At 30.9% G+C, this 144,179-nt stretch overlaps 4 protein-coding genes and 1 long non-coding RNA gene across 10 annotated transcripts; 1 reads left to right on the plus strand and 4 right to left on the minus strand.

Moving 5' to 3' along the window:
* Window positions 1-9,347: 9,347 nt before the first annotated feature.
* On the minus strand, window positions 9,348-10,679 carry LOC129285571 (uncharacterized). The gene has a single exon (XM_054921310.1). The coding sequence runs from the start codon at window positions 10,677-10,679 to the stop codon at window positions 9,348-9,350; it is 1,332 nt and encodes a 443-aa protein (XP_054777285.1).
* Window positions 10,680-13,315: 2,636 nt separating this feature from the next.
* LOC129285678 (DEAD-box ATP-dependent RNA helicase 16) lies at window positions 13,316-22,476 on the plus strand. 4 transcript variants are annotated; one of them, XM_054921451.1, is made up of 16 exons: window positions 13,316-13,634; window positions 16,254-16,433; window positions 16,584-16,742; window positions 16,848-16,937; window positions 17,094-17,222; window positions 17,522-17,622; window positions 17,983-18,097; window positions 18,699-18,830; window positions 19,098-19,163; window positions 19,338-19,517; window positions 19,740-19,835; window positions 20,042-20,179; window positions 20,710-20,792; window positions 20,896-20,933; window positions 21,031-21,242; window positions 22,003-22,476. In XM_054921451.1, exons 2-16 carry the CDS (start codon window positions 16,263-16,265, stop codon window positions 22,060-22,062), a joined length of 1,770 nt encoding a protein of 589 aa, XP_054777426.1. In that variant the 5' UTR covers window positions 13,316-13,634; window positions 16,254-16,262; the 3' UTR covers window positions 22,063-22,476. The 4 variants fall into 4 exon arrangements, with proteins under 4 accessions (XP_054777426.1, XP_054777428.1, XP_054777427.1 ...); XM_054921453.1 differs by having other exon boundaries at window positions 13,316-13,629; XM_054921452.1 differs by having other exon boundaries at window positions 13,316-13,600.
* Window positions 22,477-28,390: 5,914 nt separating this feature from the next.
* Window positions 28,391-79,344, minus strand: LOC129285682 (MADS-box protein SVP-like). Of its 2 annotated transcripts, XM_054921459.1 has the most exons (11): window positions 79,219-79,344; window positions 78,790-78,977; window positions 34,456-34,537; window positions 31,479-31,537; window positions 31,289-31,388; window positions 30,757-30,798; window positions 30,198-30,236; window positions 30,056-30,097; window positions 29,923-29,978; window positions 29,187-29,286; window positions 28,391-28,680 (listed from the first exon to the last, which is right to left on the minus strand). In XM_054921459.1, exons 2-10 carry the CDS (start codon window positions 78,969-78,971, stop codon window positions 29,223-29,225), a joined length of 666 nt encoding a protein of 221 aa, XP_054777434.1. In that variant the 5' UTR covers window positions 78,972-78,977; window positions 79,219-79,344; the 3' UTR covers window positions 28,391-28,680; window positions 29,187-29,222. The 2 variants fall into 2 exon arrangements, with proteins under 2 accessions (XP_054777434.1, XP_054777435.1); XM_054921460.1 differs by lacking the exons at window positions 29,187-29,286; window positions 79,219-79,344 and having other exon boundaries at window positions 78,790-79,106.
* A 16,754-nt stretch (window positions 79,345-96,098) lies between these two features.
* Window positions 96,099-102,873, minus strand: LOC129285683 (MADS-box protein JOINTLESS-like). 2 transcript variants are annotated; one of them, XM_054921461.1, is made up of 9 exons: window positions 102,763-102,873; window positions 102,355-102,542; window positions 99,501-99,585; window positions 99,178-99,236; window positions 98,948-99,047; window positions 98,651-98,692; window positions 97,848-97,886; window positions 97,615-97,664; window positions 96,099-96,670 (listed from the first exon to the last, which is right to left on the minus strand). In XM_054921461.1, exons 2-9 carry the CDS (start codon window positions 102,534-102,536, stop codon window positions 96,655-96,657), a joined length of 573 nt encoding a protein of 190 aa, XP_054777436.1. In that variant the 5' UTR covers window positions 102,537-102,542; window positions 102,763-102,873; the 3' UTR covers window positions 96,099-96,654. The 2 variants fall into 2 exon arrangements, with proteins under 2 accessions (XP_054777436.1, XP_054777437.1); XM_054921462.1 differs by having other exon boundaries at window positions 102,647-102,773.
* Window positions 102,874-130,119: 27,246 nt separating this feature from the next.
* Window positions 130,120-130,772, minus strand: LOC129284921 (uncharacterized). The gene is made up of 3 exons (XR_008587033.1): window positions 130,719-130,772; window positions 130,382-130,481; window positions 130,120-130,162 (listed from the first exon to the last, which is right to left on the minus strand). It is a non-coding gene; the product is annotated as an uncharacterized LOC129284921 (long non-coding RNA).
* Window positions 130,773-144,179: the final 13,407 nt, after the last annotated feature.

The following is a 144,179-nucleotide window of genomic DNA, read 5'->3' on the forward strand; positions in this document are numbered from 1 at the left end:
CTATGCTTTGCTAACTTGTTTTTATTCTAATATAAGAGTTTACGAATAGTTTAAACTTATTTTGATTTTGAAAATTTAGGATCCATTGATTTGAAACAAAAACTTGGTAGTAAATGGTGTTTAGTAGTAAAGGATGTTTCACCAATAGCCTTGAAACCACTTGAACCAACTCAAATGGACCACACGTAACCTTATAAATCAATTATATCACAACAATAATAGTATATATATAATATGGCTATCAAAACCCTGATTTCACATTAAAATCAAGAGGTGTCTATAATTCATAATAATCATCAATTTGGCCAATCCAACACATACACAACACAAAAATATCACTTGCACTAATATCTTCACCTCTCATCACAATTTCAACACAAGTACATCATTCTAGGTCAAGATACACACTTTTACACACTGATTTTTCATGCAAGTGATTACAAAACAATGAGTGATCATAAGTTGGCATAATTAACACAAATTCATTACAATACCAAAACAAAGGGAAAGAGCTATACAAATAAAGCTTTCACTCTTTGGTAATCCTTTCCTTCCCTTTGCCCCTTCTGAAGCCCTTACTTGTAAAATATAACCACGAGATAAGATCAACATTTTAGTAACAGAATAATTCTCCACAATCAATTAACATGTACAACTATAAGCAAGTAAAACCCTTATAGATAAAACACTCATTTAGCATATTCAAACATATCATTTTCATAAACACAAGTCATTTATACTCTAGCATAATCATTCTACCATGTGAGCCTTCGTATCACCCTAACTGAAACCAAAGGTTCTGTTCGACTAAGTGCACACCTACGATGGCTCGAGCTCACCTTTAGTGGTGGGATCACCCAACCAAAGGTGTCTATTCTATTTTTAAATTATGGTTTCCCCCTATCACACACGAATCGAGGTGTCTTCACTCTAACACCGAATCACACTGATGCTAAAGAGCGTCAATCTCCAATGCCATACCCTACATGGATACTAAAGAGATAATCTCCAACACCGTACCTTACAAGGCACTAAAGAAATCTATGCTATATGGACTTCAATTACTCCTTCCTACGGGTGAACTTCCACCCCCTATTATGGTTATACTCATACTTCTTATAAACATCACATACTTGTATCAAAATCACAATTTACTCATATAAGAAACTTTCACAATTTCATTGTTTTAAAATCATTTTAAATGCACAAAACCTTTCTTTCGCGATATATAATGCTTTCAAAATGTGCATAGGCAAATTACATATTTACTCATAAACAGTTAAGCAATTAATTAAATAGAGTAAATTATTTCATTATCTCAACCCTTTTATTACAAAAAGGATTACCATGGTCTATGTTTGCTCCACACGGTCCACACATACTACAACACTCGAGCAATGCTTAATCTACATAATTTAAATGATAAGTGTCAATTGTTGCTCTAATCACATCCCTAAATCACTAAATTTCATGCACCCATTATACCTAAAAATTTCATTTATCAACATTAATCCCTCCAACATACTCCATTAATCCTATTTAACATCCAAATACATTAAAATCACTAACCATTTACTTACATTGTTTCAAAACTCCAAATTTCCACATAGAGTTCATCTAAACCCTGACTAAAAATTTCAAATCACTACACAATCCATAAACCTAAGTTTAGAAACTTGATTTAACCTTCCAATACTTTAATTAAGGCAATGGGTTCGTCTAACCCAAGAAAAGATGAAATCAAGCCCCACATTACCCCAAACATTTAAAAATTCACATAAAAGAGAAGGGAGAGGAATAAGAAGCTTACCCAATGGTAATTCTTGATCAAAATGCTTCCAAATAGTTCCCAAGGTCAAGCCCTAGCAGCCTTCAACATCTCCTCCATCATCCTCTCATTTTCTCTCTTTTCCTTCTATTGAAATAGATGTGTTTCATATCTAATTTAAGCTAGAAAATGGCAATGCATTGTGGCGCATTGGGTGTGCACCATGGCATATGGCACAATAAGTGCCACATGCCATTTAGCCATCCTTTCAAGCTCGGTTGACCTATATATCATCTTAGCTCTTTTTTCAAGGCTGTTCAAAGGTCAAATAACTTAATTAGTGTCTTAAAAACACTATTAATTTACAAATATCATATTTTAACCAATTTAATCTTCTTTAAATGCTCAAAGTTTTAAGTTGAAAACTTAGGATGTTGCACCTTATGAAAGGAAAAATGTAGAACATAATGTTTTTTTACTTTATCTCCTATTTAAGTTCAATTCATGTATGGTTGTATGCTTCTTCCATAGTTGTTGATACTTCGATTCCATGAATGACTTGTCTTATTTGTATGCTTCCCATTTGCTGCTTTTGTGAATAGTAGTTTAGCAGGCACGATAAGGTCACCTTTAACCTAGCTCTTCTCTATCTTATTGCAACGGTTTAACTTCTGGCATAGTTTGATATGCCTTTTTCTTTGTCTGAATATTGACGCAACTTTTTGTTTATGGATTTTGTTTTTTAGCTGGTTAAGGTTTGATTTTTATGAAAAGATAATGTCTTAAGTCTCCTCAGAACATGAATAGTATACTTAAATTATATCCTAAGGAGTTTTTGCTACCCTAGTGAATTTTAAATAATAAAACTGGATTAAATAATAATTCTCATTCTTATCTTAGTTTTATCAGTACCCCAGTGTGAATTGTTGAGGTTTTTGATATTGGCCTACCAAGGATTAAGAACTCAAAATCTGAATGATGCTATCAATTTAGTAAAGTGATACAACCCTATTGTCGACAAGTAAAAAAAAGCAAAAATGTAACATTAAAATAACCATAGGTCAAGGGAAATACTGAGGTTTGATATTAAGAACTCCCAAAAGCTAAATTAGTGTTACAAAGGCACTTATTGATTTAGAACAAACCTTATTCCTTATTACAACCAAAGTACCCAAATAGCAAGTAAGGAACAAGAACAACAATAACATTGCAATGTTAACTAAGCATACCCTCTGATTTTCAAGAGCCAATCTCTCCTCTCACCAAAACATAAAATATTGCATGCCCCTCCAAAATGACACTAGCGACTACTATAACCTAAAAGTACCTTGCACAGACTCCAACATCATGTTCTACTAAGGTAGGCCTAAACCACCCTAAGTTAATACTAAGTTTGTATAACTTTCCTCTTAAGAGTAAGAATAGTAAAGACAACATTTAGCCCCTCCTAAAGGTTCTTTTCCTTTTTCTTGTATTTTCCTATTTCTCCTCTTATAAGTTTGTGCAGCAAATGAGATTCTATCATTAATTGATGGAGACTTAGTAGTTTGTGATACCAAGTCTCACATTGAGTAGTATAGGATGCTCAATGAAGTATATAAGTGGGTTGGTTCTCTTATGTCAACATCAAGCTTTCATAGTATGGTTTGTTATTCTACTTGGGTACCTATCAATTGATAACAGAGCCTCATTGTTGGTGGTTCTAGAGAGGATTACCCACGGAGGATTTTGATTCGAAAGAGGCCAAGTTAAGTGCCGTAGAGTGTAGTCATCAAGACGTCTACTTTCCATGGGGGCCAATTGATGGAGACTTTGTAGTATGTGATACCAAGTCCCACATTAAATACTATGAGATACTTAATGGAATATATCAATAGGTTAGTTCTCCCACCTTAATAGCAAGCTTTTGGGGCAAGGTTCCCCATCCATTTGAGTACTATCAATTAGTATTAGAGTCTCATTATCAGTGGTTTTGGAGAGGGCTACACACGAAGGGTTTTGATTAGAAGGAAGCTGAGTTAAGTGTTATGGAGTGTAGTCATCGGGACGTTAGCTTTCAATGAGGGCCAATTGATAGAGACTTGGCATTATGGATATCATGTCCCATATTGAGTAGTATGAGATACTTAATATAGTATATTAGTGGATTGGTTTTTCCACCTCAACAGCTAATTTTTGAAGTAGGGTTTCCCATCATAAAACTTGTCATTAGATGTATGAGATTCCATATTTTCTAAATGATATATGTTGCTTCACATATCGAATGGCTATACACAGTTCTGAGGGTATTCAAATTCACTACATATGGCCTTATTATACTGTTGAATTTCTGCACATTCTTATGATGAATTTTTTTAAATATTTTTCTTCACTTTCATATTGTTTTTTGCATATGAAAATTGAAATCACTGCAAATGGCCATGCTTCTCTTGTTCTAATGTTGCACATATTATGTAATCACCCAATAATTTTAAGGGAAAATTATGAATAGGTCCTATAGAAGTAACTTATTTAACAATAAGTCCCATGAAATTGAAAAATTACAGCTAAATTTTGTGGGACTTGAGTGTAATTTGTAATTGAAGTAGAAAGACAACATTACCCCTGTTAAAATAATCAAATTGTTGCAGAAAAACACTCAATCTCTCCCTCTCCCACGATTACTCTGTCTCCCACGATTACTCTGCCCTAGTCGTTGCCCCTTGCTCGCTCATTACTAAAGGTGAGCCACGCACCTTGATTGAGAGGAAGATGAATGATGCGTGAGCCTTGCAAGCTATAGAGGCGAAGGCGATGAAGGTGAGTGCGAGCGAGGAATCTTACTGAACCCAAAGGAATATTACAACATCTTGATCTGGTAATATGTTGCCCACATTTTTAGATTATTCTGGGTTGAATAATTTCGACTAAGCCAAATGATAAAATAGCATGTTTAGAGGCTTGATGTTAGATGTATCGTACAGGTCACTTGTTCCCTATTATTATCTTTCAAGCCTACTATTCTAGAGCTGTCTGGTTTACAGTGAGCCTATCACTAAAAACGGATTGCATTATGGAAACCATTTGACTCTTTGTCTCATTGGTGCAATATGGCTATGACAGAAGGCCAATGGACTTTTACTTTCAAGTTAATTTTTAGTCTATGTTTGATGTATGACAAAATGTTTTCTAGAAAGGAAAGGGGGAATTTATCTGGATATAAGATGAGATAGGTGCATTTTCCATTTCATTTCTTAAAAGTATTTTTCCATGGTCCAAACATGCACTTAAGGCCCATTTGATTGTTGAAAAGAAATGCAATGCAATGAAATATGTTGATGGAGAATAAAATAGACTAAAATCAAGTTATGGAATGGTAAAGATGAGAGTCATGGAGAGATGAATAGATGGGAATGAGGATTTATGACCTTATTCATGTCAATCCTCATTCCCAGCTCTCTATTACCTCATTTCAGTCCTTTCTAATAATCAAATAGGCTATTAGTTAATTTTGTTCTCTATCAACTCATTCCATTCCATTTATTTTCAATAAATAAATATGCTGAAAGAGTTGGAGGAAGCTTTTGCAAATTATAGGTGTTTCTTCATTACCAACAAATTGATAAGATTTGGAATCCTCTCAAATCTAATTCTCTCTCATGTACTTCCTTCTGGAAAATCTTTGCTTTACTCTCCACATAATCACTAACTTTAAAGACTGTAGACCTTAGGGAAAGGCCTGAAGAGTTCATTCTAGAGTGATTTAAAAAGGAGATTGATTTCAAAGGACAAGACTTAATTTGAATATATCCCATTTTGTTCAGGAACAAGGATATACAGTTATATATTGTGTCAGCTATCATCACAAAAACAAACTTAGATTGCATTAAAAAAATGACTTTCTGTGCTTAAAATTTGACATAGTTTTGCTTGAATGTATGATTTGTACAGGTCAAATCATGGATAAAGGAAAAGGGAAAGTGGCCAGATCTAAGAAACCTAATTTTACCGGTTACCATCTATTTAGACGAATATTTTTTAACCAGCCGAAAGCGAAAAGAGAAGGTGAAAGATTGGCTAACAAGGAAGTGGTAGCTACTTAGGAAAATTTGTCCACGGAAGAAAGAAAACATTATAATGACCTAGCTACTGAAGAAAGAGAAAGAAGAAGCACCAATGTGCCAAAACAAAGTGTGGTATGTATAGGATCAAAGACGTGTTTTTTTTATTTTTTTTATTTTGGAGTATAGGTGAGTGACATGTTTATGGAATTAACAGCATCCATTTGAAACTCGTTGTTCTCTTAACCAATTTGCTGAGGTTGGGGAGTTTGTAAAGAAGCATCAATGGATGAAGGATAAGGTTGAAAGGATGGGGTTCTCACAGTTACTAAACATACAACGCACCAAGATACATCAAGAATTGTGCTTCGAACTAATGATGGCATATGACCCACCCACTTTTACTTTATGTGCAAGAAATGTAAGAAGACGGGTTAAATGTGAGGATGTGGAGACATTGATAGGCCTTCCAAACACCTCAAAGGAGGTGGTTATTGCTCAAGCTGATGACAAGGTGCTTCGAATCATGAAAGAGAAGTATTCTAGCATGTCTTATAAGAAAATGAAAGATATGATGATGTCTGGTGAGAATGATGATGCTTTTGAGACTTTATTTTTGTTGTACACGCTGAGGACTTTTTTAGCTCCTACATCTAGTCCTCATTTGAGTGATCTTTTACTTCGAGTAGTTAGTAAGAACTATGTGCTCATTGGAATATATGACTGGCAACATTTATATTGAATGAGATGACTAGGGAGGTTCAAACTTTCAAGGAATCAAGAGGTAAGAAGAGAAATGTTGGTGGATGTCTTTTGGGTTTTTGATTAATGTTGAAAGTCTTATTGCCATGTGATGTCTTATTAACATTGGTTAATGTTTTATGGGCAGATCTTTTTCTTTCAGAATTTCCCATTAGAGGAGCCAGAGACATTGCCTTGGCCAGGTAATGCTGTTAGTTATTGGAATGAGAAGAGGGCGTCTGAGCAACTTCTCATAGAAAGATAGAGCGATCATGGCATGCTGTAAAAACCTAAGCTTGCTGCAAGTGATTCTTCCTCTCAATTTCTTCCACTATTAGCCTTTCAAGACATTGTAAGATAATATAATAATTACATAAGATTACTATTAAATGATGTCATGTTTACTTGTATGATGGGAATATTTGTAACTATGTTGTTGTAGGATCTCAAGGAGGCATATGTAGAGCTAGTTGGACATATTGGTGAGGTGCTTATGAAGGTGCAAAAGAAACGTTATGCAATTGAGAAGAAGAGAAAATATATGATCTAGAACAGGCAGAGGAGGTGAGTCATGTTGCAATATATGAGGAAGACAAAGGGGATAAAAGAGGTGAGAATGAAGAAGAAGGGAAAGAAGAAGGTGAGAACGAAGAGGAAGAAAATGAGCAAGAAGGAAGTGAGGATGAAGAGGAAGAAAAAGAGCATGAAGGAGGTGATGGAGATGAGTTAATGGATGTTGATTTAGAAGAAGAAATGAAGCTTAGAAGGTCAACTAGAGGCCATCACGGCAGACGATGGTCTGGCTTTAAGGTGACATTGCCACAATTCACCTCTGATGACTGACATATGATGAGAAGTGATGCCTTTATAATTTTTGCACAAAATGGGCTAAGAGGATTGTGAACAATAAGATTTAATTATTAGTTATGTATTGTGTAAATAACTTTTTTTGTGGTCTCAATTTAACATTATTTGTTATTTTTAAACTAATCTAAACAGGATGTTCATTGATATGTATGATTTTTATGTAACACGAGGTGAGTTGCGTTGTTTTGCACCATGAAAATGGATCAATGACACGGTGATGACCATGAAGATCAAAGCTTTGATGGCTGCTTAAAAAGAAAGAGAAGGTGGTGTGAGCTGCTATATATTTACCCCATTGTTTATGGAAATAATGATGAAAGATGTGCAGGGTTGGAAGGTTAGGGAGCATACTATGTTGTTTATGCCAGAACATTTAGGCTACAATATTACAAAGTGTGATTTCATTATTGCACCAGTGTTGTACCATTCACACTGGTTTTGTTATTTTGTGAAGCTAAAAGGATTGCATTTCCATGTGCTTGACTCATTGTATCCGCTTGTGCTCAAGCCAGATGACACTTTAGCAAATGAAAAGAGATTGCTAGCCCAGAGTATGGTAAGAAATAATATACAATTTTCATTTTGAGCTTATATGATACTTTGCATGATACTTATGATTGTGTTTAATTGTATAGTCTCATAACTTCAAAAGCATCCTAATGATGGTTAATCCAGACAAATATCACAAGAATCCTGACTTGAACGTGACATTTGCGCTTATTCCAAAACAAAAGACTACGTAAGTTAATCTTAATTAATTTAAAAGTTATTATAAATACATTAAAGCTATTAATTGAGTAATTTTGTTGTAGATATGATTGCGGCCTACATCTTATAACATGGCTTGAACAATGGGATAACACTGAACAACCTGAATGGAATGGCAAGTCAATGCCTCCTATAGAAAGGGTAATTTTCCTTTATATTATCTTTTCTATTTTTTGGTGCATTGTGGAAAATTGTACATGTTCATGGTGTTTAAAACATAAGTACTAAATCATATCTTTTGAATTTGAACTTAAGGTGCAATGGAAAGGCTTCGCATTGACATGGTGTGGGATTTAGTAAATGATCCCAATAACACAGCTCGAGAAAATGTTATGGCTTGGATGGAAAACGACAAACTAAATAAGAAAGCCAAAAGGGTTCATTAATAGTGTTTAAATATGATGTTAACATTGTAGGCTATCTAAAGCACTTGTGTTCATGCTCCACAATTGTTTGCCATTCACTTACAACTGGAACTTCTTATTTTACAAGTAAAACTTCTTAATTCGCAGGTCATATTTCTTGTTTTGTAACTAATATACTAAAGCACTTGTGTTCATGCTCCACAATTGTTTGCCATTTGCTTACAACTGGAACTTCTTATTTTACAAGTAAAACTTCTTAATTCGCAGGTTATATTTCTTGTTCTGTAACTACTATACTAACAAATTTGTGATTATGCTCCACAATCATTCGCCATTCACTTACAACTAAAACTTCTTATTTTACAAGTAGAACTTCTTAATTCACAAGTCATATTTCTTGTTCTATAACTAATATACTAACAAATTTGTGTTTATGCTCCACAATCATTCGCCATTCGCTTACAATTGAAACTTCTTATTTTACAAGTAGAACTTCTTAATTCACAAGTCATATTTCTTGTTCTATAACTAATATACTAACAAATTTGTGTTTATGCTCCATAATCATTCACCATTTGCTTACAACTGAAACTTCTTATTTTACAAGTAGAACTTCTTAATTGATGAATCAAATTTCTTATTTTATGAACTCAAGAACTTCACAATTAAAATATAGAAATTGATAATCTTTCACTAACACAATCATATAAGATCATCATAAATTCAAAGAAAAAACATTTTGAAATTGAAAATAAACTAGTTAAGCTTTAGCTTGTTAGGTCATGTAGGGTTAGGATTTCAACATGTCCTATGCGTGTGACCACTTTGGCCATATCTTACATAATGATAAATCTTCTTGCCTTGTGATTGAGACTCTCTTCTCACTAATTGGGGCCGACCAGAAGGACAAGAGGTAGTAGGGGGCTTTAGGAAGGTTTTTGTCATCATCTCGATAATTGTTAACGCATTCACTCGTGGCATGTCATTTGTCTCGATGGGGATTGTTGTGTCCTTATATATTTTCTCCTGAGATCTCAAATTATAACATCCTTCCACATAAGAGTACACATTACCATAAACCTTTTTTATAGCTACACATGCATGGGCACAAGGGATTTCAGACATCTGCCAAGCTTGACATGTACATTCTCTAAGAGATAGGTCAACCCGCAAATGAATGTCTCCTATCTTCACACTCAGTAAGTTACCTGAATGATGGTTACCTAACATTACTTCTACCCGTGCAACATTGGCCTTTAACTTTTCCTCAATGTTTGGCCCAACACCATTCTGCCACTTGCTCATAGCAACTTTGCTTGCATACATCTTACTCGCAAGCTTTTCTTGATGTTTAAGAAGTAGTGTGACCACACTATGTTTCCTTTCTTTAACTAGCCAAGCATTGAAAGATTCAGATAAATTATTAGTTATGTTGTCCCACCTATGAAAAGGGAATTTTGATAAGGCCCATCTATTAATGTCACCATTAGTTTCCAACCATTGAGCCAACTCTGGACAAAAAGCTCTCAAATTTCCCATTGCTCTATTAAATTCAAGATTAATTCTAGCATATGCTATAGCATCCAACAACTTCAATGCATCTTCCTTGCTTATTGTGGTAGCTCTTCTTCTACGTCTTCCAATCTTTACAAACTCTGCATTAAAATTTTCTTTCATGTGCCGATAGCAAAATGCATGTCTATTCCCTCTAAAAACAACTTCCACAGCACTAATAATTGCATTGTGTCTATCAAATACAATAGTCACTTCTAAAGATCCCATAATATCTTTCAAGTTATGCATGAACCAAGTCCATTCTTGTAACTTCTCCCCACTAACTATTGCATAAGCCACCGAAAATAGATCATTACCTACATTATGAGTAGAAGCTGATAACAATGATCTTTTATACGGCCCGCTCAAGTGACATCTATCAATATACAAAATAGGTCTGCAACCATTTAAAAAGCCATCTATACAACAACCGTAAGCAATAAACAACCTCTTAAAACTGTTATCTCTGCAAGCTGTCCATTTTGCTATTGTCCTTAGATCTTTCTCAGTCAATCTTTGACAAATCCATGAAATCAACTTGTATGAATCTTCAGGAGCACCATGCAACTCCTCCATTGCTCTCTCTTTTTCCCCTGTATGCCTGGCTATAAGTAAGGGTAAGCCCAAATTCTTGGTACAACATTTGACTTTAGTTCATCGATTATTATAGATGAAGTTAGATTTACATTAGCCTTCTGCTGAACAACTAATGTATCTTGTGCTGAGTGTGCATGCTCATTATATAATGATGTTACCCTCAATACAGGACTTGTTTCAGAAATGGCATATGCACTCACTCTCCATTTGCACCCGTCTACCTTGTACTTTACAATAACTTTTTTTGTGTTATTTTTCACAAAACTATAACAAAACTTATTTCCAATGCTAAACTTGTAAAGTACTTGTCTAAATTCTACAGCATTATGGAACATTTGCCCAGCTCCATAAAGCAAATCTTTTCATTTCAAAGCATTAAACTCGGGCAACGGTGCTGGTGCAGTGCTCATTGAAAGAGGTATCGATTCAGGTTCATGGTTGAGTTCATTCAAGCTAATTGAATACCCACCAATTTGTGACAATCTGCAATAACAAGCAAATATCCACCAATTAAATCACAATAATTCCCAAATGATGTTAAGTAAATATTACAACTTACCCCTCATGTGACTTGGTTACCATGTCTATATTAATAACATCATTGCCAACAATATAAACATAGGCAGTATTGTCATTGAAATCTATCAAATTAGCAATTGCTTCATCATCTTCAAGGTCAACTAATGTGTTCATTTCAGGTTTTATGGTATATTTCATCTCCAATATATTTGTTTCCAACCCAATACATAATCTTATAATTCTTTTCAACTTTTCGAGTGTTGTGCCTTCATTAATTGCTCTTCCTTTTGCCCTCCCACCTTCATAATGTATACTCCCATCTTGATTCTTCACCATTTGCCCTCCAATATGAAAATAACAATATACTCGTTTGGATGAAGAACTTGCCATCATCCACATATACCTGTTGAATATTAACATCAATATTATCTTTTCAAATCAACAAAGTTTAAAATTAATTATTTACAACTACCTTATCAATAATTTACAACAAAAATATCAGATTTTTACAACTAAAACATCACATATCTAATGGTGACATTGATCATACCTTATTAAGAAGTTTAACGCTAGTTGGCTTACAACTACTTTATTAGTAATTTACAACTAGTATTTTAACTTTTCACAACTCTAACTTCAAATATTTAATAATTCAACCAATTATGTATTTTCAGTAATTATGGGATTATTCACAGAAATTTTGTTCTTTGTAACTTTTTTCGCTATAATTGAACTCTGTTTCTTTGTTTTTTTTTTACATTGATCCAGCAGAGCAAATGTTCAAATCTTTTTATATCTAGCAAATTTGATAAGAAGTTTGAATATTGAACAGTGAAAACTAAGGCTTACAGTAATGGAAACGTAAATTAAATAATGAAAACGCAGAGCAATTACAGCACCAAGGGAAAGAATCGAGATTACAATTGACTGTGATGATTAATGATGATAGATTCTGCCCTAGCAATTCCCAACGAAGAGAGCGAGCGATGGTTAGAGCAGAACACGAATGAAGGAGAAGAACAGAATAGATAGAATGAACGAAGCACAATAGACGAATTGATGAAGGAGAAGAATAGTAGCGGCAATGCAATGACGTGAGAGACTGAGTATAATGGTTAATTTAGGTAAAGGGATATTTTTGTCATTGTAACCTATTAAATAGGGATAGTATTGCATTTATGCACATATTACAAATTACACTCAAGTCCCACAAAATTTAGTTATAATTTTTCAATTTCGCAGGACTTATTGTTAAATAAGTTGCTTTTATGAGCCCTATTCATAATTTTCCCTAATTTTAATGTAATAAACGATAAGTTTTTAGAAAATTTAATTTATGATAAGGCATTTTTATTGTATTTTTATGAAGTTTGGGAGATACTTATCAACATAGTTTGGTGGCTTAAAGGTAGTATCCATGGATGTTTACCTTCAGGTTCTAGGCTCAAATTCTCATGAGACGCTCATGGTCTGGTCTGGTTCTAGTATAATCTAAGGCTTTAAGGACCGAACTGATCTCCTAGAACTAGGAGATTGGTTTCATTCTTATCTAGTATCTCACTTTATTTTTTTTTCATTTTTCATTTATGAGAGATAACAATTTATTTTGACATAATAAACTCAATTAACATAATAAAATTACTTATAGTAATATAAAATTTATCACAACAATAATTACAAATTCACAATAATCTCCAACAACAATAAAAAATATTTTAGTTATAATATAAATGATTTAAATTAAATAACCTTTAACAATATTAAACAACTTCAATATATTTAAAGTTCATTACATCAAGTTAATAACAAATTTTATTAATAAAAAGAAAAAATTGAGGTTAGTCAATATTAAAATTTTGTTTAATGTTCACTGCTTCACAAGTATAAATACAAAAAATTATTAATTATTATTATAAATTAATTTATTATAATAATAATTAGTTGTAATTATACTAAATAAATTTATAGGATTGAATCGGTGACTTAGATGTTTGATCTTTTATACAGTTAAGAAAGAGTTTGATCTTTTTAATTTTAAAAAATTAATTTTTTATCCAGACTGTATAGAATTGAGTTTGTCTGGATGGAATTCGACTGAACTGGAATACTTTTGCTCCGCCTACTTCGGCATTCATCTATGCGTCCGGTACCAGCTGAAAAAAAGAGTTGCGAAAACCCTCATCCTCCGTCCTTCTTGGTTTCCAGAGTGTTAGCCGGCGTGGGTGGTTCGTTCGCTGCGATCCGCCGCTACTAGGGGTCCAACTTGTCCTCTCTTGGTCCTGTCTTCTCCGTCCTGTTTTGCCGTCGTCCTCTTCGCGTCGCATCGCCAGAACCTCTTCTCCCTTTTGGTCTGTTGTTTATCTGGTTTGAGGAAGCCTGTGGTTCTTCTCCCAATCCCGTGCCTTAAGTCGTCTGGTTTTTTTTCCCCTCCTCCTCGATTTTCTGCAGCTTCAATTTTTTTTAATCTAATTTGCTCTTTTGTGGCTGATCTTTTATAAGAAATTTTAAATTTCTCTCTTCCTTGTGTGATTTGTGTGTGTCTGAATGGTGGAGATTGTGATTCCTTGTTCTGCTGTTTCTGTGTGTTCGAATTGGAAGGAGGGCTTTGAACAAGCTGACATTTTTAGTCTAATGAGCAAAATGAGGATAGTGTGGATTTGAATTTTATTTGAGCTCAAATTGATTCTTGATGGGATATGGGTTGGAAAAGTATGAGAAATCTGAATATGATGCTGAAAATTTTTGAGCAAATAATTGATAGACAAGAGACTCCACTGTATGAATCAGAAGTTGATGCACATTAGGTGTTTGTTGAAAGGTCTGAGAGGATTATATCTCATTGAAATAATTAGTTATGGCTAAAGTAATATGAAGGAAAAAATGGTGATAAAGGATGATGCTTGGAGAACCTTTAAAATATGAATTTTGGTTTTTTCCCCCCTGAATTTAACTAGTTATTATGTTAAAAAAAATGAAAATGAAAATGAAAATTTGGAAGTTTGATAACTTTTGGGACACATCTATAATGACGGATGAAAGATTTGAGAATCTCGCCTTGTTTTTCTTTTTCAACAAACTAAATTGTAAGTTTTATAGTAATAGCTTCTACTGCATTAGACCTGTTTGCTGATGATGTGATTGATGAATGATTAATTAATTAAACATGCACTATTAAATTATGAGAGTAGGGCAGCGGAAGCGTGGAGGGTTGCCTTGAACCATATGGGTTCTGATAGTAATGAAATGTTGTACTTTTTTTTTTTTAATTTGCCAGGCATTGAAATTTTCATTCTCTTGTTCTACAAGGAATCCTAATGAAATGCTTAAGAAGAAATTTTATATAATTAAGTATTATTCAGTTTCTTTATTGATATATAAGTGTTGGATATGTCACTAATACTTCATTAAACTCTCAGTGAAGAGTTATGTTGTTTAGATTTGGTTGGGTATTCATTCTTTTGAATTTCTTTGGTTCAATCATGTGCTGAATGACTTTGAGAATATCAAAAGATGTTATAACATAATTATGTTGTTTCCAAGTTGTTGATTTGCTCTTTAGTAGAAAGATAGTCATCTCTTGGCTCTTAGCATATCTAATTGTTAATTCATATTGTGGCATCGTGAGAAATGTCAGTCTATTGGGAAGTTTATTATACAATTACTTTTGAACTAAATGCAATGGTTGTTTTGACATTTATCTTGGTTTGAGCATGACAAGTTGAGTTTTGAAATTGAGATTTTTGCAAGTGTTTTTATAATGATAAAAATCCTTTTTATTTCTGGAAGAAAGTTTTACAAGCATATGAGAGTCTGTGGAGGAAAGTTTGGGAAAAATGCCTTATGGATATTGTTTAGATTTTTTTTTTAAATTTCTTATATGGAAGGAATGGTTTTTTGATATACCTAGGAATCCTTTTGGAGGGATCAAACACAGCACTTTTGTTATTCATGGCCTTCGAGCCGCATTTGTTATCTGTTGCTTTTGAGCCGCGTCTGTTTGGTGATTTACCCATATCGGCTGTGTGCCCATGACTAAAAATCCTGTGTTGTGTGGATTCCTCTAAGGGCACCTGTTTTTAAGAAAAATATTTTCTCTCTGAATTTTCTTTTTTTTTTTCTTTTTGAAAAAGGAATTCTTATTGTGAAATTTTTGGATAAGTTGATGCTAGATCTCTATTACAAAATCTATTTTGTTACTTTAATGAGTTTGAAAGTATGTTTCATACACTTATCCTCATTTTATATTGTGAGTATTGTGTCAATAAACATTTATCCTTGACCATGTTTATACATTTGAAGCGTTTTTAGATAATTTAAATTACCAAGTTATGGTTCTCACCTTAAGAAAATTAAACTTGATTTGCTATTATTTATCATTGATGTTTTAAATATTTTAATAATTAACCTTGGTATCATGTACTTATTAAATTGTTTGTATCTCAGATAATAGAAACTACCACCACCTTCATCTGCATTATAAAGTAGGTTTCCTTGTTGAATAATTGTAAAGTTCAATTTATGTTAAATTTGAATTATTGTCTTGTGGCATTTGATAGTTGTTCCAACCAACAGGCAAGATATCCTCCTCTTTATTTTTATTACTTATGGATTATAGATTGAAGAAGTAATTCTCTTATTATGTTTGAATTAGTTGTTTAATTGTTTTATTTTTTATTTTTTTTTGATTTACTCAAAATCTTTACGTAAAGTCATGAGTATTATTATGTTGTTTGATTTTATGCCACTGAGGTTTATAATTTTTCCCAACTGTAATTGGGAACATATATATTGATTAGACTTACAAAGCGAGGTTAACCTCGAATTTCATGCTGGTCATGCTAGGTATTTTGGGGCGTGACATATTATTAATCTTTTGTGCTAGTAAACATACTACATGTGTTAGTGTGTTTCTTGAAAAAAAAAAAATCTTGGTTTGGTTTTCATACCTGTGAGTTTATAATTTGTGATACTAAACACTATCTACCTGCTGGGTGCTGTAACCATAATATTATTGACTGTAAGCTGTGTGCTTAGTTGGTTCTTATGGGCGAAGCAAGTGAAAATACCTCTAAAGAAACTGCACGTGAACATGAAGTTACAGAAGACCAGACTTTCGAAGAACTAGGATTGGATGCACGCCTAGTTCATGCCTTACTCAAAAAGGGAGTGGAGAAACTCACTCCAATTCAACAGGTGGCCATTCCACTCATATTGGTGAGTCCTACTTCAATTTTGTTTACTATGAAGTTCTCTACAGCTGCTTCTAATATCTAAATCCTGCTGTTTGGTTTAATTGCAGTGTTTTTTTGATAACTTAATTTTTTTAGTTAATAGTTTTTTAATGGTATAGTTAATTATCTCCAGGAAGGTAAGGATGTGGTTGCTCGGGCAAAGACAGGTTCTGGCAAGACATTTGCATACCTTCTTCCATTGCTTCAAAAATTGTTTACTAATAATGTTCAAAGAAAGAAGCTATCACCCAATGCATTCATTCTTGTGCCAACTCGAGAACTATGTCAACAGGTCAATTAACTTCTTTCCAATTTGATTGCTTGCATCTTGTTCTTCTCTCCTCCTCTTCCATTTTGGGATCAGTTGCTCACCTTTTATTTGCATTTATTTTATCAGGTATACGCAGAGGTTTCCTCCCTTATAGAATTATGCAGAGTTCAGTTGAAAGCTGTGCAATTGACAAGCAATATGAAGGCTTCTGATCTGGTTAGTTTGCTTTCCTTTCATTTGTTGTCACTTCTCAGTGTTTGATTGTGCTATCAAAAGATGTATGGATTTCTATTTTCTAGCACCAATCTCTTAAAATTTTTGTTACTGTAAATGCTAGTGGATGACACCCTTTTTGCTCTAAATTGGTTGCAGCGGGCAGCAATGACTGGACCACCTGATGTATTGATTTCCACTCCTGCTTGCATTGCTAAATGCTTGTCCACTGACATACTTAAATCAACATCCATTAACAGTTCCCTTGAAACTCTAGTTCTTGATGAGGTGAGTTCAAATATAGGTTATTATTACTTTTGATTCTTAATTTAACTTTGCTTCCCTTTTTGGGACAATTAATTTGATTTTTTGTGTTAAATTATTTCTATACTGTGATTGACTTCTATAATGTGATGTTTATTATGATGTGTTTTGATACCTGCTATATTTTTCGGTTTGAAGGGTTGCTATAAATTGATTTGTTCATTTTATTTCACCAACATCATTTAAGAAGCCACTGAGTAAAGTTCAAGTCCTCCTCACTTCTTTTTGTGCTTGGTCAATAATTTATTTCCATGTGCTTTCAGGCAGATCTTCTGTTGTCATACGGCTATGAAAATGATATAAAAGCCTTTTCAGCTCATGTGCCTAGAAGTTGCCAATGTCTTCTAATGTCCGCAACATCAAGGTGAGTTATTTTTTCTGACTCTTCTGAGTTGTCTACTCAAGTGCTTTATGATGTCATGGGATGTCATTGCAGTATCTTTATTGGTTTTTCATCTTTGTTTCGATAAGTAAGAAAATATGAAACTAAGAAAGCCCTGAAAATTACTTTCCTGTGTTCTTTTGAACGCTTGAAGATTATCCATCTGTTAATAATGAGATTTGATCTGAGTAAACTGTAGTGGAAGTTTCTGAGTGGGACCATTCACAGACTGCAATTTTTAATTACTCTTTAATTGTATCATGACCTTGTGTTTTGTTTTCCTTGTAATTACAAATGCTTAAACCTTCCTGGTCTCATTTTAAAATGTATTGTCATCTGCAGTGCTGATGTTGACAAGCTAAAGAAGTTGATTCTGCACAATCCCTTTATTTTGACTTTGCCTGAACTAGGAAATCAGAAGGATGAGATTATCCCTAAAAATGTTCAACAATTTTGGGTAAGATTTGTTATAGCATTGGGCCGTCTTGTCTTCTTGATCATGTGGGAAACCTAGCTTATTTGCTGCTCCTGGAATATGACTGAATCAGCGTTTGACTGTTGGCTGGCTTGCTGTGATGAAGTTAATAGATAGCTGAGATCATCTCCTTCTCCCTCTCTCTCTCTCTATATATATATATATAACTTAGCTTACTCCACTATGTGGGATGATTAAAATTGTCTCGTAACTGAATTTACATCATATGGTACAAGTTGTCATTGGTCATTCATTTTCATTTTTTTAATTATTTCTATTTTTTTTTTTGGGGAGGGGTGAGAGTGATATTCTTCCTTAGGAAAGGCTAATGGTAGTGCCTTTACTGAGCTTGTTTTTTGAGATTCATATCTTGAGTGAAGATATTATCTACTGTTTCTGCATATGTCAATATTATCTCAATGAAAGATTAAGCTACTATTTTGCATTATCGATTCTTAAAACTTTTTATTTCCATTAATTCTTGTTTAATACTTATTTGATATATGCCTGTTGACCCTGATCAGACAATATTTCTTCATACATAAACAGCCTTTAATTGTTCTGATCAAGTATTTTGTCTCAGATCTCATGCCCTACCAGTGATAAGTTGCTTCACATCCTTGCCTTGTTGAAGTTGGAGCTGGTCCAAAAGAAAGTTCTAATATTTACCAATAGCATAGACATGAGTTTCAGATTGAAACTATTCTTGGAAAAGGTATGCCAGATTCTTTTCTTGCACCAAGTAAATTTTATTTGCTTTATCTTACCTGTTAACCTATACAATGGCTAATAAAGATTGTTCTTGTTCTCTGTCTGTCTTGTGTTGAAAATATCCTGGAAGTATCAAGAAGATGCTTGTGATTTTACTCTAGTGTTCTTTACATTTCTGTAGCTGCTTGTTAAATTCATGCTCACTGTTGTGGGCTTATTGTATTATTCATTTTCCTTCCCCTCTAATTTTGTCCTTTCTACTTCATCTTAGTTTGGGATCAAGTCTGCTGTTTTAAACGCTGAGTTGCCACAGAATTCTCGTCTTCATATTCTTGAGGTTTGCAATAAGATTAGATGAGCGAATTATTTTCTTTTCTCCTTGTACAATGGTTGTTATTATTCTTGTTTTAAATAGTTAGAACACTCTGGCATTGTACCATAGTTGGCTATATTATTATTCTTTATGGCTCTATTGTCTCACTCTTTTGTTCATAAATCTGGCTTTATCCAGGAATTCAATGCTGGCCTCTTTGATTATCTTATTGCAACTGATGACAGCCACATAAAGGAGAAGGATGAAGCAACTAAGCAAAGTAATGGTGAGTTGTGGCGGTCCAAAAAACATGTCAAGCAAAAACTAGATTCTGAATTTGGAGTTGTGAGGGGAATTGACTTTAAAAATGTGTACACGGTATGCAAGTTATCTTTCTCATGTGTTTGTGCGTGTCAGTGTTTGGTTTGCACATATTGGAACACTTCCATTATTTATTGCTCTAGAATATGCTGTTGACGTAAGAATTTTATCTGATTGTGATTTTTGGATTTTTTTTTATATCTGCTATTTTCGGAAACTGCAATCATTGCCAGGTTCATCTCTGTCATTCAGTTAATGCTTGCTGATGTTTATTGACAGGTTATGAACTTAGAAATGCCTCAAAGTGTTGCAGGATATGTCCATCGAATAGGACGTACTGGAAGAGCATACAATTCAGGCTCTTCTATATCTTTGGTGAGTTTCAGACAAACAAAATCTTCCTACCTGAGGGAATTTTAGATTTGGATTCAATTTTGCTTTGCAGCCTCTGTTTTGGTTAATAATGCAAGGGAGATCCAATGTAGTTTTGACCAGCAAAAAGCTGGGTCATGATTTACATTATATTTGTGATAAAAGGGTTCATGACTGTCCTGTCAATCTAATTTTTCATGTCTTTACAGGTTTCTCCTGATGAGATGGAAACTTTGGATGAAATAAAATCTTTTGTTGGGGATGATGAAAGCAATGGTTCAAGCACAATTGCTGAATTTCCATTGCTCACTAAGAATGCTGTGGAATCTTTACGTTATCGGGCTGAGGTGAATTAGTCATTTACCTTTTTTCCTTGCAGAAAGTCTGTCATGATTTTTTATTACATTTTTTATTAGCATGAAATCGGAGAATATTCCTTCGTTTATTATTACTCTTGACTTTCATTTAGATGCTTCTACTCTAACAATTTGTGTGAAATTGAAGTATTTTATCTTGCACGTTATCAATATAAAATTTTAAAAATATAAAAAGCTGTACAAGTTCACAAACAGTGTGGCTTATATTGAGTTCTACTTCTATGTAAATGCACGGAACTAACTATTGATGCTTTCATAGTTTGTCACCCAAGAACATTGAAACACACAAATTTTAATTATGAAATACCAAGTCAGCTGTCCTTCCATGTATCCTCTACCATAAATGTTAATTCTTTGTGCTAAGATGTATTGGATAGTGCTTGCCCCATCTGCCTGGCCTTTTCTTTTATATATAGAGGAGATGCATAGTATGGATATATATTGGGCGTTAATGGCTGTTTTAGGCAGTTAATAATTGATAGAGTGGATTTCTTTTGCAGGATGTTGCAAAGAGTGTGACAAAAATTGCGGTTCGTGAATCACGAGCCCAGGATTTGAGGAATGAAATTCTCAACTCTGAAAAGTGAGTTCTTAACTAATAACATTTTATACGCTGGAGAAATGTATGTATCTCCTATCTGTACATTTAATTGCCTTTCTGATCTATTCCTGCACATCTCCTGTAGACTGAAGGCACACTTTGAATCTAATCCAAGGGACCTAGGTAATGAAATTAGTTTATTGAAGTGTCAACACTTGCTGGCTGATTTGTTTGCACTCGGAGAAGTGTAGTCTTGAAATATTGACATGTATATGTGCAGATTTATTGAAGCATGACAAAGTTTTGAGCAAAAATGCCCCGCCGGCACACCTACGTGATGTGCCAGACTACCTAGTTGACAAAACAACGAAAGAGGCAAGGGAAATGGTCAAGCTTGCAAGGGAAGCAATGGGAAATAATAATCGATCCCGGGGATCCAGGAGGAAGAAGTTCAGAAAAGGTGGAGACCCTCTCAAGGCTATATCTGCCAAGGTAGTCTTTTTAATTTCTTCTTAAATAACAAAAGCCCCCTTTGGTAGCCAGAAAGGAATTGAAGAAATCCCATTCCAGAACCCAAAAGTGAAGATACAAAATTTGAATGGAAACTGATACTGCGTTAATTAAATGTTAAAGATACAAAAACAATTACAAGATGGAAACAATTAGGACCTCTCATCATCCGCTGCCTCCGATATCCAAGGTGGTGGTTGATTGAAGGTGCAAAGGAATCTATCCATATTATATATTTTTTTATAATTATTCTTCAAGGACATTACTTGATCATCTCAGAATAGAGTACATTATGCATCAACAAAGATATTTTTCTAATTCTATTATTTTTTTTTTAATTTTTTTTAAAAGAAAATTAATCATTTTTTCCTATACTTTTGACTCAATTGTAATTCAACTTTAAGTCGGTATAACTCAATCCCTATAATTTTATTTATTTAAAATGTTGGCCCTTATATTTTATAAAATAAAATTATAAAGAATAAAGATATTATTAAAGCTTAGGGACTAATATTTTAAATGGCTAAAACTATAGGGATTGAGTGGTAATAAGTTAAAGTTTTGAGATTGAGTTATAACTGAGTTAAATTATAAGGACCAAGTTGGACCCAAATTAAAGCTAAGTACAGGGACCAACTGATCAATTTTTCCTTTATTTTATTCCATTATGAAATGTGAGGAAGAAAAAAAAAATGTTGCCTTGGTGTAGTTGTTGACAGAGTTTGATCAAATTTGGACCTAGGTATCAAAAAGACCACACAAAGGAGATGGACATAAACGCAGGAAGAAAAATGAAGTTTGATTAGCATGGTTCTTCAACAAAGCCTATAGCCTCCTGGATTGCGTTTGGGAGGCTCCACAATTTTGTACCCATCATCTTCATTGATTCAATCATCTTTTTTTATGGAATGAAATTTGAAAATGCCATGTGTGTCTGTATGTTGCACAAGCACCGCGTTGCTCAGTGCTCTATGCAGAGAGGCATGCAAATGCGAGGCACTTTTTGTGGTACTTGCGGAGCAGGTAAGTGGTGCTTGTTGAGAATGTGTTGCTTATTTTTGTAGTTGTTTCTTTTTTCTTTCTTTCTCAAATAGAGATTAAATGTATTCTGGTTTAACAAGAAGTCTGATCTCCCGTTAGGTGATGTCACATGATATTATTATGTTCTATGAACACTTGAGTTATTCATCAATAGATACCATCCCATAACTTCAAATGTTGTTTTTGTTTCCTCTTCTATTCATATAGCGGAAAACCATTTACTTAACCCTTTTCGCTAGCATTTAAAAAAAAAAAAAAACAAGAGAAAAAAGGTAAAGAGGGCTGGTTGTTTTCAGCTCTTGTTAAAAAAGGGCTGGCTCTTGAAGGTTATGGTCAGCCCCTATTTTTTATAAAAAGAAATCTTTTAATGTTATATTTTTATTCAACTCTAAATTTTTAAGGTACTTTTATGTCCCGCTTGTAGTGAATTGGAGGTCTGGCCGAAAAAAAAACAAAAACAAAAGAATTGGAGGGATAGAATTGGAAATGAATGTAGAATCTATAATTTTGTGTTTGGTTTGCATAGAGTTTTCTCAGGAAAACCACCACCACCACTGCGTTTGCCTTTAGACGTTAGTTCCATTTACGATCGTGGATAGCTTCAAGAGCTTTCTCTATTTTTTGAAAGTGATATATATATATATATATATATATATATATTTAAACTTGTATGATCACAAATAATATTAGATGCCTCTGTAATTTTTTAGGCGAAAGAGAAATGATTATTTTTTGAACCATCTAGCATGTATCTAATACATAAGTATCTCTTATCAATTTCATTAAATGAAATTTCGTTCTATCAAATGGTTCTTTTATTAGATTAATACTTTGAAGCATGATCTTCTTTATCACCAAATTTTAGAGTGAAGTGTGAAGAAATGAAAGCGACATGCTGTGCTATAAAATGTTAAAACTATGCTATAAATATTTTGGCATTGTATTATTTAACTCGTTTTTTGTAATAATAATTACTTTCACATCGATTAAAAAAATTAGGTCAGTAAGTTATTTGTATAAAATGTGTTTTTCTTAAAAAATATTCTCCTTTTTAATCATTTACATTGGATATTATCAACATAATTTATACATCATACATGAATATAATTATAGGGATGATTTAGAGGGAAAAAATAGTAAATATGGGAGATAAAAGGGATCGAGGTGTCCTAAACTAGTTCCTATATATAGGACCAAGAAAAAAATTCAACAAGAATCAATACTAATTTATGATTTGATTATTGTAAAATATTATTGTACACATTCTGAAAGAAAGAACAACTTCCACCACTGATCAATCTTATATATATCTATATATATATATATATGTATGTATGTATATAAGTAAAATCGCAAGTTTATGTCTGGAGGCGTCATGTGTCCTTATGTCTGGAGGCGCCATGTGTCCTTCATTTCTTTTGCTTTTTGTTTCATCCAAAAATAACTAACCTCTCAAATTTGAAATGAACCCATAAGATTTTAAATTTCATATACAAAATTTGAAATTTAATATATTTTCAAATTTTTTAATATTGCTTCTGTATTTTTAGATTTCACAATCACCCATGATCATGATAACTTCCCATTATATATAGATTTATATCGCTCAACAGCTTTTGTAATTTTTAAATGAACATATTTAAATGAATATTTTTAAAACTACCAAGTGCCTCATCAGAATCAACTAAGCTTAATATTAAAAAGATAACAGAAATAAAAAGAAATGATTATTATAAACATTAGCAGTTATCCAAATAAATTAATTTCATAGAATTAATTCAAATTTAAAAACGAAATCAATGTATTTAAATTAATTTCATTTTCATAATAAAAATCTGGCATTTAAAGTTTAAGTTTCTAAAGTTTTATTTATTTTACGAAATATGTAAATTTAAATATAATTTTAAATATAATTTTTAAAATTATATTTAGTTTACAAAATACATAAATTTAAATAAAAATTTAAAATAACCACCCACAAGATGGAAAATGGTCGTGGGTCTTGGAATTACCATAAATTATATTCAATTAATATTTTATTTTAAAAAAGATACAACGATTAACAAATTTGCCAATATAATAACTGTTTTAATATTGAATTTAGATCATTTATTTAAACTATGGTTATGTCATCTAAATCCCTCATAATTTTTACTTTCATTATTAAATAATATATATTTTTTAAAATTAGTCATTTAAAGTTTAAATGCTTAAATCTTTAATTGTTACAAAATTTAAAATTTAAAACTTATGTGTCAAGTATGAATATTTAAATAGATATTTAAATGCGCATATTTAAATAGATATTTTTTAAACTATCCAAATGGCATATGAATATATATATATATACATACATATTTGACTCGTTCAGAATCAACTAAGCTTAGTATTAAAAATAAAAATAAAAAGAAGCTCAGTATTTATTCATTTCTCCAGAAAGCTGCTAATCATTCTTATGATATTGTGAGAGGGTGTTTTTTCCTTTTTGCTCAACGTGGCCGTCTTAGCTTGAGAATGATTTTTTTTTTTTTTTTGGCATTCTTTAAGCTCAAGACTTGAATGAAGAGACTAAGATACTATTTACCATCAGTCCCAAAGTTGAAACGGTAGGCTTTCAGTTTACGGTCAACCTGGATATTAGCATTTGCTAGAAACTAATGGAAATTTTATCAAAAACAAATAAACATATGGCAATTGGCTGGCCCAAAACAATTCAACCTGCTCCAGTTATAAATGCCGGTTCCCTTGGTACAAGAAGAAGCTAAAAAGGGGGAAAAACCCTAAATCACATCAGATTCTAGGGCCCCCCTAATTTGCATTCAGAAGCTCAATTTCACCACAAGAATGACAAACCTTGCAGATGATTCTCCCTCGCCTTCATGCTGCATCCCGTCACTATTGTCGCCTACCACTATCGAAGACCTGCCACTAGACTAGAGACATGACACTGATGAAGAGAAGACCCTCCTATACTGTGATGAAGTAGAAGAGAAACCATCCTCCCTCTTGTTCTACCTACTTCCAGGCTAATTCTCGGTCTATGACTAATAATCTAATAAGATCATATATTATATTTAATTAATATTTTATTTTTGAAAAAGATATAATGATTAAAAAATTTATAGAATATAATAACTATTTAAATATTGAATTTAGCTCATTTAAATAAAATATGTTTAAACTACAATTATGCCATCTAAATTTTACTTCAATTATTAGATAATATATATTTTTTTAAAATTAGTCATTTAATGTATGCCATGTGACTGTCAGTTGCCTCCCATACCTCCCTCTAACATGGTTATCTTCCTCAACTCAAGTTATCTCTCACAACCCACCTATTACAATTATCTCCAACGAACCCAAAAAGTGAGAGGTTATCATGAGTTTAGCTTTTTACAGTTGGTATATTTCACACAAACGGGCAATCTTATTTATGTTGGCCTTCTCTTGTTGCATTCAATACTCCAATGTTTCATATGGCAATCTTTCATGCCATATGAGATATTGATAGCACCCATAAATCAAAGTTCAAATAGTCCAATTATGGTTTGTGACTACTGCTAAGATACAAGATGATGATTCTGCTGTTGATATGATTTTTCAAGATGGATCGATATATGCTTTATCAATTACATATAACAATTTATAAATATTAAATATATATTTTTGACTAAAAATATTGTGATATATCAATTTTAATTAATATTAATATATCATAATTAATATTAATATATTAATATTAAAAATGTATTTTTTGTCAAAAATTGCTACCGTTTCAATTCTTCATTCCTTCATTCTAACCCACTAGCTTCCTTTCTCTTTGTGGGTCGTGCATGCAAAAAGGACTACATATGAGTATGTCATTTTCTCTGTTTTCAATGTTTGCGTATGTTTCTTTTTACGTCCATTTATTTCAATTTTATTTCACTATTTGTAATCAATTCAAAAGAACATTTATTTCTTTATTCTCACTCATGAAAATGAGTTCATTTGTTTTATTTCTTATCATGTGGGTTTCTAACAATTAATAATATATTTTTGGACACATGGAGGTTGCAGGCCGTGAACATTGGTGCGGGTGAAGAACCCTCCCATTTGTCTAACAAGACAATTTTAAAAAACAAGGATGACATTTTGAAATGTGAAGATATGGAAAATATAGATGACCTTCAAGATGGTCCCATTGTAAATTGAACATCATTTATTAGTCTTCTAATTAGATAAAAATTGTTACAACATTGTTTTAATTAAATATGTGATTCTAGGATGCTGAAGTTATAACATTGGCTATTATAGCTAGTGTGGACCTAGAATGTGGATTGTATTATAATGGATGCAACACTTATGCTAAAAAAGCTCTTTCTGATGGAGACTCTTTTTTCTATGATAAATGCCAGAAAAAGATTTCTCATGTGATTTCTCGATATATATGTAGCATATATTAGATTTTCATTTCATATATTGATGTAAATGTATGTAATTCTGATTTAACGTTACTTTGCCTGTAATTTTTCAAGATACCATCTACCTTGTCATGTCCTAGATTCTTTTGGGTCAGCTGATTTAGTGACATTTGATCGTGAAGTTTTTGAATTTTTGAAAATTTCAGCTAAAAATTTTACAGATAAAGTTGAAAATGTGAGTCATGTTATTGTGCTTTGAAACTTCTTTTTGAAATTGTTATATTTCTTTTTTGAGTTGTGTGTTCAATTATAATAGATTACTCATATTACCTTTTCTTATAAGGTTACTAGTGAGAGTTATCGAAAGACTTTCTTAATGGATCAGCTTGTGGGTGTGTGGTAATTGGGATGATTAATAATGAGGATATCATTAAATTATATTTTCAAGAATTGGGAAAGATAGGATACCCTACCAAAGATGTGGCTTCTGAAGAGGAATTGTTCTTTTTTAATACATGCAAATTCTTGGGTTCTTTGTTATGTTCACTGCTTATTCATTTTTATTGATATTATGCTATGGCATTTTATTTGCACGAGTTAGAGTTGTTTATGAAAGATTTTGAATGTGAAACTTTATCATATCACACTCCCATTAATGTGATCAAAGTTGGATCTTTAAATGAAGTAGAAGATAAGCCAGCACCTAAAGCTAATATATGTCCTTTAAAAAAGAAAATAACTTTAGCAAGTCTTACTTCCATTAGTATGGCCAAAGTTAGATCCTCAAATGAATTAGAAAAAGATTATCTGGCTCTTAAAGCTAATAGATGTCCTTTGAAGAAGAAAATAACTTCATCAAATCCCACTCCCATTATGGTTGAAGATGGGCCTTCAAATGAAGTAGAGAAAGAGGAGCCAACAACTGAAGCTAAGAGATTTCCTTTAAAAGAGAAAATCAAGGTGAAGTGTGATATTGAAGATGGACAATATTTTTTTATATTAAATTTTATTTTATTTTTGTTTAGCATTTAGAGTTATAATGTTATCTGCTTTATGTAATTATGTTGTTACTGTCTAATTTTAATTTGAAGTTTTTAATTATTTACTTCTACAAATTTTGACACCATGCATCACTTACTTCCCTCTTCAAAACTTCCTCACTTCGTCCATTCTATTTTCACGAAAACTCATGTCTATGGTATACCATCTCTTTGATTTTGATATATTTTTTATTTTACATGGCAAAATGGAGTTATTTTGGCCATGTATTGCCTTATCTGAAGTCTCTTATATTTTTTTTCTTATCACATTACTTGCTTCTATTTAACTTTTATAATTCTATAAAATCATCCAATTGGTGCTAATCACCTCTAATATAATGTGGATCATTCAGATCTAATTTGGAATCAAAATAAATGCATTTAAAATATAATTCAATCACTCCAAAGTAAGAAATGTCATTATTTTTAGAGAGAATTACAACCAGATCCTACACAAAAAAATTAATTATTACAAGATTCATTAATAATTAAATCAAACTGTATTGTGTTGTCAATACAGCTTAGTTTAGTTATCAATGAACCTTACAGTAATTAATTTTTTTGTATGGAACTTCAATGTAATTCTCCATTATTATACAAAAAATGCATGTTCTTTTACTTATATATCATGCAATAATTTATAAAATTCACATTGATCTACAAGCTTATTATTTAATATAGCATTATTGCTAATCACGCCCAATAGTCTCACACCCCATGCATCGCGCGGGTTACACACTAGTTACAATGAGAAAAACAGAAACCACTAATTTCGTATAGAACAATGCGCTTCACACTTATTTCAAATACATGGGTCTCTGTGTGTGTGTGTGTGTGTATATATTGGACAAACTATTCATAATCTACGAACGACATAATTTAGCACCGTTCCTCATCTTCCAGAAACTTTAACTTAGATTCAGAGACAGCAACCTGCAAGTCAATGAAAATAAATAACACCTCATGGAAAGTAATAATCTTAATCTTGTTTGGGATCATATATAGATTAATTAAATTTATCCATATCCATAGAAAAGTAAAGATACATGTTTGAGAATTCTATTGCTCATAGGTGTCTTCTATTGAAAGTAAGTTTGTTGGAGGCACGCTAGAGAATTAAATGTTTGAGAATTTTAATATTGCCATATCTTCAACTCTTTATGCTCTTGTGCATGCACGTGTAGGCGAAAGATTATGCGTGAGAGAGATTAGTGATTTTTTAGGAAGCATATAATAATAGCAAATATTTCGCATGTGAGAAATTTGTTCACCTGAACATTAATACGAGTTTATCAAAACTCAATATAAAAAAAATCAAAATCTAAGCATGTTTGAGATAAAACAGGAAATCAAGCCCACAATAGTGTTTCACAGTTCTCACTCATTGATAAGATGAGGAAATAATTGTCATTTAAGTTGTTAGGATAGGAAACAAGCACCTGAAAATGGGAGAGAGAGTAGAATGTCATTATATTTTAACTCAAAACTCCAATCTTCCTCTCAAATGTGGTCCACAAGCTCCCTATATTAAAAACGCTCCTAACACCAAAATCAAATGGTATGGTGCATGGAAGTCCTTGCTCCATTCAGGATCAAACTCATCTTAAATTTCAAATGTGTGCAATACGGGTTTCCAACTCCTAACTAAGTAAAACCAGGTCTAATATCACTTATTAGCAATGAGAAGTGACTACTTGAAAATGGGAGAGAAAAAAATGGGTAAAAAAAATATCAAAATGATACCGCATTTTAACTCAATTTTAAGATTTAAATTTAAAAATCTATATTATCATATATTTAATTATTAAATCTAACTTTATCCACCGTAAAACTTTTCACATCGACTCAAGTTCATTATATAATTGTGTAAAGTCCTTGATATTCTATCGTAGCACATATATGTTAGGTGATTGGGCCCAACCTCTTCACACAGTCCATCTCTTTTTTTGTAGCACTGTGCTATTGCAAAAGAGAGATAAAACCGTGTAATCTTTCAATGAATTTGAACATGCAAATTTATCAACGATAATTTTTTATTTTTAATAGAATACAATTTAAACTGTTCAAGTTGATTAACAACTAGGATTAACTAAAAGAGTCAATTTCACAAAAAAAAAAAAAATCAGAAACCCAGGTAAAACAACCATGGTCTTGAAAGGAGCCCTTGATCCTTACCTCAGTCTGGGAGAGGCGTCCAGTGACTGGTTTTGGTCATGCTCAAGACTTAGAACCTATTGACACAATTTCAGTCCAAAGTTTTGATACCATTGAACAAAAGAAAGACAAGAATCTAAGAATTTTTTTTTACCTGTTGCAATCTCTGGTTTTGTTCTTCTCTGAGTTTGATTTCCTGGATTGGCATTAATTTTGAACACAAGGAAAATGATACATTATAATTATGAAGACACAGACATTGATTAACAAGATAATTAATGACAAGAATCTAAAACCTGATTTAGTCTCTGGTTTTCCTCCAGGAGTTTGGCTTCCTTCATTGACATATCAAACCCATTATTCAAATACATGAGAGACATTATATATGTGCGTGTGAAGACAGACATTCAAATCAATATATATATATATATATATTCAGATAAATCTCTTGCAATCTGATAACTTGTTAATAGTGTTTGATTGAAGTGTATGTAACTCCTTAAGGACACATAAAAGATAACTATTTATATTGTTTTCTCTGACTCCATGCATACCAGAAAGTTATTTATGTTGTTTTTTGCCTCTTCAACTTACTGCCTCTCTTTTCTCTTTATTACATTCCCAAATTCCTCATTCACTGGAAAAGATAATTCCTCTTATTTAGGGCACATAAAAATACATATATTTTGATAATTCTGGCCTTAAATTCTAAATGCTTGCTTGCAAACACTTGATGAGAAACTAAAATATTTTTTTCAGAATAATGACCCCAAATATGATCAATAGTTTCTCATTATAACCAAGAGGAAAAGACTGAATAGGACGTTTTTGATAAAAAATGAAGTTAACACTAACCTTGTTCTTGAGAATACTGACCTCCTGCTCATAAAATTCATCCTGAAAGACATGAATTCTATCTGTTTTAAATAAATATATATATATATATAGGGCATTAACCTGTGTCATGTACATGATTCAATGAATCTCAAAATAATGAACTAGTATTAATCCATTCTACTTTTATATAATACACTGAATATTGATGGGGTAAACTACCAGACCAATAAAGAAAGAGTTCAATCAAGGGGTGCACTTGGTTTAACTGATTGAGAGAGTTGAACTAACTTATTTTGGGATCTTGAATCTTGAGATATGCAGTCATGTTATATAAAAATGCCAAAGGCATTCTTGAGGTACTCATAAGGCTACTTTTAGCAATAATGGTTTCACACAGTGGGGGTTCAAAAAATAAGTTTGGGCGGGTGGTGGAAATACTCCTAAGTTTTAGCTTCTAGATATTGAGTTGTTTGGTAGGGAAAAAAAGGAAAAACAAAAAAACAAAAAGGCAAAAGAAGAAAGTATTCAGTGAAGGGTAAGAAAAACAAACCTTTGCTTTTGAAATGCGATGCAAGCTTTTGTTAATTAAATCTTCTAGTTTCCTTAGATCTTTTAAGGTCAATCCTTGTAGTTCTTCTCCATTGAGTTGCCTGTAAGATGTAGAAACTACATATTTAGATTAAAAAATAAACACATTGTAGCATTATGCCTCATTAAAATTTCTCATCATTTAAAAATACCTTAATTCATGACTCTTCTCTTTCAGTTCCTTTTCTAGCCTAAAATATTCACCTTCTACCTGTTCAATGACAAAAAAAAAAAACTATATTAAATTGTATAATTGTGAGTGGACTTGAACTGATATGAAAAATTTCACACCAGATAAAATTAAGCTTAATAATTAATATAAAACATAGAGGAAGGACTCATAAACTTTAGATTTTGAGTTATGATATGGGGTTTTTTCACTAATCTTGCTCATTTCTCTTCTCCTCCTCCTCCCATTTCCAATTCTATGATTCTCTAAAAGGTATAATTATGGACATTCCTAACCTATTAGTTTTACACCAAGCCAAAATATAGTAAACAAACAATTGAAAGGTCTATTTGGCACTCAAAATACAGTGGTAGAAGGGAGTAAAGAATAAAATTTAAAAAAATTGTGAGTGGAAAATTTCTCCTGTTCTAAGAAAAATCGAAGACAAATACTGTTAAGTATAATAAAATGAATTATATATCAGTTAGCTGTCATTTTTAGAAATTTCAAAATAAAATCATTGATCCCCAAAAGGATATCACTTGTTTCTTGTTAGCCTTTCAGTCAATTACTATATTCTAAAATTTGCCACGCTTTAGCTTAAAACTTTATATTAGAACAAGAAAATGATAAATCTGTCTAAATTTTTGTTTGATTTGGAATTGTTTAGCTTTGGAAAAGAATTCTAGGTTTATAAATAAGAGTGATTGTCCTTTGGTGCATCAAGCCTAAAGAGAAAAGCTTCTAATGGAAAGCTTCCTTCCAATATCCTTGCTTCAACAAATTGGTATCAGATCAGTGATAGTGAGACCAATTTGCTGGTATCACTAGGGCATTGATAAAGTAAAAATAAGGTATGTCTAAATAAGATAAACTCTTTTTGGCCCCGTGGACATGGTAGACGCCATGTGGGGGAAGAGGAAGATACAATATCAAGACAATTGAGAAGAAGAAAAAATCCAAGTAAAGGTTTCTTCAACTAAAGGACATGTCTCCAAGAGGGTTTTTGGAATGATGGAAGGCATAAAGTAATTTCTGATGCCTATGTATAGTGATGGGAGAAAAACTTGATATAACTGAAATGACAATGAAAAGAAATAGATTGATGTTATTTTTTTATTAAATATTCAAAATGATGTTGATAAATGCCCAAAAGCATGTGTCAAGGAGGATTCTTGGCTTTGGAATTTCAGGTTGACATATAAACTTTGATTAACTTGATATTGCTCTCAGGAAAGGAGATTGTAAAAGGCTCACCTTCCACCAATCTTAATGTGGGCTTGGACCATAGAGCAATTTATGTTAATGGGCCAGATGCCTATTAACGAAAGGTAAGGGTTTATAGTCGGCCTCAAGGCACTCATGTGGAGGGATGAAGGATTTTGTGGTCACTCTCTTTTGGAATAATTTCTCTCTTCCTCTGACTATACTCTCCATGATATTGGTCTCTTCGATGAAATATTCAATATTATAAATACCACTTCAAAGAAAGAGCTCATTTCGAAAAAACTAGCTTGTTGGGTGAGAAAATTTCTTGAACTTATAAACCTCACTTCTTCTGTGAGGCTGCCAATGTGGAACTCATAATAGTATCCTTAGAGCTTTCTAAAGGATGCTACATCAAGAGTGAAGAAGCCACTAGAGCTTGTTCACACAGATATCCGTGGACTGATACATCTAAATTCTCATGGCACAAACAGGTGCTTTCTACTCTTAATTTATGATTTTAGCTGTAAAACCATGCATGCTCAAGAAGCTCAAGGTTGTTTAGAAAAGAAGAGGGGCAATGAAATTAAGGCCAGGATAATCTGATAGGGAATGAGAATTGGCATGCATCCAAAGAAATGAGCAGCATCCGTGAAAATGATAGGATTCGCCTTCCTTTAACTGTGCCAATGTTTTTGCAACAAAATGGCATAACTGAGTGAAAGTGCATAACGAATCTTCACATGGTACGAAGCATATTGAAAAGTAAAGAGATGCCTAATTAGGAATCATGAGATGATGATGCTGTAAAATATGAAGTATATCTATCCTATACGGTTGTCTCCAGAAGTGCCCCTAAGACAACTCTAATGGAAGCATGGAATGGAAGAAAACTGAATAAGAAGACAAAGCTAGAAGCTAGCTCTCATTGGCTATGATGCGATGTCTAAATGTTACGAGCTCTACAACGTTGAGTTGGATGAGAAACTTCATCGGATTGTAGGTCTAAAGAAAATGAAGACTATGAATTTCTTCCCCATATTCAGAGAAGATAATCAACCACTTGATCAAGTCCACTGTCTCAACTCCTACTTCATTAGTTCATGATCCTTCATCAAGTTCAAGTTCCAGAAGAAAGCCCAACATTACAGTAAGTTTAGAAGAAATTATGAGGTTAGTGAAAATTTAAATGATCAATTTAACCTCTTTTCTCTATTTTCTTCAAGCAGCAAAAGATAAAAAATGGTTATTGTAAGCCATGATGGAGGAGATTAATTAAGACAATAAAAAGGAACGAGACATGAGAGTTGGCAACACTTTCTAAACACTACTACTACAGAAAGGACTTTTACATCAGTTATTTTAAAACTTTTTACATCAGAAGAGTGAGGGGTGTAGAAAGAAGTGTGTTAGTAGCTTGCCTTCCAACATCAGTTTAACTGACATGAAAAGTAGACATTCCTCATCAGATTTGTAGGATAACCGATGTAAAAAGGCAACGTTAATTCCCTTTTCTGCAATAGTGAAAGGTTCCAAAAGAGCATTTGGTAGGGAATCTAGTTTTACAAAAGTTGGTTATTTTGTATGGGAATGCAAAACAAAACCACCCAATGTAGATACATGCTATCATTTATGTTGATTGACATTACAATAAATCTTCACTAGCTTTGGTAAAGAATCTAGTTTACAAAAGGAACATGAATTGAAATATCAAAATATCAAAGGGAGAGAATGGAGAAGAGCTTTATATATACCTGCACTTCAAGAGATGGCTGGTTTGATCTGTCAAGGTTCAGATCTAAGAGCGAGTTTCTCTTTTCAATGACATGCCTCATGCTTCAAACAGCAAAAATGTTACACATTGGCTTATCTTTTCTTGTATTAATATATTTTTGTGCCTTAACATAAATAAAATTTTGCAAGTAAAATATACTTTCATATAGCATCACTCTCTGAGTTTTGAATCTTTGATTAAGGTGAACATCAATGGCCTTCCGTAAGCTGATGCAATTTATGAGTTGAAGAACTTGAACTATCAACTTAAATAAAAAATGATTTTTCTATGATTTCTAGTCATTTTTGCTAACTTTATTGAATTTTGAAAGGATTGTTAGATGAAGTTTATCTGAACAACTTAAGGCCAAGAAAATAAGGATTTTAGAATTAAAAATCAAATCCTTGTACAACTTGAAACTAGTAAGCGCCATATGCATGAAATCCACAAATATTCTGAAGTAAATGATTTCCTAAAATTCTCACTTGAACATGTTCTACATGTTAAAGTGAATAAGAAGATAGTCCCAATTACAACTAAGGCTAGCATCATGATGCTACATTTTAATTTAAAACTTTCAAGTTCAAGTTTATAGGTCCCTTTTTTAATTACATATTAGTTACTAAATTTAATTTTATTTGAAGGGAGACTTTCCATATCAACTCAAGTTCACTCATACATGAACATTCTAACACCCTCTTGAAACCACTAGCCATCCTCTTCCTCATCCTTATCCTCTCTCTATTTCCTCCTTCAACAGTATCTGAGGATACAATGTCTTTGAGAACTTGTTCCAATGGCTCTTCTTGTCTCCTTTTGACCCTATCTATCATATTACAGAAACACATGCATTTCTACATACATGAACGACACTATTCTAGATGAACACAATAACTCATGACACACAACACTAAAACTTTAGTTATTTCCAAAACCCACAAACACCTAATTAAAAGACTCATAAAATATTAAGAGGAAATACTTAAGATTTGGATTAGTTTTTGGATTCTTACACCTGGCAATGAGGATTCATAGCCCCAGACCTGTGAATCTTTATCAGTAATTTCTAGTAATCAAGTTTCCATGGGATCAATATTACCATGATAAAGTGCCAACCACAAACTTTCACTGATATTGCAATCCGAATTACCTTTCCCATTGGATCTAGAATTAAACCAAACAGGGTATAGTGATAGTGATTGGGTTGGTGACTTTGATCATTGCAAACGTGCAACTAACATTTTATTGTACATGGAATAGACAACATTCACTTCTAAGGAGCAATCTATTGTCACTCTTGGTATGTGCAAAATGTTTTGCTGAAAATCCTTGTGCTTGTGATGTCATCACTTTGATTTGAAATGTACTATAACAATACATGCCTCTCATAAACTAGAAGTAATAGATGTCTATTTTGATAACAAGTTTACTCTCATGCTTGCAAAGAATTCATTATTCATGATAAAAAAGTAAGAACATTGACATATGATATCATTATATCACATAAATGCATTTTATAAAAGGAAATTTAAAATAAAGTTAGAAGCTTAAGTTGTCAACATTCTCGATAGGGAGATTTTGAAAGGCTAAGAAGCATGAATGGAATAAAATAAACAAGTTTAAGGGAGATATTAAAATTAAAAATAAACATAATTTTGGCTTAAATAAATTTTACTTTCCTCTCTACTAATATCCTTCAACTTGACTGTCCAAACTTCCTTTGTATATATTCAAAACATCCTGAGACCTATCATTGCCCTAATACACAGAAAATTAGGGTATTCATTTAGCTTCAGTTCTAAAAGAACCTTAGTAACCTGAATCAAGAATAGGGGAAACTAATTTATGAATTTCCTAGCCAAGATGGGAAACACTGCTTAATTGTGTATTTTTTGGCCTTAAGTTTTGAAATTTTATTTTTTTAGCTAATTGAAATTATTCTCTTGCAGGAACATTTTAGCATAAGAACCCAGCCGTTTGGATAATTTAAAAGAGACCATAAGCTTTTAGCTAGAAGGAAGAACCATCATAAGAAAGCCAAATTCATGCTACAAGTAGAAAGTAGATAGAGGCAACCAGCATCATGAGGTCAAATTAATTACAACATTGAAAATTTTGGCAAAGAAGATCAAAGTTACGATGCCATTCTTCTTATCAGTGGTGGAGCTATAACTTAGAGCCAGAGGGTGCAAGATAATAATTTAATTTAAAAATTGATAAAGTTTTAAAAATAATTAGTATATTGGGACTAAAATTGTGATAATGTAAATAGATTGATCATGATTTTTCTTTCTAGAAAATTACATTGAATAACTTAATATAGTCTTTTATATAAATACATTCTTTATATCTCATCTCAATCATTAAAATATTATATCCAATAAGCTTTTGATTCTAAATATCTTTCATTTAGTCAATGGGTGCAAAATACCAAGAATAGGGGGTGTAAATTAAAGTTGCAAAATTTACATACCCTACTTGTAATTTTGTCCAAAATGAGTGGGCGTAGTTGCACACCCTCACCATAATGTGGTTTTGTCATTGTTTCCTATGTCACAACGGCAAGCCCCTAACAATAAAACGTAGTTTCACTTAATTTTTTTTAGGGATTTTGGTATAGATTATCTAACCTTCAACATTTGTCATCATTTTGGTATTCTTGGGAGCATTTGGGAACTTTGTGGTGGCTAGGGCTAGGATTTTGGGTGACCATTGAAGCTACAGTTTAAAACTTGGAAAGATTTGAGCTTATTTATTTATTTGTTCTTTTCTCTTCCCCTTTCTTCCTATACTCTCTTGTTTTGTTATGGATTCGTTTTTGATGTATTATTGTAGCCTATTTCTAAATATGAGTAGCTAAACTCATGATTCTAGGATTATTTTGATCTTTTATATAGATTGAGTACTCATTTCCCAATATACTTGTGATTGATGACATGATTATATTGACCTTGCTCCATTCTCAATACCTCTTGTTGCTTGATTTCCAAAGAAATTGTTGTGTTTAGTTTACCAATGCTTGAGAGAGCTAAATTGAATGCAGAACTTTAGTTTAATTGTGTAAGAACTTAAATTTTCAAGGTTGACTAGATAGGTTTGTTGATGAGGTAGAGATGTACCCATTGGCCCTACATGGTTATAGGGTTTGTAATGAGATTTGAAGTTAAGTTAGTTAATTAAAAGATTAAAGAATTAATTGAACTAAACACCTATTTAGAAAATTGAGAGAGCACTTACATTAGTACCCTTGACTAACATAATCCTTTTTTAAGAAGCAAATATACTTGGGGATTTCATTGCATATTCTTGAAATACATAGGGAATAAATAGTTCTAGGTCTATTTGCATCCAAAAAGTCTGTAATAAATTTCAATCCTTTTGCTAATAAATAAATTAAAATCCTAAAATTTCTTGTGATCCTATATGCAAATCAGTTCCAACTAATTTACCATAAAGCCAAGAAAATTGGTTAAGTTTAGTATATGTTTTTAGAATTATCTCTACTTTCTAATATTTCCCTTAATAAATTAACTAAAATAATTCCTCTGGTTCTTTTATAAGAGGATATTGAGAGTTAACTTGTTCATAAGAAACGATGACATTTTGTTTGGAGAATGTTACAATTTTTCTTTTTTCACCCTAATTAATGAGGGTATTTATAAGAAACAACAAAGTATTTTATTAGTAACTAGTCAACTACATACATGAGGGTATTTTTGAAAAGAAATTCATATTTTTGCATATTTATTGATTCTAAATGCTTTTAATGATATTCATTACTGGCTTAAGAGCCAAGAGGAAGAAGAGAGAATACTTTCACTTTGATAAAACAAATTATATTATTCCTTGATAAACCATTTTCACTTTGACAGTGGCCTTATTTATAGCAGTTTAAACTGCTAAAGAAATTGCTAAATATAATGCCTTATACTTGTCATTTATTTAGGATAAACAATAAATAAAAAGGATGAAGAATATTTGATAGTTATCACAAGTTAACCATCAACTTTATAAGAATATATTTGATAGTTATTCCATCAAACCGTCAAATAAAAAAGGAGGAGATTATTTGACACTTGATTGAAAATAATCATCACATTTTTTATTTACATAGGTTATGATTTTTATTAAGCAAGTATCACATAGATATATTGTATAAACAGAAATAAAATTGTCAAATATATTAAGTACATACTTGACAATCACTTGAGGATGGGCTAACGATAAGGCAAGCTTGTTTGACTCTATTCGAGATGAAATTCTGAACAAAATTCTCAAGCATGAAAGGACAAGTACTAACTTGATAAGCTTCCTATGAGATATTTCTTCAACCATGCTCAGTTATTTGAATTATATATAGATATATTAACTTGTTTATTTTGACATCCAAGGCATCTTTACACCACATTCCTAGTCCTTGGTGGCTTGAAATTGAGGTCAAGCTAGTTAATCCTCACAATGTCTCTCCCCATAGTGACATTACTAAAGTGAACTTGAAAATCAAGCAAGGAAGCTGTTGGATTAGTTTTTGCATAGGGTCACAGGTAATGGCACTTTATTCTTAGCTCCTTACTGCTAAGGTGAGCCACTATCTAACTACTTGATACAATCAAATAATTTTTATATTGAGTTGCTTCATAAATCTTGTTGTTTCTTGTTAAGGGGAATTGGATGCTTATTGTGTGAATCCTGACACTTAGAAAATGTGATGCTTGGATCCCCTTAATGGAAAACTAAGTAATAGGAAAGAGATGTTAGAACTCTTCAATAAGTAAGTTTAATAGGTGTTACTCTTATGTTTTAATTTTCACACATTTTCTCACATAAATTGTTTACTTCCTTGTTAATAGAGTCATAATGTTGTATCGCACTGTGAGAAGTATGCTTTGCCCCCTATTGAAGTCTTTTGACACCATCTACACATGGCAGCAGTTAAAGGTATTCATTTGGCCAACTTTTTTCAATCAAAGAACCATTTTATATTGACACAATTTAATTGATCTTTGGTTTCTTTATAGTACCCAATGCAACCAAATCAAAGCCATTATTGTGGCTATTATCTCATGAAATTCACGAGAGACATCATCACCCTTGTCCTTTTCACAATCCCTAATAAGATATATATGTTTATATACCTTTGCTTAAATTATAAAATATAACCAACTTTATTTAACTAATTTGCTTTTCTTGTGGTTCTTTGATGTAGCACTTCAAGGACACTTACTTTGTGCAGTATTATATTGACCATGTCGAAGAAGTTCTTAAAGGAATAGCCATGATATTGTTCTAGCAATGAATGGTGTTAGAAACTAAGAGCTTAGTTAAGTAACGCGCATGCACAAACAAAGAGAGGATTGGATAGTTTAGTGATAAAACTAGCCTAAATAAGAAGAAATGATAGTGAAAAAATTCTGCAATTCTCTATTATCAAGGGAAAACTATAAAGAATACACCCACTAATATCAGCTTACTTCCTAATAGAATAGTAAATAAATCTACCTGCCTTCTACCTAGTTTTAAAGAGACTAGGACCTCTCTATTCTCAAAATAAATCTTCCTTACCTATTCCTCTTGCCCTCACCCTTATATACACGCACTACCACTACTCTGACACTGTTAGGACAAACATTACCTTGTATTGTGACCATTCTGCCCCTACTCAACTTGCTGGTTGTCTTGGGCTTTAGTTCCTCAGGACTTTCTCTTATACACTTGACACCATCTCCTAGCTTCAGGCCTATCATTTCCCCCATCTGCAAGTGGCACCTTGTCCTTAAGGTGAAATTAAGTAAATTGAGTGTGAAGAACATCCTCATCTTCCTAAGTATTTTCATAATTTGAGTGATCTTTTACTTGAATAAATATTACAGCTTCCCATCCTCTCCTTGACAAATGGGTTGGACTAATTTTGGCTATACTTGTAACTCTAAATCTTTAATTAATCCTTAAGGCAGAGGCTACACTTTTGTTGTAGCTTTGATGGCCCTCTTAAGTTGGGAAACATGGAAGACATTATGGATTCTGGCTATTATAGGTGGTTTTAGCCAGTAAGCAACCCTTCCTATCCTCTCTAATATTTTATAAGGACCATAGCATCTTTAAAAAAGCTTTTCATTTAGTTTCTTTACTAATGACCGGTAGCAGTATGGCTTCAACTTAAGCTATATAGCCTCTCCTACTTCATACTGCACCTCCCTCCTATGCTTGTCAACTTAAATATGCATTCATGTTTGTGCTCGCTTAAGCTGTCTCTTTAAGTCATCCAAGATCAAATTCCTTTCTTGGATTTGCTAGTCAACCTCATGTACCCTTGAAGACTGGTCTGCCCACTTCAATAAAGGAGGGGGTTCTTACCCGTATAGTGCCTTAAAAGGAGTCATACCAATGGCACTGTGATAAGTAGTGTTATACCAATATTCAGCCTATGGCAATATTCTACCCTACTTCTTAAGTGTATTTCCAGCAAAACAGTATAAATAAGTCTCTAAAGTTCTGTTCACTATCTCTATTTGGCCATCAGTTTCTAGGCCATAAGATGAGCTGTACTTGAGGGTGGTTTCAACCATGCTGAAAAGTTCCTTCTAGAATTGGCTCATGAAGACCCGATCTCTATCTGAGACAATTAAGCTAGAAAACCCGTGCAACTTGATTACTTCTTTGATAAATACCTTAATGATGTCTTTGGCACTATAAGGATGAGAAAGAGGAATAAAATGCCCATATTTGATCAATCGATCCACCATGACCAGCACTATATCACAGCAATTACTTTTGGGTAATCTCCCTACGAAGTCAATACTCACATCATCCTAATAAGTAATAGGTATAGGCAGAGGTTGCAATAGCCCAACAGGGTTCAAAGCCTCATATTTTTTCCTTTGACAAGTCTCATATTGAGTTACATACTCTTGAATGTCTTTCCTCATTCCTGTCCAGTACACAATTGCAGCTCACCGCTTGTAAGTCATCAAGTATCTTGAGTGGCCCCCCATTGGTTAATCATAAAACTCCTTGATGAGTTCTTTTGTTTTGCCCGAGTGCTTAGGTAGCACCAATTTTCCTTCATAGAAAAGAATTCCATTCTTTAAATTATATCCTTTAGGTTCCCCCCTTGATTATTTTCTATTTGAGATCCCTTAAGCATGAGTCTTGACCAATCTCTATTTCTAACTCTTTAATCCCCTCATATTGCCACATTGAGATTGCCTTCATCTCTAATTATGCGTCACGATGTGAAAGTGCATCTGCCACCATATTCTCCTTTCCTAGTTTATAATGGATCTGAAATTTATAGCCTATGAGCTTGGAAACTCATTTTTGCTGATTGGGTGCTATGATTCATTGCTCCAAGAGGTATTTTAGAGCCTTATAATCTATTTTAATAACAAATGGTTGACTGGAAAAATAATGTTTTGATAGCGAGAACAATTGCCATGAGCTCCTATTCATATACCAAACTTTATTGATGTTTGTTCGATAGCTTTTGGCTAAAATAGGCGATAGGCCACCCTTTTTACATCAAGACTACTCCTACTCCTTTTCTTGAGGCATCAGCTTCTATCTCAAAGGGTTGACGAAAATCATGCATCGCTAATACTGGCACTGTGGTCATTATGTGTTTGAGCTACTCAAATGCCTTTTATGTCCCTTTATTCTACTGGAATGCATCTTTCTTAAGTAATTGGGTCAATAGTGCTGTTATCTTACTATACCCCTTAACAAATTTGTGGTAATACCCAGTAAGGCCAAGGAACCCTGTTAATGTCTTCAAGTTATGAGGTTGTAGCCACTGCACCATTGCAGAAATTTTGGTCAAATCAACCTTCACTCCTTTAGTCAAAATTATGTGACCCAAGTATTTTATTAGAGCCTGGCCAAAAACACATTTCTTAGGGTTGATTACGAGCTAGTGCTGCTTCAACAAATCTAGGGTAACTCTCAAATGATCTTTATGTATCTCCTTTCTTTACTATGCATAAGAATATCATTAAAAAATACAAGAATAAATTTTCTTAAATGTTCATGAAATATATTATTCATGAGAGATTGAAATGTAGAAGGAGCATTCATTAATATGAAAGGTATGACCTTAAATTCATAATGGCCATCATGAGTCCGAAATGTTATTTTGGCTTCCTCCCCTTCTTTGATTAGTATCTGATGGTACCTAGACTTCAGGTGTCCAGTTTAGTGAATATAGTTGCTCCTCCTAATTCATCTAAGAGCTCATCGATTGCAAGTATGGGGTATTTATTGGGCACTGTGATGTTGTTAAGTGCATGATAGTCTATGCAAAACCTCCAGTTTTCATCCTTCTTTTTGACTAGCAATATAGGACTAGAATAGGGATTAGCACTAGGTTGTATAACCCCTACGAGCATCTTGTCTTTGACTTGCCTCTCTATTTTTGCCTTTTGAGCAAAACCGTATTGATATGGATGAGTATTCGCTAGTTGTACCCCAGGTTTGATGGTGATTGCATGATTATGGGTCATCTTAGGTGGTAGCTTAGAAATTGATGCACTAACCTCAGGGTATTTATTAAGTATTTTTATGTATTCTCCTCTATCAGCCTATTACACGTCTTGTTCTTGCTAGTTTTTGGCCAATTCTACCAAATATCCTACTCCTTCCTCTTTGATTGCCTTTATAATTGACCGTAAAGAGACTTGGGTATTAGTGAGTGTCAAATCTTCGTGCAGGCACACCCATCTTTTCCTTTCTCTTACCTTCATGCATAGCTGCTACCAGTTCATGCAAGTCTTTCCCAAGAAAGCTAGCCACTCAACTCCCAGCACCAAATCCACATTGCCAAGGCTAAAAGGAAAGAAAGGTTACTTAATGGTCATTCCTTGTTTCTCGAATCACATACTTGGGCACTTTCAATTCGAGTACGTTTGTCACCCATCACCCACTATCATCGAATACCTCTTGACCTCTTGCATCAAAATTTACAACTCTTCCACTAGGTTTGTTAAAATGAAATTGTGAGTTACCCTACAATCAATAAGGATTATCACTCCTTGGCTATTGACCTAAAATTTCAGAGTCTTTTTTCCCATGATCCCAATTGTTGTCATAATTGTCAACTCCATAGATGTCATCTCCTTGTCCTCTTAGCCTTCTTCATTTTTGAGTTTACTAATTTTCTCCTATAGGCTGCTATCTCCTTCTTCAAGCACAATAAGCCTGTATTACCTATTTTTATACTTGTGATTTGGGCCAAACTTCTCCTCACACTTAAAACAAAGGCCCAATTCTGTGTTTATTAATCTTTGCCTTAAATAGTCTTTTTGTGGAACTACACTACCCGAGCTAGTCACTGTGGACTGTGCCTGTCCCGTTGTCTTTATAGGTGCCGACTTGGTTTCCTCGCGGCTCTTACCATGGGGATCCTCATTCTAAATGTTGTGCTTCCAGCCTTAAGGGTCTCTGCCATACTGAATTTGGGATGGCTGGCTTATATTTAGTCCAGCGTCCCCCTAAAACTGTTCTAGTCGTTCAGTTCCTCTTTTCCTCAGATATCCTCTTTTTTACCTTGTTCCAATCTTCGACCTAATCTATAAAATCCATAAGCTCCCTCAATCTTGTTGGATGCATCAATCGGACATCTGCATGAATCTCTTCCTGTAGCCCATTTAAAAATGCACTGACTAGCATCTCATCGGGTACATCTCCTAATGGTGCAGAAAGCAATTCGAACTTCTCTCCATATTTCATTACCATCCCTTCTTGTTTTAATGCCAACAATCGCTCATGTTCATCCCATGTTGGCAGTAGTGGAACCTGTTAGTCATCTCTTTTTTGAATTTGAACCATGTTCGCATAGGATGTTGGGTGTCCAACCATTAAAACCAGGCTAATGCCCTTCCCTCCAAGCTCACTATGGCAGCATCCACCTTCTTGTGCTCCCTAACCCTATTAATAATGAAATACCTTTGACTCTGAAAATCTAACCCAACAGATCCTCCCCTTCAAAAAGAGGCAATTCTAACCGACAGTGTTTTAGCTCATCATTTTGCCTTGTGCCCTTATTTTCTACATTATGTGCTTCTCTCGTGTTGTTTCCCCCTAGTAGGTCCTTGAGAGGTAGGGGTGGAGGTGGTGGCGGGGGCAATGGGTTGGCAACAGCAAAGGTCGCTTGAATTGCTTCAAGTTGCCGCATAATGGTGGCTACCGTATTGTCTACCTGGTGAGTTTTTCATTTATTTCTCCTTATTGTCTTTGCATTTCTTTGACTGCTTGCTCTAAATATTTAACTATGTTCTCTATTCTAGAGCTGACCATTCCCCAAAAACCATCGCTCTGATACCAATGTGATAGAACCAGCCCAAATAAGAAGAAATGATAGTGGAAAAATTCTATGATTCTCTATTATCTAGAGAAAACTATAGAGAATACACCCACTAATATCAGCTTACTTCCTAATGGAATAGTAACACATATATCACCCACACTCTACCTAGTTTTCACGAGACCATGACTTCTCCACTCTCAAAATAAATCTTCCTTACCTATTCCTCCTGGCCTTACCCTCATATACACATTACCACTACTCTGACACTGTCAAGATAAATGTTACCCTGTACTGTGACCATTCTACCCCTGCTCAGCTCACTGGTTGTCTTAGGCTTTACTTCCTCTGGACTTTCTCTTATACACCTGACCCCATCTCCTAGCTTCAGGCCCATCATTTAGGCACTTAGTTTTTATAAATAAGCCACTTAGTTTATTATTTTACATTATATTCCTGTAATATTTAGGTATAATTTGTTTTGAATGAAAATATTGAGTTCTATTGTGAGCTATTATATTAGTGTATATATGTTTCAAACTAAATGTGCAGGGTGGCTGCTTTAAAAGCATCACCTGTAGATTAAAAAAAAGACCATAATTACTTGATGATTATTATGAAATAAGCATCAGGTATGTATATACTTTGTGTGATAATAACTGTCAAGTATAGCTTTCTAGATTGTTCAAGGTGTCATATGTGGTAACTCATACTTGACATTTTTTAGCCAATAACTATCAAGTAAGACCCCTTTTATGTGACAATTTTTAACTGTCAAGTAAGGGGTCTCCAATTTATGACACCTCTATACTTAACGGTTAAAAATCATCAAATATGGCAAAAAATAACTATCAAGTATAGCCTTTTTTTTTGCAATAGTGTTATAAAGGCCATCTTCTTGAGAATGCATTTAAAACTAATTAAAAGGGGGTTACACCATCTTAATGAAGGGTTGTGATACTTAATAAGGTGCTATAAATACTTATTGAGATTAATAGGGTTATAATGGAAGAGCTTACAGGTATTAAAAACACTAATTAATAGTTTATAGAAGTTACAAGCAATTAGTATAGTTTATAGGAAGGAGAATTTTAGAGATAGTGGGGTTATGGAGATGGAGCATTCAATTCCATCCTCTTTGGTTGGATATGGCTCATCCTTAACTCAAATTTGGCATTATCACCAAAGTAAGGAGATAGGTAACCAACTTTGGATTGTAGAAACTCTCTATAAACACCAAGGAACTCCATTTTTTTAAAAGGGCTGATGTGTTGTTAATTAAAACTTTAGGTTGACAAGGTGTTGATGTGATCATCTTTGACATCTAGTAAACATGTGGATGGCATATGAGTAATAATGGTGTGTGACAATACATGGCTTGTTCGACAATAATGATAACCTCTAATCTTAGGTTTTTGGAACTTCTGAACACAATGGCAATGTTTGTCTAACTTGAAACTGATAAAAAGTGGGTGCTTAGTGGTGAAAACAGCAAACTAACCTCTATAATGTCACTTGTCCAGGTTGAACTCATATATCCTTGTCTCTTAGTCACTCTTTGTCAAAATTGTGACTATGCTTTTCTACCAAACTGGAATATAACTCAAGAGAAGAGAGAAACGCTCTCACTTTTGAAAGGGAAATCTATTTATTCTTACATCTATGTAGTGGGGGTTACAAGAAGTATTTGAAGAATAACTAGAAGAAGAAGAGCAAGTAGCTGAAAAGAAAGAGCCAATGTATGATGAAAAGGTCATCCATGTAAATTGTGGTGAACCACTTATGATTAAACAAATCTCTTAGCACAAGTAAAAGATGAACCATAGATAAGACACAACATCTTCCACACATGTTGTACTGTCCAAGATAAAGTCAGCGATGTCATTATTGATAGGAGAAGTGGTGAAAAGATAGTGTCAAATTACATGGTAAAGAAGCTAAAGTTGCCAACCTAACCACATCCTTATCCTCACAAGGTAGAGTGTTTAATAAAGACAATGAGGTAAAAGTTGGTAAATAATGCCTTATTTATTTGTTTAGGTTAAACGGCATTTTTTCTCTTCAACTATTCACTCAAGGACGTTTGGTATCCTAAACTTTCATGTAATATAATTTCTCCCTTCGACATTTGAAAACAATGCATTGAATAGATTGCTATTAAAAAAGTTACCTTTAACTATTAGTGGACTTAACCTTTGTAATAAATGATCTAAAAAATTACAAAAAAGAATCCATACAATTACACATAAGTATCCTATAAGAAAATTAATATCAATTTAAGTCCCCTAAATTACTTATAAATAACAAGAAACAAGTGTTATTTCTTACCAATGTAAAAGGCCAAAATATGATTTTGAACCAACCATAAAGAGAGTTAATTGATATTAATTTTCTTATAGAGTACTTCTTTGCAATTCTATAGGTCTTTTTTTTTGGTCAACTAATGGTTAAAGTTAACATTTTTAACGATAAGGTGCCTAGTGCACCATTTTTAAATGTTGAAGAGGAAAATTACATCTCATATTACTTTAAGATATCAAATGCTCCTAAGCAAATAGTTAAAGGGTGAAAATACCCTTTAACCCTATTTCTTAATTGGCTAGAAGTATCAAGATGAAGTATGATGTGATATCACCCCACGAATGCTTGCTATCTCCTTTTAGGAAGACCATGAGACTATGATTGTTATGCTCTATATGATGGTTATACAAACACTTATTCATTCATAAAAATAGAGTAAAGATCAAGCTAACACCATTATCATGAATTGAGATTGATTGTGGTAAAAGGAAAGCGATGTCACTTTATGTTTTTAGTCTCTAAGAAGTAATATGAGGTTTAAATATAAATCCAGAAGCAAAATTTAAAGAAGCCAAATTGACTAGAGGGTGAGTCCTATCCAACTTAGGGAGGATGTAACGGGAGTCTCTTTATTGTCCTCCATGATGTTCCAATGAATAGCCATCCACTAAGTAGCCATAATGATATACAATAAATCTATGTAACATCCCTACACCAACAATGAACTATAACACTCCATAACTCTCATAAACTAAGAAGCACCGATATGGGTATGAGTATTGAATACGATACGGCATGATGTGAAAATACAAAAAAAAATTAAATTTTTTAAGGTACGGATATGGGGATGTATATTTGTTTTATATATATGCAAGCAACAATTCAACTATTAAAAGTGCATACAATTCAATAAAATAAAAGGTATTACAAAATACATTACATTTCAAAATGCTAATGATATAATTGAGGATAAATTTAAATTATTATTCATTTTCAATGATGTTACTAGACTCATATATAAGTTCTTATTCTAAAATAGGCTCATCAAGTGAAAACTTACAAATTTAAAACTACTAACACCATCAAATGGCTATATAGTGTCTCCATTAATATTCCACATTTTACTTTGTCTAGTGAGATATTTTTTGCTCTTCCTTGACATGAGACGAAGATTGTATGCACAAAAACTAAGTCTTCAGGTCTTTTTAGAGCAATTTTGTTCCCCTTCAATAAATGAATGAAAGAGTAAGCACTCTAATTTGTTTAACAACAAGAGGAAGAGCATAGTTGGCCAAGAAGTTTCAATGTAAGCCTTTGAAGAGTAGGGAGGAAAGAACATAATTTAACCACTACTCTTTAAGTTCTACATTCCACCTATCTTGTAAAGAATCAAATGATGAATGAAAGTCTAAACATCTAGCAGATTTTAAGTACTCTTGGAAGGCCGCCTTTCTTTCCTCAAGATCATTAAAGTTCCTCTGAAGGCAGTTTACTCTCTCATTTGATATTCCAATATCTCTATGAGTAACAACACTATTGAGAGCACCATTAAGGCATTCAGGTATATAATACCTACAACATTTGAAAAAAAATATTAAGAACAAAACTAAATGTTTCATGAATGATAATAGCCAACTAAAGTTGGCATAAGTGGTAAGGGCTCTCGTCACTTAAGTAAGTAGTTAAGGGTTCAAATCACAACCCTTATGTATGTAGCAATTTAGTCAGGAGAGGTCTATCCTTTGCTTTTCATACCATAAGGGGGATAATCTCTACTGTCGGCAAAGTCTACTCCTTATGGCATAAAAAATGACTCATGAATAATAAACCTATAATATTACTAACGTATGATTCAATGAATGTGCAAAACAATGAAGAGGTGTACAACTCTGTCTATCGATCAATAATGATTCCATAAACAACTTCATAGAAACTCGAATGCTCAAAAAGTGATTTATCCTTATGTTTGCAAATGGACTCCTTCACTTCCCACATTTTATAAATCAAATGAAGTATAAGCCTATTTGTATCAATAAATTGAAGCACGTAATAAATTGGTCTTCTGAATGAAAGTATATAATCAACCTTCTCTCATTAAGAGTCATTAAGTGTGATAATCTGAATTAAGAATTCCTCTATATTCTGATTCACAAAGGAGCTGTACATATATATACAAAATACAAGGATTTCCTAAAACATAAATAAAATAAAATAAAATAAAATATTAACTCCCATGATCTAATCATATCCCAATATCTAAGGAGTAACTCTCTCTAAGATAAATACATTTAATATTAGTTCAACTATTCTCATACTCCCCCTCAAGTTGGATCATAAATATTGATCATGTCCAACTTGCTTATATAACCTTCAAAAGCAAGTTTATGTAATCCCTTACTCAACACATTTGCTGGTTGAAGATTTATTGGTAGAAAGGCTAGGCATATGATTCCATCTTCCACTTTCTCTCCGATAAAGCGCCTATCTATTTCCACATACTTAGACCTCTCATGTTAGATCGGATTTAAGGCCATACTTATGGCAACCTTATTATCATAATACAGTTTTAATGGTAAATCTAGTTAGAGACAAATCTCTTCCAAGACCCTCTTCAACCATAGTTCTTCCATTATGCCCTGAGCAAGTGCTCTTAACTCAGATTCAGCATTGCTTTTGAAGACCACCCTTTGCTTCTAACTCTTCCAACTAATAAGGTTTCCCTATACAAATAATTAATAATCAAAAATAGATATCCTATTTGAGTAATGTCCACCCCAATCTACATCTGTATATACTTCTATAGCTCTTTGTCCATGCTTTTGGAACGACAAGCCTCTTTTAGGGGTGCTCTTTAAATACGTTAGAATCTTATATGCTGCTTCCATGTGTTTTTCCTTTAGTTCACATATATATTGACTAGCCACACTCATAGCAAATGCTATGTCAGGTCTTGTGTGTGAGAGGTAAATGAGTTTCCTAATAAGTCTCTAATATCTATCTTTATCAATTAGTTCCTTTTTCTCCTTATCAGTGTCATCCTCTTCCTCAAAATTTTCTTCTACTTTCTTGGGCTTTTATTTCTTTTTTAGAACACTAATAGGGGTTTTAACTAATTTACACCCTAACATACCTATCTCTTTTAAGAGATCAAGTACATACTTTCTTTAGGGTATATAAATATCTTGCTTAGATCTTGCAACATCTATTCACAAGAAGTACTTTAAGTATCTAAGGTCCTTGACCTTGAATTCCCTTCCTAGAGTAGCTTTTACTTTTATTATTTATTCACTATGATCATTAGAGATAATTATATCATCAACATATAGAATAAGGATACACCTCTTATCTCCCTCTAATTTGACAAACATAGTATGATCCCATAGTCCCTGTTTGTAGCCCTGTAACTTTAAGACATTTGAGAATTTATCGAATCAAGCTCTTAGGGATTGCTTCAGATTGTATAATGATTTCTTTAGTTTTCATACTTGGTCACCCTTCCCTTCATCAATGCCAGGAGGAAGAGCCATATAGACTTCTTCTGTCAATTCCTTATTTAGGAAAGAATTTTTGAAATGGCCATTCAAGATTAGCTGTTACAGATAACAGTACCTAATAGTGTTTAATTTTTCCACTAGCGCAAAAGTTTCTTGATAATCTATGCCATAAGTTTGTGTGAATCCCCTTGTCACTAATTGGGCCTTCAACTTATCGAGACTCCCTTTAGCCTTATACTTTGGGATAAAACCTATTTGCAACTCACTAGTTTCTTGTTCCTCGGCTTCTGCACAATTTCTCATGTCTCATTTTCTTCTAATGCTTTCATTTCATCTAATACAACTTCTCTTCATCCTGTTGTTTTTAGAGCTTTATAGATGTTTTTAGAAGTACTAACATCATCAACATTAGTAATAAAAGCTCAATAATTTAGAGATAAAGCTTTATACGACAGGTCCTTCTAAATAGGATGTTGTGCACATGATCGAGGTTTCTTTCTAAGAGCAATTGGCAGTTCTAAGTCATCTTCTAAAATCTTCCTTATATCTAAGTTTTCATCCTCTTCTTCAAGACTTTCTCCCCCAGAATCTTCTATCGATTCAAATTTTGGTACTACCTCAGGTATGGAGGATTTTCCTTTCATCTTCTGTGTGTAAACTTTGATCTCTTTCCCTTTAGTACCTGTGTTCTTGTCTCTCCCTGAACTTGCATTTTCTTTTACTTTTGGCATAAAAGAGACAGACACGGGCTCAAGAGATGTGATATTAGGGTGGTGGTCATGGTCAAGAGAATCTATAGGAGAATACTCATGATCATGATTAAGGGTTGACTAAAATTTACTCTAGTTCTTCCCCTGAATTGAAGGAGAGAGATACAAAGTTTCATGTTCAGAAAAAGTAACATCATGATTAACAAACCAAGGCTTAGAAAAAGGATCAAAGCACTTATACCCTTTTTGGGATGAGGAGTAACCAAGAAACACACATTTAATAACTTGAGGCTCAAGTTCAGAAGATGAATGAAAGTAAACAAATGTAGAACACCTAAAAATTTTTAAAGCAAGAGTTTGTCTCAAGATGAGTAAGAGAGTGTGTTTGAAGAAGGCACTCAAAAGGGGTAGAGTAGGATAATATTTTATTGGGCATGCTATTAATGAGGTAAGTAGCAGTAAGAATGGTATTCCCCTATAAGTATTTAAGAAACATTTATGGTGAAAAGAAGGGCAAGAGAAACTTCAAGTAGCTGTCTATTCTTTCATTCAGCATACCATTTTGTTAGGTACTATTAGCACAAGAAGTTTTATGAACAATGCCCTTAGACTTAAGGAAGTCATCTAAATATTTATTAATGTATTTGGTACCATTATCAGTTTGGAGGATTTGAATATACGTGTGAAATTGATTTCATATCATGGTGTAGGATTCAATAAAGATGGATGTTATATCAGACTAATCTTTCAATAAATATATCTAGGATACATAGGTATAATCATCAATGCATGTAAAAAACCACTTAGAGTGAGTTCGATTAGGAACATGCGAAGGACCCTACACATCACTATGAATAATAGAGAAAAGATGAGGAGGTTTGTATTTCAAAGCAAGGAAAAGAAGAATGATAGTATTTGGCCAATTCACAAACGTCACAATGAAAACTAGAAATTTTATTAGATCAAGATTTAGGAAACAAGTGACTTAAATACTAGATACTTGGATGACCCATTCTTCTATGCCATAACAAATGATCAACATTTTCAGAAGTAGACTCAAGGTTACGGCAAAAACGAGACCAAAGTTTACTCACGATTGATTTATCTAGGTAGTAGAGCCCATCACACTCCTCAGCACTGTCAATCATCTTCCCCGATGAGAGATCCTAGAAAATACAATGAGTGGGAAAAAAGTGAACATTACAGTGAGCTTGTTTGGTCAACTTACTTATAAACAATAAATTACAAGCTAGATAAGGAACATGAAGAACAGAATCTAATTGCAGACGTTTAGAGATAGTAATACTGCCCTTTCCGACAATAGATGAAGTGCCATTGGCTATGTCAATTTTCTCAAGCCCACTACATGAGAAATATGATGTAAATAATATGGAATCTATAGTTATGTGATCCGAGGCCTCAAAGTCAACAATCCATTTAGACTTAGTAGAATAAACATTGAATGCATAATGAGAATTACCTTGCTTAGCCACTAAAGCATTATGAGAAGGGGAAGGCGACTGTCCAAATTGTAAGGACTAGAGCATGTCCATACATTTATTCAATTGGTCTTTATCAATAGTAGGCAATAGACTAGATTTTTCTAGCGGATCAAAGGTAACTTGGTAACCATAAGATTTACCTTTACGAGGTCTCCAACCAAGAGGTTTCCCATGAAGATCCCAACACTTGCCTTTTGAGTGGCTCATCTTTTTACATTGGTTACACATAATCTTCCCTTTTGCATCCTTGTGTCGCTAATCAGGGCCTACTCACTAAATCAGAAGATTTAGATTGAGGAGGAATAATAGAAGGAGCAGATAATATCATCTTGTGATGAGATGCCTCTCAGCGAACTTTAGCAAATACATCACGAGTAGATGGTAAAGGAGAGCGAGCTAAAATATAGCTACGGATATCATCCAAGGATTAATGAAGACACATAAAGAATTGAAAAACTCACTCATCTTTAATACGATGCTTATACCTTATTGCATTAGTGGCACATGACTGCTCTTTAGTGTTGAGATCAATTTATTGCCAAATAACAACCAACTCCAATCAAAATTCAGTTAACTCCCAATCTCCTTATTTAATCTACCAACTTCATGTCTTAAGGTCATAGAGGCGAGCACCATCTTCACCATCTTATTATGACTCCTTAACTGCTTTCCATATATCTTACGCTGTTGGAAGAAACATGAAAGAGCACTGAATTTATGGTGTTATAGCATTGATTAGCCATGAAGCCACTATTGAGTTTTTAATCTCCTTAATAGCCTTCCAGTCTGACGCATCTAGAGCCTTAGAGTGGCCAGTGATAAAACTCAGCTTGCCTCTTCCTTCGATTGCAAGCCAGAATGCCTGGGTCGATTCATGATAATTATAGCCATAAAACTTGTTTGAGATGAGGAGAAAAGAAGACCTTTTAGCAAAATTCAACCCATGGGGAGTTCCACCATTTGGGTATAGAATCGAGTCACTCTTTGTGCCTAAACTAAAGCCCATAGTTGAAGGCTAAGATAGGCATGAGTGTAACTCTAGAAGTAGATGCATGTACAATTCTAAACAATAAGAAGTGTCGCCTTTGAGCGACTCTAAATTAAGTCATGACTATGAGACTAAGGTTGTGAATGGCTCTGGAACGTGCGACTCCCCTTTGTGTGCCTCTAGAATGTTCGATGTCGACCTCATGTTGCTATGGGAAGAAGCACTAATTCAACATGACATTGGCCAGAGACGAGAAGAGCCAAACAAAGGTCGTGTGAGTTCTACATGGACGAGTCACCAAGACAAGTCATTTGAGTTTGAATTTGGTGTTAGGTCACCATCCAGATTAGGTTGTTCCTTTCTCTAATACCATATGACAATTTGAATTAATAATTCCTCTATATTCTCATTCATGAAGGAGCTGTACACATGTATACAATATACAATGATTTCCTAAAACAGAAATACAATAAAATAAAATATTAACTTCCATGATCTAATCATATCCCAATATCTAAGGAGTAAATCTCTCTAAGATGAATATATTTAATATTAGTTTGACTATTCTCACATTAAGAACCAAGTTTTTGGCTATGCTTGCCTTTCCAACATCATCTTTACAAGCATTTCATACATCACTTATAACCGTTATGTAAAGAGATGTTTTAATAAGCTTAAGTCTCTTAAGCATCACAATTGTAGATGCAAATCTAGCTTCAACTATGGCAAGTAACTTTAATGGCATAAGTTCATTAAAAATTGCTGATCTCATAGATTGCCATATGATAAAGGTTCAAATGAAAATTGCATCATCCTTAACCTCTTTAATCTAAGGACATTCATCATATACAATTTCATTTGCCTCTATGTTTTCTATTTCACATATGTTCTTTTTTCAAAATTAAGTATATGTACACAACACATGGTGTCTGAAAAATGGTGGGATATTTAGCCTCTATAACTCTACCTATAGATTTGCAAAACAAATTAGATCACTTGACACATTAGATCAACCATATAATGTCCATCTTTATATTCTTTTTATCTATTAATTGCCTCTAAAAATATAGGATCCCTATCAAATACATTAATAAAATTAATTAATAGCCTCCTTTGAATATCTATCAAATCATATATGATTATACTTACCCTTTTCTCATCCTAACTTCTTTTAATTAGCTCAAGTAGCTTCTCTGTGTTAGCTCTTTCCCATTGCAACAAGGGAGCCTTGTAGTACAAATTAACTAAGAGGTATTTATATTACTGGAAATATTGATATGAACTAATGAAATATAGATAGATTGCGTGCCAAATGAAAGATAAACTACTTGTATAAAACATTCTAGTAATTTTAGCATCTTTTGCTAGAAAACTCTTTCCAATAGGTTTATTGTCCTCCTCTTGCCTTAGTTATATTCACTTAGAATAGGATTGTTATCTCTTTAATTTAAAGAAGACAAGCCCTTATTTGGGCGTGATAACAACACTTGTTAGGCATTGTTTTGTTATCATCCTATTCTTGTAATTTTTCATCTTAGCAAGCCAATAGTCACCAACCTTTAGATACACACCAATTCCTTTCAAATAGATTTTTAACAAGTACCACTTAACTTTAGAGTAAAAGTCATTATATTCTATTACAATAATTACACTTTCAATATCTATTTCTACCCTTGATATATTTTCTCTTGCCTTGTTCTTATTTACCAAAGTGACATAACACCATAAAGGAGTTTCATCCTTTTGTAGCTCATTTGGAGAAGAATAATGGGTTGAATTAACACTCTCCCTTGAATTACTAGTCCTAGGCATATCTAATTAAAAATAGGAAAAAAATTAAAATAAACTAAAACAAACCATTAGGTCAAAAAGGAAGGGGATTATCAAGCTTGAAAGCCATTTCCCATTAGCCATACTATAGAGTACACACCAAACAAGAACAAACATTACAAAAAGGAAGGGAATTGTGAGCGAGTAAGGCCAGGGGTCCAAAATCTGAGCAAGATGACTAGATGAGTAAAGGAAGAGAGAAAGGAACTTGACGGATGTTGACGAGAATTCTCCTGAGCAAGTTGAGAATGCAAAGGCAGCATGTCCATGAATAATGACAAAGGCATGATGACATGTTAATGAGTCCATAACAAAGCACGACAATGTGAAGTTGTGGACTGGAGAGAAGAGCAACAAACGAGAGTGATAGGATTGAAAAGAGCTTCAATCATCAAATAGAATGGGACTATTTTGAAAATTATGGCTTTAGTGAAAATTTTATGTACAAAACACTATGTTTTGTATCCTAGTTATGTTGAGCTATATTGCACAAAAAAATGTGTCAGACGTTGATGTATGTGCACAAAGCAAGTATCTATATCTAACACATATTGGGCACACATATGCACCCAAAATAGAGTATCCATGCTACATAGCCCATAACCCAACTAGGATTTAAATGCATTATCACATAGTTCTCTTTTCAAAATAGTATAAATAAGAAGCCTTTGAGAGTTGTCTCAAACAACATGAGATCATCTAAGAAATAATATTTTAGAATTTTCCTAAAGTGAGAGTTATCTGTCTTTCCTCATGTTTATTTGCCAATTAGTCATAATTTGCTAGTTATTTGTCTTTTATAAAAAGGAGGGAGTAAATTCTAACTCAATCTTACTCATCTCTTCTAATCCTTCTCTCCACAATAAATATACTTACAAACACTAAGGGCATTATTAGAAAAATATTAATTACTTCATAATTTTTGTAAATCAACTTATAAATAGAACTAGAGAAAGTAAACTATTACACTTTATAATTGAGGAATACAAAGGTGAAGTGAGACTCTATTAAATTTATTTCAAATAATATGTACATTAAGTATTGATAAGGTAAAGTTTAGGTTAGTTGGGTCCTAAGAGCTCACCAGGGCAAGGGCATGCTTGTAGGCTCAAACAACATTTATGGAAGTATTTATAGATTACTTACTAATAAAATCCTCACATCGACAGTGAGATTTGATACCATCATGCTTATGAGCTAATTCCTTCTTAACTGAACCAATTTTTATTGTTACATGTACATTAAGTCTTAGTATAAATAATAGCTTAAGCCCTAATTCTAAGATCCTAGATATCATATCTTTATTAATTCCTAATACCCTAGATTTATCTTCTAAGATATATATATATATATATATATATATTAAAAAAATGATATAATATCTAAACTAAATAAGCATAAACATAAACATAAACATTGATAAAATAATAGTAAACATAAAAAATAAAATAATAACAAATGACATAATATATGAGCTACTTAGGAACTTGATTTAAAGTGAGACACTTCGAATACCTTTGACTATATTTTTTTGATCAATCATCTATCAATCTCTACATGCTTTGTTTTGTCATGATGGATAAGGTTCTTAATAATCTTTATACCTAATGTGTTTTTAGAAAACATCTTCGTAGGTAAGATCACTTCTTTCTTGATTTCCTTAAGAAACCTCAACAACTAAATACCTTCATACCTTCACACATCCCATGTTCTAATACTCTAAGTTCATATGTTGGATTGCTTCTTGAAATAACTTGTTGTTTCTTACTTGTAGATGTCACTAAATCCTCCATATAGGTAGTATAGCCTATAATGGATCTTCTATCTATCACTAAACCTTTGCAATCAACATCAGTAAATATCTCGATTCTTCTACCATTCAATTTCTCAGAGAACAAGCCTTTTCCAAGAGTCATCTTTAGATGGTATAGAATTATGAAGACTAAATTCATATGTTCCTCATTTAATTTACTCATAAGCTAACTTGCCATAATCACATGAAAGCAAATAGTTTGTCTAGTGTGTGATAAATAAATCAATTTTCTCAAAAGCCTTTTTTGCCTTTCTAAGTTAATAGGTGGAGGAGAAGTTTCAGGTAACCCCCATGCTTAAAAAATATATGATATGCCCTAGATTCTTGATCTTGAATTTCCTTGCCAAATTATTCATAAGTCTCTAGGTTTCCACATTCCAATAACCTATGTCATCAACATAAATGATCATAATTATTGACTCTCTAGAGTTTTGTTTCTCAAATAATCTATGATCCATTTGACTGTATATAAAACCTTGATTTGTTACTACATATATGAATTCATGAACTATTCTCTAACTATTTCAAAGTCTCCATTTAAGAAAGCATTCTTGATATCTGGTTAGTGCAATGGCTAAACTAGATTTGTTACAAGTGACATTAAAACCTTAACTATATTAAGTTTTACAATTGAAGCAAATATTTTCTTATAATCAATTCCATAAATATGTGCATAAACTCTTGAGCTACCAATCTTGCCTTATGATGATTAATGTTGCCATTAGGATTGTACTTGTTGTTAAATACCTATCGATAGTCCATAATTGTATCACATGGAAAGAGATAGATCATTTTTCAAGTACCATATTTCTCAAATGCCCCTAATTCTTCTTGTATTGCCCTTTTCTGTTTAATTTTAGATAAACTTCTTGAATATTTGATGTGATTTTCTCTAATGATACATTATATATAAATGCCTTTAGTTATAAAGATAGCTTGTCATATGCAATAAAGTTCTATATAGGATGACAAATAGTACGCATCCTCACCTATTTTTTGTGACTTATAAGCAACTTATCATCTTTATTTTCTATTCCAATGTTTAGAGTAGGAGAATCAAATAGGCCTTGCCTCAAGTGAGATTTTCCAATAATTTCAAGATCCCCTTCTTTATTTGGTCTTTGTCTTTATTTTCCCTCGCTTCTTCTACTATAGATGCTTAATTATTATTGTACGGTACCTTGGTGAGGTTTATCTAGAGAATTGGTCTTAGTTACAAAGGGTACAATACTTAGGATATGTATTCTTGGTTTTATTTTAGAGATCTTAGGGTCTAAAGTAATTAGTCTAATTCACCGTTTAAGGTTGGTTAAGCTTTGAAGGTAGTTGTTCAAGCATTGTTTTAATGAATATAGGTTATATACCCATGGTTTCTAATTATGCAAGTACCGTTTTAGGTGTAGGTAAATTTATAGCATGTTATTAATACCTAGGTAGCCATTCCTGAAATGAATTCTCTCCCTTGATGGGTGACTTGGGATAAAAAGGTGACTGCTCATGAAAGATTTCATTAAGAGAGATATAGTTTCTTGGTGGATGGATAACATTTATATCCCTTTTGGAATTGGAATAGCCAATAAAAATATATTTAGTTGATTGATGTTAATCCAACTTGCTTGAAGTTTTATTGTGTACAAAAGTAAGACAACAAAAAGTTTAATGGTAGGGAACCCATGATCTTAATGATAGTATAAGTCTCGAGGAGTTTTCAAAAGAAGTGATAAAATTAAGATTATGAGATGGCATTCTATTAATGAGGAAAGTAATTTTAACTTAAGCCTCCCCCTATATTGTGTAGGAACATTATAAGCAAACAATAAAGAGTGAACAACTTGTAAAATGTGTCAATTATTTCTTTCAGCCACTCTATTTTGTTAAGCGGCATTCACGCATAAGGTTTGATGAATAATTCCATGTTGGATAGAAAAGCAATCATTATAGAATTGACAAACTCTCTCATTATCATTTTGTGAGATTTGTATTCCTCTTTTGTATTGATTTTTTATGAGGGGATAGAAATTTTAAAAGATGTATGGTACCTTAAAATTTTCTTTAAGTAAATAGACTAAAGTGATTATTGTGTAGTCATCATTGAAGGTTACAAACAACCTAGCTACAATTATATTTTTTACACTATAAAATAAGGAGAAAGGTTGAGATGGTATATAATTTTGAGGTGCGTATGAATGATGCTTTAGTATGCTTGTAAAACTGATAAAATATGACAGTGAAAGAAAAACAAAATCTAAATTTTTATTGTTCAAATACGGATACATCTTATTCATGTAGAAAAAACTAGGATGACTAATTTTTGGTCTTTAAATCCTCCAATTCTACTACAGGGAGGGGAGTTGAATATTTTAGAGAAGTGAAATGTGTTTGGGAGACTACTGGCATCTTTGAAAGTCCAGTGGCTTGTGGCTTATGCTTCTATACTCTTTTAACTTTCTTTAATTGTAGTTTTAATGCTTGGGATGAATAAGGGAGTTGAGATTAGCTTGAATCATCTTCCTTACAATCCAATTTTATTATTTAGCAAGAGTATGGTCCCATTTGTACTGTATTTTCTGGTTCTTATTTGCTTTAAGCTTTTTATAATAGAGGATCCTATCACTTGGTATCATAGCGGTCAATTCATGGGAGTTGAAAAATAGTATGGCAAATTTACAAGTAGAAATGGCAATAGCAGCAGCCAAGATGATAGAGATGTTGACAGGTTTGGCAAAAAGAATGGAAGAAATGTTGAAGAAATTGGAGAAGTTGATAGAGCTCATAATATCATTAAGACTTGTAAGAGGAAGCTAGGTGGGGACATTAAGATAGGTCTAAATGATTATCCTTTAAATCTTGGCTGTATGGAACAATAATCTTTATCTAAGATTATACTAGAAGTCTATTTTGGGGGTAAGGGTTGAAAGTGAGGCACTTTTTAATGTATTAGTAGTCTTGGTTTAGAGTGGGAAGGGAGAAGAAGTCATTTGAGTATTACTATATGGTTAGGAGAGTTGGCCTCTTAAAACCTAGTAAGTGTGTAAGAATTCCAATAAACTTGTGATCTACATTTACTATTTTGAGTTTTGTACCAATTATTAAGGGGAATAGGGTTTCAGCTAGAATCAATGAGTCTCTTGTAACACTGATTCAGTTCTCTTAATTATTAATCAAGACCTTATGATTTTCCCTTCATTTATTGTTCTCTTTATTAGTCTGATGCTATTTTATTCTTGTGTTTCAAGTAAGGTTCCATCATTTTGTATCAAAGTGCGTACGGTCTTAAGGCTCTTTAAAAGGAAGAATGGCATAAGAGGTACAATATGCCCAACCAAACATGCAAGAGTTAAAAGAGATAGTTGGAGTTTTGACTAGAGACGTTAATGATCTTAAAGAGGTGATTTTTAAGATGAATAAGACTTTAGAACAAATATAGGTAAAAATAATAAAACCTACTGAGCATGAACAAGGACTTAATTATAATAGAGAGTAAAGTGGGAGTAACTTAGAGGATGAACAAGGGGGAAGGAAGTACAAGAAGCTAGAGTTACTTGTATTTTTTAAGCGATGACCCTCTTAGGAGGTTGTTTTAGGTGGAAGGATATTTCTAAGTTGATATAATAGCTTAACGTGACAAGTTAGAGGTATTAGTGATTTGTCTGGAAGGGAAAGTATTGAATTAGTATCAATGACTTGACATACGCACCTCATTGCAAAATTTGCTAGAGTTTAAGAAAGAGTTGCTGTGATTGTTCTATTCTTCCTAGCCTAGGGGAGAGTATGAAGGGCTATTCATAACATGTCAAGAAAATTCTATGTTGGAGTTTGTAGAAGAGTTTGAATGGTTATTCACATGATTGAAAGAAGCTTCAGAGGAGTACTTGATTGGTGCCTTCTATTTTAGGTTAAAACTGGAGGCCCAAGCAAAATTAAAGATAACAAGGACCACGTTCTTACATTAGTTGATGGAGATGGCTATATGCGTGGACAAGAAGAACCAAATACTAGGAGAATGTAGAGACACTAGGGTTACCCAAGCCCAACACCTTTAGAATGGGCTTATACTTGAATTGGTCTAATCCAAACATTTAACACATATAAACCACGTGTATGAAGAAACCAAGAGCAATGTTCTTGTAATGCTTTTAGCCGCAGACATCTAGAAGAAAACAGAGGCTAAAATAGTATACACAAACAATTAGAAGAAATCAAGTACTATATGGCACATGAATTTATTAGCAAACATGGATTCTGTATTAAGGAAAGGTTACACCACTTAGAGAGTCCTTGATTTTAAGATAGTAAGACGCATAGAACTTGGACTATGTTTCAAGTATGCTGAAGTACAATCCCACCCATTAATGTAAAAATAAGAGCCTTCAGGTATGGATCTGATAAGAATCTAAAAGAAAGGGACACCCTGCTTGAACCTGAAGAAGAGTATATAGAGGCAAAAGAAGAGATAATACAAATAGAGTTATCATTAAACTTTATAGCTGGGTTTGGAGACAACCACACTATGAAGGTTAAAGGAAAGATTAGAGAAGAAGAGATAATCATTCTCATTAACAATGGTCCTAGCTACAACTTTATCTCTAAAGATTTACAAACTAGAATGAGAATACTTACTAATGAAATCACAGAATGCACCATTACAACAAGTAATGGGTTTACTTTAAAGAGAAAGCAATGTGAAGATCTTAGAATGAAGGTGTAAGGCCTCAAGGTAATACAAACCTTTTATCCCTTTCCATTGAGTAGGGTTGATACTGTATTCAAGGTAGAATGGTTGAGGTCTTTAAGTGATGAGAAGGTTAATTAGAGCCAATAGAACATGAAGGCAAGAAAGATAATAGAGCCTATCTACAAGGTGATCCATATCTTACCAAGGCTTAAACTACCTTTAAATACTTGATGTGATCTATGAAGAAGAAAGGGGAAGGATTTCTGATTGAATATAATGGCCTATGTATGGGATAATGTTGAAAATTTAATAGAATTAAGCCTGGTTTATCAAACTTTAAAAGGTCTTCCTCTATCTCACTCTAAGAATCATGTTATTATAATCAAACTAGGGGAATAACAATGAAACATAAGGTCATATAGATACCCTCACCTGTAGAAGAATGAGATAGAGAATATGATGAGAGATATGTTGAAGGCAGGGATAATTTAGCCTAGTAATAGTCCGTATTTAAGCCTCGTCTTATTGGTGAAGAAAAAAGATAGGAATTAAAGGTTTTATATTGATTATTAAGCTTTAAATAAAATCATAATTCTTGATAAATTTCTACTCCTAGCCATTGATGAACTCTTAGATGAATTGAAAGGGGCTACTATATTTTTAGAATTGAATTTAAAGTTAGGGTACCACTAGATCCAAATTAAGGCTGGAGACGAACAGAAAACCACTTTTAGAATGCATTAGGGTCACCATGAGTTCAAGTGATACCTTTTGGATTAACTAATGCCCCCTCAACTTTTCAATATCTGATGAATGAGGTATTTAGAGAGCATTTACACAAGTTTGTATTGGTTTTTTATGAAATTCTTATATATAGCTATGAGTAAACATCTCACTTAAAAGCATCTAGAGATTGTATTGTCCTTTTTAAAGGAAAATCAGCTTGTGATCAATCCAAATAAATGTAGTTTTGTTCAACCCAAGATTGAGTATCTTGGTCATCTCATATCTAAGGAAGGGATTTAAGCTGATCCAGCCAAAATAGAGAGCAAGACAAAGTAGCCTTAGCCCAAGAATGTGAAGTCCTTGAGGGATTCCTAAGGCTAACTAGATATTATCACCAGTTTGTTAAGAACTATAACATGATTGTTAGTCCTCTTAAAGACTTGCTTAAGAAAGATGCTTTTAAATAGACACCAGAAGTTAAAAGAGGCTTTTACAAAACCCAAGACAGCTATGCCTACACTTTTGCTATTGGCAATGTTAGATTTCACCATTCCTTTTAACACCTCTAGTATTGATGTGGGAGCTGTTCTAATGCAACAAGGCAAACTAGTGACATATTTTAGCCAAAAAATCACACATAGGGCTCAACAATGCTCTAATCTATTTATGAGAGAGAGCTTATAGCTATTGTGATAATGGTCAAGAAATGGTGACACTATCTCTAAGGGGACAAATTCATTATTCATATTAACTAAAAGGCTTTGAAATACTTGCTGGAGTAGAGAGTAATAGAGGAGAATTAGCAAAAATGGGTTTCTAAGCTAATGGGGTTTAAATTTAAAATTGCTTATAAACTAAAATAGGAAAATTGGGCTGCTGATGCACTATTTAAGGAAGAAGAATCCTTAAAAATGATGGGATTCTACTTATGGCAAAACGCTGATGTTGAAGAATGGGAAAAGGAAATATGATTAATCCTAAGCCAAGCAAAATTCTACAGCAACTAATAACTGAAAAAGAAGGTGTGGAGGGATATAACTTGATGCATAGATGTTTATACTATAAAGAAAGATTGGTATTGCCTAAAAATTCAACCTGAATTCCTTTACTACTTAAGGAATATCATGACTCTCTGATAGGCAGGCACTTGGGTTACCTATGCACATATAAAAGGTTGTCTAACATTATGTATTGGGAAGGAATGAAGTGGGATATTCAGCATTATACAGGTATAAGATTTTCTAAAAGAATAAATATCAAACGCTATCCCCTGCTAGGTTTGTGTAACCATTAAGTATTTAGCATCAGGTTTAGGAGGATATTAGTATGGATTTCATCATTGGGCTTCCTAAATCCAAGAGGTATGATACCAAACTTGTAACTGTACATAGACTCATAAAGTACATCATTTTTTCCATCTCTCTCACCCTTTAATTGTAAATGATGTTACTGAAAAGTTCATAAATGAGATTGTGAAATTTCATGGTTTTCCAAAAGCCATAGTTTCAAATAGAGATTGTGTTTTTATAAGCCAATTCTGGCATGAGTTATTCAAGCAACTTAGAACTCAACTTTTTCTTAGCTAAATATTGGTATAATACTTCATACCATAGTATAACAAGGATGACTACTATAACAAGAAGAAAGAAAAGGCTAAAGTGAAGGAATATTTTGGAGAAGGAAGTAATGTTGTATGTATAGAGGAGGCAACTACTATGAAAGAAGTAGAGAAAGAATTAAAGGCTAGACAACAATTAAAGTTACAACCTTTTTAGCAAAAGAAAAGTTTAAAGAAGTTTCCAGTAACAAAATGTAAGAAGAGATAAAACCTTAAGCTTTTCAAGTCTTAAAAGCTGCCTAAACAAAGCTAAACATTCCTAGAGATGTTTGAATAGTACATGTTGCAACAAAAGAATCAAATAAGGGAATGGAGATAGGATGGGATGTTGAGAGGGTTTAGGCACAAAACTAGAGAAATGAGCAAGCAAGAGACAAGATGAAGGTAGAGGAGGTTGACAGCTAAGAGGAAAAGAGAAAGTAGAGGGTAGTTAGGGTTAGGTTAATGAGTTATTGTAGAAGCCTAATACTTAATAAAGGAGGAAGACTAACCTCATATAGCATTCAATCTCACATTTAAAAAGAGGTAATAGGCTTCCTTAAATGGAAAAAGAAACATAATTCTTCAAGAGATGGCCTAACCACTTATTTACTTGGAACAACCTACACAATAGCAATCCTTCTCATCTACAAACATATTGGAGGCTATGAAGTTGAGACTAGTGCAAGTGAACTCAAATATGGATGATATACATGACAAAGTAGAGGGAAGTTGCTTTTTCAATGAAGAAGACTATATAGTTCTCTATAATTCCATCCTTTCTTGCTTTAATAATCTCAAAAATGAAGAACATGTTGAAATCAATTGGGAGCCTAAACTCCCAAGTCTTTTGCTATTTTCATCATCATCAAACTAATTCAAGCTTTTTTTTTTTGTTCTTTGACTATAAAATTTAGAGGCAAGAAAGGGTAGAACTTCTCAATCAATGCAAACATAGAATCCATTTAAGAGAAAAATGGGATGAGGGAAATGTGAATATATCTTCAAATATATCTCCTTCGTGTTCATCTATGGCATATGAAATAGAATGTTATGCAGCAAAAGAAGAAAAAGGGTAATTTATATTTAATACTGAGGCTACAAGGAGGTAGGGATTGGTTTTATCTATATCTCTAACATGGAGCAATCCTAGGGGCTTTAGCAACCTTATTGACACTAACAATAATAAAAGAGGAGAGGGGAGGGTGTTTCCCACTTATTATATGACAAATATAACAATCAACATGAAGAAACATGGTAAAATTATTTACCTAGACAGTATTGAGAAAAATGAGAACAAAAGAACAATAGAGATCTCTATTATGTTGTTGAATGTGCAAGTTCAACTTATAGTTGTTGATCATGTATTGATCGATATTTTTTCTGTTTGCCTTATAAAGGCCACTCAAGGGACTAAGTTCCCTAACAACACTTCTTCCTTTTTTATGAGAGGGAATGAAAGCTTTTAACAACCTACTAAATCAGACTTAACCAAAATAAGGGAACAAGGGTTTGTTTTCAATTCCATTAAGAAATTAGAACAACTTATAGCCAGTATAATAGATAGCTTCAATTTTTCTTTAGAGCAGAAGATGAAGAAAATAGAGGTGTTAAGAATTTTGATCCAAGTAATCTACCTTATAGTTTGTTAGTTGCTAAAATATAATTTAAGCTTATGTTTTTGTATGATATTTCTTATAAGGTCTAATTCTCAAGTATAAAAGTTGAAGATATTACCAAAGGATTGATGAAGAATAGCATGATTATTCAAGCAGAAAGTATAATTGCATTTGAAGGAAAAAAAATTTGGCACAAGAAAACTTGACTTCATTTTTGTTGTTGCTTATGCTTCTTACCTTGAGGATAAGTTGAAGCTTTTAGAGGAGGGTAATGATAGAGCTGGAGATTTAGAAAAGATTTACCAATCAATTCATAGGGCCAATGGCATAATTTATGTAAAGGGAAATGGTATAGGAAAGAACAACTCCATTGAACAAATGGAAGATTGTACCAATGGACAAAAGAATTATCTTAAGGCTCCTGCTTGTAGAGGAAAAGAGGTGCCATGTGAGTAGAACTTTGGTACAGGCGTACCGCTAGAGTGTAGACTTGTAGCTTTTTAGTCTTTAAATCCTCCAATTCCTCCAACGGGAGGGAGTTGAATCTTTTAGAGAAGTGAAATGTGTTTAGGAGAGTATTGGCCTCTTGAAAGTCCAGTGGCTTATGTCTTATGCTTATGTTCAATGCACTCTTTAACTTTCTTTAAATGTAGTTTTAGTACTTGGGTTTATAAGGCAGTTGGGGTTAGCTTAAATCATTATATTCCTTATAATCCAATTTTATTATTTAGCAAGAGTATTTTCAATCCTAACTGTACTATATTTTTTAGTTTTTGCTTGCTTTAAGCTTGTTAGAATATAAGGTCCTATCAATGACCTACTCCAAAGTCCTTTAACATAATATTATTTGTTTGGAATTAAAAAAAAAAAACACAAGAAAACTCTTAAGATCTTCAAACCAATAAAGACCATTACACTCATTAATACTACCAATCATCTTCCCCATCTCCAAACTCTAGAAAAAAAGAGTAACTAAATTCATCAAAGTTAGTGGTGTACTTATAGGCTTTAGTGATGGTACTGACATAAATCAAATTACAATCAAGGGAAGGAAAAATAGGACATGTTCAAGATATTAATCATCATAAATTTTGACCTTGCTAATACTCACTATCTCTACCTTGGAACCATCTACAATATTCATAAAGGAATGTAAGGACCAATAAAAGAAGTCATGAAAAAGAGAAATAGTACTTGTCATGTGATGAGGGCTCCTGAGTCAACTATCCAAGCATCTAGATTTTGGTTGTTACCTTGTCTTGTTTCGATACACGAATCAATGGTTAGGCTAGCATCATTTTTAGCTAGAAAACAATCATCTTTTAAAGGATGTTCCTTAATTCTCTATTAGACAAGTTGGACTCTCTAGTGTGTTATCTTCATTAGTGATAACAAGACCTCCAGGGTCACATTTAGGCTTTAATTTAGGGTGCAACTTCCAACAATGATATCTAGAATGTCTAATCTTTTGGTAATGATCATAGAAAGGCTGCTCATACTTCTTACATTTTGAATATAAGTCAATTCATCCCTTGATAGCCATAGTAGAAGCAATAAGAAGAGATGGAGACGATATACTGACATTAGTTATTGTTTGCTTTCTTCCCATTTAATTTCAGCATACACTTCATCCAAAAAGGGTAGAGGCTATATTGACATTACTCTACCCCTTAGATATATCATCAAGTCTTAGATGGTGACTAATAAGGAGAGTAAAAATGTGATCCTTTTTAATTAGTTTCATGTACCTTTCATGTACCTCTCTTCATCTTTCATATAGCTTCATGTTTTAGTGTTGTATAGGTCTAGTTGCCAATACATCATTAATGTATTGCAATATTGGGTTGCACTTAAATCACCTTTTGCTTCTCCTAAATTTTGCCTTTAATTTAAAGAATTGCTATGATATTTTCAAGAGCAATGTATGTTTGTTATGTTGCCCTCATATCTCCCTAACAATGCAATAAAGAGAAAGGTTTGGCCTATTTTTAGGGTTAGCAAATTGATACACAAAACCATCACCATATTTTTTTAAGCTTGCCAAACCTTATGCTTTGGATCAAGAAGTAGAGGCTCCATAACTTTACCATTAATATACTCCTCCTTTCCTTTGCTGATAATGAATATAAGAACCTTAAAATCATTGTAATTATTTATTTCTATTGAAACATTTATTGGTGATTGAAGGTGGAACTTCCTCTTTAGTTGTTGCATATGACAAGGGAAGGGAAACAACAGAAGATGCACAGGGCTTGTCATTTTGCTTATTTCAAACTTTAGCACGGTGTTGAACTCTTCAAAGGAGCTAAACCTAAAAGTCAATAAGAAAGTGTGATTAAAACACCCACTTTTATATTATGAAGAATATAGAGGTGTAGTTGCCTTTGTTAAGTTCATTTGAATGTAAATAATATGTACATTAGGTCTTAACATAAGTAGTAGCCTCCCTAATCTTAAGATCCTAGATATCACGAATTTACTAATTCCTAATATCTTAGATTAAGCTTCTAAGATATATATATATATATATATATATATATATATATGTATATATATATGTATGTATATATATGTATATATATATATATGTATATATGTATATGTATGTATATATATGTATATGTATATGTATGTATATGTATATATGTATGTATGTATGTATGTATGTATAGTACATATAAGATATTAATAGAGGATATAATATCTAAAATAATATAGGATATGCATTATTGATAAAATAATAATAAACATTAACATATTAAACATTCATCCTACTAAATCAACACATCTTAACAAGAACACTTTTTTTAAGCAAAGAATACTTTAAATTTGCATTTTAAAAGCCAATCATACTTTTAAATTACTCAACTTAGTTGAGTACATAATATCTTTTTCTTGACGATTTTTAGTACAAATATCTATGAAAATGATAGTTTCTTAGTACTTTACTATTTGTCATGACTTGTGCTCGATCTTTTGATATGTCAAGTGTCAAATTGGTTCCTTAATTGATGCTTGCATAAACTTAGTTTAGACTTTCAAGTTTTGCCATTAAGTTGACCTTTGCTATAATTGAGTAAAGTTTCAAACATTATTTGCAAATACCCTTAGTCAAACAACATGTTTTCCTTGTGCCCTTTGATCAAGTGTTGTGCCTGCAAAAGTAAAGGGAAATAGCACCAACTATCCTTACCTAATTTGTAGGTACTATAAAAAGCCAAGATAATGTGTCATTGTGCAATATTCTACCTGTCATCCCATAGGTGATCAAACTAAAAATTCATTACAATCTAGTTAGATTCTAAGGCCTATTCTCACAACCACCTTTATTATTGCCAACAAGATGCTTGTCTTATTTATCACCTATTGAAACCCTTCTCACATAATTTTTTTTATACTACTAATCCCCTAGTTGCTTTAGCTACTACTTAAGTACTTCCTGGTTCTCTGTTTGTAATTGGTGCAATTATAAGGCTTCTTAATCTAAATTCTACACTTCCTTATATGAATCCTATTATTTATCTTGTACATACTATTAATGGGTCTATAATGTCAAACCTTTAATTATAAATTGAATAAATATTGATATTTGAGTTCTCCTTTTATCCCTCAAGTTCTTTTCCCTCAGTTTATTTGGTTTCTTTCTTTATTCTTGCCTCTTCACCCCTCCTCTCTTTCCTTAAGTTGTGGCATTGTCATCTTGTTCATACTTCCATTAAAAAAATGTACCTTTTAATTTCAAATGGCATTTTAGAAAATGCTACTTATTTCTTTGCATTATATTTCTTGTTGAATTGGGAAACAATTTGCATTTTCTTTTGACAAAAGCACTTTGTTTTTTAAGTCACATCTGGTAAGATTGATTTAGTATTGTCAAAACATGAATGGACATCAAACCAGTCGAGGTATACTAGTTTACTAACCATGGTTCACTTAGTCTCAATCAAAATAATAAAAGTTAAAGATTATGTATGAAATATACAAATATTTTGTTGAAATTATGATTTAAATTTTTATAATTCTTTGTGATTATTTTTATATATTATATTGGCTTAAAATCTATCATATCTCACTAATAGGGTTAGGTCTAATGGAAGGGACTAGTCTCTCATAACGTGGTGAATCAAGGTTGAATCCTCACTAGGAGAGGTACCCATATTTAATGTCTGAATGTGCCTCGAATAGAATTGCCTCGAACTAGAGTTTGCCTATGAGCAATAAAAAATAATCTCATATCTCTATTATATTTATAATTGAGATTTTAGGTGAATTACTTATTAGCCGGGTTAATATTCTTGGATGATGAGAATCTTTTTATATATATAGTCTCTCCAATCTTATGGTAAAGACAACTATTTCAATTCTCATTTTTTATAGTAAAATTTCTCACTTGTTACCTATGGGGTTTTTGCCCCTCACATTAGAGGTTTTCCATATTAAATTTCCTATATCATCTTTTATAATTTTTTCTAACTTTTCTATAATTTTTAATAATTTTATCCTTCTTTTTTAATTCTGCTTATCATTTGCACACTTCCTAACAAGTGATATCAGAGCCAGGTTATTTATGATGTCTACCATTACAAAGTTTAACGTTGAGAAGTTTGATGGCATGATTAGTTTTGCAATTCAACAAGTTCAGATAAAAGCTATTCTTATCAAAATGGGTTGAAGAAAGCTTTACTTGGAAAGGATAAAAAGCTGATTATTGTGTCTGATAAGCAATTTGAAGAGTTAGATGAAAAGACTCTTTTGATTATTTAATTATGCCTAACAAGGGGGTTATATGAGAAGTAGTTAATGAGATTTAGACTTGATGAATAGCTGAAATACACTTACTTAATGAGCGTCTCAATTATAGCCATTGAATTTTTATCAATATTTTAACATTATTAAGATACATTTCCTTCTAAAAACATGAAACAATCCTCATGATTAGAACACTCTTCACATATATTGTCCCCTTAAAAAATGAGATTTGGTACTTCCTGAGTATTATAGAACAAAGTCTCCACTATTTCTTTGATTAAATCAAATGGTTGTTATTGTGCCACATAAGACACTCATTATGATACTTTTTAAACTTAGGCCGCTCGTCAAATGAAAATTTGTAGTTAATGAGACTAGCATTGCCTCATTGTGACTAAAGTTGGAGTTTCTCTATATGACAAAAAGTTTAAAAAATAAATTTCATCTCAAAGAATGACTATATATACACTATTCATGTGATTAAAGGTACTTCTATTCAATCTTATCTTAATAAATTTTATTCTATTATTACGAATTTAGAAAATATTGATGTCAAAATTAAAGATGAAGATAAAGCTGCTTTGTTGATTGTTGCATTGCCTCCCTCTTAAAAACATTTTAAAGAAATTATGTTATATGGAAATTCATGCAATTTAGACTTTGAAGATGTAAAATATAATTTATTGTCCAAAGAAAAATTTGATTGAAGCTCATTACGAAGACAAAGGTAAAAGTTTAAATGTAAGGGGGATGAAGTGATGAAAAGGAATGAATGCACTAGAAAATCTAGATTCAAGTCTAGGAGGCATAAATCCAACAACAACGACGACGACGACAAAAAAAAAAAAAAACAAAAATAATAATAATAATAACTATAATTATTGCAAGAAGCTAAGCCATGAGATCCCTTTATGTTATAAGCTTAAAAAATAAGTGGGAAAGAGAAGAAGAAAAAAAAAACCTAAAAGCCATGAAAGCTAGTGTTGTTGAGATAGAGTCAGGTAGTGATGTTTCATTATCTATTTCTTCTATAAATAAGAGGAACAGAACTGATTTGATTCTTCATTCTGGATGCACTTTTCATATATGCTTTCATAAAGACTAGTTTATCACTATCTAACCTATTGATGTTATTTTGATGGGTGATGATAATGAATGCAAGATTTTAGGAATTGGTATGTGCAAATCAAGACTCATGATAGTGTTGTTAAAACTTTTTATGATGTTCGTTATGCTCTTATGGTAACACAAAATTTGATTTCTTTGGGTTTCATTAAATCTCAAGGGTATAAATGTTCAGTTGAAGGTAAAGTTCTTAAAATTTCTAAAGGTTTTCTTTTCTATATAAAAGATAATTATTCTAGTACTTTATATGTCTTGCAAGGTTCTACTATTACAAGTTTAGTGGCTATTTCTATATCTATGATTGATGATTCCCATACCACCCAAACTATGGTACATGTGATTGGGTCATATGGACGAGAAATATATAAATATTTTAAGTAAAAAGGACTCTTTTATGGTCAATGTACTGATAAATTAGAGTTATGTGAACATTGTATTTTTGGAAAACAGAAAAGAGTTAATATATATTGCAACCTATAACACTAAAGGCGTTCTTAACTCTGTATATTTTGATTTGTAGGTACCTTCAAGATATCCTTCTATTGAAGGATGTTGTTATATCATGATTATTATTGATGACTATGCTCGAAAAGTTTGGGTTGATTTTCTTAGGCATAAAGATGAGGCTTTCTCTTATTTTCAAAAGTGAAAAATTTTAGTTAAGAATTAGACTAAGAGAGAGGTTAAAAAGTCGAGAATAGACAATAGATTAGAGTTTTGTGAGAACAATTTTAATGAGTTTTGTGCTAATAATGGCATTGCTAACCATAAAATATTTGTAGGAAAGCCACTGCAAAATGGTGTTGCAAAACATACCAATAAGACTCTACTTAAGAGAACTCATTATATTCTCTCCAATGATAGGTTATGGCATTGATGTGATTTATGCATTAAAGCTACATTTAGTCGCTCTATTATATTTATAATTGAAATTTTAGGAGATATTACTTATTAGTCAAGTTAATATTTCTATTTGATAAAAAGCTTTATATATATCTAGTCTCTCTATCCTCATAGTAGAGATAATTTTTGCAATTCTTATTTTCTATAGTGAAATTTCTCGCTCATTACAGATGATTTTTTTGCCCCTCATATTGAGAGTTTTTCCATGTTAAATTTCATACATAATCTTTTATCATTTTTCTTTAATTTTTCTAAATGTGGACAACTCTCTCGGTAGGGGTTTTAACATTAGTTCTCCATGTTGTGAAAGACTAACTCCTTTTATTAAATTCAACCCCTGTTAGTGAGCCATTTTCATATCTTGGTGGATAAACACTATATGGCCTATATTCCTCCATCTTGACCTAAAGGAAGGATGTTAATTTGATTAAATTAGTTTGATTGTGTTTTTCCTATTCTATGTAATTTTATATCCCATTTATTAGGTTGAACCTGACACAATTAATGAACATAAAGGATTAGCCCCTTCTTCTTTTTTTATGTAGTGAAAAAGAAAAAAAAAAGAAACCAAACTATATAACGTTGTTTTCTTGTAGCCTATCCATGGCTATATCACTAAGGATCGTGTGAAGACTCTCTTTATAAAGAAATCTACATCAACATTCTCACTTTTATTCACATGAGCCAGCAAGACCTACCAATCTTGTTGGAGTATATGATGGGATTCACAAATGAGATTGTAATCATCGTGCACTTCAGGAATCTCATTTTTAAGTATATGAATAGACTCCATAGAATCCTGACATAACTTGATCTCTCAAAAACCATACTCCCAAGCTCTTAGCATACCCATTAAGAATCCTCATAATTCTACAAAAAGGTTATCAAAAGCCTCTAATCTCAGAGAAAAGGCCTCAATTAGCCTACCTTCTATGTTATAAATCAATCCCCCACATCCTGCTAGTATAAGAGAAGGCCCCATCCACGTAAATTGTAACATGTACTCTATCATTATTTGAACTATCTTAGTTGCACTCCCTTATCTCAGATACAACACCCTTGTAAAGTTTATGTTTGGCTCTATTCATGCAATTTAGAAACCCATGCGCTTTTACTATACATGTTTTAACTTCCTCCTTAGAGTTTTGGTACACACATTCATTCTACCAATGCTAAGAAAATCTAATAGATAACACTAAAGAAATCACACCATCTGCTCCCCTTGTCTCCACCTACATATTTGATGTAGCTATCTAAACATTCTCATAAGTTCCCTTGATTAAAAGTGCTCCAATGATCTAGTGGCACCACCTCTTGCTAGATGCCTCTTATCAGATGACAATCCCTTAAAACGTGTAAAATGTCTTCTTTCATACCTTCACAAATGTCACATTCTCTGGTTAGGTGAAGGCCTCGATGAAACTTTGCCTCATTTGTCATCAATCGACCATGGTTCATTAGCCATAAGAAAGATCTACAATGTTGGGGAGCTTGGAGTTTCCAAATTCATGACTAAATAAAACATCACTCTCTAACCTCTCTAGTTATAAACTTATAAGCTAATTTTACAAAAAAAGAACTAGCTTTTTTTATTTCCACCTAACAAGTTGTTGACCTTATCTATTAATAATCTCTGTACCCCTTTCAATAGAGTCCCACATAGTTTTCAGACCGCTCCGCAATCTAGAACCTCCTCTCTTCTTATCAATTTTAGGAATCAAATCATCCCCACATCTATATTTTCCTTTCATGACCTTGGCCCACAATACATCTTTGTCGTTCATAAGTTGCCACTCAACCTTTATGAGAAAAGCTTGATTTTGAAATTTTGAGTGTCCTAAACTTAAGCCACCAACTCTCTTATCAGTATAAATATGCTCCTATGTAACCTCATGGACTCTTTTGATTTGTAGTAGAGCCCTAAAGGAAACCACGAGATCTTTTGTCAATTTCATCACAGCAAACCACTGGCATCAATGTTGTCTACATAATAGAAGAAGGAGTAGATGATATAACATATTTCAAAAGATTTGTCCTTCTGGCAAAAGATAGAAAATTAACTCTCCAACTATCAAGCCTAGCCTAAACTTTATCAACCACATATTAGTAAGTATTTTATGTGTATATCCACACATTCATCTCAACATTCTCATCTTTACTACTCCAACTTTATACTCTTGTTATCCCGTCAAAGCCCAACATTTACTACCATATAAAACTGCTAGTCTTATAGCAGTTCAATAAAACTTTTCTTTAAACTTATCAAGTACCTTACAATCATAGATAACTCTTTAGCCTTTCTCCAATTAAACCACCTCACTTGTATCCCATGTGCAATATCTCTATCAGTTTTCCCATTTTGTTAAATAATCGCTTCTAAATATCTAAACTCTTCTACTTGAAAAATGGTCTGATTACCCAATTTCACTTCCAAGTTACTACTCACTAACTCCTTATCAAAATTACAATATAAATATTTCATTTTACTCTAACGTAGGGGAAAACCTTTTGACTTCAATGTCTTCCTCCATAACTCAAGTTTATAATTTATCTCTTCTCTTGTCTTTGCAATAAAAACTATATCATCCACAAAAAGCATGCATTTAGGAATTTCCTCTTGAATATGCTTAGTCAAAACATCTAAGACTAGATCAAACAAATAAGGACTAAAAGATTATCCTTGATGTAGTCCAATCTTTATAAACAAATCTTTTGTCTCACCACCAAGTGTTCTTATACTTGTTGTTGTCCCCTCATACATGTCTTATATAGCTCGAATATAGGCAACTCGAACACTATTCTTTTTCAATGCCTTCCAAAGCACTTCTCTCGTACACGGTCATAAGCTTTTTTAAAATCAATGAAAACTATATGTAAATCTTTACATTTACATCGATACTTTTTCATTAATCTCCTTGGTAGATAAATCGTCTTTATAGTTGCCCTCCCTGGCATGAAGTCGAACTGATTCTTAGAAATACTAGTTTTCAATCTCAACCTATGCTTAATCACTCTTTTTCATAATTTCATAACATAACTCATAAGTTTAATCCCTCTATAGTTGGCACAATTATGAATATCTCCTTTATTTTTATAAATAGGAATGATCTTTGAAGACATTCTGAACACTCAGGATGATCTTTCTTTGAAAGAAGAATAATGAAAGTCTTGTTGACATCTTTTACCAATTGTGAATCATTGAAGACATTATGAACAAACTAAATGACCAAAGGACCAACAGTTCTCCATTGAGATTGGAAGAATAAAGCATTAAAACCATCAGACCTAGGGAAATAGCTCCTTTTGTAAGACCATCTTGGTGGATAAACACAAGATGGCCTATATTCCTCCATCTTAAACTAAAGGGAGGGTGTTAATGTGATTAAATTAATTTGGCTATGTTTGTCCTATTCCATGTAATTTCCTATTCTATTTATTAGCTTGAACATGACACAATTAATGTTCACGAGGGCCATTAGCGTTTTCAACTTCCTTTGTATAAAAATATACATTGTGATGTATTAAATGGGGAGGATACGACAAAGTTTTTCCTTAAAACATCCTGTAACTTTCCTAATTCTTTGTACATTTATCCTTGAGCTTTCTATCTCAAGACTCGAGCTTTGTTTTCAAATGTTAAGATTAATAGTTTATCATTTAATAGTTTTGGTTTATTTTGGCTATAGTTCCAGCACCAGGAGCTAGATCTCTCAATTTATTTTATTAACACACTGAAATATGATCTTAATAAAATTTTAACTGCCATAGAAAGATTGCAATTAAGGAGAAAAAAATAACTGAATCAGTTAATTTAAATGTTTGTAGAAGAGAGAATCTATATGGATTGATGAAAATAATCATGTAGCTTGGGAATGCGGAGATATGTAAATCTTAGACCATGTTTCTTTTTTTTTCCTCCCTTCTTAAAACCTGAAGTTGGCAATTTATTCCTACCAATAATACCATCACATTATGATTTCACTACGATACAAGAGAAACCTTTTTTGGTATGCATAAAGAGTAAGCTCAGCCAACAATAGAGAATATCTCCCCCAAAGCACTGAAAACAATTGATAGATTTATTCTAAATAAATTGTTAAATATAAATTATTATATATACAAGGGTTGAGGTTTGAACTTCTAATTACTTCACTTACACCGACTTTAATTGGTAGTTACCTAGAAAATGTTAATCATTTTTAACTTTTTGAATCAATAAAACTTAGATGAAAAATATATGGCAAAGAGAAATGATAGTATAACAAATTGATTATAAGGTCATGCCTCAACGAAACCTAACATTTGAGCCACACAAAGTTTATAGCTTATGACGAATAAAAGGACTTTTTATAAATTTTATAAAATATATATTTTGGTGCATATATTTTACAAAACATAATGATATATTGAAGATGTGGCAAATTAATGTTTTGGGCAATTCCTTGTTGACCCAAAAAAAAAATGTTTTAGGCAACTTATTTGACATAAACAATTGTTTTCCCTAAATTTTTTAATTATTAGATAGATTAATTAAAACTTAAAAGTACTTAATCATACTCATATTCATGTACAAGTGTGAATTTGAATATACAACTATCTGATTAAATATCCTATATTACAAGCTAATCTAGATTAAAACATATCCGAAACTAAATAGACAGTTATAATTCGTTTAATTAAACTTGCTTATTTATGTTAGAGGAAGTTAACAATTTGATATAATGAACTTTTTTTTTTATTAGTTAATAGCTTTCTGCTAGGGGACGTTACCTTAATGACTGAAAGTGAAAGATTAAGATCTGAATATTAATGTTGACGAAAGATAGAAGTTCTTCATTTAGTTATAAACATACGATACTAACGACTTGATCACTGAAAGATTTAGATTTGAATCTTGTTTAATTTATTTATGTTAGAGGAAAATTGACAATTTGATTTATATGATGTATTTTTTAGTTCAAGAATATAGGCAATTAGTTATGTATTTATTTACTAATGACTTGACCACTGAAAGATTTAGATTTAAATCTCAAAGTTACCTAAATAAAGGATAAAACTTCTTTATTTAGTGATAAACATATGATAATGTGTAATAGAGATTTCATTTAAATTGAATTTCAATCAAGGCTAGGCTGATCATTCAAGATCATAAAATTTCATCGATTCTAATTCTTAAAAAACCCAAGGAACTTATCTTAATTGATTTTGAACTCCATCATCTCGCTTTAAGTTTCGAATCAACTGACTCGTTTAATATATTCAGTGAGTCAAGCATAAATTTTACACTTTAACATGTTAAATATACCACAATTTGGAGGGACAATCAAATCTAAGAGCTTACTCATATCTAGAAAATTGCTAAATCTTAAATAGAACAAGAAGCATCTTCAAGCCCTAACATGACCTAGATCAATGTTCTAGTGTGTTTAATGATAATCCTCTTTGAAATGTTTTTAAAATCATTATGGAATATAGTTGAAAGAACATTTCCAAAGCACCAATACCATTTTTAAATTATCAAAAGCATGTGGAATGCTAAGTGATTTGATCTAGCTAAACCCTTTTATTGGGCTAATGGTCAAGAGCAATGCCATTTTTTTTTCCCAAATGAAGGGCCAAGATTTTAAGCATTAGAAAGGACGACAAACAGACCATATATCCAAATTCAATGTGAATCTACATCATGAATTAAATCAAAGGTCTAATAATCTTGATGATTTTTGGTTGATTAATAACTAACTTGTACATTTTAGAGCCAAATTATGTGAAATATCAAGCGACCAAAAGTAAAGGAGGATATGATCAATGTACACACAGGGATGAGAAAGCATGACTATATCACAACTTCTTTGAATAGCATGATATAAATTGGAGAGAGAAAGAGGGAGAGAATATATATATATATCTATGAATTGTAAATTATTGGTATGAAATGGTTCTCAAAATTAGAAAATATAAATAAGTGAGAGAGGGAGAGAGAGAAGATACCTTGTACTAGAGTACTCAAAGAGTTTGCCAGAAGCAGAAAACACACAGAGTGCGATCTCAGCATCACACAGAGTAGAGAGCTCCACGGCCTTCTTGAATAGACCTTTTCTTCTCTTTGAGAAAGCCACTTGCCTCGCTGGTGTGTCCTCGATCTTCTTTATCTCTATCTTCCTCCTCGTCATTTCAAACTAAACAAGCACAGATCCAAATCAAAATTACAGAAATTAAATTAAATCTGCAGCCAAGAAGAAATTAAAATGAGCTAGTAAGGAAATTCTCGGCGTTGGATATATGTTCAAAGAAAAATAATAAAGACGAAATACGCAGAGAGATCAGGTAGCTAGGGTTTGCTGAGAAGAAGAAAAAGACAGAAGAGTTCTTGTCAGAAATAATAACAACAATAATAAAAATGGAAGATTGTGAGGAAACCTGGAGCTAGACTAGTGGCTTGCTAGTTGCTATCCTCTGAAATTTTCTTGGGATCTCTTTTCTGTATCCTTATGTGTTTTCACTTTCTCTTTTATTGAGTAAATCCGCAGCAGATTTACGTCCACATCGCCCTTTTAAGATGGCCACTAAAGTCATCTTCCTGAATGAATGTGTATAAATACATTTATTTTTCAAGACCGCGTCAATTCTTGCTTCTATTTGGTGGTCGTTATTACCTGGGTCCAACATTCGCGTGTTTAATTCTTTTTTAATAATCATGGAAAGGACTTGAAAAAAAAAAAACTTTTTTCTTTTTAAAGAATTTTTAACCGGTAAATATTTAAAATTAGTATGAGAAATTATTATTTTAACAAACACTCTATGATTTATTTAGGGTTTTTGTAGGATATTAAATTCTTTCAAGGCCTTTCATTAATATTCTTCCTTTTAATTATTGCTACCAGTTAATTAACTCTTCTTATAAATATAAATTTTGTAAAAAAAAAATATGCATTCTTTAGAAGGAGATGAAATTTGTATAATGTACTCATCTAATCTTATTTATAAGCTATATCTAACATGTTTTATCAAAATTTTGAAAAAAAATTAAACTTATTAACTCTATATCCTAAAATTTAATAAGTTTTTAACTTAGTATCTATTAGATATACATATTTTAAAAATATAAGTTTTTTTAATAATAATATACTTTTTCTCACTCATATTTGATAGAAGTAAAAAGAAACATTTGTGATAAAAAAGACTAATAAATTGTTTCTCTTCCTGTCTTATAAAAAGAACCTGACATAATATATACTCTCTACTTCCTAATTTATATAATACTTTTAAATAAAATCACACAAACTGATAAATTTATTAAATATACTTTATAATTTTATTTTTTAAAAAAAATTTTAAAAATAATTTTTATTTAACAGTCTTTTTGTAAAAGAATATTAAAGAAAAAATATAATAAAAATAATAATACAAAAAATTTATTAACAAAATTTTATTCTTATAAAAATATTTTATATCTTGTGATGTGAAATATCATATAATTTGGGATGGAGTATAATATAAACTAGATTCTTACCCTGTGCATAAGGGAGAGACAATTAAATTTGGCAAAAATCGCACTTCCTTTGTCTTAAATTATATGACACTTTTGAAGGAGTTTCTCTATTTTAAAATATAAGATACTTTAAATATATTAAGGTTTTATTAAATGCATCAATTTCAATATTACCCTTTCTCTTTTTGTAATTAATTTTTGTCCCTTATCTTTTTAATATATTAAATGATGTGTATTTTTAAAAGTTTATAGAAAGATAAGGTTGTTAAGTGTATTTAATAAAGTTTATTGATATATAAAATTTTGTTTAAAAATATCTTATAATTTGAGATAAAGAAAGTACTTCAAATCTCAATTTTGAAAAACTGAATAATGTTTGTTCAAAATCTAACGGTAAGAATAAAATTATTTTAATTTTAATTATTTAAGATTTAAAATATGTGTGATGTGAAATATCAAATAATTTAGGATGAAGTATAATATAAATATATGTGTCACAAATTTTGATGTTGAATATATCAAAAGATATTGATGGCTACATTTCTTTCGTTTTGGGCATCCAGGACGGTTCGTCAGCCAGAGTAACGTACAATAGCTACGTTAGAGGCTGTGGTTTGGTACCTATTATAGGGGACCAGTTGAATTATTTAAGAATTTAAGGACCTTTTGATAATTCCGAAGAGAGAAAAATTAATTTATTTAGAGTTGAAAATGTTATTCATTTTTAATTTAAAAAAATTTCATTTTGACATTTTATCATATGGACGCAGTTAGGGGTAAGCAAAATCGAACCGAAATTAAAAATTAAACCGAATCGAATTGAATTTTGTCTATTTGATTCGGTCTATTTAATTTTTCGGTTTGATTTGATTTTTTTATTTTAAATATTTCAGCTGATCGGTTCGATTCGGTTAGTAAAATTTAAAATCGAATAGACCGAACCGACCAAATTACATATAATTTATTAATTTATAAATTATTTTATTTTTATTTTTATTTTTTATTTTAATAAAGAATAAAAAATAATAACATCACTTGAAACCTCATTTCAATCAGTCACTCTCATCATCAGTAGGTGTTGTGACTGGATTGTGGGGTCATTATTTGATCATCGGTGTTTATTTGTGGTTGTTTATTTGATTATCCATGCCTTTATAATATTTGAATTTTATGTTATATGAGTGTAATTAGAATGGACTCGTATTAAAAAAAATGAATAGAAAAAAGGCTCAATTTTGTAGTGTTGTTTGTTTTAATATTTAAAAAATGAGCCCAATTTTAATAGCCAAATATGAAACTGAAAAATCGAATTAACCGATCGAACCGAATTATTAAATTTCGGTTCGGTCCTTGTTCGGTTCAGTTGGCTTATTCAGTTCAATTCGGTTTTCATTTTCAGTGTTATTCGATCGATCGATTCTACATATTTTGAGACCGAACCAAACCGAACCGACCGATGCTCACCCCTAGGCGCGGTACCAAACAAAAAAGTCATCATGCAATCCTTTTCATGTCTTTATTTAATATTACTAGTTTAATTCAAGTATTATAATTAAAAAAAACTTATATATCCAACTTTATATACTTAATGTACTTATTTTTAATTAAATTAAAATATATTAATCTCTTATAAATTATTTATTCTATAATAATTTTTTGTTATTAATTTTATTAACATATTAAAACCTACTTGTCATGAAATTAGATATAAGTATATTAAGTATATAAGACTAAGTACATAAATATTATCCTTATAATTACTATTAATTATTAATTATTATTTATTGATACACATATCTTGATGATATTTTTTATTACATCATAAATGTTTAAACTCTAAATATTTGCATTCCACCCGTCTTTAATATAAGACACATCTAACTCTAACCATCATTAGACCAAAGAAATATGGTACAATCATTCATTTTATCTAAAAATAAAATAAATTTTTAATTTTACTCATATTTATATAAAATTTTTTTATATTTACATTATATTCTCTCACATAATTAATAATTTTAAATAGAAATACCCTATATATAAAGTGCCTTATAATAAAATTAGACCATTTAGTTTTTTAGAATGTTCCTTGTAATAAGAATTAAATAGATTATTATTTACCTATTTACTTTTCCTATACTTAATTAACATCATCTAACCATTTGCCTATATTTTGATTCTCATTTTTTATAAAAAAAAATCTATATTGAGACTTATATATTTATTATGCTTATTTTTAATTAAATTAAGATATAAGAATCATTTATAAATTATTTATTCTATAATAAATTATTGTTATTAATTTAATTAATATATTAAAATTCACTTATTATATATTAAGTATGTAATAAAGTTAAGTGCATGAATCTTATCCTTTTTTTATATTACATACAATCCACATAAATTACATGGGCCGGAATTTACTCATAATTTGACACTTATACATAAAATATAAATAAGTTATAATTTATAATTTATAAGAACACTTGCTATAAAGTTCTTTAATATGGTGTATTTATATTAATAATAAATTGATATTTTTGTAAAATATAAGTACAAGATATAAAATGTTTATTTACCTACGGTGTGGTGTTATTATTTTGGAAAAGCGTAGGTGCATGGCATAGGTGTACTTGTTATCTAAGCAACTTTAGCCAGCTCTCTTGTACATGTGGCCTTGCTGCTTCTTGAAGGCAAGACTGCTCCGATGATGACATTCACGTTCTATCGTTCAAACTTTGCCAATATTTTTTTATCGACTTAAATCTTTTAAAATTAATATTTATAAAGAAGGAAAACAGGCATATTGATCCTATAAAATAGAATAATTTTCTTAAAGTCTCAAAAGATGTTTTTGTTGTTAAAAAATTGTAGGACATGACACTTTTCCTTTTTATTTAAATTAAAAAAATTTGTAACTTTTTATTTATAATTTTTATTTTTATATTAACAATTTTTGTTTTTAAATTCACAATTATTCAATAAGCATTCGCAAGTCTTGATCTGCAAGTCCTGATATGTATTAGGTGTTAAAAATTTGTAACTTTTCATTCATAACTTTTGTTCCTATATTAACAACTTTTGTTTTAAAATTTGCAATAATTTAATAACCATTCGCAACTCCGCATCTGCAGATCCTATTATGCATCAAGTGTTGAAAATTTGTAACTTTTCATTTACAACTTTTGTTTCTATATTAATAACGTTTGTTTTTAAATTTGCAACAATTCAATAGCCATTTGCAACTTTGCATTTACAGGTCATAATATGTATCAGATGTTGAAAATTCACTAATTTTCATTCCCAACTTTTGTTTCTAAATTTGCAATAATTCAATAGCCATTTGCAATTTCACATTTAGAAGTCTTGATATGCATCAGGTGTTAAAAATTCATAACTTTTTATTCATAACTTTTGTTCCTATATTAACAACTTTTGTTTTAAATTTTCAACAATTCAATAGCCATTCGCAAGTTCACATCTGTAGGTCCTAATAAGTGTCAGGTGTTGAAAATTTATAACTTTCTATTAATAACTTTTGTTCCTATATTATATTAACAACTTTTGTCCCTAAATTCACAACAATGCAATAAAAAATTATAATTTATTAGTACCTTTTGTAAATTGACTAAATCAGCAAAAATGAATTACTACTCTAATCTAAGAAATAACAACTTTCATTAATTTAAATGATAATAAAACTTAAAAAGTGACAACTATCTAAGGTTTTCTTATCAATTGCATGATCTACAACTTACATCAAAATACCCTACAACCCTTTTGACAAAAATAAATGAAGGGTTGAATCTTTTATATATAAGATGTTTCAGCTTTGTCATATTCACATTGTAAAAAAAAAACAATAGCTATCTTTGCACACTATATAAGACATAAGCCAACTGAATTCACAAAATATAGACAAAAAATGTGTCATATTCACATCATATCCTAGCTTGAATTAGAATTCCTACAGGTCTTGCGTGTATGACATGGTTGATGGCATAGTGAACAGTAATAAATCTTATTATGCTTATATTCAAATGGAAACTTATGGAATGCTATATTTGTACAATGCTTTTCTAAAGGCTTTAGCATGGAAAAAGGTCTGCCCTATACCTGACAATAAATCCCTCCACTTAGAAGAATTAAGCTCTGGCTTCGATGTAGGTGCACTTTGTACTCCGCATGGTAATATTAGATGTTCTCCAAAAGTTTGGTAGGTTAGATATTCTCCACCGCTTTCAAAGGCTACAAGTTCAAAATCGTGATCTTCAATGGCAAGAAAAGGAGAGTTTGGATCTGTAAGTGATAAGAATTGCTCCATCCTACATTCACTATCCATCCAGTTTCATGTGTCATTTACATTTACATTAACAATCACAATTTTAGTTATTAAAATGACAACTATCCTATAGCAAATGTCAACCTTGTTTAGAGGAATTAATATAGTAACTTATACTAATGCTTCCTCAATTGTTATCTCTCCACAGCCATTTTCTTTACAACCTATATATACATGACTGCTTCTAATATTATGCTCAAATAGGGTAACAATTCCACTATCATTAATAAAGTTTATAAAGGCCATTTCATTAAATCTCATAGTGTAACTCAAATTAGTGTCAATGCTAAAATAAGATGATATCATTATTCTGAATTCTTCAATTGTCATCCCTTATCATTTTTACCCTTATACTCCACCCATCTTGTATTTTACCTTTAATATTTTTTTCAAAATGTCCTCCTATGTGAAAATAACAAAATAATTCCTTTTCAAAATTAAAAGCAGAAGAAGTCATTTCTCATGCCAACCTAAAAATAATGAAATAGTCATTCATCAACATGTCTATTTCAAATATCATGATCACATATATGTTATGTTTTATCCAACAACAACTATTCTTTTTATTTTTGTAACTTTGTATTTGTTATTATCATAACTTTGGTTTATGCATTTACAACACAATTGAAAATAATATATTATTTATCATTTATTATTTATCCATGAGTAGGCATCCATATCCACGTTATTCAGCCTTATGCATGAAGAGAAAATGAAGGCTTTAATCATTTACACACATTAACCCACTTCAACTTCAACTATTATATATGGAAGGAGAAATTTTTAAGAAGAGAAGAAATTTACCCATGTACAGCAAAGCTAACACAGGAAGAATGATTACTTATATATACCTACGTACAGCAGCTCAACAACAAAAAAAATTGCCCACATACAATAGCTATGAAAAAAAAGACAGACGACAAGGAGGAGAAGGAGAAGCATAAGCAGAAGTAGAAGCAGAAGAAGAACTAGAAGAAGAGAAGAACAAGAAGACAATGAAGTAAGGGCAAGAATGCGGGCCAATTTGCTCTACATTAAAACTTGAGATTTTTATTTTATTTAAGAGCAATTTGATCATTTTTTTAATTTTCTAATGACAGAAAAATTCCATAGAACTCCAAGAAAATTATACCATTTTGTGGGACTAATATGTTATTTAATATTTAAATAGATTTTTTTGTAATTTTTCATAAATATGTGCAAAAAAAATTAAATTTTCTATTTTTATTAATTTTATAAAATATAAAATATATTAAGCTTAAGTTACATGTGAATAATATGGATGTGGCTTTTCTGCTATGAAAGCCCCCACTTCTCACCCTCACCTGCGTAGCTAGACCATTTAAGTTAAATTTTCATAATCATTAAAATTATTTAAAAAATTAATGAATTTGCTAGATCACTGATCTAGATAGTTTAGATTTACTATAGATTACCCAAATTTAATATTAAATTTTTTTATAATTTTTACAAAATGACTGTGCAGATTCACTTTGGACAATATTTATTTAATATTAAATTTTTTTATAATTTTTATAAATTTTATTTTGATAATGAAATATTATAAATAAAGATAATATTTTCACATGCACTTTTTTCTAAAAAATTATGATTAAAAATATAAATATATATTTTCCAAAGTTTATTTGAATAATCAACTTATAAAAATTATAAAAATTTAATATTAAATTTGAACTATCTAAATTTATAATCAGATTTAATAAAAAAAGGACTGTTGCACATATAACCCATTTACTAGCACTTAATAAAGATAATAGCCTAAAATTTCAAACATTTTATAATGTGAACAGATTAATATTTAAGTTAACTTAAAATGATAAAAACACCCATTCTCCTCAAATACAAAATCTTTTTTCATTCTTAAATCTGAAATATATTATGCCTACTAAGCTAATAGTGAAGTTTTCAAAAATGTTTAAATATTAGAGTGATATATGGTTATAAATGAGTCACGATTATAATCAGTCAATTATGAAAATTTTGTTATTCTGTTACATAGGTTTATTTATTTATTTTGGGATAAAAAGAGAAAATCACACCTCAATTAATTGTGAATGGGCCATATTCTATTTTAAAAAATTCTTCCATAATTTCTGATTAATATATTGGGCCAATTTATTCTAAAACAATTAGAAACTTTTATTTTAATGAATATCAAATTTAAATTTAAATTAAAACGTTTGATCTCAGATTTAATGAGGGGCAGGAGTAGGGGCGGGCAGATGGAGCAAAAAGGAATCCAAATTGTATAACAACTAACAGTGGGGACTGGGGATGCGTTGAATCATGTGTCAAATGGGAGCTGAGTCACAGCATTATACTTGTGCATAACACACATAGAAATTATATATATATATATATATATATATTAATTCTAATTTAAAGGTTCAAAAATATTTTAATTTCTCTTATTTTATATACCAAATATTTAATAATTATTTAATGACTAAACATTATAAGCTAAAAAGGCATCAATATATCACTATTTAATATTCCTTTGATTTTTTTTATAAGTCATTTCTATCAATCTTATCAATACCAATACAAAAAAAAAGTATAAGGAATAAAAGTGTGTAAAATTTTAAATATATTTCTATATAACAAATTCAAAAGTAATATCATGTTACTTTTTCTTTCTTATGAAGGATAATGATGGAAATACATTTCAGATATTACTTAAAAACCGCCCCGTGATTTATAAATAGGATCAAATGTATATTTTAAAATGTGACTTATAAATAAGATTGGATTGAGTATACAACTTATTTCAAATCATAGTATTTATACAATACACCCTGACCTAAACATAATTATGTGAATTTTGTTTTTGATTAAGGAAAAATTAATCTTTTATCTTTTAACTTTTAATTCATTTGTAATTCAATTCTTCAATCATGACTCGTTACAACTCAGTCCGCAACTTTTGATTCACTTATAATTTGTTCCTTATTTTTCAATTTTTTTGAAAAATTATCCTTATCAATATGAGGAATAAAAGAAATGATCATATCTTATTCTAAAATATTGTCCTCTTGCTCTTTTATATGAGATTTAGTTAACATAAAAAAAGAGAACAAACAAAAGTTGAGGGATTAATTCATAGACGAGTCGAAAGTTGAGAGATTGAGTCATAGGTAGTTAAAAGTTGATGAATTGAGTTGCAAAGAGGCATAATTTTGGGATTGAATTACAAGTTTGTCAAAAATTACAAGACTAAAAGATTAATTTTTTAATTAATATAATAATTTTAAAATTACCAACATCAAATATTAAATTAAATGTTTTATAAATTATGCGCTAATAACATCTATAAATTCAGTCTAGTTTCTCTCTCACACCGTCACACACGCATGCGTAAATTTTTAACTAATTAAATAATATTCCCTCTCATCGATGTTGTAACATTTTTTTTAAAATATTATATTAAAAATACAAAACATTTGGAGTTTTCTAAAGTGAAATTAATCATATTTTTTTAAAAAATATCTGTAATTAGAGAATATAAATACCCTATTAAATCATAGTAAACATAAAAAGAATATGTAATTTTAAAAACAATTAAATAATTTATTAAAAGTATAATTTAATTAAAAATATTTTATAATATAAAATAAAAATATTTTTAATATAAAACAAAGAAAACATATACTCCTTCCATTCAAAAATGTAAAGTATTTTTTTGAGAGGTTGAATGTTAAAAAATGTAAGGTATTTTTAATTTTTTAAAGTATAATAATTGTCTTTTGTGAAAAGTGACCCTATTAATAATGATTTTATATTTATTATAAGATGTTTAATAGAAATAAATATAAAAAAATAAAGTTAGTTGAAAAATAAATAATTATTTTATTAAAATGTGAGATTTGATTAAAAATATTTTATATTTTTAAAATAAAGAGAGTAATACTTTGATGGGAGAGACATCAACTACACTTATCTGCTAAAAAAAAAAACAAAACAAAGAAACAAAAAAGAACTGATTATGGGAGACCCGCGATGGAATTATGGCGCAAACCTAAGAAGGGCTGACATGTGGATCAGACATAGATTTTTTGACTTTTAAACTCTCAAGTCCAGCTCATACTTAATTTCATACATTTCAATACATACCTAAATATTCCGTCGTTTTCACATATAAATAAATTTTAATCAATCCACTTAGATTATTTGTGATTTTTCCCAAAGTGGGTTAATTTTAATAATTATATTTGAAATTAAAAATTTTGTTCAAAAATGCCTTTGTAATTAATATAATGAACCCAATTTATAAACTTGTGAAAATAGTTGATTTTATGGAGATATTAATTTAAGAATCATATTAAAAATACTTATTAAACATTATTGTTTTGCTTAGGAATGTTGTTTGTTGTCAAGTGTTACCGTAAGCATAGAGTCGTCATTAGTAAAAGAGCAGAGGCAGGCACACGTTATGGTTGTGGGGACTTCCGGCCTCTTCCATGTATTTATGGGGTTGTTATTTGTTAAGGCCTTGCAAGAAATATCCCTTCTAAGTTCTCTACATGAATATGAAAAAGTCAAATTTACTAGTATGTGATACACATACTTATGTAATACATATTATGTGTGTTTGTTTGTGTCTTTATTGTTATATTCATCAAAAAATATAGCATATATTTTATTACTCTCTAGTTTTACATTATAATTCACCTTGTAGAGAAAAAAAATGATAGTCCTTCTTATAAAGTATATCACTTTACATAAAAAGATGGATCATTAATTATCATTTTTTTCCTAATTTTACTCTTTTACAATTTTTATGAATAGGGTAAGTTGTTACATATGTGAGGGGAAATATTTTTAAAAATGTTGTGTTTGATTAGGTAAACTGAGAAATTTCTTTCTTTTATAGATAAGTTTAATAGTGTAACTATCTTTTCTTAGTTCCAGCGAGGATAATAAGAATTGACTTATATATAGGATTGAAGGGACTATTTTATTAAAATACTGGTATCAATAAAATTAATGTTTCATTAACAACAAATGATACTATATGTTTATATTATAATTGTTATTTTTTAACTAAATAATTATTATAAAATTGAGCATTTGCATGAGCATATCATTTATTTTTTGTTCAATTTGGAATTGATACTAATAAGTAATAAGAGTAGCTTAACTAAGTTAAACACATAATTTTAAAGTATGTATATTAAATTATAATTTTATAAATTTCCAATATCTATTTTTTAAATCAACAATATATAATGACATATAAAAAGTTAATTAAAAATAAAAACACTTAAATATCCACACACACATATTATATATATATATATATATTAAAAATTGATGTATTAGATATATGGTGTGATTTGGTATTTTGATATGCTATTATACATAATTATGATTTAATGGTATTTTAAATTTTATAATTTATTTTTTAAAAATTAATTATAATAAAAACTAAATAAAATTTAAAAAGAAATTTCAATAAAATTGACCACCCAACTGTGAGGCTGGTTTCGCCCCTATAAAAGAGTTTCCGAAGATATCATTCTCATGGAGATTAGCATAAAAAGAGTTAAAAATTCACCATTTAGCTTTGGATTAAGAAGTATGAGTTTGTTTAAAAGTAATGGAAAATTAAAATGAAAAGTGTTTAAAAAAAAAAAGTTGACTTTGACTTCAAGAAAATGGAACCAAGGATTATCTCTCCCCTTTATATTTCATAAAACTTAAATTAATTTCTCTCAAAATAATTTTTAATGAAAATAAGTGTTAGTTTAAGATTTTAATTTACTTGAAAAAGCTTTTTCAAGCCAAAATCAATATTTTTGCAAGTACTAAAAATTATCAATCTTTAGAAAATAATTAATGAAAACAAATTTGAAGTTCCAATCTTAATTTGATTATGAAGGTTTAGTAAAATATCTTTATTTTACCAACAAGACTATTCACTGATTTTTGTAAATTTCAAATCCAACACTATTTTATCTAAGTTTTACATCTAAATTAACTTTTTCAAGCACAACTCATGTGAACACAACAATTAAAGGGTAATCATCAAACATTCAAAAGCATTAAAAAAATAAATACATATATATCATTAGCTATCAAAAGAGAGGAATATTCAAGTCTTAATTCAAAGGTTTGAAATAGTCCTAGAACAAGTTTATTAGCCATTCATGTTTAGAAAAGAGTAACAAATAACAAAATATGCAGCACTTATGTCAACAACAATGAGAGAAAAGGGAAGATAAATAAAAAAAAAACTAAAGGAAATTCACTTGAATTTATTCAAATCTTCAATCCTTAGATTAATTTCCTTCAAAGATCCAAAATCCTAGCAGAGCTTGCCCCTATAAGAACCTCTAAAAATCATGGAATGCCTCAACAAGTCTCAGAATTTTATATATGTAATCCTAGCTTTAGTTCTAATATGCAATGTTTTAGTAAATGCTCTTTGGCTACGACTTAAATCCTTAAGCTGCAACCCAATGTTTCTCTATTTTCATCTCGGCTACAACTTAATTCTTGTTAGCCATAGCTTAATGCTCTTGGTTACCATTTTGGCTACAGCTTATGTGTCTTTGGCTACAGCCAAACACACATGTAAAGGTTTCTTTTCTCTACTTCTAGTTTCTTCACCTGATGCCTGGCGGCGAATCTACATACATTTGGGGGTGGACGATTGCCCTGCTCAATTTTGTTATACCTTATGTAAAAAGGGACTGTATTTTAATTTGCCCCCCACTAATATGTTAGTTTTGAATTCACTAATCAAGAGAGGAACAAGGGAAGAGGAAGAGAGAAATGATAGTCACCTAGATCTAGATGAGGGATTGGGGTGCAAAAATTATTAGAGTAAAAAGGAAGTATAATTGGAAAGGATGGGATTTTAGAATATTGTTTAATTCTTGTATTTTTAGTGGAATCATTTATTATACATTTTAATTTTTTCTATATTTTTACTAAAATAATTTGTATAGTTTAAAATAATTTTGATCTTTATATATTCAATGTGTTGTTTTAATGTAAAAGACTATAAACCTATAGATACTCCAATAGCTTCATGTGTAAAGCTTAGTATTAATATGTGTCCTAGAATTAAGATAGCTAAAAAGAAATGAAAAGAGTTCCATACATCAGTGCAATTGAAAGTCTAATGTACACAATAATGTATACAAGACCAGATATCTATTATGTGATGGACCTTGTGAGTTGCTACAAGTTTAACCTTAGTGAGGAACACTAGAAGGCTGTGAAGAGAATCTTGAGGTACCTAAAAGGTACTATTGATTATGTATTGTACTACCAAGGGAGTGATCTACTCCTGATAGGGTACTTAGATGTGAATTTGGGTGAAAATGAAAATGAGCAAAGGTCAACTTCAGGCTACACTTTCTTGCTAAATAATAGGGCTATTTGTTGGAGTATCAAGAAACATGCATTACCCTACACTCTATAGAAGTTAAATTTGTAACATGCAGTGCAACAATGCAAGAGGCTATATAGTTTAGAGATTTTTGGAACATCTTTAGATTGTAAATGAAAGTACAAATCTAATGTTAATTCATTGTGACAACACAGTAGCCATAGCCTATACTAAAGATCCTAAGTACCATAGTAAAATCAAACATATAGGCATCAAGTACAATTTTGTAAGGAATTATATAGTACAAAAAGTAATCACTGTACAATACATTTATATGAAATATATAATAACATATCCCCTAACAAAATCTATAGCTAAGGAGACATTTGAGAAACATGTAAAGGCCCTTGGCATGCCTAGATTGTGAAAAGAAAAACTTAATGTAATATTTTAGTTATATTAATGAAAATTATTCATGTTCATTATTTACATGTGTGCACGTGAAAATATACGATATATAGCGTGTTGTATAGGTTAATAAGGTTATTCCTCTCATACTAGCAACTACTTTTGACATTCAAGAGGAATGTTTAAAGATGAGACATTTGTATTTGTCAGTAAGACAACAAAAGTGTTGATATGGTATAAAAGAAACACAAATCATATATTGTCTCAATAGAAGAGCAAGTTGAGATGAGATCCATAAGCATACCTAGATCCAATCATAGATCCTTATATCCATGTTACCTGTAGCCAAACAATAAATTCTTTGAAATTGACATCATGTGAGATTGATAGAGTTGAAGAATTTATGTTTAGGTATAGTGAGAATATGACCTTAAGTTTGTACAGTATTAATAATAAATAAAAATGATGTATGCTATTACACACGAGAGTAACACTATAGTAGGTATTTCATACCACATGTGCTTAAGTGTCTGTTTAGATTTCAATTGAATATAATAGATTATGAAAATAATTGATTAAATGGTAGATTTTAATCATAATTGATTATGTTATAACTCAATCTATTTAGATACTATTTTTTTAAAATTGATTTTAACATAATTGAAAATGTTTGAATAATTTATTCATAATCTATTTTAGCTGTATAAATTATCATAAAGGATATTGCTTTTTAAAATTAAATTATTGATAAAATTTGTATCTAATATTTAAAAAGTAAAATATATTATTTAAATTATATATCTAATTAATTATAAAATCTTAAATTATATTAATGTTAATAATTTTAATTTACATAAATAAATAACTCAATATATCTTAGTTTAAATAAATTTAGTAAAAGAGAAAGATTTAATTCTTAAATGCCAAACATCAACTTTACCATAATTAATGAAGGTAATAATGTACAAATTAATTTTTAATGACATCACGAATATAAATCGAATCTGACAAAGATGTTAAGCATTGCTTGAAAGTTTGGCAATATATCCTCTACCAATTAATATTTTATTTAAATTAGTTTTATAGTGAGTGCTAAATGGAAGGTGATGGTTGACAGGAACTTATACTTATAACTTTTTAAAGATCTAAAGTTTGAATTTTACTAAGAAAAAAAAAAGAGAAGAGAGTTTGGTTTTATTTTTATTAAATTTTATGTATTTTTATTTTTTTTCTTAGGCTTTTTTTATAGTTTTCTCATATAACTTTGTAACAAAAGATGTAGAAGCTGAATCTTGTACCTTTGGGAGAAAATCAATTTTTTGGGAAGTTGAAACTTTGACTTTAATATTATCATGAATGTATGTCACAGTGTTAGCTACTTTAACATATATCCTATAGTTATGATAGTTGCGATCTAAAGGTATAATGTTAGGAAAGCGATTGTTTTTTATCAAAGTGATATATAGGCAAAAGAAAGACTGCTTGAAGGAAAGTGGTTGTTTCTTATCAAAGTGATATAAGACTCAAATAGAATGTTCTTTGATCAATGTTGTTAGCAGTAAATACTTGGCTTTATGTGGTAATGATAAGGTCTAACACTACCGGTGCTAACAAATCATGGATTATTATTAATCAACTAATGATAATAATTAAATTTTTTGTTTGAATTAGAGGGATAGGCATTAATGACATTAAATTACAAACAAGATTGAACCCTCACAAGCTCCTACTCATAATAGCCTCACAAGTACCTCAATTGAGAATGTTATTTAACATGATTGCATATCCTAAGCCACAAACTTGAGATCTGATAGGATAAACTAATTCAACTCTTACTCTTGTAGAGCTAGGAAACAGGCCAGCCCTTAACGAGCTCAGGCCTAAAAGAGTCAAGCTTAAATTGCTTGTTTTTCTTTTAAGGCACCAAATTGTAAGGCTCAGTCCTTGAGATAAAAGGTTCAAGGCTGGCCCTGTAGGCTTTAAGCCCTGTTATTTATTTTTATTTTTTATTAAATTTTTTATCAAATTAAATAGTAATACTTCATTTTATTCCACAACTTAAAAATCTGATACCAATATATAGATCAAGAGCACAACCATATCAATAAACAAAATGACAACAATCAAAATAAAACAACTAAAGAGGAGGACTTGAGAGATGCTATCATTTGAGTCTTTGAGCTTGGTGAAGCACTGTCATCGACGAAGGAGCACAATGAAGCACGGTCGTAGACAAAGAAGCACTGTTGGGATTTGGGAGATGCTATTGATAAAGAGGAATGATGAGAGATGAGCATAACTCACATGAATAAGAAATAAATTGCAAAGGGGCAGAATCGATGGAATGTAATCTAAAGAGTTAAGGGATTTATTTGTGATTGTTATTTTTTTTTAATGTTTTTTCCCTGTAGATAGGAGTAACATTTATAAATAGATCATGCTTCAACTTTTTTTTAAGTCAAAAAATCTATCAAAAGTTAATCATTTGAATACAAAAAAAATTTTGCGAGCTTAAACGGGTTGGCCCTCAACCCTTTAGGGCTAGCCCGTTTATTTTTGAGCCCATTAGAACCAGCCCGTTTAAGCCCAAATTACATTTAAAGGGATCTAATTGTAAGCCCAGCGCTCTTATTAAATGGGCCAGCCCGATGGGCTGAGCTCGTATTCACGGCTCTATACTCTTGCATAATTCCAGCTCATTATTAATGGGTTATAAACAAAATATATATATATATATATATATTTAATTAATGTTAACTCAATTTACAACTAATATTTTAAAATATATAATTTAATTTTAAAGTATTTCTAAAAATTGTTTTTTTGTATGATTTACAACTTATCCTCTAAAATTTACGATTTAATTGTTCATTATTTACAACTTATCTTATTTTTAAAAATTTACAATTGAAATATATGTTGCGGAATGAGTTCGAGCATTGTCGATCATGATGGTTTTTACCGTTAATGATTTTGACGCTTGGGTGTCATTTTACAAATTCAAGGCACTCAATTCAATAATTTCCAAACATGTGATTAACTTGACCTTTTCACTATTGATCTTTATTCTTTTAATCTGAATTACAAAATTATATTAAACAAAACACATCTCATATAAAATTACACATCTTTATTCTACTTAGTAATTAGTAAATATTTTAGACTCTCCTCTTAGTAAAATTTTCTTTAATTATTTATTGGACATCTAAATATTTTGAACCATTTGTTTCTTTAACCCCAATTTAGAGCAAATTTGAGGAATTTAAAACATATGCTAAAATATAAAAGGGGAAATGATATTCAGGTCCAAATGATCAATTCATAGCAGCTAGGTCTAAAAAAAAAGTATTAAAAAAATGAGTTACAAGTATCTATTTATGTAACTGTAAATGCGAAAGTCTTTGTTGCAGATCATTGAAAGTGACCATTGAAACTTGAATGTTGGACTCGCAATTGTCTAAATTTATATTGCAGCTTTTTTGTTTTTTAATCAACTTCTTTAAAACCTAATCATCATTAAATTGATTTTTTGGAACCTAATTTTTTCCAGGTATAAAATATTTTATATGTTTTTAGTATTGTGGCATCTAACTTATTCGTTAATATGAAATTAAGAAAAATTCAATTAAAACATGTACTAATTAATTTTCAAATCAATCTAGCCAAGCACCATGCCAAGTCAAGAAAACTGACCTAGAGAATGTTTTGGGCCTTTGTTTACACTAGCTGGCTTATGAATAACCCTAACTCAACAACTTTTCTCACCACTCATTCATCTAAAAATTGATGTTTCTTTTCTGGAATTTCAATATGGTGATTTTATGTAGGCGAGTTGAATCTTATAAACTCATAGACCAGGACAAACCTCTAAACTGATCAAAGAGTCCTTGTAGACGCATTAGCAAGAGGAAATAATTGCACTAGTCTCTCTTTTTTTTTTTTTGTGGGAATGCATGAACACTATTGATTTTTGCCAATAGAAGTCAAATAATGTTGTGCAATCAACATTCGACCAGATAGATTACTATTGTTTTATTGTATTATAATACAAAACAACACATTATACAAATTAGAAGAACAAATTGACTGTTTTTCCTTCACTGCACTTGTACAGAAACATGAATAATAATTAACAAAGTTGAAACAATGACACACAACTGTTCACATATATACGTAAGCATGCACGCACATATTTGAAAAAACTAACCCATAATTAGTCCAATAATACGGATTGTTATTCGGAGATTTTAATTTGATTCAGGGAAAGAGTGGCCTGCAAGTAAATGAATAAAACTAGTTATGAAATGTGAGAGATTACCCGAAAAAAAAGAGATTTGTGATGGAAATTTGCAACATCAAGCTAAAAAGGGCTAAAAATGAGTCACACATTTGTCCAAACATACAGATTTGTCCAAACATCCATCACAAGTTAAATATTTGTGCTAGAATTTGGGAACACCAAATTCCGTGCCAAAATTTTGCTGTATAGGATTCATAATAGATCAATCAAAGTCAACCATATACATTATTATTGCTAATCATTCATGTTAATTATAAGTTGAACAACTAATACTTATTAACAAAATCATATGAACATAAAAAAGAGTAAGCAGTTTCATTATTCATGAGTAACAAACAATGAAATGAAATTCATATCTTAGTTTCCAAGAAAATCCATGGAATCACTCTAATTCAATGCAAAACCGAATAATGCATATATAGTATTTTTTGAGGGGACAAAATTAGAATAATTAATCTAGGTAAATTAATAAAACTGAAAATCAGCCCCAAAAACATTTCATATCAGACATAGAATCTCTCCACTTTTTTATCATCATTGTCTCTCTTATTCCCTACTCATAACCATCGTCATCATTGCACTAAGTGAATATGTTTAGGGAAAAAGATGATATAGAAATGGAGAGGTTCCACATTCTTCTATATATTGTCCAGGACTTGGTTTCTTTCCATTGCATTTTGCCTCTATTGCGTCTCCATTGCAGATTTGAACCGTTCAGACTAAATTTTCACAATATAAATTAATCTGTACTTTTAAAAATTATCAAATAGAAGACATTAATTCAATTTAATAGTTCAGATACGCAAAGTTCCCTCAATGGAGGGAAGCCAACTCCTGTTGTCCATGAATTTTTTTTTTTAAAAGCAAGTAAATAATAAAAATATCCCTCTCTTAATTGAAGAGGTTCCAAATCTTACATCGTTGTGATGGCCGATGATTGGTCTTGTTCATGCGCAAGCCTCTGAACCTATTAACAGACAGTTTCATTAACAGACAAATAATACTACTAAGAGACAAGAATCTTCAATGAATTTTAATTCTTGGATTGGCATTAAGTTTAAGTACATGGAAAATGAGATACTATGATATAATTATATATGAAGCTACAGACGTTAATAAACAAGAGAATTAATGGCAAGAATTTGAAAACCTGTTCTAGTCTCTGGTTTTCATCCACGAGCACGTCTACCTTCATTGATATTAAAAATAAACACGTTATTGAAAAATGTGTGTGAGGCCTCTAATGCCTTTGTAATATTTCAACTTTCCAATTATATATTTTTTTTATATTTTTATATTATTGACTTCTACATAAAATAAGAGATATTACGATATCTTAAAGTCCTAAATAAAATGGTATTTTTCTTTTAATAATTGTAAAAAATAAAAAAATTTATCATTTTGAAACTTGAAGATATACTAAAATGTCTCTTATGAACATTAGAGATTCCAAGCCTCACATACTGTACCCTCAACAAATTGTTCCGGATGAAGAAGAAAATTGCCTTGACACTAATAAAGCGCAAATTAAATAATATAATATTCATCCACAAACCTACAAGAATTTGTAATGTATTTTAATATAAACTGCAATATTGGGCCAAAAAAATATATAGATAAACTGCAATAAAGTAACCTACGAGTTACCTTAATTTTTGAATTTGTTATTGGCGATTTATATTTTATACACGATTTGAGAATGACTTCCATGAAAATATAAATATTCTTATTTAGGACGCAAATACAAAAAAATTATTTTTCATATTTTTTGTCTTCAAATTTGAATCGATATATCTTGTAAGTTTGCAAACACTAGAAAAACTAAAACTTGTTAAGAGCACATAGTAATCCCAAAAATTAATGATCAATTATTGTATCTCGTTATTATAACCGAGAGGTAATTAATTAAGACGAATATATGAGATGATTTTGATAAATGAGCATAACTCTAACCTTTTTCTTAAGAATACTGATCTCCTGTTCAAATGCTTCAGCCTGAAAAGACATGGAATTAATTTATATATATATATATATATATAATTTGTTAAGCATATTATTCACCATGCATATATAGGATTCAATGAACCATTGAAACACACAAATATATGGAGAAAATAAAAGAATATGTCATGTATATAGAAAAATTATAAAATAATAGTACCAATACAACAAAGAATAAATTTTTATATAATCTATTAATAAGTTAAATCAGGCAGATAAAAAAATTGATCTCGTTGGGGAAAAGCAAACCTTGGCTTTTGAAACACGATGCAAGCATGTGCTAATTAGACCTTCTAGCTTCTTTAGTTCTCTTAAGGTCAATCCTTGAAGTTCTTCTCCATTGAGCTGCCTGTTAGATGTGGAAACTATGGATTTGAATCAACAATAAACCCATTTTAACTCAATATAGATTTTTGTTTGTATTATATATATATATATATATATATTGATATTGATAATTTGTAACTCCATAGTCATACCTCAGTTCACGAGTCTTTTCTCTCAGTTCCTTGTTTAGCTTAAAATATTCACCTTCTACCTGTCCATTTATACAAAAGAAAAAAAGAAAAAGAAAAAATCTTCTAGTCTATTATATCTCAGAATTTTTATTTTCAATTCATATTAGATATAGTCTATTATATCATTCAATAAAAAATAACTGTTGTTGAGTAAAGATAATAATGGTGTGTAATGACTATTGCATTTTTAATCTTTGCATAATAAAATCATTCACTCTTTTAGCTGTGAATTAATCAAAAACAGCTAAAGATCTAAAGAGGTAGGATGGTGAAGTATATTATACCTGCAGCTCAAGAGATGGCTGGTATGTCTTGGCAAGGTCAACATTCGAGGAGTGCAAGTTTCTCCTTTCAATCACTTGCCTCATGCTTGAAACAACAAAGATGTTGCAAATTAGCTCATATTTTTCATTTATTTTTAATATATTCTTGTAAATTAATTGACAACGGTACAAAATAGTTGCACAAATCATTATTCACTCTAAATTTTGAATCATTAAGGTGAGTGTCAATGGATTCCATAAGCTTTTGGAATTAGTTAAACAATTTGATATGTAAATTTAAGAAATAAGAAATGATCATGCATGTGTGTGTTGGGATATAAGTGGAAGTACCCATAAAGTCATCGCCTCAAGGTTTTGGGTTAATATATGATATCTAGCTCAATAATATGTGCCCTCTTGTTTTTTCTAGGAAAGCTAGTTTCTCCCCTTTTCAAGATGATCTTTTAGCCCAACAAATAGTATTGGAGCCTAGTTTGATAGGGACTTGTGCGATGACAATTGATGGAAAGCCCAATTTTAAAATGTCTCCATCGCACAATATATTTATGTAATCAAGGTGGACTTACACTAGGGGGAGGTTGTTAGAATATATATAATACAAGTGGAGATAAACTTACTACCATTAGATTTTGGATTAAAATATAATGTTAAGTAGACTTGCATTTATTATCTTGTTTTGTTGCTAGGCCCAGCTAGTATCTCTCCTTTTCAAGATACTCCCTAGCTCTAACACATTTTTTTAATTTTTTTAATTAGCCAGATAAATTCAACACCAAAGTCACCTAAATGAAATTCAACATTAAAGTCACTTAAGTGGAATCTACTACAAAAGCTAAAAAACTGAATTAAGAATATCGTCCAATGAGTGCATAAAATTTTCAAAATTTGGAATGTTACTCAAAGGAAATTCAACACTCTAAAGTCAAGTTTCTAAAACCATCCCATCATTAGTAGCATCACTCAATATTGTCTTGTGCCACCGACATTTTCTTGTGCATGCCACCACTACCACTAGTTGTTTTCAATTCCTCGATAGTTTTGACCTTTGAAATAATCTTTGTTTAGATTGCATTAAATCATCTTGGAATTTTTTGATCCTTTGCCTCATCTTTTCATAAAACTCTTTTAAAACTTCCACGATGATCTATTACGGGCATATAAAATTGCCTTAGACTTTTCATTTTGTCTAGATTTTGGTTCAAGGCATTTTGCTATCTATCTTGTTTGAATTTGGATTGTCTTACCAAAATGTTGATTTGTCCTACGAACAAAGTATACTAACAATGAAAAATCAGTTGGAATCATTGGTGCCACAACTTCAAATACTAATTTAGTCACTATATGAATTTCAACTTAACAATTCCTGATTTCAACGAATGCATGCAGGTATATGTATATGGTTCCTTGTTCCATTCCTTGCCCAAAAAGTGGATTTCAAAGGTTGACTTATACTAGAAGAGCAGATTGTTGGGGTGTTAAAAGCAAATAGATGAAACTTGAGTTGAATTGAAGAAGAGGTATCCAAGTGGAAGGACTTATAAACTAATAACCTGAATGTTTTGAGTTATGATGTGGTATTGAGCTTACTTATATATGTATCTTCTTGTTGCTAGATTTAGCTAGTTTCTTCTCCCTTTACAAGAAGATCTATAAGCCTAACAAATGGTATTAAAGTCTTGGTTACAATTTAGATTAGTTGTGTGAAGATGGTGAAAGTCTAATTTCTTGAAATTATAATATCTTAATCATCTATAGGTCATATACACACTATATATATCTCCAGAGATGTGGAGAGGATAAGCAGTACATCATGCATGCGTTTTGCACTTCTCAATCTTCATTAGTAATTCTGACTCATCTTGAACTCAATGCCCATTTAGTACTAAACAATTCTTAGGGAGAACAGTTCATATGTTTACATAAAACTCATAACATTTTTAAATTAACAAAAGCCAGGAACATAAGCAGCTTAATGAAATCTTATGTTCCTGCATATGCATATATATTATGTTTTTGTTTTTGTTTAACCACCATGTTTATAATGGTAGGCTTGAATTTTTAACATTAATTGTTCAAAGTGATAGTGTGAATATTATCAAAATCATGAATATTATTATTATTATTATTATTATTATTATTATTATTATTATTTTTGAATATTGGGCCATGAAAAAAATCATGCAAGGAAACCAAAATCAAGCCATGTCTAAAACTATAAAACTAACACAATCAGGAGATGGACCATTTAAGATCCTAGTATCAAAGTTATCGTGAAGCATGAATAATATTGAAAGTATGATTCACATAAAAGTTGAACAAATTACATGGTCTTCCAAGACTAATAATGCAAGTAAAGCTGATGTATGTATTTTCAACTATGTTCAAATTAATTACATAAAGACTTCATAATTTTAGCAGTAAAACCTCAAAACATTGTAAAAATGTCGGAAGATGAAAGCAAAACAAGCAATTATTAATAGTAGATCGAATTATTCATTATCTCATGATTAGTTCTTAGTTGTTAAATACATGGTAATTAAGTAATAATCTAACAGATCAGATACATAAATGCTGAACCAGTTCTTAAATTCAAAAAATTGAAAGGAAAAAAAAAAAAACAGACGAATGAATTATGGGTTAAGTTATTGTGCATAGTAAAACACTACCAAAACTATTATACACACATTTAGAAGAAAGCATGGATGAGACGAACAAAAGCATAGATCAGCTGATTTCTTTTCCTCTAAAAAAATTCAAGGGAAAAAAAAAAATCTCAGACGACGTGATTGGAATATTCAGATTATTCTGATTTCTACTAAAAGAAATAAATTATAGAGAGAGACAGAGAAGATACCTTGTACTACAGTAATCAAAGAGTTTGCCAGAAGCAGAAAACACACAGAGTGCAATCTCAGCATCACAGAGAGTAGAGAGCTCCACGGCCTTCTTGAATAGACCTTTCCTTCTCTTTGAGAAAGCCACTTGCCTCGCTGCTACGTTCTCGATCTTCTTTATCTCTATCTTCCTCCTTGTCATTTCAAACTAAACACGCACAGATTCAAATCAAAATTACAGAAGCTAAATTAAATCTGCAGCCAAGAAGATATTAAAATGAACCAGTAAGGAAATTCTCGGGTTGGATATACGTTGAAGAAATACGCAGAAAGATCAGATAGCTAGGGTTTGATGAGAAGAAGAAGAAGAAGACAGAAGAGTTCTTGTCAGAAATAATAATAATAAAAATGGAAGATTGTGAGGAAACCTGGAGTTAGGGTGGCTTGCTAGTTGCTATCTGTTGAAATTTTCTTGGGATCTCGTTTATGCATCTTGTGTGTTTTCACTTTCTCTTTTCCCAGGTAAAGGCCTGTTCGGGTATTTCTCAAAATTAATTATGCCAATCAAAATCATGGTTTTAATTTTTTTTTTAATTCAAACACACCACTTTTTCAAAACTTCGTTTACTTTTCAGAACTCCATTTTGCATAAGCTTTTTTCTTCCTCAGAATCAATTAAATTTTTATCCTGTGAAATGCATGGGTTGGAGAGAGAGACAGTAGAATTTAATAAAAACTATACATTAAATTTTAATTTTAAAAAATTGATAAATGTTTGTTTAAATTTAACAATTAAATAAAATTATTCCAACTTTAATTCGTTAGAGTTTAAAATATATATTTTAAAAGTTTAGGGTTCAAATTGTCTCGAAACATATAGTTTAGGGTTTAAATCACATGTTAATTCTATTAAAAATTATTTTAATATCTTTAAAGTAAAATATATTACTTTCCCCTTTATTTTATCTTAGTGATAAATATTTTTTATTTTAGAGGCTATATGAATCTCTCTTAAAATCAATAGTTAAGAGTGTGTTTGGCTAAGGGGTTTTAGATGGGTGGAGAGGAAACACTCATTTGGTTAAAAAAATTTGGAGGGGAGGGAAGCCAAAATAATCCATCCCCTCCTCGCCAATAAAATTAAATAAAGTAATATTAAAATCTTTCTCTTCCTTTCCCTCCTCTTGGACCAAACATATTCTAAGAGTTATAAAATATAAATACACCTTTTATTTTTAAGTTGTATTTTCATCCATCCAATCACTTATTGACATTAAGTCACATATGTTGAACAAACATACCATCATTAATATATTTTTTAAATTTATTAGTCATACAAACTAATTTATTTAATGTTTTTGAAAAAATTAAATACACACTCCATCTTTTCAAAAATATAAAGCATTTTTAACCGAATCTCACTCCTAATAAATTAATTTATTTAATTTTTTTTGAAAAAAAATAAATACATACTCCATCTTTTCAAAAATCTAAAGTATTTTTAATTAAATCTCACCCCCAATAAAGTAGGTACTTATTTTTAAAATAACAACATCTTTTCATATTTACTATTTAACTTGGTGTTTTACTCTAGCATAAATATAAAATAATTTATTTATTTAGTAGGGACACTTTTGAAAAAAATGATTACACCAAAAATGCCTTATATTTTTTAACATCCAACCTTTAAGAGAAAACCTTAAAAATAACTTGCATTTTTTAACTAAGGGAATAAGTTTACTAAAATAATATATCAAACAATTTGCCAAAAAAAATAATGGAATAAGAGATAAATTAATCAATATAATTTATGTTTTATGTTTATTTAAATTTTATAATTTTGATAGAATATTTTTAAGTTACTGTCATACTTAATTGTTAAGCTTATTTTTTGTTAAAAATTGTTTGAAGTTCCTTAAATTAGGAAGCAAGAGGATAGACAAATAGATTATAGGGGTAAATTAATAATTTAAATTTTGTTAACATAAATACAAATAATAAATCAAAATATTTTAGAATATTTAACATAATATTCCTAACCATATTGTAAAGGAGACTAAAGTATAAGTTTTTAAAATAAAGAAGAAGCCTTTATAATTCTAACAAAACAAAAGGAATGTTAGTTTATTTTATTCTATAATATATTAATTTGTGAAAATTAAAATATAAAGAATGTTTTGTTTCAAAAATTTTTTTGTTAGTATATATTAAAAGTATAAATAATAATTTATTTTATTTTAGAATATATTGTCCCGTATAAGTTAAAATTTAAGGAATAATTTCTTCTTTTTTTCCTAAAGTATCCCTATAGCTGTCAAGTATGAGATTAAAATTTTAATAAGATGATACCTATAAGGAACAACTTCTATTTTGCAAATAATTACTTTATTACATACTAAAAAAATATAATTATTTTTTAAAATCTATTGTCTCTTGCAATTTAAAATATAATTTAACTTGTTCTTTTTCAAAATGTGTTATCCAATATATCACCTTAAGAAAAATAAGGCAGATACTATAATGAATCAAACTATAATTTATGTGATAATATTATTTATAAATCATAATTATAATGGTTGTAAATCAAGTAAATGATATAATTCATGTTTTAATACCATTTATCAATCATATGTACAAGCATTACAAGTAACATAATGATTATTAAAAAAAGATTAGGTGTGTAATAGAAGATAAATTCATTAATATTATATAATCAACTTGTATCCCATCATGTTTTTTGCTTAGACTCAAGGCACATAATTACATCAATATTTTTTATAGGTGTTCAAATCATATTCGACTTTTACATATAAATGATAGAATAATATATTTTTATAACTTATGCATTTGAAGAATATAAACAAAAACTTGTCCTATATATAGTCATACAAAATATTTTGATTTGTTATTCTATGTTAATAATAAATATATAAAAAATTCTTTTTATCTTCTCCCATATAAATTTTATTATATGTCTAATATGTATTATTTTCAATAAAAATCTTATATCCACCTCTAATTTTTACTATATATCCTATATGATCTTTTAAAATATAAAAAATCTTATCATTTTTCACACCTTATCTAAAATTTTAACATTTACAAATGAAAATTCATATGACAAATGGTTTTCTTCTTATATAAATAAATTTTATTAATTAAATTACAGGTCCCACTCACATTTATAAATGTAGACTCCCACTTTTACATATTTTTAATGGTAGTTCCACACACTTTTTATACCACACTACTCGAATTGTTTAAAAATCAAGTTTATTAAAATCTTACATTTTCTTCATTCCCCTTGGAACCTCAATTCATATTAAATTTAAAATATCTGAATATATAAAAAATGTATAGTCTAGCCCGACATTTGACACTTCTAGTTTTTGAATTTATTTAGGCTGGTTTAATTTAACTACCCAAAATTGTTAAAAATTATTTTATTTTATTTTCTCTTTACTAGTAAAAATCTTATATCCACCTCTACTATGAATCCTATATGATCTTTAAAATATAAAATATTATTATATTTTTTACGTCTTATATAAAATTTAAATATTTGCAAATGAAAATTTATATGGAAAATTTTTTTATCCTACATAAGTAAATTTTATTAATTAAATTATAGGTTCCACTTACATTTATAAATGTAGACCCCCGCCTTTTCATATTTTTTTGGCTAATTTATATATTTAATTTTTTTAAAAAGTTACAAAATAAACACATTTAAATAATAAAAAATTAAATTTTTTATAATTTAAAAAATTTTTAAAAAATATTTATATTTAAATACAGATATTTTGGTCCAATACACATGACTTAATAGTCCACTAATTGTTAGATGAATGAAAATAAAATATTAAAAATAAAAAGAATGCTTGTATTTTATAACTATTTATATCAAGAAATGTTCATAGACTTCAAAAAGCAAAAGAGATGTATCACTAATTTTAATTATAAGTTTCATATTAGCAATTTATTTTTTTAAGTCCCACATTTACGTATTTTGCTACACGCCCATAATATTTTATAGCTTTTTTACTACATCATATTAAAAAAATAAACAAAAATTTAAAAAAAAATGAAAAGTCAGTTAGATACAACAGTGACAAATAAACACGTAAAAAAATGAAGTCAAATGGTACTGTGAATCTACAGTATCGCAATAGATTATAGATTTTCGTATTTGACATTTTTCCAATTTTTTTTCCACTTTTCCTTTTATTTATTGTAATTTTTGCATTCAAAATTAATTTTAAAAAATCATTCAATCATCTTTAATTTTATCAAAATTAATTTTAAAAATGTTATACAAACATCATCATGTTATAATAATCAATTTCTTCTAATTAAAATCCAAGCACACTTAAATTTACAGTAATTTACGTCCACATCACCTTTTTTAAGATGGCCACTAAAGTCATCTTAATGAATGAAGGGGTATGAATATATTTCTTTTTCAAAACTACGTCAATTCTTGCTTCCATTTCGTGGTCATTTACTTGCGGGGTCCAATATCGTGTGTTCAATTATTTTTGATAATGAAGGAGAATATTAATAAAGGACTTGAAAAAAAAATTTCAAAAAAAATAACAAGTAAATATTAATAAATTAATAAGTGGAAGTGTTATCTTAACAAGTACAGTTTATATGGGATCTTTGTAAGATATTGAATTCTTTCAAGGTCTTTTATTGATATTCTCCCTTCTAATTATTGCTACTAACTAATTCACCCTTACTACAAATATAAATTTTAGGAAAAAACTTATATACTTAGTCCTATATACTTAAGGTGCTTGTTTCTTATTAAATTAACACATGTGTATCTATTATAAATTATTTCTTCTATAATAAATTTTTGTTATTAATATTATTAACATATTGGAATCTATGTCTTGACTTTATTGGATGAAAGTATATTAAGTATATAAGGGTGAGTGTATAAGTCTTGCCCTAAATTTAATTAAAAAAATATACATTCTTTAGGAGGCAGATGAAATTTGCGTGAAATACTACTTTATTTTGATTTATAAATCACTTTCAATATGTTTTATTAAAATTAAAAAAAATTAAAAATTATTAATCATGCAAAAAAATGCAATAAGTTTTTAACTTATCATCTATTAAATATATATATTTTAATAACATATTTATTCTCACCCATTTTTAATAAAAGTAAAAAGAAAAAATTGTGATAAAAAAGACTAATAAATTGTTTCTTTCTCAGCCTTATGTATAAAATCGAACATAATATATGTCTTAATTTATAGAATACTTTTAAACAAAATTACAACTACTAACAAAATTCATTAAATAGATTTTATAATTTTATTTTTTGCAAAAAAAATATATAATTTTTCAAAAATATTTGTTATTTAATAATTCATTTATGAAAGAATGTTAAGTGAAGAGAATATGATGAAAAAGATAATATTAAAAAATTATTATTAATACAATGTTATTTTTATTAAGTTATTTAAAATTTTGAAATGAAAAATCTTTAAAAAAATCATATAATTTGAAACTACGTAGTATAATGTAAATGTAAATATATATGCGTCACGAATTTTGATCTTAAATTGGGGTAACAGCCAGAGGAACGTACGATAGCTACACAAGCGGCTGTGGTTTTAGTACCTTTTACAGGGGGATAGTTGAGTTATTTAAGAATTTAAGGACTGTTTGATAATTCCGATGACATAAAAATTAATTTATTTATTGATTAAAAATGTTATTCACTTTTATTTTTTTTTTAAATTATTCCATTTCGACATGTCATTATATGTGTGCGGTACCAAACAAACAAGTCTTCATGTAATCCTTTTTGTCTTCTTTTTTTTGGGCCAAAGGAAGCATCATTCCCTAAACGAAGTTCAAAAGCTTCCATCAAAACAGGACAGAGACCAAAAAAAGCAAAAGCAACATCAGAGAAATAAATAAACGAAAAAAACAGCGCATCCGAGGAAAACAAAGAGGTTTTATCAAAAACCAAAAACCAAAAAACAAAGAAAGAGGGAATTAGTCAATTCCAGATCTAACAGCTGTGTGAGTAGCGTTGTTCACTGCCTGTGGAGCTTCCATGGCATCCGATGCTGCTTGCTAGCGTTGGCAGTCGATGCTCGTCATAATAATAGACATCAAGTGCTCATTACATATAATCAAATTGAAATTTTTTATTTTATCTTGAAACAATTTTTACTGTTCATTTTAAATTAATTTTTAAATATTTTAAAAATTATATTTATTAATATAAAAATTATAAAAAATTTGATGTTAAAGTTAAACTGTCTAGAGTACATTTATATGATATATAAAAATAATAAAAAAATTTAATATTAAATTGTGTCATCCAAATTATACATAAACTGTCCAGAATACATTTGCATGGTCCAATTATAAAAATTTACAAAAAAATTTATATTAAATTAGTCTTTTCAGATTAAATTTGTACTTTCCATATTAGTAATAAACAAATTGATTAAAAAAATTTTATTTTGATAAATGTAATTAAAAATAAAAAAATTTAAATTTGAAAGGTCCATATCTTATAATAAGTATCATGATTCTCATTCTTGAATGAGCATAAAGGACAGTCCAAATTTAATATCAGGATGTTTTCTATTTTTTTTATATTAATAAATATAATATTTAAAATATTTAAAATTAATTTAAAATGAATGCAAAAGAACATTTCAAAGTAAAATGAAAGGCCACGATTTGGCCACATTATGATGAGCACCAAATGCAATCACTTTGATCGTATGGTAGACAAAAGAGATGTTGGTGGTGACATCACCCACCTAGCAAGGCACACAACATTATTAGTTTCAGCTGCTAAGTAATTAGCCACCTTCTTACCTTCATGTCGGGTGAAAGAAAGAGAGAAACTAGCATTGGAGTTCAAGAGTCCATACTATCCAAAACAATACTTCTACACAATCATTCACATAATTCCAGGCAGTTACCCATCCTAAACACAGTTGACAAGCATTAAGCAATCACTTTCACAAATTATATTATCCTTTCCCAAATCTAGTGCTAATAATAGTGCTTTTTCCAAAGATAAAGCTTCAATTATAAAGGCCGAGATACATTTCACTTTCTCCACAAAAGGCCCATCTATCTTGATAAACAATTCCAATGGTAGCAGAGTTGTTGCGTGGGTTAAATGCCCCATCACAATTGATCTTAATTAATAGCCAAAGGGTGGGAAGCGCCAGCAAATAATTGAATTAATATCCTACTCAATCATAGCATTCCTATTCAAATTGCCATGGTCACCCAAAATTCTGAAATAGCCGTTTTAGCTTTAATAATCACGGTCACAGGATTTAGTTTTTCTTAGTTGAAAACTTGATTACTTCTACTAGTCTATATGGACCATAAGAGCCAGCTGATATGTGCAATATCAAAATCTAAATAGGGACTTCCCATACTTATAATAGACAACCACCAATTCTTGAAACTATTGATACTACAAGGATTAATCCCAAAATTAAATTCACTTCCAAACCACACATACCTTACCCAATTGCAAAGGAAAAACAATTGTTCAATGGTTTCAAGATCCTCTTCACAAATTGGGCAGGTGACTGTATGCCATCTTCTCCTCTTGGCTAGAGCTCTAGATGTTACGACTTCATTTGATAATATCCACCATATAAAGTGTTGAATTTAGGCAAACTGCTAATCCTCCAAATAAGCTTCCAAAAATCGTTAGGAATGATTGTACAGATACTAGTCAAGGCATAATCTTGGATTACTCTTCTTTATGCTGATATGTACCCCTCTTTGACAGCATGACTACTTTTGATAATATCCATCATATGAAGTATTAGGGCTTGGTTTCATCTCTCCTTGAGTTATAACCAAACCCATTGCCGGTTAAAGTCTCGAAGAGTTAAATCAAGCTTTCAAACATAAGATATTAGATTGTCCAATGATTTGGAGTTTTTAGTTAGGGTTTAGACAAACCCTAAGTGAAATTTGAGAGTTTAAGTGTAATGTGGATAGAAGACTGCTGTTGTTATAATGTTTAGGTGGTAAATGGGATTAATGGAATGTGTTGGGAGAGCTAATAGTGTTAAAGTAAGGTTTTGGGTGTAGTGGATATCTAAAATTATATTAAAAAGGGATTAATTAGAGTGTGAATTGATGATGTAATGTTTAATTTTATAGATTAAATATTGATTGAGTATTGTTACACTAGTGAACACATTTGGGCCTATTGTTTAACATGGTAACCCTTTCAGTGATAAAAAGTTGAGGTAACTAAATTGTCTAAACTCTTTATTTGTATTTTTGGATGGTTGTGAGGTAATTATTAAAGCTAATACTCTTGTTTTGTATTAGTATAGTATTAATATGAAATGATTATGATTTAAAAACTTTATGCAAAGTGGGATGGAAAATCATGTTTCAAACATTGTGGTTTTGAAGACTAAATCTTATATTCAAGTATTTTGAAATTCTATGGTTTATGTGGAAAGGATCGTCATAACGAAAATTATTTGTTATGGTTATATATGGAATCATTGAGCATATGTTTGGCATAATCATTGTGAGAGGGTGGGAGTTCACCTTAGTAGGGTGTTAAGGACATTACTTGAAAATTCATATAATACACTGGCACTGTGGAGGCCCTAATACATTTTTATATTTGTTTAAAAGTCACAATACTATATGATACAAATTAGGCATCGTCACCTTGAATATTTGTGGATAGGGGAAATTTATGATTCATAATGGGTGAAGGTGCTTTTGGCTAAGGCTACCTCCCATGATTGGTGAACTTAGGCCAATCCAATCATATAGATTTAGTTATATTGAGTTGTCAGTCCATATATTTAGTCAGAAGATATAAAGAAAGTATAAGGTGGTGTGGATCATGCATATCATTTTATGGCTATACATATGTGTATGTAATCTGTTATATGTGTTTTAAGTGCTACTTCTACTCATTAACTATTTTCACACACAAAGTAGTTTGATTAGACTATTTAGTTACTGAGTCCTCGACTCATCCTATGGTTACATTTTTTAGGTGAAGACTCCGATAGGGGCAAAGAGAAGGAAGGTGCTGCTCAGCATTAAGGGACTTGTGTTTGTATAATCCTTTCTCTTTCTTTTGGTTTTGTAATGAATTAATTATGTTTATGCCAACTTAGGATCACAAAGCCATTTTGTTGTCACTTACATAAATTCTATTGTAAATTGTGGGTATCTGAATCTGAAATATTGTAATTGTGATCTAATAGTTGTAAGAGGTCAAGATACTAGTGCAAGTATTATTTTTGTGTTGATTTATGTATTTGATGGCCTTAAAGATGTTTAGGATAAATTGTTGTACCCCTTAGGTTTATGCTAAATTGGGGGTTTGGATGGCCAATTTGTATTTGGAATTTTATTATTATGATTTAATTGTATAATTAGGTTGTTTGGGGCCCATTTGAGTTAGTTCAAATGGTTTCACAGTTATTAGCACTTGGTATAGGATTTTGGCCACCTTGGGTGTTGTTTTGGAAAGGAAAAAAAAGATCATTTTTTACCTGAATGTCTAACTTTCAATTAGTTTAGTGTTTGGGTATGAGATCGGTGCTAATACGTGGCTTAAAGAGCTATGTATGGACACTTGAATTGCTCAAATTAGACATCGGATAGCAAATTGATAAGCTCTAAAAGTTAGGCCTAGAGTACTATCATGACAGTAGAGATGTGTCGCAATGTAGGGGGAGTGTAATGTGGCACACTACACAATGAGAGCCTCAGGCTCTCTATGCCATCCACTACAGCGGATAGAGCAACTTTAGGGGAGCGAAAATTTATCTCTTTTAGTATTTTTTTTAGATGTTATTTGTTTTTCTTACTTTTGCTATCTCTTATATTTTGTTTCAAACTAAAGTTTGAGCTTAAATAGCTTTAAAAAAAAGGGATTTTTCTTGGAATCCTAATTTTTTAAACTTTTTCATAACTCTTGTGTTATGATAACTATTTATAATGGATTTAATTAGTCCTATTTATCATAATAATGTTTCATATCTTATGTTTTGTGCATTTAGTAATGTTGAGGATGATGTTATACTACAAAGTTGAAGACAATAATGAAGAGAATTGAGAAGAAGATTTATAAGTATGAAGAGATCCTTAAGAAGAAGACAAATGAGACTAGTAAGATTGTGGAGAAGGTTGGAGATAGTCACAGTGAAGTGAGACAAGATAGTGAGCCACATAGCCAGCTTGATGATGATTATTATGAGGAGAGTGAACTGAAGAGGCTGGTACTAGTAAGGCCTAAAGGAAAAGAGCAGGAGAGCTCTATTAATTGGCATTGAAGAAGTTTACTCACCTAAATCCTCTATAGAGAATAGATTCGATGAGAAATGGATTGATCAACTAGAGTCAATATTGTCACACCCTGATACTAAGGGTATGGCCGATATGAAATATGAGGAGAATTTATATTCTATAAGCCTTAATAACTAGAAATTTAGCTAAAATATCGATATATGTAAGTTATATATATAATAATAAAGTTCATAAAGTCTTAAGTGTTTTATAGAAATTTCAGCAGAGTCTTCCCTATAACTTGTACCTTTTAAAATTTTCACAACAACAACAGAACCTACCAACCATACTACTAAGGACACTAGCTTTATTCTAGCAATTTACATAATAATCAAATAAGACTAAGATCTAATTACGGTATACGTGGAGCACTAACTTATAATTTACAAAATATAGTACGAGATTTTGTCAAAAAGAATAATCACCCTCTGCTTCCTCTTTTGAAAAAGCAAGAAGGACTCTCAATGATCAGCTGGAGATGCAGTGTCAGCTATTGAGACTAAAGAAATTTCTGGTGAGTTGTGTTCCAATTAAAATTACACATAAAAATTATAAAGATAGAACAAATAGATTTAGTGTAAAACAATATCATCCAATATTGAAGCATATGCTTGAACTAAAAATAAAGAGCAATTCTTTTTCAATAATAAAATTTTGAAATTAAACAATACTAGTAAAACAATATAGATTTGTAAGAATTGTACAAGTCATAGAATGTAATCGTCTCAAATACTAGAACAATTAGATAAGATCCTTTTAAAGAACTAATACAAAAATAATAAATTTTAATTTAGTTCTAGGAAGGCTTTATCAAAACAAATAACAAGCGTGAACATACGGTCCATGAGAGTAAATAACTAATCAAATATGACTGGAAGTCACAAAAAAAGCACGACAAAAGCTACAAATCAAGTGCAAGCATGAAGCCCATGAAAACAAGCGTGAGTACGATGCTCACAAATATCATCCCTCCAATCCACATGCATTGGCCTTCGCATAGGGAAAGTACCTCCTATAAGCACTTTGCTACCTAGGTGAACCATGGTGTGCCAAGGGCTAACAAGATTGTCGTTAGCATCCAGCGAACTTAGTCCTCCTTAATAAAATCAAACATGTATGGAGCAAGAAAACATTCTTAAAATTTTCTTTGTCAACTACCATTGAACCATTAATTCTCATTGCCCAAATTCGTTTTTATATTAAACATGAAATTAAATAATTAGTTGTAATAACGTAAATTATTTGTCAAATCATGACAAAATTATTATAGAAATTGAATTGGAAAATGATATTTAGACAATTTATAAAGGAATAATACTAAAATTTTAAAACAAAAGGAATTTTTAAAAAACATTTTTCTAAAATTTTATTCAAAATGCTACCCACTCATCTGAGTGTTTCTCAAGAATTCTAAAACTTGGTTATCTTAACATTTTGACCTATATTCTAATGATGCCCTCAATATTCTAACAAGTAAGTCAAAATTTAAATTATTTATTAAATAATCTTCCAAGCACTTAATGGGTATCACTATTTAATCTAGTCAATGCTAATAATAATATATCCATGTACATTACAAGTACACTTGATTTAATCCAATCATTTGATAATTCTCAATATATATCCTCATACCTTCTTATGACACTTAGCTATTCATAAATTACTATAAATCATATCAATTATTCTTTCCTCTAGATTGACAAAATGAAACCAATATCCTAATAATTCTCTTCCCCACTTTGGTATTTAAATTTTAATTAACAACTAGAATCAAAACTTTCATATACTCCTTTAAGCTATAACATGGAAGCTTTATAAGCCATAATTTGTCAAATTCTTCTCTCACAAAATTTTACAAATACCTTGTAGGTATGCATTTATCATTTATAAAATTATGAAATGAACGACCACGAAATTCTAACAACTTCCAAACTTCTATTTCCATTACTTATTTCTCAACTCAACACAACTAAACGATTTCCAACCTAGTAACTTTAGTCCTAACTACATATAGCATATCAAGAATAAAGAGCAAGGACCACATCAATCAGCCAAAGAAAGGAGGGAATGATTCGGTGGTGCTGTATAATCTAAAGAGGAAGGAAAGAAAACAGCATCTCACCTCAACAAAGCTTAGTGGTCAGCCACTGAACAGCGTCGAAGAAGAAGAAAAATATAAGGTTTCCAATCTATTAAACACACATAAGAAAGAAGAACTATAATTTTAGCTAACAATAAAAGTGTCAACTAGTATATATATATGGGCTGAACTTTAATAGCAAGGAAGGAAGAAAAAAAAGAAGTTGACCACCTGTATATACACCCCATTGTCGTCACAAAGCAGAGTAACAAAAAATGAGGAACACACTCAACATCTCCACATGATAGCTGAACGAAGACTAAGGAGAGAAAGAAGGTGGCAACGAAGACAACAACTTGATGATAGCCTCTTATTGACACAGAACAGCACAATGAAGTGAAAGAGAATCAGCAAATCAACTCCCAGTGGCTGGCAAATGTAGATAAGCATAATTACAGTGGATGAAGCAACAGCAGCAAAAGTCGACAGCCTATGATAGCAAGCTTCAAATGTTGAGGAGAGCTAGAGATAAACCGACTATGAATGTCTAGAAGAGTGTATATTGATAGTGAAGAGAAGGAAGTGAGATGCTCTGTTTTCTTTGCACAAAAGAATTAATTTCTATTTCAAAGAAGAATTAGGGAAAAGTACAAAAATAGTATGAGAAAATCACAAGGAAAGGCACAAAAAAATTACAAGAAAGGATAAAAGATTTTCCTAAAAATTTAAAACTAAACCTTTGCTCAAAAAAAAATTTGAACTTTAGATCCTTAGAAAAAATTTCTAGCATAAAATCCTCTAAACTACCTATTCCTACTCACTAAAAAATTTATTTAAACAAAATATCCATTAAGATAATTTTTTTATTCAATTTAAAATTTAGGGTTATTATAGATATTTTCTGTTATGACATGTACATCAAAGTAGCGATTTCTCCTTACCACCTTTATGCTTGAAGATGCTGCTGAGCAGTAATAGGAGAGTGTTAGATTGGCAGACGGCTCTTCAATGAAATGGAGTGAGTTTAAGAGGAGATTTTTCTCATATTACTTCCTTGCCTCATTTAGAGCTTAAAAAGAGGCTGAATTTTATCAACTACAATAGGAAAGCATGAATGAAGAATAATTCATCGCCAAATTCAATGAGTTATCTAAGTACTCGACTTACTTGAGGAATCATGATGAGAAGTATTAGAAAGCTAAACAATTACTTGAAAAGATACAACCTGACTATCAATATCAATAGTAGTTGGCACCCTTTAATATTGTTTCTTTTGGGGACATGTCTAGTAAGTTAGGGCAGCGGCCAGATATGGTCATAAGGTTGAAGATAGTTAGAGGAGGGATAGTAAGGGCCATTACTCTACTTATACGAGTCCTACCAGAGGTGTAAGTAAAAGAGATGGATTCAATTATGGTAATTCTAGGTTTGGTAGCAGTGGCTGCAAGAGAAAGAACTTTCAAAAGGGGTCCTAGAGTATGGCTAGATGAAGTTAAGCATCCAAAAAAGACTTTGCTCTTATCATAGCAGAAATAGTTGGAGTCCCATAGTGCAACACATGTGGGAGACACCATATTAGGGAGCATTGGACTTGTTTCAAGTGCCACAATGTTGGGCATATTGCTCAATATTGTCTTGATAATGCTCTTACTATTGACCAGAGGTTTGCCATTCTTGGTCAAGTGTTCATGATGCCTAGAAAGGAGGCTAAAGCTTCTCCAAAGCTCATTTAAGGTATGATTTCTCTTAGTAACCAACAAATTATGGCTTTATTTGATTCTAGTGCCACTCACTCATTTGTCTTTGATGAGTGTGTAAAAAGACTAGAGTTACATGTGATTGAAATACCTTTTCTAGTGAATGTGTTTATGTCAGCTAGTGCATCTATGAAAACTAGTCGTGCTTGTTTGAAAGTTACGCTGAAATTTGGTGAAATAGTTACAAGTATTGACTTGGTTTGTTTGTCTATGTTAGGGATTGATGTAATAATGGGGATACACTAGTTGTCTGCTAATAGAGTGACATTAGATTGTAATAAAAAGATGATTTCATTACCAGTGTACACAACGACTGTGGTTAATGTTAAACATGCATAGTCCTTATCCACAGTCACTCTAAAAAGTCCTAAGTTTCTATCAGCTGTACAAGTTGAGAGATCAATGAAAGAGGGATGTCAAGCTTTCATGACATTATTTTCAGTGTATGGAGTGTATGATGGTGCATTAGATAAGATTAGAGTTGTAAAGATGAAGTGTTAGGATTATCGCCGGAGATAGAGGTAGAGTTCTCAATTGATTTGGTACTTGGTACCAAACCTATCTTTAAGGATATGTATCAGATGGCTCCATCAAAGTTGAATGAGGTTGATAAGTAGTTAGAAGAGCTATTGGAGAAGGGGTTGATTAGACTAAGTGTATCACCATGGATTCACCTGTTCTATTTATTAAGAAGAAAGATGATAGTATGAGATTAGGCACAGACTACTGGCAATTGAATAAGGTGACGATTAAGAATAAGTATCCTTTGCAATTGAATAAGGTGACGATTAAGAATAAGTATCCTTTGCCCTAAATTGATGACCTATTAGATCAATTGACTGAACAACGGTATTCTCTAAGTTTGATTTGAGATTCGACTATCACTAGTTGAGAGTGAGAATGGATGATGTGTCAAAGACTGCCTTTAGGACGAGATACAGGTGATATGAATTTCTTATTATGTCTTTCAGACTAATAAATGTGCCAACAATCTTTATGGACTACGTGAATTGAATCTTTAGACCTTACTTAGATAAGTTTGTAGTGATATTCATAAATGATATTTTAATCTATTTGGTTGATAAGGAGGAGCATGCTAAACATTTGCAAATAGTGTTGCAAATCCTAAAGGAGAAGAAGTTATTTGCGAAATTGAGTAAATGTGAGTTCTGGTTGCATGAGGTGAAGTTTCTAAGTCTCATAGTGCCTGTAGGTGGTATTGCAGTTGATCTTTACAAGGTTGATATCGTACTATAATGAGAAATATCAATCTCCATGACAAAAATCAAAAACTTCTTAGATCTACCAGGGTATTACTAGAGATATATTTAGGGATTTTCCCTAATTTTCTCTGCTTTGACCAAATTAATCAAGAAAGATCAACCATTCGTATGGACTAATAAGTGTGAATATGCTTTTTAAGAGTTAAAAGAAAGATTGACCATCACACCAGTGTTGCTTATTCCATATCTGAAATAGCCATTTGTTGCGTCTCTTAAGGAAGGGGGAGTTCATCTTGCATAAATCCATCAAATATTCAACCATGCCAAACCAATTACACACTATCCTATTTACACTAGTATTTTAGCCCTATAAAGCTTTACAACTTCAACACAAAAAACTTAAGGCACACAATATATTCAAAACATCAAATATGAGTGTAAGCAGTAAAAAATGGATATGCAATCCTAATTAGCAAATTAACAATCAAAATACACATAAAAGCAAATCTAGACGCCTACTGATAAGATTTACATATGATCTTAGGCCTCTAATCGTTTTCCTTAATTTTAATTCGATGAGCTAAGTCCTATAATAGTAAAGAATGAAGGGTGAGTATAAGCACTCAGTAATCAAGGTCAATCTAGCCTATATAGTTGCATATCAATTTATTTTAGATGTAATTAGCAATAAACTTAATCATTATACACACATATATCAAATATAATCTTAGCCACAAAAAATAATAACCATATAAGAAATTTTCCCTACCAACGTACCCCCATTCCCGCCCTCTTTTTCTTTTAGATTCAGAAGAATCTCTTTGCCTTTTTTCCTTCCACTACTACCATGTCCTTCTACCATTCCTCCAACCGCTAAACACCACTCACACACACGACATCAAACAAATGCCCGCTAGCCCACTTGCTTACATGCTTGCACCAGCGCACGCAGGTCTCCCAAAAATGCCTAATGACAATCAAACGATTTCATCACCGGCGGGATCACTCTAAAGATCTTATACAAATCCTCACAAACAAAGAGAGAGAAACTCACACTAATCCTTTTTATGTCTTCATTTAATATTAGTAATTTAATTCAATTATTATAATTACAATTAATTATTGATACGCATATCCAGTTCATATTTTTTATGACATCATAAATGTTTAAATTCTAAATATCTACATACTACTCCCATCTTTAATATAAGGCAGCTCTAACTCTAACCACTTCATTGGATCCAAAAAAATGGTTAAGTAATTAATTTAATATAGCAATGAAATAAATTTTTTAATTTTACTCATATTTACATAGAACATTTTCACACGTGTATTACATTTCATATCATAATTAATAATTTTAAATAGAGGTAATTTTGAAAATTTTCATCAATATTCCCTAAAGTGACTTATAATAAAATTGACCTTTCATTTCTTTTAGAATGGGCTTTATAATAAGAATTAAAGGGATTATTATTTACCTATTTACTTTTCTTATACTTAATTAACCTCATATGACCATTTTACTTTTCTATACATAATTAACCTCATACGATCATCTGCATATATATTTTATTATTAGTTTTTATAAAGGTTTATTTATTTTTTCTGTTTAGACTTTTTTTCTTATATTACATGCAATCTGCATAAATTAAATGCGCAGGAATTTACACATAAAATATAAATAATTATAATTTAAAAAAAACTTGCTATAAATTTCTTTTATATGGTATATTTTTATTAATGATAATATTGATATTTTCGTAAAATATAAGTACACAATATTAAATGTTTATTTACCTATGGTGTGGTGTTATTATTCGGAAACGCGTAGGTGCGCAGTATAGGTATGACTTGCAGTTAGCTCTCTCTCTCGTACATATAGCCTTGCTGCTTCTTGGAGGCAAAGACTGCTATGATACTAATTTTGCCAACATTTTATGTAAAATTTTGTTTCTTTAATTTTTTTTTCATTTTATTATTTTTATAAAATATAAAATATATCAAAGTTAAGTTACTTGTGAATGATATCGCAACCAGCTGTGGCCTGTGGGGATCCTCAGGCGTCGAATGAGTCAAACGGTCGCTAAGTCACATCATTGTACTGATGCAAAAAGCGCACACATATAAATAATATATATATTTCACTTATTTATATACCGAATAATTAATAATTTTTTAATGACTAAACATTATTAATTTAAAAATATAAGATATTTTTAATTAAATTTTAATCTCAATAAAATAATTACTTATTTTTAACTAATCTTATCTTTTTATATTTATCTTTATTAAACATCTTATAATAAATATAAAATCATTATCAATAGGGATACTTTTGAAAAAAATAATAATTATATCTCAAAAAATTAAAAATACATTATATTTTTAAATATTTAATTTTTTAAAAATGTCTTATATTTTTAAATAGAAAGAGCATAAGTTAAGAAGTCATCAATAAATTACTATTCAATATAAAATTTATTTTAAATTATACTATTTGTACAATACACCCAGACATAAATATATAATTATATCAATTTGTTTTTAATTATTATAATAATTTTAAAATTACCAACATTAAATATTAAATTAAACGTTTTGTAAATTATACACTAATGACATCTTTAAATTTTTTGGAAAAAGAAAACATCTATAAATTCAGTCTGGTTTCTCTCTCACACCGTCACACACTCATACTTAAATTTTTAATCAATTAACTAATATTTCCTTCATTCGATATTATAAAATATTTTTTAAAGTATTATGTTAACAAAAAATATTTCAAGTTTTTGAATGTGTAATTAATTATATTTTTTAAAAAATAAATTTAATTAGGAAGTATCAGTAATAAAAATTTTAATGAAAACTTTCCATTAAATTAGAGTAAATGTAAAAAAATTTTTTAATTTTAAAAATAATTAAATAACTCATTAAAAATATTTTATAACATTTTTTGAACGAAATTTAAAATATTTTATACTATTAAATGAGAACATTTTCTTGGGGACCTGCAATGAAGAGAACAGATAATACTTTGATGGGAGAGTAATTGGCAGATTTTTTGACTTTTAAACTCTCATGTCAGGATAATACTTAAATGCAGCATGTCTCGGTGTTTACATTTCAATGCATGCCTATTTATTTCATCGTTTCACGTATAAATAAATTTTTAATCAATCCAACGACATTATCTGTGGATTTTCCCAAAGTGGGTTATAATAATTATATTTGAAATTAAAAATTTTATATTAAAATACCTTTGTAATTAATAGAAGGAACCGAAATTATAAACTCGTGAACACAGATTATGATTCCATGAAAAGTAATTTAAGAAAGAAATTATAAATATTTATTAAAAATTATTGGTTTGCTTAGGCTTGTTCATGGGATAGGACTTGATTAGAATAGTTTTATCCCATATCCCATCCTAAAAAGTGAATGAAATTAAACTTTTGTCCCATGCCTCATGCCATCTCGTTTAAGATTGGCATGGGATGAGATTAGTGATGAAAGCACAGTGAAAATAAACTTTCATTCACTTGCTAGAATCTTAGAGGAGCAAATAAAAAAATATATGACAAAAAAATAAATACGAGATGCCAAAAATTATTAGTGGAAATCCCTTCAATGTAAGGGTACAATAGAGTCTCAATTAAATGTACAAACAAGTGCAAACAACCAGCGAAAATACCAAAGTAACAAGCTTAAAAAAGAGAGTAAAGAAGATGAAAAAAGATCCAAACCGGAGGTTGCAATGTATATGAAATAACTCTTATACCAAACAACAAATCAATGATCCCACCATTTTAAATGATTCATTGGATCTTCCAAACCTACAAACCAAATTTTAGGTCGATCCAACGATTAATGAATTTGCAAACACATATTTGTTAAGACTGTTCTGTGAATATGCAAAAATAACTTTCTCTTTTCTTCTCTCTCAAATGGATGCACATAAAATATGAATATGACCTCTCTCTTAGTGAGACTCACAATAAGCTTCAATATTATGCCTTTTTCCACTTAGGAAAGGAGACCCAACATATCTCCCCCTGAAGACAATGTGAAAATAACTGCCAATCAGGTGATCTCACAAGAAGCTTAAAATTCCCATCTTGTTACTGCCTTAGTCATTATATTAGCAACACTTTCTATGAATCTTTACCAAATCTAACAACTTAGCATCTAAATTATCATGTTTCTAATGATACCTTACATCAATATGTTTGGACCTAGAATGGAAAGTTGAATTTTTAGCAAGATGAACAGCACAATGACTGCCACAAAACAATGAGTATGCTTCTTGAGTAAACCAAGTTCTCTTAAGAAACGTTTCACCTATAACAACTTCTTACATGCTTCAATAATAATAATACACTCAACCTTTGTTGTAGACAAAGCTACACACTTTTGCTTGGCCACAACTCCCCTTACAAATTTAATCACATAGCCCAAAGTAGACTTTCTAGAATCAATATCACTAGCCATATCTAAGTCTATGTACTTCTTAAAGATAAACTTATCACCTCCCAAACAAAAACTCATATTAGTAGTACCATGACAATACCTCAAAATCCATTTTATAGCTTTCCAATGCTCTCTACTTGGGTTAGACATAAATCTATTAATTGTATCAATAGCATATTCTATATCTAGTCCAGTGCACACTATTGTATACATCAAATTACCCACTACAAATTCATAGGGAACCTTTTCATATCTAACTTTTCAGCTTCATTTGAAGGACTTTGTTCAACATTCAATTTAAAATGAGTAGCAAGAGGAGTGCTTACCAATTTAGCATTATTCATTCGCAATCTCTGCAACGCCTTTTCAATATAATGTTCTTCAGATAGCCAAAGCCTTTTCTCCTTTCTATCACACAAGATTCTTATGCCAAGAATTTGCTGAGCATCTCCCATATATCTTTAATGGAAAATGACTCATCCAATTGCTTTTGTAACCTATTAATCTTGGAAACATTTTTCCCAACAATAAGCATGACACCAACATATAATAATAGGATAATAAAGTCATTACCATAAAAATATTTAGCAAAGACAAAATGATTAGAAGTAGTCTTCTTGTAGCCTTTCTCACGCATAACAAATTCAAACTTCTTATACCATTACCTTAGAGCTTGCTTCAATCCATATAGGCTCTTTCTTAGCCTATACATATAGTCTTTTTTGCTTTAACAAGAAAATTTTCAGGTTGCTTCATATAAATATCGTCTGCTAAATTACCATGGACAAAAGCAATCTTTATATCCATTTGCTCTACCTCTAAATAAGAGTTGCAACCAAACTCAACACAGTTTGAATAGATGATATCTTCACCACAAGTGAGAAAATTCCATTAAATCAACAACCTGTTTCTTGTTTGATTTTTTTTTATTTGTCTAAAGACAAAAAAGTTAAAAGTTGTTCTATAGAATTTAAAAACTAGAATATCTTTCAGATGTTTTGGTACCTTTGCTCTACAAAACTAGAGAAAAGGCAGAAAATATCATGCTTTCACTAATGATAATTATGTTAATAAAATAAATTATTCATTCATCATTTATTTCACCAATTTAAATATATTTTTCAAAATAATGATTCAGATAGATTTTTTTCATTTCTTGTTTCCAAAACTTGTTCTACAAAACAAGTATACATAATTGTTTTGAAAATAAAAAAAGAAAATAGAACCAAACAAGCCCATATACTCTAACTCTGATTGAATGTAAAGTATTAGATATTTATAAAAGAAAAAATATAATAATATATTTAGAACAGGACAAAATGTCTTGATGGTGATATTGAGTCCCATCCTAAATATATTTTTGTCTTGTCTCTTTTTTAAGGGTTAGGATAGACTCATCCTAACATGATCGAGATGGAATTGGACTGACCGGGATGGGGATGAGCATAAAAATCTTTTTAGCTTATATATAGTAAAGAATAACATGCAAGTTTTATTTATATATGAAAATGAATATATATATATATATATATATAGGTTATTTTTACTTTTACTGAGAAAATTAATGTTCAAACATCTTGTTGAACTTGATAACTCAATGTTTTGGGGTCCCAAAAAATAGTTGTGTAGCTGTCTATACTAAACCTTGATGTTAGGGATATATGTATTTAAATATTTTTGAAATTAGATATGTAAGATATAAAATTAATTATTGAAGGTGATTTATAAATAAGAATAGGTGAGGACAATTTTTTTAATAAATTTTATTATATATTGATGATATTTTCTGGCCAGCAATAATATAATGATACTGGTGGATGGTATATTATCGATGATGATGTGTCCCAATTAGTTTATGTATACAGGCACGCAATGGAACATCTCTAAAACAATTAATTAAATTATAAATTATTTGGTAATTCCTCTTAGTTTTCACCTTTAATTTTCTTTTATGATCATGTTAGAATGAACTGCCCAAACTTCTTCCCAAGTGATGATTGGCATTTTATTATGTTGAATTTTGTTTGATTAGTGTTGTAAATACTTTTAAGTGCGGCAATGATAAGGTCTAATACTACCAGTGTTAACAAATCACTAATTATTATTAATTAACTAATGATAATAATTTTTTTTGGGAATTAGAGGGGTAATCACTAATTTTCTTGAGATTACAAGTAGGATTGAACTCATAGTCTCCCACTTACAACAAAACTTATATGCCATTGGGCTACAAAGCCATTAGCATGAAAATTTATTAACAATAGGAATAGTGAAGGGTCACTTTTACGCCTCAACTACAAATGAAAGCTCATTGGGAATCGTAAACTTAACTATGAATCATTTATATCTCTCAACATTAAAGATTCTTTGCTCTGTCACCCTAACGTTAACCTGCATAACAGTTTTATTAGTGGGGCCTACAATTTGCTAAGTTGGCATGCTTACAAGTGAAGAGGGAGAGAGAGAGAGAGAGAGAGCTTGTTTGTTTGAGAGAGAGAGAGAGAGTGAAGAAGCAGAAAAAGAGCAAGAATCCAGCCTAATAAGTGTGACAACCTTGCTGATCATCAAAAACTTACACATATTGGGTGAACGTCCACACACAAACCTTCAATCTTTAACCTAAAAATATGATCCCATCATGTCATTGAATTTGGGACGAGTTCTTGCCGTTGTCATTTCATCCCTTAAAGCTACTGAGCTATTCCTGAAGACTCATGATAATGTTTTCACAATCTGATCCAACACAATAGGGTCAAATTCTTTATCCCAAATTTAGCTCTATTCATCCTATGGAAGTTTGAATACATGAGAGAACTTTCAATAGCCTAGAGTCTTTATCAAGAGCTCAACAACAATAACAACAAGAAGCTTATCCTAGCACAAAACAATATCAATTAGTTAATAAGGTAAGATCTTGGTGATGGAAAGCACATCACGCACAACAGCTTTTCATCACATGAGTATTAAGGAGTAGCTCTATGATCTTAGCAAAAGCTAGGACAATGAGGAGTAAGAGCAAGAGCCCGAATGATGTCCTCTCCATCACCCACCTCTATTTTCTATTAAAAAATAGAGCTAAACAAAGGTTCAAAGCACTTACACCTCCTTGGTGGGCCCAACATGAGAAATGATCGAAAGTAAGTTCAAGGAGAAGTCCAAAAGCCTTACTGAAATCTTTAGTAATGGAGAGATTGTTGAGCTCAATTAGGTGAGATACATGAGGGATTTGAGGGCTTAAGAGTAGTTGGAGAAAGTGTAATTGTTGTTGGGAAATATATTGAATCTAGACGTCAATAATGAGATTAAGCCATTTGTGGGTAACGAAAAGGGAGACAGAGGATGAGTAGAAGAAGCCCACTGAAGACAAGGAAGAAAAGAGGACAAGTGGATAGAGGATGATGTATTACTAAACAAGACATTTGTGAGTAAGGGGAGTAGGATTACATACCACTCATATGCTATGGATCGGATGGAGCAATTTATTATATGGTAGTCTTTATCATGCAGTTTAGGAAAAACATAACTTTAAGTCTTGTACTTTTTTCTAGTGTTTTAGGACCTTGCACTTTTGTTTTTAATTGTTTAACAAAAGTGTAAGGACCTAAAACACTAGAAAAAGGTACAGGAATCAATAGTAAAACGTGAGCAAAATATAGGAATTTAAAATCATGTTTTTCCTACAGTTTATTATAGCCGAATTCAAAGTTATGTTAATTTTTACTCTAGAATATAGCTTGTAGAACCTACAGTTTTTATATATTATCAAAGAAATACAAAGGCACTCTTTAAATGATGATTTAGATGCTCGATGTTATAAATTGTACTCCTATTTGAATTGATTGCATGCATGAAGGTAGGTTCGGCCAATCTTGAGGTGGGTTGTCCTAGAAGGTGGAGGGCAGAGAGGCTATCAGAGTCGAAACCAAAGTTGAGTTGGAGCTCAGAGAGATGGAAGAAGAGGAGGAGGTGGTAGTGGAGGACTCCCTTGTTTTGAATGAAAATGTGGTGGTGGAGGAGGAGGATGAGGTGGTGATGGCAGGGTTGAAGGAGTGTGAGGAAGGGGAAGGGAGCATTGGTGGGGCTAAGGACGCTCTAAAGGCAGTGGTTGTGTGAGTAGTTGGATAACAGAATAGGCTCAAAGTCGACATCTTTTCCATGGAGACGCAACATGACTCTATGGGCATTAGTGGACATTCTAGACCATGGAAATTACATCTTCATCACTCTCGTCTTCAACATGTTTGGAGATCTTGGTCGAATGATGGGGAGAGAGGGGAGGGAGGGAGGGGGAAGGTGGAAGGGAGAGAAGAATATTTTTAATTGGTGGGACCGCAATGCAATATTTTATAATAAGTAAATATTAAAAAATTTAAATGTAGGCCCAACTAATAGAAAAAATTGACAATTCAAATGGTAGGGTGAAAATTTAAAAGTCTTAATCCTTTATTTAAGAGAGATAAATTACTCATAATTGAGTTTAGAATCATTTATATGCTTTCATAACTAGTCTAGGGACAAAATTGACCATTAATCCTTTATTCAATGTCTTTGTGTCTCTCATAATTCAAACTTGAGACCTTTCGATTAGCTTATTCAACTCCTACTCCTGCATAATTCTATAGTCCATTTTGAACGAGTTATTTAACTTAATTTACAACTAATCTTTAAAATTTATAATTTAATTTTAAAGTATTTCTAATTTTTTTGGTATAATTTACAACTTATTTTCTAAAATTTACGATCTAATTGTTTATTATTCACAACTTATTTTCTTATTTTTAAAATTTTACAATTGAACGATTTAATTGTTGCGGAATGGGTACGAGCATTTTCGATCATGATGGTTTTGACCGTTAATGATTTTGACACTTGGGCGTCATTTTACACATCCAGGGGACTTAATTCAATAATTTCCAAATATGTGATTAACTTGACTTTTTCACTATTGATCTTTATTCTTTTAATCTGAATTACAAAATTATATTAAACAAAACACATCTCATATAAAGTTACACATCTTTATTCTACTTAGTAATTAGTAATTATTTTAGACTCTCCTCTTATTAAACTTTTCTTTAATTTTTTATTGGGCATCTAAATATTTTGAATCATTTGTTTCTTTAACCCCAATTTAGAGCAAATTTGAGGAAATAAAAGCAAATGCTAAAATATAAAAGGGGAAATGATATTCAGGTCCAAAAAATCAATTAATAGCAGCTATTTCTAAAAAACTTATTTAAAAATGAGTTACACTTTATCTATTTATCTAGCCATAAATTAAAAAAATAAGTTACAAGTATCTGTTTATATAGCTGTAAATGTGAAAGTCTTTGTTGCAGCTCATTTATCGTGACCAATGACTAATGTTCGACTTGCAATTGTCTAAAATTTATAATTGCAGCTTTTTTTCAATCAATTTTTTAAAACCTAATTATCATTAAATTGATTTTTTGGAACCTAATTTTTCCTGAAATAAAATATTTTATATATTTTGGTATTGTTGCATCTAACTCATTCATTAAAAAGAAATTAAGAAATTCAATTAAAATATGTACTAATTAATTTTAAAATTAAGTAATAACAATTGACCTAAAGGATGTTTTGGGCCTCTTTTCGGCCTGACACTAAACTAGCCTGGCTTGCGAACAATCCTATAACTCAACAATTTTCTCACCACTCATTTATCTAAAAATTGATGCTTCTTCTTTGGAATTGCAATATGGTAAATTCTTTTAGGTGCGTTGAGTCTCATGTACTCATCAAGACAAGGACATAACTCTAAATTCATCAAAGAGCGCTTACAGATGTATTAGCAAAAAGAAAATAATTGCACTAATCTCTATTTTTATGTGGGAATGAACGCTATTACTATTGATTATTGCCTATAGAACATTGACTAGATGGATCACTATTGTTTTGTTGTATTATAATACAAAACAGAATATATAATTTAGAAGAGAAAATTAACTAAGCTGAAACAATGAAACAACTATACCAACATGCACGTACGCAGGCACACTCAAGAAATAAAGATAATCCATAATTAGCCCAATAATAATGTGCATCCTCATTCAAAGATTTTAATTTGATTCATGGAAAGAGTACCCTCCAAGTAAATTAAATAAAACTAGTCATGAATAGTATGGACTACAAGATGAAAACAAGAGATGGATTTGCAACGGAAATTTGTAACAGACCAAAAACCGTCACAAAGAAGTCATAGATCTGTCACAAAATCTGTCCTAATATTTGTGCTGGAATTTAGGGCAACCAAATTCTGTGCCAAAATTTTAGGATTCATATATAGATCATCAATTAAACTCAACCATATGTATAATTGCAAATCATTCAAATTAATTAGTTTCGCGCAGAAAAGTTCATTCTCATGAGCTACCAATACTCATTAACAAAATCATATATATATATATATATATAAAGCGTTAATTAAACAGCGAAACTCATATCTTAGTTTCGTGAAAATCCATGGGATCACTCTAATTCAATGCAAAACCGAATAATCCATGGTATTTTTGAGGGGACAAAATAAAATAATTAGCCTAGATAAATATAACTGAAAATCAGGGCCCAAACACGTTTAATTTGTTGTCCACCAAAAATTTGAAAATAAAAAAAGCAATTATAAATCATAAAACAGTTCTCTCTCGTTAAAAGGAGGTTACAAATCTTACATCGTCGTGAGACAGGTGGCCAATCACTGGTCTTGGTCATGCTTAACCTTGGAACCTATTAACAGACAGTTTAATTCATTTCACAGTTTGATGGACAAATCTCAGACAAAAACTACTGAGAAATACAAGAATCTGAAACCTATATATACATACCTGTTCTAATCTCTGATTTTCTTCAATGAATTTTAATTCCTTGATTGGCATTAAGTTTAAGGACATGGAAAATGAGAAATATAATATAATTATGAAGATACAGACATTAATAAACAAGAGAATTAATGGCAAGAATTTGAAAAACCTGGTCTAGTCTCTGGTTCTCTTCCACGAGCCTGTCTTCCTTCATTGATATTAAAAATAAATACGTCAGTAAAAAAAAAAAAATGTTTGAGGCCCTCTAATGCCTTTGTAATGTTTCACCTTTCCAATTTCTTTTTGTTTTTTTTTTTTTGGCTTTTCAAATCATTGATTTCTACATAAAATAAGAAAAATTGTGATATCTTAAAGTCCTAATAATTTGGGATTTTTCTTTTAATAATTGTCAAAAGGATACAAAACTTTACCATTGTGAGACTTGAAGATGTATTAGAATGTCTCTTATTTTATGTAGAAGATGATTCAAGACAAAAAAAGAAAAATGATATTAAAAAAGCTGAGTTTTACAAAGAATATTACAGGGGGACGTGTTAGAAATCCTAAGCCCCACATATTGTGCACTCAACAAATTGTTCCAAATGAAGAAGAAAATTGCCAGACACTAACAAACGCAAATAATGTAATATTCATCCATAAAGCCATTATATTGAAACACATTAGTGGGAGGTTCAAGTTATCTTAATGAAACCTACAAGTATATATACTGTATTTTAATATCAGCTGCAACGTAACCTACATGTTAATTATTACTATCTTTAATTTTTCTAGTAGTTATTGTGGAGTTATAATTTATGCACGATTTGAGAATGATCACTTGCATGAACAGATGAGTATTCTTCTCATTTAAGACACGCGCGCGCACACACACACACATATTATATGTAACACATATTTTTCAAGTTTTTGGTCTTCAAATTTGAATATCTTATAAGCTTGCAAACACTTGAAAAACTAAAATTTCTTAAGAATACATAATCCCAAAAATTAATGATCAATTGTATCTCATTATTATAACTAAGACGAATATAATGTATGAGACACTTTTGATAAATGAACATAACTCTAACCTGTTTCTTCAGAATACTGATCTCTTGCCCAAATGCTTCAGCCTGAAAGCATATTATTCATGCCATGCATATATAGGATTCAATGTATCATTGAATAACAAAAGTATATGGAGAAAAGAAGAATATGTCATGTATGTAGAAATATTATAAACTAATGGTGAAGTAAAAACACCGATACAATAAAGAATAAACTTTTATATAATATATTAATATGCTAAATAAGACAGATAAAAATATTGATCTTATAGGGGAAAGGAAAACCTTGGCTTTTGAAACACGATGCAAGCATGCGCTAACTAGATCTTCTTGCTTCTTTAGTTCTCTTAAGGTCAATCCTTGAAGTCCTTCTCCATTGAGGTGCCTGTTACATGTGGAAACCATGGATTTGAATCAACAATAAACTTATTGTAACACATCGTATATTATATGATAAAACTGGATGTGTAGATTGTGAGGCTCCCGTGCAAATATGAAGAAGAACACAATTCCTTGCTTATGAATAATGACTCAATATAACTTTTTATATCGTATTATATAATATATATATATATAGATATATAGATATAGATATTGATTATTTGTAACTCCATAATCATACCTCAATTCACGAGTCTTCTCTCCCAGTTCCTTGTTTAGCTTAAAATATTCAGCTTCTACCTGTCCATTTACCCAAAAAGGCCAAAAAAGAAAAAAAAAATCTGCTAATTTTTCCTTGACATCTCAAAATTTTTATTTTCAATTCATATTAGATATAGTCTGTCGTGGAGTAATGATAATAATGATATATAATGAATATTGCATTTTTTATCTTTGCATCATAAATTAAATTCATTCACTCTTTTTAGTTGTGAATTAATCAAAAACAACAAAAGATCATCTAAAGAGGTAGGTGGGATAAGTATATTATACCTGCAGCTCAAGAGATGGCTAGAATGTCTTGCCAAGCTTTACATCTGAGTACAAGTTTCTCCTTTCAATCACATGCCCCATGCTTGAAACAACAAAGATGTTGAAAATTGGCTCATAGTTTTAATTTATTTTTAATATATTCTCGTAACTTAGTTGACCAAAGTGGGTGTTGAGATAGATGTATGTGCGTACACAAAAAAATAAAATCCAAAATAAGCACATATGAGAAAAGTGGACATAGCATCTATTGAGAGAAAAATGTTAGAAAATCACTTGAAATGGTTTGCACATGTACAGAGAAGGCCATGGGAGACACCAGTAAAGAAAGTGGAACAGATAATCTTGAGCTCTATAAAGAGGGGTAAAGGAAGATGAAACTTATAGAAATTGTTGACTAAGACCTTTTAGCTAATAATATTCTTAAAAGCTTGTTGATGATAGAGTAAAATAACATTGTGCAATCCATGTAACTAACCCCACTTAGTGTGATAAGGCTTCTTGTTATTATTGTTGTTTTAACTTAATTGATAGCATAAAATACTTGCACAAATCATTACTCACTCTGACTTTTGAATCATTAAGTTGAATATCAATGTATTCCATTAGCTTTTTCAATTAGTTAGACAATTTGATATGCAAATATAAGAAATAAGAAACGAAATGAATATGTGTTGAGATACAAGTGGAAAGACCTATAAAGTCACTGCCTTAAGGTTTTAGATTAATATATGATATCTAGCTCAATAACTTGATCTTCTTATTGTTACTAGGCAAGCTAATTTTCCCCTTTTCTAAATGATCTCCTAGCCCCACAAATGGTATCAGAGCCTAGTTTGATAGGGACTTGTGTGAAGACAATGATATATGAAAATCTCAAATTGAAAAAATTCTCCTTTGCACAATATGCTTGTGTTCTAGATGGACTTTCAATGGGGGGAGGTTGTTGGAACATAAATGAAGATAAATTTACTATACCTTAAGATTTTGAATTAAAATATGATGTTAAGTACACTTATATGTATCCTCTTGTTGTTGCTAGACCTAGCTTGCTTCTCCATTTTTTTTTAAGATGATCTCTAGCCCTAACAAGTTTTTTATTTTTTTAATCAGTTCAATAAAATTCAACACCAAAGTCACATAAATGAAATTCATCACCAAAGTTAGTTAAATGAAATTTACCATAGAAGTTAAAAAACTTATTAACAACATTTTCCAACAAGTGCATAAAAGTTCCAAAATGTCAAATGTTTACCCAAACGAAATTCATTTTAAAGTCAATTTTCTAAAACCATCCCATTATTAGTAGCATCACTTAACATTGTCTTGTGCCACAAATAGAGTTGTCATGTGCTTAAGTATGGATTCCCTTACACATGCTACCACTAACACTAGTTGTATTCAAATCCTTAATAGCTTTTACCCTTGAAATCATCTTTTTTTAGATTGCAATAAATCATCTTGAAATTTCTTGATCATTTGCTTCATCTTGACATAAAACTCATCTAAACCTTCCACTATTGAACACCTATTACAAGCATATAAAATTGCCTTTGAATTTTCATAGGGTCTAGATTTTGACTCAAGGAATCTTGCTATCTATCCCATTGAATTTGGATTGACTTTCCAAAGTGTTGAATTGTCTAACCAATAGAGTACATTGACAATGAAAAATCAATGGAATTGTTGGTGGCCACAACTTACTATAAGAATTTCAACTTAACAATTCCAAGTTTCAATAAATGTAGGTATATGTATAAGGTTCCTTGTTTTGTTCATTGCCTAGAAAGCGGATGTTAAAGGTTGACTTACGAGAAGAGGAGATTGTTGGGGTGTTAATTGTGAGTAGACTTGAGTTGGATTGAAGAAAACATATCCAAATAGAAGGACCTGTAAACTCATAACCTTAAAGTTTTGAGTTAAGATACAATATTAAACCTATTTATATGTAACTTCTTGTTACTACTAGCCTTGGATAGTTTCTTCACCCTTTTAAGGATGCCCTATAAGCCTAACAAGTGGTATTAAAGTCTTGATAATGAAATAGACTACATAAGTGAAAACAATGAAATTTTAGTTTATTAAAATTTCTTAATCCTTTTCCATAACTTTGAATAAAACTCATCTAAACCTTCCAAAGGCTAGAAGAGTTAATCCATCCATCTAGTAGTCTCAAATTTGCTTTGCTCTTGACCTCAAGTTTAAAGGCTCTAAGTTGAACTAAAAACCCCACATAAAGACAACCCCAATCATATGTTGCCTCCATCTTCTCTTCATGTGCTCAAGTAGCTACAACAATTTCACTTTCTCTCCATTCTCAAATCTTTCACTCATTTGTCATCTCACTCTTGGCCTCTCATATAGCTTGACCCTTTCAGTTTCACTACCTCTCTGTTTAGTTCGATTAGTGATACTAGTTGACATATCAAAATAAGATTAAAGTGGCGTGAATTTGAATAAGGTGGTTAAAGTGGTGGAAGCTAAAGTGTTACCCATTCTCATGCCTCCTTGTACTAATATACAATCTTAAGGAAGGAGGTGAAGAGGGGAACAAAACTCAATAAGTGTCTTCACTCCATGAATCAACCCTTTCTCTAATAGTATCAAGCTAATAATTTTTCAAGTTGTGGTGACTTTTGCCCAGATTTTATTACTGGTTATCTACTACTTTACTTATATCTATCAGTACTACATCATTCCTAACTTCTTCTATAAGTATTGGATTCTAGGTAACCCAATGTTTCTATAAGCATCCCTTGTTCTGTTCCTTACCCAACAAGTGGATGTCAAAGGTTAACATGCTAGAAAAGATTGTTGGGTTATTAAATGTAGGTAGACTTGAGTTGGATTAAAGAAGAGGAATCCAAGTAGATGGACCTATAGTCTCATAACCTTAAGGTTTTAATTTAAGATATGGTATCGAGGCCATTTATATACATCTTCTTGTTGATGCTAGGCCTAGATAGTTTTTTCTGCTTTTCAAGATGCTCCATAAGCCTAACAAGTATTATCAAAGTCTTAATCACAATATGGACTACATGAGTGAAGATGGGAAAATCCTTATTTGTTGAAATTTATTAATCCTTTTCCACAACTTTGCAAAAATAAAAATCATCTAAATCTTCCAGGACTAAATAAATCACTCCCACATGCCAATCGTCTTAGATTTGCTGTGCTCTTGACCTTGAGTTCAAAGGCTCCAATTCAAACTAAAAACCCCCACACAACCACAACCACACTCATCTATCACCTCTATTTTCTCTTCTCATGCTCAAGCCGCTGCCAAGAGTTTACTTCCTCTCTATTTTCTTCAAATCTTCCACTTATTTGTCAACTTGTTCTTGGCTTCTCACACAACTTGATCCCTTTTAGTTTTATTACCTCTTCATTTGATCTAATTGGTGATGCTAGTGAACACATGTGAATGAGATCAAAATGGTGTGAAACTCTAGAATGAAGTTAAAGTGGGGAAGGCTGGCCAAAGTATGAGCCATTCTCATGTCTCCTTATACTAATATACAATCTTAAGTAAGGAAGTGAAAAGGGGGCATGAAAATTCAATAAGCATGTTTACTTCATAGATTAACATTCTCTCTACTGGTTTCAACCTAATTATTTCTTAACTTATAGTGACTTTTACCCAAATTTCATTACTGGGTATATACTACTTCACCTATTTCTATCATGCTACATCATTACTAACTTCTTCTATGAGCATTGCTTTCAAGGTAACCCTATGTTTCTATGAGCATCCCTCGTTCTGTTCCTAACATAATGTGGATGTCAAAAGTTGACTTATCAAAGGAGGATATTGTTGGGTTGTTAAATGTGGGTAAACTTGAGTTGCATTGAAGGAAAGGTATCCAATTAGGACCTATAAAACTCATAACCTTATGGTTGAGTTAAGATGTGGTATCCAACTGATTTCTATGTATCTTCTTGTGGCTGCTAAGCCTAGGCATTTTCTTCCCCCTTTTCAGGATGCTCTATAATCTAAAAAAAGTGGTATCAAGGTCTTGATCACAATATAGAACACATGAATGAAGACAATGAAAGCCTAATTTCTTGAAATTTCTTGATCCTTTCCTACAACATTGCATAAAACTCATCTAAATCTCTAAGACTACATGAGTCACTCCTTCATGCCAATAGCCTCATATTTGCTTTGCTTTTGACCTTGAGCTCAAAGGCTCCAAGTTAAACTAAAAACCTCACACAAACACAAACACACTCATATGTTGCCTCCGTCTTTTCTTCTCATGCTTAGGTCACTGCCAACAAGTTCACTTCCTTCCCATTTTCAAATCTTCACTCATCTATCATCTCACTCTCAGCCTCTCACATAAATCAATCCCTTTTAGGTTCACTCCCTCACCATTCAATCTGATTAGTGATGCTAGTTGACATATGGGAATAAGATCAAAGCAAGATGAACTTGGAGAAGATAGTTAAAGTGGTAGAAGCTGAAGTATTACTCATTCTCACATCTCCTTGTACTAATAATGAATATTAAGGAAGGAGTCAGAGAGGCATGAAAAGTCAATAGGTATCTTTGCTCCATTATTAACCTTCTCTCTGCTGGTTTCAAACCCTAAATTTCTTAACTTACGGAGGCTTATACCTAAATTTCATTACTAGGTATCTACTACTTCACCTACTTTTGTCAATACTGCATCATTTCTAACTTCTTCTCTGAGTATTGCTTTCCTTGTAACCTTGTGTTTCCATATACAATCAGCTAATATTGTTAACTTTTTATTTTATGCTTAATTTTTTGTGTATTGTGTATTTTTCTTGATCCATGACAATGGATATAAGATGATTCTAGTTGTTTTTTTATTTTTTGCTGGGTTTGAATTTATTAACTAAAATTTTGATGGATTTTGATTCTATTGACCAAAATTGGTTTAGCATTTTTCTTTGTTAGATTGCATACAGCTTCTAATGTTATCATTATTCTTGAAGCTAATAATTAATCATGAATTATGATAATATAACGGTTGACTTAAAAGCTTATTTTGTGCTTCAAATTTGTGAACTTTGTAATTCTGTGGTGGAATTCTGATTTAGTATTTTTGTTAATCTTATTTAAGAAATGTTAATGATTAAATTTTGTGAACTTTAAAATAGATTTTGTTGAAGTTATATCAATATGTTTATTGGATATATTCAGGTTGCATTAAATAAAATCATTTTAGTCCCCGGACAATTTTATTTAATTCTTGGTGATTTCTTTGAGACATTAACAATAATATGGCCAACAGGCCTCTACTTTCCATAATAAATAAAAAATGAATGAATGAGTAAAATCGGACCTCTTGTGGGCTGCGCTAGGTTTTCCTATTCATATTTCTAGTGGGATGACTCATGCCAAACCCATCAAAGGTGCAGCCTTTCACGACTCGGCTTGAGTATTTCCAACACTATTTGTTCCTCACCCAACAAGTTATGTCAAATGCCGACTTGCTTGAGGAGAGAATGTTGGGATGTTAAATGTGAGTAGATTTGAGCTACATTGAAGAAGACATATGCATGTCAAAGAAGAGATATACATAATCTTAAAGTTTTAAGTTAAAATGTGATATCAAACATGCTTATACACATCTTGTTATTGCTAGGACTAGCTAGTTTCTTTCCTCCTTTTTAGGATGCTCTCTAAGCTCAATAAGTGATATCAAAGTATTGTTTACAATATAGAATAGTTGTGTAAAGACTGTGAAAGCCTAGATTAAAAGAAACTTACATTGCACATCACCCCACGCACAATTTGATAAGGTTACATCTTTAAAATATGGCAAATAGGAGGAGCGTGCTTATGTGGTCTATGGTAGACTCACACTTGTAAGGGAAAATTGTTGGGATGTTAAATGTGAATAGATTTAAGTTGATGAAAAGCTATTTTGTATTAAGATATGGGTGTTGAAACCACTTTACGCATCCTCTTGTTACTACTGAGCCCACCCATTTTTTTAACTTTTTGAGGATATTCCCCAAGCCCAACAAATTCACGTGGAGCTAGCAAGCTGGGCAGTAGATAGTAATTAAGGGTGCAAGCCCCTCATGATGTAATAGAAAAAACATAAAAGAAAAAGGGAACGCAGTTAAAAACTGAATTTTGGCTCTCTCTCTGTCTCACACGCACGCACACAATGGTTATGAACCGTATTTACCAATTATTTTAAATAGTAAGAGATCCATAATTTCTCCAACATGTGTATGGTCTTAGACCTTAATCATCTTTGTCATAAATAATTATGGCAAATATCTTTTATTGTTCTAATTTCCTCGCTTCACCAAAGACATTTATGAAGGTCTGCGCTTTATGTGAAGTTCTATTAGTCTATTGCAATGTGCCAATGATGGTAGAGAAATTTTACTATGAATCTTTGAATGAAGTTTCTTTAAGTCCTACCCAAAGTGAGGCTATGCATAAAGCAGTAAGAAAAAAAAAATTCACACGTTCTTACTATATCATCCCCCATAGCTTAATACAAGAGATGACATGATGGGGAGTAATTAAGGAGCATAAACATTTTCTTATGTTTTGCTCACCTAGTTTATGGTGAAACTTAGCTTGTACCACCCACTACACAACAATCTTCTACATCTTTTTTATATGTTAAAGGTATACCTTGCTTCCAGCACTAAAGATGAGTATCATGTTCATGGACTTGCAGACATGGCTTCTATAAGATAATCTTGCTTTTGTTATTCCTTGTTGATTTAGAAATCTCTCAAAGCCTCTTAATGTAGACATCATAGTCATTACGATTGATTATCACTTTGTTTGAGGAAATGGGGGCTCTCCATCTAAATCCTATTACTTTAAGATAATCAGCTGACATATTCACCAAGTCACATAATCAGAGATAGACTTGCACAGAGCCTTAGGGCAGGAGCAGGTGCTCCCTCTGAATTTCACTAAAGTACATGTATCTGCGCATTGTCTCTTATTATGTCCCCATTAATCTTCTTCATTTGAACTCACTGGAAATTAAAGAGCAATCCAAATCACAGCAATTTTTTTGTCAAAATGAAAACTATGCCACCACTAGCCTTAGGTCCTTTATCCGCCACTGCAAATAATCCAGGTTGATTTTATACCTTTGTGGACAAATTCAAGCTAGTCTCTATTCTACCATCTTAAGTTGGTGAAAGAGTATTAATGTAATTAAATGCAATTTGATAACGATTTAGGTTAACACAATCAATTTTTTTTTGGTGAATATTGAAATTATTTGTTGATTGCATTTCTATTTTGCATTCGTTAGCATTTTCGATTATTGTTGTCTGTATAAACTGATCACATATACAAAATAAATGAGCACTGAACAATCTACTCTCAACTTTGCCTTTTTCCTATTCTCTGTGCCTTTCTTTTATTTTCTTTCTCTAAACGTTATCTAATCTTACAGTACTTATATATAAGGTTTGTACTTGTTTTAACTGTTTATTTAATATGGACAATTTAATTTTTATTTTGATATTTTTCCCTTGAAAGAAACATAATACAACATAAATACTATTTTCCAAAAACGTTAAAAATATTTCAAATAAAAATTATAATATCTGAACCATCTATATGTTATAGACAAATTAAATCTCCAGAGATGTGGAGAGGATAAGCAGTACACCATGCATTTTGCACTTCTTAACTTCATCAGTAACTCCTGAATGATGATCTTTACCTCAAAACCCATTTAGTGCTAAACAATCTTAGCGACCATTTCATACACACACACACACACACACACACACAGAAAACCAATAACGTTTTTAAATTATCAAAAACCTAAGCAGCTTTATGGAATCTATTGTTCCTACACAGATAGCATGCTTTTGTTTAACCAATATATATGTTTTCAGAATCATGAATATTCTTGAAAGTATATATGATTCGCATATATAAACGTTGAACAATTTACATGGTCTTCCAAGACTGAGAATGCAAGTTAAGCTGATATTTCAATGCTCGAATTAACTCTATCCAGTTCATAATTTTAGCAGTAAAACCTCAGAACATTGTAACAATGTTGAAGATGTTGGCAAAACAAGCAATATTAACAATGTAATTATTCATATTATCTCATGATTGGGTCTTAGTTGGTAATTACATGGTAATTATCATCAAAACATATACATGGTAATTAAGTATCATAATTGAACAGATCAGACACATAAATTCTGAACCAGTACTTTAAAAAAATCCAGGTTTTTAAGTTAAACTATTGTGCATAGTTTAGAGCCATTTCCTGTGAAATCTCACTCTATCAAAACTATAAAGGAGAATATACACGCATTTAGAAAAGCATGCATGAATGAGATGAACAAAGCATAGATCAGCTGGTTTTCTTTTCCTCTAAAAAAATATATAAAAAAAAATCTCAGACGTGATTGGAATATTTAGATTATACAGATTTCTAGTAAAAGAAATAAGTTAGAGAGAGGAAAGATACCTTGTACTAGCATAATCAAAGAGCTTGCCAGAAGCAGAAAACACAAAGAGTGCAATCTCAGCATCACAGAGAGTTGAGAGCTCCGAAGCCTTCTTGAATAGACCTTTCCTTCTCTTTGAGAAAGCCACTTGCCTCGCTGATACGTTCTGGATCTTTTTTATCGCTATCTTCCTTCTCGTCATTTTAATTCTCAACTAAACAATTTTAAATCAAAAAGTAGTTAGAGAAATCTATAGCCCAAAAAAAAAAAAAATTCTGCATATTCTGTGATGAATAAGTATCAAATGATGAAGAAAAGTGTGTGCGTTGGATGAACACAGTACCGAGCCATATGGGTATTAAAGATAAGCATTGAAGATCAATGGAACCAGAAAATAAATATGAAATAAGCCGACAGAAAAGATGAGGTTTGTTGAGAAGAAGTCAGAAGCAGAAGAGTTCTTACCAGCAAGAATCTGAAAAGAGAAGTAAAATAAATAAATAATAATAGCAGAAGAAAGGAAAGATTGAGGGAAGTTTTGGAGAGTAAGTTGAAAAAAAAAATATATATATAAAGCTAAACTTGGTAAGATTGAGGAAACCCTGCCCTGGAGTCGCTTTTGTTTGATTTCGATCTCTTCTATGTTCTTTCCTTATCTTCACCTTTTTGTCTTCATTTTCTTCAGTACATTATTTCCAGCTTTGCGTCCACGACGTCGTCTTTTAGATGGCCATCAAATCTAAGAGAAATCAACCCCCCAAGTGAACGAATAATTCATTTTTGGAGATAGTTTGGATTTTTACATGAATTAAGCGGTCCTTTGATTTTGGGATGATAAAATTTTTAGCTACTTAAATTGAAAAACATAATAATTAGGGACCCTATAAAAACATTTATTACAATTCTAAACCTTAAATTATTAAAATCTCAATTATAAATCATTGTCCTTATTTGCAATTAAAAAAAAAGGAAATAACTAGTTGAGAAATCAATAAAATATACTTAAAATTATTTATAATGTTAATAAAAAAATTTTAAGAGTCAACCGTGACTTTCGATTTTTTACTATTAATATAAGAAAAATTACTTAGAAAATCAATAAAATACAGAAATTATTTGTAATAATGTTAATTGAGAATTTATAAGAGTTAATTGTGAATTGCAAATCAATTCCTTGTGATTTTTTTCCTATTAATATATATAGATAAATCATTTTGAAAATCTACAAAAAAACAGTTAGGATTATTGGCAACATTAGATGAAAATTTATGAGAATTGGTTATGAAACACAAATCAATCACATGTGATTTTTTATTGTCAATTTATAGATAAATTGCTTGAGAAATCAACAAAAGATACTTAAAAATCCTTGTATCATTAATTGAGAATTTACAAAAGTCAGTAATGAATTTCAAGCCATCAACAAAAGATACTTAATTTATTGCAAGTAAGGATCAAGATTGTAGTTGAGATTTTAATAATTCAAGGTATGTAACTATAATTAATGTTCCCATGAGGTCTCTAATTATCATTTTCCCTCTTAAATTTGTCTTTGATTTGGTCCCATAAAATTAATTTCGCAGACTTGGTCTTTTTATGTTTTCTTAAGAGAAGATTTCACTATTGGCATCCAGATTAAAGATAATAAAAAAGAGAGCTTTTGAATTTTCAAAACTACATTTCAAGTTTAGGATACTGAATTAAAATTAAAATTTTCTAAGAAATGATAAGATTGTCTCTATTAAAATTTTCTAGCACATCTTGTTCATGTCCTTATTGTATGTTATTCATCACCCTTTAAACTATGATTCATTATCTTACTTCACTTGCTCATTATAACATTTTTGCTTGAATTAATTTCAAATATTGCTTTCATGTTAGTACAACTTGTTCGTGTTTTTACTATATATGATTTATTATCCTTCAGATTGTTGTTCATTGTCTTAGTTTACTTGTTTATTACAATACTTTCCCTCGAATTAATTTCAAACATGACTTGTTTGTATGCCTACTACTGTATCAAAGGTCCTCTTTTTATTATCTCTAGTCTAGGTATCTTTAGTAAAAAATTTTCTTTTCTTAAATTATCATATTGGTCCTTTATGTTTTAAAATACAAATTGATTCTCAAATTAATCTAATAATATATAAAATATATTGATGACTTAGGCATGCATATGTAATTAAATGAAAGTAAATTAGTCCTCAAATAAGTTTAATTTTATCAATATAGAATTTTACATTTTTAATTTTAAAATTTATAAATATGTTTTTTAAATAATTATACTTCTTTTCACTAACGTACATAGTTGCTATTAATATTTTATTATCTATGTTAGTATATTTTAGAAGTATTACTTTCTCTTCAAACAATAAAGACTAAATTGATAATTAAGGTAAATTTAAGATATCAAATTGAAAAAAAAAAAAAAAACTTGAGGACCAAATCAATCTAAACAAACTTGAATGATGAAAACTTTTATTATCTTTCTTAATTTCGCCGGATCAAACATTGTATGTTTAATTTTTTTAATATATATAAATATATTAAATATGAGAATACAAGTATAGTTTAAAAATAACAAAAATGCAATGATACTTTAACTTCACACCAGGTTTTATTTAAGTCCTTTAATTCTTTTCAATCCTTTAAATCTAATATTGTTAATTTCTTTAACAAAAAAAATACCAACATTAAACTTTTAAATGTTAACAAAAAAATTTTAAATATTAACATGTGAAGTTTAATTTCTTAAAATAACAATAATTAACATAAAAAAGTATTATTATAGATTAACATACTAATAATGTTTGGGTAGAAAACTGCAAAGATAATTTATAAAATTAAAAAATTAAATTAAAATCTTATATAAAGATAAAAGAGAACTAAATTTTGCCTTTAGAAATTCATTATAGCTCCATCTGGTATTTAATAATAATCTCTACTTCATACAGAGTTTGAATTGTAGCAAGAAATGGGCAAGCACTGAATGAGAATATTCCACTATTTTCCCCCTTAAGTTAGTAATGTATAGTACATTGAACATTTCTTTTATTCAAGACATAATCGAACATTAAATGTTAATGTCTCTTTTTAATAAGGATTTGAACATTAGTTTGCCATATTTTAAAAAACCTAACTTATTATGCTAAATCCAGCCTGGTTGATTGACATTGAACTTTTTCTTTAAATCTTTTATTTTGATATAATATGGGGGCCACCTTTTTCTTTCATTTTACTTTGATTTTTATCTATAAAATTAACTCTCTGTTTTTTGTTTAACCATTGCATGTAAGTTCAAATTGTTTCTTGATTTTTGTTCTGGGTTAAAGCAATTAAGAATTTCTCTAAAAAAAAAATACACCAAGTTAAAGAAACCATATTCTAACCAAATTTCAGATAAACATAGCGATTAAACATTCTGTACATCAGAAACAAATATTTTTTAAATTTAATTTGAAAAAACTTCTTAACAATATAATACTAGTCTAACTTAAGCCTAATTTTTCATATTACTACGACGTTAATTTTTTCGTGAAGTCCATTTGAGAATATATATATGGGTTTAATTTAGATTAGTATTTGAAATATGAGACTTGATTAATTATGCAACACATTCAAAAAAAAAAAAAAGCTACAATTTATTCGTGTATATTGCTCCCACAATTTTTTTGGGTCCCCCACTGGATTGATGCAGCTTTTATAAGTTACATATGCAGAAGAACTTGCTAAATTTTTTATATTACATAGATAGATTTCATATTATCTTTTTGATGTATCAATTTTATAAATATATTGATTTAAAAAAAAAGAAACTTGTATGAAATATGATGTTAATGTACATGAATTTTGAAGTTGATCGAGTATCAAAACCGTGATGGCTACATGTTTGTTCAAATTGGGGAAACAGACAGAGGCACGTATACTTAGCCACCATCATTTTCCTTTTATGGGCAAACAGTTCAGTTAAAAAAAGAAAAAATGGGGCGCTTTGGAATTGATTACAGAAAAGAGACGGAAGAAAAAGGATTAAATGAATAGGGATACAAAAATACTCATAAATTTATTTTAACACGTGCAATTTTTCTTGGACTGAGAAAATTGGCAACGTACCTTAATCAAATATAAAAAATAATATAAATATTCTTTATTTCTGATTATCATCAAATTTCATTCAAAAAATGAGAAGAAGGTCTACTTGGTAGGTGTGGTGCGCACTGTTTCAACAATCTTATTAACTTCATCTTTATTATCTAAAATAATATTTAACAAATTGTATTATTCTTATATAATAATCAAAGTTTGAAGTAAATTATGTTGATAAAGTTATAAAAAAATTATAAGAACTTAACGACTAACTCAAGTTTGACCTGTTTTTACAAAGTTTATAAGGACAGATTCTAAAAATACTTTTATATTAAAGTACCCTATTTTCTCAAGCCTAACTCTTAAAATATATACAAGGTCTAAGAGTAATCTGCCCAACTTGGCCCTTATTGACGTATCTCACAAATCAATCTTTTATATGCAATAGTATTTGAGCATATAGAAATATATGATAATGGGGAAAATTGTCATAAAATTTCTCATTGATGGGGAAATTGTTTTGAGGAACAAAAACTAATTTAATGACCAAATACACACCAAGCCTATGTGACTTTACATCCAAGCTTATCACCTTACACTATAAGCGTATGACTTTACATCCCAAGCCGAT

This window comes from Prosopis cineraria, unplaced genomic scaffold, assembly GCF_029017545.1.
Source record: "Prosopis cineraria cultivar Desert tree isolate PC_DT_omini unplaced genomic scaffold, ASM2901754v1 PC11, whole genome shotgun sequence".
Lineage (NCBI taxonomy): Eukaryota > Viridiplantae > Streptophyta > Magnoliopsida > Fabales > Fabaceae > Prosopis > Prosopis cineraria.

Bases quoted from the DNA above. Each gene is read 5' to 3' on its own strand.
- LOC129285571 (XM_054921310.1), bottom strand. From the start codon at position 10,679: ATGGAGGAGTTGCATGGTGCTCCTGAAGATTCATACAAGTTGATTTCA.
- LOC129285678 (XM_054921451.1), top strand. From the start codon at position 16,263: ATGGGCGAAGCAAGTGAAAATACCTCTAAAGAAACTGCACGTGAACAT. The intron at 16,434-16,583 runs GTGAGTCCTACT...AATTATCTCCAG, and splicing joins TGGCCATTCCACTCATATTG to GAAGGTAAGGATGTGGTTGC. The intron at 17,623-17,982 runs GTGAGTTATTTT...TGTCATCTGCAG, and splicing joins CTAATGTCCGCAACATCAAG to TGCTGATGTTGACAAGCTAA.
- LOC129285682 (XM_054921459.1), bottom strand. From the start codon at position 78,971: ATGACGAGGAGGAAGATAGAGATAAAGAAGATCGAGGACACACCAGCG. The intron at 31,389-31,478 runs GTATTTTTAAAT...TACATCTTACAG, and splicing joins GAGAAGAGTCATGAATTAAG to GCAACTCAATGGAGAAGAAC. The intron at 29,287-29,922 runs GTAAGGATCAAG...TTTTGGTGTTAG, and splicing joins GACGCCTCTCCCAGACTGAG to GAGCGTTTTTAATATAGGGA.
- LOC129285683 (XM_054921461.1), bottom strand. From the start codon at position 102,536: ATGACAAGGAGGAAGATAGAGATAAAGAAGATCGAGAACGTAGCAGCG. The intron at 98,693-98,947 runs GTTTGCTTTTCC...ATGTCTTTTCAG, and splicing joins ATCGTGTTTCAAAAGCCAAG to GCTGAAGCATTTGAACAGGA. The intron at 97,887-98,650 runs GTTAGAGTTATG...ATATCAATGAAG, and splicing joins TCAGTATTCTTAAGAAAAAG to GTAGACGTGCTCGTGGATGA.